Source organism: Peromyscus maniculatus, chromosome 14, assembly GCF_049852395.1.
Source record: "Peromyscus maniculatus bairdii isolate BWxNUB_F1_BW_parent chromosome 14, HU_Pman_BW_mat_3.1, whole genome shotgun sequence".
NCBI lineage: Eukaryota > Metazoa > Chordata > Mammalia > Rodentia > Cricetidae > Peromyscus > Peromyscus maniculatus.
The window spans coordinates 54,044,095-54,165,990 of NC_134865.1; the positions used below are offsets into that span (position 1 = coordinate 54,044,095).

Consider the following 121,896-nt stretch of genomic DNA (forward strand, 5'->3'; position numbering starts at 1 on the left):
AGAAAGCTCATTTTAATTATGCACCAAAGTGCCACAAAAAATATGAGACTCTCGGAGAGCCAGATGACTGGAGTTTATATAGCATCCTGGGCCACAGAAAGGAATTGGAGATTGTGGGGGCTGTGGGGACTAGTTGAGAGGACGAAAAGAAGAAACTTGGTGGGAAAAAAAATGTGACTTTGTTATGTAAGAGTCTCTCAGGGCTGGGTGTTGGTGGTGCACGCCTTTAATCCCAGCACTGGGAGGCAGAGGCAGGTGGATCTCTAAGTTAAAGGCCAGCCTGGTCTACAGAGCGACAGTCACAGCTACATAGAGAAACACTGTCTCCAAAAAAAAAAAAAAAAAAGAAAAGAAAGAAAGAAAGAAAAAGAAAAAGAAAGAAACAAAGAAAAGAAAAAAAAAGTCTTTCAGATGAATCTAGGAACATCCCCTTTATGATCTATAAAATTACTTTTGAGACAGTCACTCTATGTAGACCAGACTGGCCTTGAATTCAAAGAACTCTACCTAGCTTTATCTCCCAAGTGTTGGGAATATATGTGTGTGTGTGTGTGTGTGTGTGTGTGTGTTTGTACACACAAGTACAATGCCCATGGAGGCCAGAAGAGAGCATCAGACCCCTTGGAGTTGGGGTTACAGGCAATCATGAGCGGCCAATAGCAGGGGCTGGGGACTGAATTAGGTGGTACTACTTAGATGGTATTACTGTGCCATCTCTCCTGCCCTCAATACACAGATTTAACTAATGTGAAGTTACATGCAGATCTTTTTTTTTTTTTTAGAAATTTTTATTTCAGTGTGTGTGCACATGTGCATGTGTGTGTGTGTGTGTGTGTGTTCAGAGAACAACTTTTGGAAGCTAATTCTCTCCTACCACCAGGGTTCTAGAGCTCAAACCCAAGTTGCCAGGCAAGGGCTTTTACCTGCTGAGCTATCTCGCCAGCCTCAGATGCAAAAATCTTTCAAGACAACTTCTCAGAGATACCTGGTGTGTGCGGTTTCTCAAAATAACCATCCAATACCCAGTTTGGCAGAGATGTGTGTTCTGGGGTGACCTAGCCTGCTCACTTATGGTCTTATTTCAGGATGCTCTATCCTGAGAGACAGCATATATCAGAAGGGGGAAGCTGGGAGTGGGCTGTGTGCTGGGAGAGGACAGGGTTCAGGAGAGGGACTGAGAGCCACACCTGTGGAAGACGGCGCTCAGTGGAAGGTGGAAGGAGGTCCCAAGGGAGAGAACTGAGCACACCAGTCACCCACAGGGGAAGGCCCCAGGTTTCCAAGGTTCCCTCCCTGAGGAATCCTGAGCTAAAGCTATTGTTTGCATTTAATGTTATGCTTTGTTTCATTTTGTTTGTTTTGCTAAGTCCTAAATAGAGCCTGGCAGCTTGTAAGGAAAAAACAATTTTCCTAGATTTAGAAGCGGCTGGGACCACGAAATCATGTGAAATACCTAGTTCCTTCCTAGGTCTCAACCACAAGCCCTGAGGCTTAGAGTGCAGACTGAGAGCAGGCCGGGGGGTGGGGTGGGGGGGTCTGGATACTGGGAACATGAAACACTCTAGTAAAGGTCACCTTATAGAAACACTCCTTAAATGTTTACTTTTTGATTCCATGTGTCCACAGTATAGAAACTATATTTCTTTGAAATACAGGCAGACTTAGGAATACAGGTGTCTTGTGACAGGAAGTATAAGCCTGGATCTGCAATGTTTGGGTTGGACTTTAAGCAGGCTTCCTTTATTTTCATTTCATCCAAAGATGGATGAGAATTATAAATCTATTAAGATGTCAGAATTATTCAATGAACATTTAGAAAAATACAGGTCCAGGTGAGGCATGTTCTGTTCTGTTTGGGTGGTACCTGGTATGGAACCAAGGACCTCATTTCTGCTAAGAAAATGATCCACCCTGAGCTGAATCCTCAACCCTAGTATCCTCTTTAAAAGCCAAATTTTACACACAATTGCATGGACCTATAATATCTGATTCTTAGGGAGCTTAGGCAGAAGAGGCTGGGGCTGCAGTCCAGCTGCTGAAGATCAGCCTGGGCAACACAGCAAGACCCTAGCCTCACTTCCTAAGACAAAAATGTTATGACTGGTATGTGGGGAATTAATGAATGATAAGACATTTATGGTTTTACCATCTATAAATTCCTGGTACAGTATGCTAGCTAGGCAAGAGTCGTACTTTCCAGGCTGTGCTTCTATTTGCCTACATTAAAATGCATAAGAACACTGGTTTGGTTCAAAGGTAGGAATAGACTTCTTTCTTGGCAGAGAGATTTGAGATCTCATGAAGGGATACTATGTAGGCAATGGCGATGGACCTGAGAATCTGAGGTCAGGCATAGAAGACTGGTACTTAATAGAAACTTCTATGATGAGGACATGATGGGACTTTAAGAAGCATGCCAGTGGCACATTTGGTCAAAGAATCTTTTCGTACACTGTGAAGATGTGTCTCTGCCAAGGTGTGTTCTGATTGGTTTAATAAAGAGCTGACTGGCCAATAGTTAGGCAGGATGAGGTTAGACAGGACTTCTGGGCAGAGAGAGAGGAAGAGGAGATGAATTGAGGTGCAAGAGAGATGCCAGAAGACATGGAGAGGAAACAGGAGGTGCAAGATGAAAGAGAGGTAAAAAGCCATGAGGCAAAACATAGATTAATATAAATGGGTTAATTTAAGTTATAAGAGCTAGTGGGATAAGTCTAAACTATAGGCTGTGCTTTCATAATTAATAGTAAGTCTCCGTGTCATTTTTTTGTGAGCTGGCAGCCCAAAGAAAAATCCATCTACACCTACACCTGCTGCATGGACACAAGCTTCAAAGCAACCCAAGGCTCTTTTGAAAAGGGAAGGGTGGGGCTGGAGGTAGAGCTCATTTATGTAACAATGTTCCAGGCCCTGGGTTCCATCCCCAGGAGGAGGAAGAGAGAAAAAAAAAGAAAAAGAAAGAGAGAAAAACAGAAAAAGAAAAGGAGCTAAGCAGTTGAGCATCTGAGGCACAAAGTGAGTTGAGGAAGAAGCACTGGCCACAGACACAGCGTGGACGTTCCTCACAGACCTTCTGAGGTTCACTGTACAGAAACCTTAGTTCTCAGTCCAGCTACTGGGGGTTGACTGGTTATTTTTTTCCTGCATTCTTTGGCAGGTGGCAATAGAGGAATTTTTAATACGACTATTAATAGAAGTTATGCATTAGGGAATGTCTAGTAAATTAACTAATACAGATATTCTCTCTCTCTCTCTCTCCCTCTCCCTCTCCTTCTCCCTCTCCCTCTCTGTATATGTGTGTGTGTGTGTGTGTGTGTGTGTGTGTGTGTGTGTGATTGTGTGTGTGTATGTACATATATGCCAATGCCATCAATTTTTGATGTCAAGGGTACACATTAGTTATATGCTTTTCCACAGCATTGCTCTATATTCAAAGACTTTATTTGAAAATAAGCCACCTAGAACCACATCCCTGCCATCTTGGCACTCTGGAGTCCAGCCCTAGCTACATATTGAGACCCTGTCTCTAAACCTAATGCAAGGACGGGGCGGGGGGGGGGGGGGGGGAGGGATGATTCGAGATAATAAGCCTACTAAAGCATAAACTTCATTTAAAATTATAATGCAATCAGATCTTGTTTTGTCTGAGACAGGGTATCATAGAGTGTGAGACCAAAACAGGAACAATTTACCTTGCAGGTTAAGGGTTCTGTTTGCAGTTAAGAATAAGTTCCTGTTTTTCCTGTGTTAAGTCCTTGCAAGTTAAGATTCCTATTTGTAATTAAGAAGTTCCTGTTTGTCCTGTGCAGGTTAAAGCTTCTATGTGTAGTTCAAGAAAAAGCCCCTGTTTGTCCCTGTGCTAAGTCCTTGCAAGTTAAGGTCTCTATTTGTAATTAAGAATAAGTTCCTGTTTCTTAGATCTGATGTAAACTGCTTGCAACCACACTCAAGTGATGCATATCCTCAACTTTGTTCCTTCCTTTTCATTGTATCCTTCTAACAATGTGTAACACCCAGCTCTCTCGCCCCTGGGAACACCTTATCTCTCCTACAAAAGGGACCTCAAGAGGCCATCAGGGGATGCTCTCTCAGATCTCGATTTTGGTTGATACAGCTGGTTGGCCAGTCCCAGTGCACCTGAAAATACAGCTTGCTTTGACTGGACGATTGTGGATTTGTTCTTCTCTCCCCTCAAGTTTAACAATAGTCCAGGCTGGCCTGGAACTCACTGTGCAGTCAAGGACAACCTTGAACTCCTGATCCTCCTCCTGCCTCTACCTTCCAAGTGCTGGGATTACAGGCAAGTGCAGCCATGCCTGGTTTATTATTAGATTATTATGTTTATTCATTTATTCAGTGTGTGTGTGTGTGTGTGTGTGTGTGTGTGTGTGTGTGTGTGTGTGTGTGTGTGTGTATACATGTATGGAGTTCACAGGACAGCTTGCAGAGTTGGTTCTCTCCTCCTACTGTGTGGATTCCAGGAATTTGAACTCAGGGCAGTGGGTTAGACAGCAAGTGTCTTTTCACTGAGCCCAGTGATCAGATTCTTAACAGCATCTGATGGCATTCTGTCCTGCAGGGAAACATTTAACACTCCCCACAGGGCTTTCTCCCCATCCCAACTTCAATGTGCCATGAATCATCTGGTGATGTTGTTAAAATACAGACTTTGATTCAGTCAGTCTGAGCAAGGCCTGGGATTCCGCCTAACATGATCCCAGCTGGTCTGTGGCCTGCACTGTTACTAGGAGGATACTGGGTGGCTGCCCTGGGCAGAGGCAGACATTCTGCAGAGGTTTCCAGCCTTACACCTAATTACTCCTTGGAACCTATCCTTATCTATCTATGATTACTCCTAAACAATTGACAGGACTCTTAAGTGGGATGTCCACCCTTCTAAACGTTCTGGGAAACAGAATAAGGACTCCCCTCCAGTTCGACCCTCTTGTTAGCTAAGTCCTTCCTTGTACAACTCCAACCCATTCCTTGTAATCCGTACCCCCCACCTATCACTTAGTTCTTCCTCTTCCTCCCTCCTCCTCTTCCTCCCTCCCATGTAACCCAATCCTAGCATAGGAAACAGCTGCAGCTGCCATGTGCCAGCCTGTGGTTCGCCCTTCTCAGTAGGTTGTAAATACCGATGGATGAAGTCGTTATTATTTTAACCTCCGAGTTACTTGTTTGGAAGGAGTCTGGTGGAGGATCCACCTCGGCTCCCTTCCCCATCTCTTTCCCTAAACCCGCCCCTTCAAAGCCCACCAAACACAGCTCCTCCCCCAGAGAGGCTCAGGATGACTCCTACAGGGGATATGTAATTGGCATCCCAGAAAAGAGACTCGTGGTCCTTCTGGTCTCATCCCTTTCTCTTCTCTGCAGGGGCCAGGGAATCACCAGGGACTTTTCCTGATTTGGTCTGATACGGTTTGTTGTGATGGTGGAGAGGCCTTCAGGAGGCCTAAAACTTATCATTATTGACAAGGAATTGAGACCCAGTGGGTTAAATACATTGCCTGAAGCTATTTGATTAAGTGCAAATACCAAGAGGTGAACCCAGGCTGTCCTATCCCAAAGTCCAAGTTCCTGTCCCACTGTGATATAGGAAGTTGGGTCCTAGAACGACCCTTCTGTTCTCTCTGACAAGGGCTCTCCCTTCCTCTCCTCAACCTAAATTAGATCTACTCCTAACTCACTCAGGCTACTTGTTATTTCTTCTCAGCCTGGACTAAAACAGGATTAAATCTCAGACAGCCGCATAAAATATACGGCTTTGTCTTTGAATATCTTCAGCAGTTGAGGAGTTGGCCAAACCCGCCTCTGAGATTCCCACCATCTCCTTCCCAAAGCTTCCAACCGAACCCCTCGGGATTGCCTTACCACTTCCTCCCATTCATTGCCTTCCTTTGCTCTCTAAAACCCTGGCCTCCCGCATCAAAAGGTATTTTCAGAGAAAGCTATGGAACCATTTATTAGTGTCTTCACAGGCACAAGGGTTTTTAGGAAGTTGGCATTGTAAGCCTTATCTCGGGGAGCTGTGGGCTGAAAGATAAATGGCTGCTAAGGAAAGGAAGCAGGAATAAGGGGTGTGTGTGTGTGTGTGTGTGTGTGTGTGTGTGTTCCAGACTGGAAGAACAGCAGAGTTACTCAGTAAATGTTTGCTGAGGAGCTAATGAAGAGAAAGGTACATAGACGTCCACCGGGGACCCGGGAGAGAGCTCCCTGCAGAAGCTCTGGCCTCCCTCGCTGCCTTTTATGCAACTTTAAGAAAAGACAGTTGAATTTTTTTTAAATAAATGTTTAATTTATAGTGTCTCCCTTCCTCTCTTAGCCAGATGGGTTGGTTTTTACCTTTGGTTAGATACTTTAAAACCAAAATACTCATTAAACCAGATGCCACTTAAAGAAGAAATCTATACTGCAGTGGTGGCCCACATCTTTAATCCCAGCGCTTGGAAGGCAGAGGCAGTCTGGTCTACAGTGTGAGTTCCAGGACAGTCAGGGCTGTGCAGGCAAACCCTGTCTCGAGAAAAAAAGAGAAGAAAATTTACAAAAAGAAAAGAAGGAAAAAAAAAAGAAAGAAATCTATGATTGGAGGTAACATGGTTAACTTGCTTATGTAGACTTGCACAGAGTTCAGAGTTCATCCATCTGGCACTGCTATGCCATCCTTGGGATCTGGTCCCTGACCCCTGGAGCACAAACAGGGATGGGAACTAGGGCTCAGATAATTTATTTTATTAAAGACAAAGTCTGTCTGTGTATCCAGGCTCTCCTCAAATGCTGGAATGACAGGTATGTGGCACAATGCTCAGAAAAACCTAGAATTTTTGATGGTGGGTTACATGACTTAGAGTGTCATAGTAGGCCCACAGCTGGGTTACACCACTTTATGTGTGTATGTCATAGTAGGCCCACGGCTGGGTTACATGACTTTGTGTGTGTGTCATAGTAGGCCCACAGCTGGGTTACACGACTTTATGTGTGTGTGTCATAGTAGACCCACAGCTGGGTTACATGACTTTATGTGTGTATGTCATAGTAGGCCCACTGCTGTGGGACGGTCTGTATGTCTGTATTGCTCTGATTGGTCAATAAATAAAACACTGATTGGCCAGTGGCCAGGCTGGAAATAGGTGGGACAAGGAGAAAGGAGAATTCTGGGAAGAGGAAGGCTGAGGCGGAGAGATACCGCCAGCCGCCGCCATGACCAGCAGCATGTGAAGACGCCGGTAAGCCACCAGCCACGTGGCAAGGTATAGATTTATGGGAATGGATTAATTTAAGCTATAAGAACAGTTAGCAAGAAGCCTGCCACGGCCATACAGTTTGTAAGCAATATAAGTCTCTGTGTTTACTTGGTTGGGTCTGAGCGGCTGTGGGACTGGCGGGTGACAAAGATTTGTCCTGACTGTGGGCAAAGCAGGAAAACTCTAGCAACAAATGGCGCCCAACGTGTTGGCAAGAGTTTCCACCTAAAACCTGAGAAAAGATTCTAAAACGGAACTAAAAACAGCTTCCTAATTGTCTCTCTCAAATGAGCGGCAGCCTGCCGGTTTGAGCTACTGGCGGGTTCCTAGCATGCAAGCTCGATCTGCAGTATGGCGGGAATGAGGCCTCTGCAAGTGGCACATTAAGCTGCATGGTGGATTTAGCCTTTGCTAGTACAAAAAAAGAGGTTTCTGGGCTACACGCTGCTTGGATAAAAGCACAGACCCACGATGGCTCCCAGAGCTGGCGGAAAACGTACCACCACCATGTTGGGAAGCTGAAGTGGGTGGAGCCAGCAGCCACAGCGCCATTTCAGGCTTAAAAGGCTGCAGTTTAAAGCAATAGGCTCAAGGTAATATAAAACATAAGCCACATAAAGATGGCTACCACACAGAGAATCTGGATTATGTTCTCTTTGATATTTGTAACTGAAGAAAAACATTTGATTGCCAGAGCTGTTGAGTTATGCCAAAATGTGTATTTTAAAGGTACCTTAACTTCAAAATTTGGATGTAAGGATATGTTGCTTTGGAAAGGAGGCTCTGCTTTTGTTTCTACAGAAAGCCAGAGGCTATGGATTTGTTCCAGATTAAGATACATCAGGTTTGACCAGCCAAGACCCCCTGAAAGGTCTCCGATGACACCATGGCCCAGATGATCCAACATCCAGAATCGTTTCAAGGCAACTGGCTCAGATGATACAGTCTCACGGACTACTCCATGATCCTAAAATTTTCTTTGTGTCCCCATAAGATACAGCGCCCCCCTCCAGCAGGAAGTAGTTAAGAGAAGCTACGCCCAAATTCCCAAATATACCAAGCTGGCTTTGGAGATGTGTAAAAGTTAAAACCTTCGTTTTTAAAAAAAGAAAAGGGGAAGTGCTGTGGGACGGTCTGTATGTCTGTATTGCTCTGATTGGTCAATAAATAAAACACTGATTGGCCAGTGGCCAGGCTGGAAATAGGTGGGACAAGGAGAAAGGAGAATTCTGGGAAGAGGAAGGCTGAGGCGGAGAGATACCGCCAGCCGCCGCCATGACCAGCAGCATGTGAAGATGCCGGTAAGCCACCAGTATAGATTTATGGGAATGGATTAATTTAAGCTATAAGAACAGTTAGCAAGAAGCCTGCCACGGCCATACAGTTTGTAAGCAATATAAGTCTCTGTGTTTACTTGGTTGGGTCTGAGCGGCTGTGGGACTGGCGGGTGACAAAGATTTGTCCTGACTGTGGGCAAAGCAGGAAAACTCTAGCAACAGGCCCACAGCTGGGTTACATGACTTTGTGTGTCATAGTAGGCCCACAGCTGGGTTACATGATTTTGTGTCATAGTAGGCCCACATCTGGGTTATATGACTTTGTGTGTGTCATAGTAGGCCGACATCTGGGTTATATGACTTTGTGTGTGTCATAGTAGGCCCACAGCTGGGTTATATGACTTTATGTGTGTGTGTCATAGTAGGCCCACAGCTGTCTGTGCAGCTCATTTTCCTGTCTCCCCTCTCAAGGCTTTCATGGGTCTGAATCATGGGAACTATGGCTTGCTCTTTTAGATGTGAGCAAGCAAGGTAATAGCGAAGGAGCTTTGGAGTAAAGTTTATACCCTGGGGAAGTCTAAAATCATCTGATAACTTTGCACCTCTGAATAGAATAGAATAGAATAGAATAGAATAGAATAGAATAGAATAGAATAGAATAGAATAGAATAGAATAGAATAGAACACAACAGAAGACTGTAGGAGAGCTCCCTGCAAGGCCAGTGAATGGGGGCCAAGTAGCCAATTCTTTCCCATCTGCTGAAACATCTCAGTATCTCTTGAGGTGGGAACCAGAGCTTCTCGACTATGGAGAGTCTGATGACAGACAGAAAGAGCAAGATAGAGGAGCTAGCATGGGTGTTTAGTAGGAAATGTTTGAGTTTTCAGACAGTAAAATGTGGACTAAGAGTATGGTAAGTGTTGGAGCCAAGTCATTCTGTTGTGCAGAGTCAGGAGTGATCTCGACTCCCAGAGAGACCACCGAAGATGAGCTTACCAGAATGCAAAAGCAAAGCTTTATTGGGGAGCAATACAAGCCTAGACAGGGACCCAGTCAAGCCATCCAACACAGTGGAGGCTAGAGGAGGTGCCCGCCCCCTTGCAAGCTCAGTTTTTAAAGGCAAAAACCACAAGCTTACATCAATTAGGGGTGCTAGTACAGGTACAATTCTGATTGGCTCACTTCTAGGGACGTTCTAGAAATCATAGCTTAATCTTATTTCTAATGGTTGCCTGTCACCATTTCTCATTGGCTGCCCGCAGGTTGGGACATTCCATGGTTAAACAGTCACTACCAGATGGTTAACTTGATATCGGCAGTTCTGAGAATTTGAAACTCAGGCCTGTTTCAAACTGGGGTTAGGGGCTTGCTTAAAATGGAGGTGCTTTGGTTCTTCGGTTTAGCCAGTATAGCACTCTGGGTGGGAGATACAGCTCAGTTGGCAGAGTGCTTGCTAATATGCACCTGGGGTTTAATGCCCAGTACTACATAAACTGAGCACGGTGGCCCACACCCATAGTCCCAGCACTTGGGAGATAGAGACAAGAGCTTGTAAGGAGTTCAGGATTATCCGGGGCTATGTTGTGAGTTTGAGGCCAGCCTGGGGTTTCTGTCTCAAATAAAACACAGTCTAGCATCACGCTAGAAAAAGCAGGTTCTTATTCACAGAACATTTTAAAAATGACCTGGATACAAGCTAGGAGTCTGTATTTAACATAATCTCCAGCTATTCAGTGACGGGTTGAGTACGCAGCTGTTAGTACATTGTTTTTGCCCCGCAAAGGCAGAGGTTATATGTGTCTTGCTTACTTTTTCATCCTTGATGATAGTTCAGTCATAACCCACGGGGCTCTTATCAGTTTGGAGTAAGCATTTATTCATTTCTTTAAGACTTATTTTTATGTGTATGGATGTGTTGGTTGCATGTCTGTCTGTGTACCACAAGCGTGTCTGGTGCCCACGGAGGCCAGAAGAAGGTGTCAGATTCCCTAAGACTGGGGTTACAGACAGTTGTGAGGTGCCATGTGAGTGTTGAGACTCAAACCTCTGTCCTTTGGGAGAGCAGACAGTGCTCTTAACCCCTGAGTCATCGCTCCAGCCCAAAAGGTGCAAGGGAGGGGACCTGCTAACACCCCCAAAATGGGCGCGCCCACTTCTTCCCATATAAAAGCAACACCTTTCCCATGTCACACATGTAGCCCTCCCGCTGACCGAGAAAGACAGTGTGAAGGAAACATGAGAGTAAAGATAAATGGGAACACAGACTCTGACTCTGCAGGTGTCAACTTCCGGTCTCACTTCTGCTGACTCACTCCCTGCCTCCCAGGCTCTTGCTCAGGCTCAGAAGTTAGGCCTGATGACAGGTGAGTGATGGATTCTCAAACCTTGCCCAGGAACCTAGCTCAAAGGCATACTGTCTGTCATCATGTCATCTCAGCGAAATGAGAGTCATCTATCTTTCTGGATATACAGGAGACTTCAAGTTCAAAGAATGAGGAACCTGAAGGCTCTGAAGCCTGGAGAAGCAAATATCCCAGATAATAAAACACCGGGAAGGGGAGGTTTCCAGAAATTCACATGTTATGATTTGAATTCACTGGGAGAAACCAGGACTTAGACTCAATTCAAATTTAGATTGGATGAATTCATTCTTACTGCTGGCAGAAGGGCGACAGCCTTAGAGTCAATACAGCATGCCATGCGGGAGGGGGGCTTAAGGTGGAGGTTTTAAGGTGGACATCAGAAAGATGCACATGCCATGGAATCCACAGCTGGGCAGGAACATTGTTTTACTTCCTTTCCTGCTATATATAGTAATAAAAAGACCATTCCATCCCTTTCCCATATCGATAAGCAGGTTTTACAGAAGCAAAGGCAGCTGTTAATGCCTCCCAGCCCATTATACTATTCTTATCTCACCTGCAGGCCACTAGGATCTCCAGACATTCCAGAGCAAGAGGTCAATGGCCCTTAAGGGATGCCTGGCTCCATATTACGTTTCTTTAGTCATCACGGGGGAACCTGTGTAAATTATTACTCAGGTCTGAGCACTCTAGTGACTGGGATAGAGCAGTTCATTTCTGGGCAGGCAAAAACACAGTGCCATCAGGTTAGGGCTGGCTGTCACGTCCCCACATATGACTCCCTTGTAAACCCACTGAGGCCGCTGAGGGCAGGGGCTGGGAATCCAGGTTCAGTGACTACCTCTGGGTCAGAAGCTCACTTCTCAGTGTGGCAGCTCCGTCCTGGGCCCCTTGTGTATGTCCCCAAAGATAGAAGAAGCGACTTCGGGGCTTCACTGTCTGGGTCTGTCCCACAGGACCTGTAGCCACATCCCTCCCTGCCTGCTCTTTACAGAACTGGCCACAGAAGCCTCCTGACCTCAGTGTGTGACTCCAAGCAGTTGTCTCCATAGCAACAGGATGGCCCCTGAGCAAAATGACAAAGGCACACTCTGTGGGTGGGGCTCAGTTGTGTCTCTGGGCCTGGAGTCAAAATTGAAGTCACTGCCAAGAGGCCAGAGTGGGCAAATCCTATCCGTTCTACTTCCTAATATTATCAAGACTCTGACCAGGAGACTTAACTCTTCTGTCCTTGACTCCTGCGCTCTTTTCCAAAGTGAACCCATCAAAACTCAGTTCAGGCCATGGCAGCAGTGGTGAACACCTTTAGTCCCAGCACTTGGGAAGCAGAGGCAAGCAGATCTCTGTGAGCCTGGTCTACAGAGCGAGTTCTAGGACAGCCAAGGCTACACACAGAAACTGTCTCGAGAGAAAACCAAAACAACCCCGCCCCCCCCCCAAAAAAAAAACCTCAATTCAGATCATGTCCCTCTTCAAGCCCTCCAGGGCTGGATATGGGTGCTGGGATCTGAATTCAGATCATGTCCCTCTTCAAGCCCTCCAGGGCTGGATATGGGTGCTGGGATCTGAATTCAGATCATGTCCCTCTTCAACCCCTCCAGGGTTGGATATGGGTGCTGGGATCTGAATTCAGATCCTCAGGTTTGCACAGCAAACTCTCCCCACTGAGTCATCCCCCGGTCGCCACACTATCCTGTTTTCACATGATCCTAGAGACCACATTGAACATTCAAGTGTCCATTTTCATTCTTTGAGATTCTTTCCCCTACGCATGAAGGTGGGTTCTGCTGGCTGGCATGCTGGAACTTGGAATATCCTACCCTCCACTCAACAGGTCACGCCAAGGCAAAAACTGGACCTAGTGGATTTGGTCTGTTCCTTTTTACTAGAAAGGCAGATCCAAATACAGATACGTGTTCTTGTCTATGGCTATACCACCCTGAACTCGCCTGATCTCATCAGATATCCACAAGGTGGAACTGGAGCCCCAGTGTCTGGCCACAGGTGCCCCAGGCCAATGGGTAAGAAATTATGCAGTTGCTGTGGAGACCAGAAGCATCACTTCACAATGAAAGAGAAAAACCATATAGCTGTAGTTCACAGCAGCAGCCCTACCTCAGATCCTATTCCTTAAGGCCACCTGAATATCCAAGTCCCAGGTTTTATGTGGCTTTTTTTTTTTTTTTGGTTTTTTGAGACAGGGTTTCTGGTTTCTCTGTGTAGCTTTGCGCCTTTCCTGCATCTCACTCTGTAGACCAGGCTGGCCTTGAACTTACAGAGATCCATCTGGCTCTGTCTCCCGAGTGCTGGGATTAAAGGCGTGCGCCGCCACCGCCGCCGCCGCCACCACCACCACCACCTGGTTGTGGCCATCTTTTATTCCTCCAATGAGATGTTCCATTCTGATTTTGATTCTCTTTTGCATGCTAGGGATCAATCCCAAACCTTGTACCTGCTACCAGTGTGTTTTACCACTGATCTACATCCCAGCCCTAAATGCCCTGTTTTGAATAAGATATGTCAAGTAGCTTTCAAATACTTCTAGCCAAGGGAGCTTGACTCAGAAGTGAGGTACTGACGTAGGATCATGCAGACTGAGAAGCATGAATGAATGGGGCTCATTCATTTCTGTGGCTGCCATTTCACTAGGGCTTTTTTCTTCTAGGCAGGCAGGGATGTGCGGGAATCCACCACCAGACCCATCGCCTCACTTCCACTTTTTCCACACAGGGCATTTTGCTATGGAAAATGAGGCCAGGCTAACATTCAGAGCAGCTGGGAAGTTGAGGCTGGGGGAGAAGCAGAGAGAGGTCAGCATTGTTCGGAGTGTCAGAATGAGGCATCGCTGGTGAGTGCAATTTTTTACTGAGTGTTAAGTTGTAGCGGGAGCAAATAGAGCCATCTCCATAGTGACAAGGCAGACAGGTAAAGGAGAGAGGCCAGTAGGGAGAGGGAATAGTTTAGTCTTTTAAATGGGGCTTTAGCCACAAGATTCCCAGATCCAAACCATGTTCCTCATCAAGGACACTGTACCTCCCAGGCTTGGTCCAGCCATGCAATCCAGCCAGGGTGAGACCTGGAAAAGTGGGTCCAAGGTTTCTTTGGGCAGATCCATTCACGGCAGCAGCTCCCTTGGAACCGCTTGTAGGCTGCAGTTCCTGAAGCTCTTGTCTATTGCCTCTGTTTATTTCTCTAATTTGTCAAGGGCTGTCTGCATACTCCAGGCTGCCTCCTAAGCGCTCAGCCTCTGTTTCACCTCACAGGCTTCACCAATTCGATTAGCGCACTTTATACTCCATCTTCGGAGTCATTAATGAAAATACTGCTGAATGCTAAGTATAAGTCAAGTCCCTGGGGCCCGATGCCCCTTCATCCTCTAGCCTAGCTAACAATCTTCATTTCTGATCATCTTCACCTATTGTTCCAGGATTCTTCCCCCCCTTCTCTTCTCATTCACTCATCAATTCAATCACTCATTTGTTCACTTGCTAGGATGGAGACTTGGATCAGGACATCATGTGCAAGGAAAAAAAAAGAAAGGCTTAACTACTTACTGCAAGCTATTACTATGGTGAGGTGCCTTGGGGCGGCAAAGAAGTACTGGATAGACTCCGGCCCTCAGCAATAAAAATGGAAGCCTAGCAGCTGCCGCTGACAGAGCGCTCTCCAGGTGCCTGGCTAATTTTGTACAGATAGTAAGAAGCCCATATTGGACATGGCCCACACTACTGAGGCAGCTGTTGCTCAGGATTAAAACTACTGATTCTAACTGGGCGGTGGTGGCACATATCTTTGATCCCAGCACTTGGGAGGCAGAGGCAGGTGGATCTCAGTGAGTTGGAGGCCAGCCTGGTCTAGAAAGAGAGTTCCAGGACAGCCAGGACTGTTATATGAAGAAACCCTGTCTCAAAAAACAAAAAACAAACAACAAAAAAAGACCCCTACTGATTCTCAAGTCAAAGCGTTCATTATGGCTCTCTCGCTGGCTTCTCTGCCTGGAGTGGCCCTTTGTAAAATGAGGGTACTCTTTCCTCATGGGGCTGTTGTGGGGACTTAAATTATTCAATAAGATAATGGAGAAAAGATATTTGAAGTACTGCCCAGCATATAATATGCATTCGATAAATGATGGCGATTATTATTTAATGTAATACGACTGTCCCATGTCAGATATTGCAATCTGGGTTCTGTCAGCAAGAAGGCTGATTTTTATGCTAATTTACCCAAAATTCTACAGATGATCGTGAGATAATGAGACCACTCTACCAACTCCAGACTGTTTGATTCCAGATTCCGTTTTGTTTTCTCGTTGCAACCTGGAGAGAAAGAAAACATGCATCAATAATTATTTCACAAGCTGGGAAAGCAAAGGGGACTACAAAGCACAGGACATTCTCACCACACAAAGCACCAGGTGGTACCAGGTGGTGGTGATGATAAAGATGAGGAAGAGGAGGGGGACACAACAGTCATGGTGATGATTATGGTGGCCTCGGTGGTGGTGGTGGTGGTGGCGGCAGCAGCGGCAATGATGATGATGATAAAAGCCTGCCATATTAAAGTTTAAAAGAAATGTTAAGATGCCAGAAGACAGAAAGGAGTTATTTATTACGTGCATAGGCAGGGGCTCACTCTCTGGCTCAGGCTGGAATTCTCCCACTTCCGTATCAGAAGTGCTGGGATTGTGGGTACGCGCCACCACACTTGGCTAGAGAGGGCTCATTTCTGGGCAGAGGAATAGGTGGAGACCTTCATGGAGACAGTGGCATTTGAATAGTCTTAAAGAATGGGTGGGACTTAGACACAGCAAGGAACGGGACATCCTATGGAGAGAAAAAAATTTCATGAGCAGAGGTATGCAGACAGGAATGCTTAGGATGTGTTTAGAAATTTCATCTTGGCTCCAACATGGTAGGTGAAAGGAAATAGCCGGGACTGGGCTAGTGAAGAAGGAGTCATAGCTACATTAATAAATGAAGCCTTGGAAAACACATTGGTCAAGGCATAGAGATTTCTCAATACTCAGTCGAGGGAAAGGCCAGAGTTCTTATGCAATGGGTATTCAGGGTAGAGACTAAGCAAGACTGCCATGTAGCCTACTCACATGTATATAATTACAGATGGTTAAAAATACTAAAGTGTTTTTGCTTTTGTTTTGTTTTTTTCCAGGCACCTCCTTGAGCCACCCAAGACCTCCTGCTCTGACTCCAGGACCTCCTTGACAGCCTGCCATGAAATGATTAATGCCTGGCACTATGCATGAAAAGTTATCTTTTGACTAGGGACTTGGGGGCACTTTTTGCTAGGATTTTACTCAAGGTTGAAAAAAGGATGGGGGGGGCAGGTAGGGCGTTGCTGCTAGATCATGGGAAAGCCAACAGAGTGACCAGTGCACACCAGCCTTGGCTCTTCCTTGCTCGAGCTCCCTGCCAGTAACTCTCTGTCTGCTGAGTCACTAGGGCTGCGGTCTACTGGCCACGTGACTGACCTGTTGTGTGGGAGTCTGTCTCCTTCTTCCTGAGCCCATGGAGAAAAGGTCTATATGGAGACTCCGGCCTTGCCGTCACTTGAGGTATAGATAGATCTGACTGTTCTTTTGAGTTCCTGGTTTTTCTGTGGCTCCTAGCATCCGATTGACCTGTTCCTGTCATTAGCTCGGCAAGGCTGTAGAAGATACCCGAGTATGATCCCTCCGAGTTGCTTCTTGGCAGCTTTTGCTCAGGCATAACCTCCAGGCACCTCTCCACTCCTCCCAGCATAGCGCCCTGGGGCGTGAGTCCCAACTAGGAGAGGATGCTTTGGGTCGGCTCTAGCCTCCACTGTGTATAACGTTTCCTATTCGAAGCGGTAGCCTTCATCATCCCTATGGTTAAGCTTGGTTTGCTCCCTCCCCCACCACTCCACCTCCCCCACCCCACCCCACCCCACCCCATTACCTCCTCCAGCTTACATTTTACAAAAGAGAACCATAAGCAGGGAGGGAAGGGTCCCCAAGGTAGAGCAGTGTCTGATGACTCTGGAGACCACAAACATGAGTGATGCTCCAGGATGAATGGTGCTCATGAACCCTTTGTGTGGTGGCCCTGCGTACCATCTAGTACTCCGCCCTTGAAGAGACAGACGGTCTGCTATCGAGACAGGACCCAGGAAGGATGTCCTGGGTCTGCAAATTGGCTCACTTGCAGGGTGAAGATATTATTTCTCTTTCAAATTATTTTGAAACTTGGATTATTTATTCATTTTATTTTATGTACGAGTGTTTTGCCTGCATGCATGCCTGCGCACCGTGTGTGTGCCTGGTGCCCTCAGAGGTCAGATGAAGGCATTGTACCCCCTTCCTATAGGCTCCAATGCCACCTGCCCGCTCTCCCACAGGTTCCAGCCACCCACCCTGGTGCGCTTTTCCAGGGAAACACATTTCCTCCTAGTCCCCTGACAGCCGCACAAGCTCTCTAGGTCACTAGGCTGCTGCTGGTCCCACAGCTCCATCTGGACAGGACTTCCTACCTCAGCGGCCGCTCCTTTCCTAACGGTGCCCCCAAGTACCAGCCTCTGTGCTAACTAGGCCCTCTGGTTCAGCCCTTCCTGGTCACCTCTCATCACTACCCCCACGGCTGCTGACTCAGCATGTTGTTGCATCCTTTAACTCCCCTTGAGAGCGGGGTCACTGTGGAGCTGTTGAGGTCTGCCCATCTTTCTAAGCCAGGACTTCCCCCCTTTTCCTCTTTTCTGCCGCTTTCAGAGGAACCTCTTCTAGAGCTACAGCAGACCAACTTACTTTCACGTAGATAACAATTCCCAAAACTTCTCAAGGGCCAGGCCAGTGGTTCTCAACCTTCCTCATGCTGTGACCCTTTAATCCAGTTCCTCGTGTTGTGGTGACCCCCCAACCTAAAATTATTTTCGCTGCTACTTCATGACTTTGATTTTGCTACTGCTATGAATTGTGATGTAAAGATCTGATATGCAGGATATCTGATATGTGACCCCTGTGAAAGGAGCCATGTGACCCAAAGGGGTCAAGACCCACAGGTTGAAAACAGCTGGGGTAGGCCTTGTCCAAACTGTTTATGTGCCTCACTCACAAAATCCTCTCAGTAGCACATCATGCTCAAGTCTGTGAAGTAGATGTTATTTTTGGTGCCAATATATAGGCTGAGGCAACTTGAGTATGAAGGAGTCTAAGGGTGTAGCCAGATCTTTGTGTAGTAGGAGGAAGGCCCAGACTCCAACCGAGACTGTTGATGTTTGGAGTGCTTTGTCTCCCAGAACACTCTGTCACCAGGCCACCACAGGAACACAGGACTGACACCTAATCTTTCCCCAAGAACAGGTCATGTAACAAGTAGATGCATGTAGGTGAGTGCATACGTGCATGCGTGCGTCTGTGCGTGCGTGCATATGTGCTTTTGTGTAGAAACAGATGCCTGAGCTGGGTGGTGGTGGCGGCGGCGGCGGCGGCGGCGGCGGCGGCGGCGGCGGCGGCGGCGGTGGCACACGCCTTTAATCCCAGCACTCGGGAGGCAGAGGCAGGAGGATCTCTGTGGGTTCAAGGCCAGCCTGGTCTAAAAAGTGAGTTCCAGGAAAGGCGGAAAGCTACACAGAGAAACCCTGTCTCGAAAAACCAAACCAAACCAAACAAATAAACAAACAGATGCCTGAAGAGGGAAGGCAAGGCACACAGGAGGACACCCCGGAGGATGGAAGGCAAAGAGAAAATTGGCTTTCCTCCACCCTCCTGGCTGTGGAGGGAAGTGACCAGGAGAAATAGAAAGGAAGGAGGTGAGGCGTGAGGGTTGGAGAGAAGAGGAGGAACGGGCGTCGGGGGAGGTGGAGGGGAGGGGCTGGCTGCAGAGCTGGCAGGTGGCTCAGAGGTGCACACCCCCCTCTGGCTGGCTGTTCAGATCCACGGTGACAGCTGCAGGCTAAGCCATAGACGACAAGAGCAATTGGCTCGTGTCTGCAGCCGTCTTCATTTATTTTTATTATTATTAATTATTCTAACGTAGGGTGTTGTTTGCTCTATGGCGCTGCTCCTTGTGGCTGCTGCATGGGAGGAGCGTGCTGATTGAAAGAATCACAGCCATGGATACATTTTTAGAGCTTTATTGGGGGGGAGGGGAGAAGAGGAAGGTGGAGAGGGAGAGGGGGGACCAACGGAAGGAAGGAGCGGAAAGGAGAGGGGGCGCACAGAGGGCCCACCCGCTTTTTTTTAGGCTGGGACGCTGTTGAAGGCTGATGACGTAATTGAGGACCGAATCCTTACATAGGGTCTCACGGATCCCAGGCTGGCCTCACACTCACTATATTGCCAAGACCGAGCTGTTGATCTTCCTGCCTTGGCCTCTGGAGTGCTGGGGTTACTGGGGTGGTCCACCACACCTAGTGTATGTGGCACTGGGGATCGAACCCAAGGCTTTGTCTTCTTGCGTGCTAGGCAAGCACTCTACCAGCTGGGCTACATTCTTGAGTCCCACCTGCTTCTTACTGACCCATTTTTCCCAAAGGCTCGAGACACCAGTGGCCTCTCAACAAGGCTACTCAGATACTGGAATTTGGAAGGGGCCTAGGAAGCCAAGCTGGAGACCAAACACACATGCCCCTGGCAGCAGAACTCAGGTACGACCACAAGGCTGGTTCTCTGTCCAGTGACTGGACTGGCGCAGGCTAAGGCTCGGGGAAGGAACAGAACCAACCACAAGGCCCCAGGGGTGCCTAGTCAACACTGTGCAGTGTCCTTTAAACACTCCAGAGAAAACAGAGACAAAGGGTTTCCTTCCTCCTCCCTCACATTAGAAATTCCCCTGAGGTTCTCTCAGGAGCCATGTGTCTGTCTTTGCCATCCTAGGCACTGGTCGGAGTTCTTAAATGACCATAAACAGGAAAAAGGGAAGCAAGTTCAAAAAGATGTGTGGCCTGCTGGGGGCTGGGGAAGGGAGGCGGGGGTGGGGGCAGGAGTGTGCTGATTTATGACACCCTGTGAACAAAGCAGAGGAAACAGATTTGTCTGTGTTGCATTTGATGGACGTGGGAGCTGGGACCAAAAGCCTGGCTGTGGAACCCAGAGGGAGACAGGGTGAGTGGGAAGGGAAGGGAGGAGGAGGAACTCGGAAAATCGGAGTCATCCTGACTTGTCTTCACTTCCCCTGCCTCTCCCTTCCGCAGGCTGCGAGCTCAGAGTCAGTGAGTCCTTCCTTCCCCCTTGCATTCACATTCTCTCCATTTCCTGAAGCCCCACTGCCCGATTCCAAATCCTTCCTGCCTCTCATGACTCAGGGGTAAGGTTAGGGTGGTCTCTGTAGCTTCAGTTTCTCCTGCTCCAACTCATCTTTCTCAACACTTGTAGTCTGGCCTCCTAGAAGGTTCTCCACCTCACTCTCACACGGTGCCACTTTTTCATGGCTCCCTGCTTGGCTCCACTTCTTACTTTGCTGTAATAAAAAGAGATGAGCGTTTAATAGCTGAGACCTCAGTGCCTCTGAGTAGCTGGTACTGGGGAGTAGATGGGTATTCTAGGAGGCTGTTCTACACTTTGTAAACCTTGTCTAGAATAGCACACAGGTTAGTTAGCATCACCCCTGTTCCTCGGGAGCATTTATCCCGCCCCACCCACCACTTCCCCTGTCACAATCCCCCAATTTCTCCAGACATTGTCAAATGTCTCCTGGGGGCCCAGACTGCCTCTGGTTAAAGTCCACTCACCTAGAGACAAATTGCTACTCTGTCATTTGCTGATTTCCCTTAGGTCCGTGATATAAGTTCTCTAAACTTCAATTTCCTTAATATCAGCACAGGGGTAAGTAACATCTACCTTAGGAGCCATTGTGGGAAGTGAATAAAAGGATTCCTAACCTGTGACAAATCGTCAAACACAACACACACACACACACACACACACCACACACCACACACACCTGTGTTTCCTCAGTTTTGTTTACAGTGGCTCAGGCCCCGCCAGAGTCTATCTGGTACCTACATGTTGAATGAATGGACGAATCTCCAGTTCACTCCTGCTTCATCTGGAATTCCTCTCTCTCCAAACCCCGCCCTCTCTGAGAATCTCCAGCAAGGGAAAGGCACCAAAAAGCCCAGTTGTGCATTCTTGGTGGCTTCAGCAGCTCCTCCCTTCAAGTTGCCAGCAGCCCAAGACCCGGCTAAAGCCCTCAGTTTTTGAGCAGACTTGGGCGCAAACCCAGCTTGTGGAGGACACATCATCACCCCTCACCTAAGGTATATAAGCTCCCTGCTTTAGTTTGAGCACATGACTTCTCCTGCCTTGATCTCTGGGGCTCGAGAACTTACCTAGGCGTTGCTTTGCTCAAATAAACCTGTTCTTTTATTTTTCCAGTTTGTCTTGATCTGGCTTAAATCTATTATCGGGGTACAGAAAACCTGTTAGAATGAGCAAATGGATAGAAGAAATAACCCAATATCAAACCCAAGAAAAAGAGAATATCATTTTTGTTCATTTTTCCCCCCACACAGGGTCTCATTATATAGCCTTGGCTGGCCTTGAACTTGGAATCCTTCTACCTCAGACTCCTGAGTACTGGGATCCCAGGCATGCAGCACCCACCACACCCAGAACAATACTTACTGCTCTTGAGCTATTCTTTCCTCCAAAAGACCTTGGTTAATTGTCACTCTGTGCAGTACAAACCAGAGGCTCGGCCCCAATGTCGCCCCACTCTGGAAGTATCCCCAACAGCAGCTATCTACCTGTTAGTATAAGAGATAAAATAATGGTGCATTTGAGAAGCTAGGACTGGCTAAAGGGAAACAAAGACATCCAGCCACAGGAAACTGGACAGTACTTGGCTTTTAAAAAAAAAAAAATCAAGAACTCACTTCCCCAGGAATGACATGAATCTGTTCTGGAGGCTGGGACACTCCCAGCCTTATCACCTGTCAACAGCTTGCCTCTTAATCACAAGGACAATTAGAGGTCAATGGCTGCTTTGGAGAGGGACATTCAAACCATAGAGGGCTTCTTAGGAGCTTCTGAATGTCATTGGGGGATCCTGTCCTGTCCATAGCAAGCGGAGTGGGGATGCTCAGAAAATATCTATCTAAAAGACACAGAAAGAGAGTAGCCACAGAGTTTACTGCTGGCCTTAGGACCTCGGGATACATTTTGACACGGATACTCTCCTTGCTTCTTTTCAGCTCTCCGGGTTCTATATTAGTCCTTTTTGACCACAAGCACCTGAAGGAAGAAAGAGTTCTGTTTTGGCTTATAGTTCCAGAGAGATGAGTCCTTCATGGGGGAGGGGGGGGACACGGGGACGTGACAGGAGAGAGTAATGGGATAAATCCACAGAGTCTATTTAATCATCAAAGGAATTTATTTGGGGGTAAACTCACAACCATGAGAGATTTATTGTAGAGTCCGGGAAAGCTGAGCTATGTCCCGCAATGAATGGCTTGGCCCAAGGTCTCAGCATCCAGAACCACAAGGTAGCCAAGCAGAAGGGGTGTAGGTGGTGCATCCCTGGTCCTAAGGGTCCGCTGTCATAGGCAGGTGTAACAGGTACAACTGCGTCATTGGGGCAGGTGCTTCAGGACGTGGCTCAAACAGCTGCTCACTACATCTCCCCCTTTTGTCTAAATAAGAAAGTTCTAACCTGACACAAAACTATATACAATAGGAATGATTATCAAGGAGAAATAAAGGGTAATGACATAAACAAATGGAACTACAACCAACAAGAGCAACATCAAACGAGAGACACACGCTAAAACCCAACGAAGTCCAGAACATTGGTAAGTGGTATGTTGAGAGATTATTCCAAAAGCTGTCCTATCCTGAAGAATCTGATTCTAGTACTTAGTTTGTTCTAGCTAAGATACGAGAAGATTGTAGCTGTAACTATTAGTCCTCAGTCCCATCAAAGACCTGAGAAGGAATATAATAACACCTGAGAAAATGAGAAATGTAGACAAGCAATTTTGGGAAATCTTTCGAGAGAGTGATTTCTTACAGACTTGTTACAAACAAGCATCCTTTTCCTGAGATCATACACTTCTCTTCCCCAGCAGTCACTATGGAGTCTGTGAGGTCTGCCCATCTTTCTGAGTCTGAGCTTTTGTTTTTCTTCCTGCCTTTTTCTTTCAGATGCCAGCCAGAGCCTAATTAGGCTTTCTCTGGTACTTTTGGGCTTTTCCGCCCTTTCTCTGACACTACCTCCCATTTGCCATTTGGCTGTTTGCTGATCCTCCATACCCATCTGCAAAAGGCATACCTTTCTCTTCCTTTTCTCCATCTCCCCCAGGCAGCTGCCAGGATTTAAAGCTTGCTTGCCCTGTGGTGTGGCCTTTCTTTTAAATTCTAATGTAATTGTTCTCATGCTTTAAAAAATAAATAAGCTCTCCTCACACTATCAATCGCTCAATTTAAACTGTCAGGACCTAGCTAATTATGGCAGAGTCTAGCCATAAATGTTGAACAGATGGATGAATGAATAAATGAATGGAGGAGAAATACCCAGGCCTCTAGGCTAGTTTGGTTTATTCAAAGAGGAAACGGGGCTTTCCAATTTAGAACTTGCAACTGAAGTGAGCCAATTTCAGGGTCCTTAGCAGAAGGCTCATCACAGAAATTGGAAAGGGACTGTTAGGCACAGGCCCTTTTAACACAGACCCATGTGTGGAGGGACCCCAAAACAGCTTGACCACACAGCTGCCATGACAGACTTAGAGGCCCAGACACAGCTTCTGTGGCAGGCTTACTGGCAGGCAACACCCAGACCCAGGAAAAGCCATAAGCTGACCCCAGCCAGGGAGGGCCTACATCCAAGGGGAAGTACCTGACATCCCAAACATTCCAATCATTAGATAAGGAGGCCAGATGTCCCAGAGTCTAGCACACACCTGCTTTTGTTTTATAGATACCCCTAGACAAATGTCAGCCAATCAGGGTCCTGAACCCTGGAAATCCTATCACCCCAACCACTGCAATGATAAAAACTCTACCCTGCCTGGGCTCTCTGCTCTCACAGCTGCATCCGACAGAGACCAAGCCCTGGAGCTTGAAAATAAAGGCTCTTTGCTTTCACATATGGAATTTGGTCTCTGTGGTGGTCTTTTGAGGGGGTCCCTGAGATCTGGGCATAACACCTTTAAGCTCTTGGGAGACTGGGTCCCCTTCTGGAAGGGTGGAAAAGGCTCCATCCGTATTTTATTTCGCTCTTTTGCTGTCACCTTAGAGATTACACACGCCTCCTTCATCATCCCACTCATAGCCACAGCCTCAAATTCAAGCTCAAGAGGTGTCCTTCAATCAGGCTGGACTTTATCACCGAGCAGAGCGGTCACAACCACAGCCTGGGTGTCTGTGAGGCGAGGGGTCCTGTGGCAGAGCGTTGGAGCTTGGAGATAGCTCACTGCTGAGTAACACAGGGGACCGCAGGAGTGGAAACAACTGTCTAGATGACAAGTAAGTTCGGGGCAAGAAAAGCCATTCTAGCAAGCTTCCCATCTCACTGCCGCCACACCGCCTCCTGAAGCAAGGGATGATTTCGGTGGAGGGATGGGCTCACAAAGGGGGAGGGGCAGACAGGCCCTGCGGATCTGTTACAGGAGGTGACTTAAAGAGGGCAATGATCATGGGTTAAACTGTTTGTTTTGAGGATGAAGAGTCCTGGGTTTGAGCTCAGGCAAAAAAAACCGGACCTGAGTCCTGTGTGACCTTGAAAGGTGACTCCAGCTCTCTAACCCTCAACTTCCTTGTTTGCAAAATGGAGATAAAAGGCCATTAAAGTAATCCGTGTGAAGCACCCACCACATTTCGAAACAGACACCGAATAAGCCCTGGGTTTATGTTAGCAATCATTTTTATCTACAGCAGTTTTTCTGTTTAATTTTCATACCTCCTTTTTAAAGCAAGGGACAACAGGAACTCAGTTTTTTGCTCAAATCTATTTATTTTCACATTTGATAATCTCCTTCCAAGAATCCCATCGCTGTTCTGAACTCTGGGGATACCACAGCAAAAAAAATCACAACAACTTCTGCTCTCAGGGCTGGACAGACAGTTCAGAGGGTTAACAGCACATGTTCTTATAAAGGACCTGCGTTTGGTTCCCAGCACCCACATCTGGCGGCAGCTCACAACTCCCGTAAAGCTCCAAGGGATCTGATAGCTTTTTCTAGCCACCATGGACATTGCATGGACATGTATGTACACATAACTAAAAGTAAAAATAAAACACTTAAAAAAAAATAAACAAGCCAGGCGCTGGTGGCGCACGCCTTTAATCCCAGCACTCGGGAGGCAGAGCCAGGAGGATCTCTGTGAGTTCGAGGCCAGCCTGGACTACCAAGTGAGTCCCAGGAAAGGCGCAAAGCTACACAGAGAAACCCTGTCTCAAAAAAAAAAAAAAGAAAAAATAAATAAACAAACCCGGAACACAGCAGGGCAGGGGTGGGGTGGGGAAGGGGTGGGTTGGAGAGATGGCTCAGCAGTTAAGAGCACTGACTGCTTTTCCAAAGTACCCGAGTTCAATTCCCAGCACCCACATGGCAGCTGTCTGTAACTCCAGTTCCAGGGGATCAAACACACCCTTACACAGACATTACATGTACGCAAAACACCAATGTATATGAAACAAAAATAAATAAATCGTTGGGCGTTGGTGGCGCATGCCTTTAATCCCAGCACTCAGGAGGCAGAGGCAGGCAGATCTCTGTGAGTTTGAGGCCAGCCTGGTCTAAAGAGGGAGATCCAGGACAGGCACCAAAACAACACAGAGAAACCCTGTCTTGAAAAACCAGAATAAATAAATAAATAAATAAATAAATAAATAAATAAATAAATAAATAAAGCCTGCCCTCGTGCAGCTTACACTAAATTTGGGGGAGCCAGGCGATGAACAGAAAGCATAAGTGATCGTGAAATGCTAGAGAAAAAGTCATGAGAGAACCTCAGAGGACCGTAAGTAATGGAGAGGGTGCTCTGAAGGGGGATGCCTGCCGTCTAGGAAAAAAAATGGTCATGAAAAGACTGAGCCAAGGCCCAGAGAGGCTATGACACCAGCACACAGACCACAATAAAGAACATTCCAGAGACAGGGAGGCATGAGTGCAAAAGACCTGACCATGCACCAAGTGCCATTCCTCTCCATATTGGGGGGTTCTGCACCCTCAACTATAAATTCCAACAAGATCCAAACAAAACAACATGAGGAGGGAAATGTGACTGCACTGAAACTCAAATAGAATTGTTTTCTCGTCACATTCCCTCTGCAGCACAGGATAGCATCTACACAGCATTCCCCTGTATTAGGTATTATGCATGAGCAAGGTGATTTAATATACAGGAAGATGCTGTAGTTTGTGTGCAAACACTCCACCATTGTATGACGGGACTCGAACATCTGCAGATTTGGGAGTCTTCAAGACAGTCTCTTGGAGACAACAGAGGGACGACAGTACCAGGGCAGAGTTAGAAGCCAGCCCTGACAGAGGAAGAGTATAGCTAGAGTCTTCCTGCCTTGCCCACAGTCAGGACAAATCTTTGTCACCTGCCAGTCCCACAGCCGCTCAGACCCAACCAAGTAAACACAGAGACTTATATTGCTTACAAACTGTATGGCCGTGGCAGGCTTCTTGCTAACTGTTCTTACAGCTTAAATTAATCCATTTCCATAAATCTATACCTTGCCACGTGGCTGGTGGCTTACCGGCGTCTTCACATGCTACTGGTCATGGCGGCGGCTGGCAGTGTCTCTCTGCCTCAGCCTTCCGCTTCCCAGAATTCTCCTCTCTCCTTGTCCCACCTACTTCCTGCCTGGCCACTGGCCAATCAGTGTTTTATTTATTGACCAATCAGAGCAATTTGACATACAGACTATCCCACAGCAGAAGAGTGCAGGGAGGAGGGCCAAGGAACTGAAGTAATGACATTGCACATCGTGATGTTAAAAGCTGTGGTCTGAGCTGGCCATGGTGGCGCACGCCTTTAATTCCAGCACTGGGGAGGCAGAGGCAGGTGGGTCTCTAAGTTCAAGGCCAGCCTGGTCTACAGAGCAAGTTCCAGGACAGCCAGGACTACACAGAGAAACCCTGTCTTGAAAAAGAACAAAACAAACAAGAAAAGCTGTGATCTGACTCCAGTTCTGCCTCATCACAGGCACTCAGGTGACAGGGTCCAGTGACTGGATGGGTCATCCAGGAAGGGCCTTGAGGGACCCCAAGTTAGATACCAGTCAGAATATAAGTTTGAAAAGCATAGGATCAGGTTGACAAGATGACTCAGTGAGTGAAGGTGCTCACCACCAACCTGAGTTCAAGCCCCAGGAGCCACTTGGCAGGAGGAGAGAACCAACTCCTGCAAGCTGTGCTCTGACCTACACACACACACACACACACACACACACACACACACACACACACACGAGTAAATAGAATGCAATTTAAAACAAATTCAAGTATATGATCAAATAAAGCAGGTTAAGAGCCAGATGTGGTGACACACATCTGTAATCCCAGGACTGGGAAGGTGGAGGCAAGAGACTTAAATTCCCAGCCAGCCTGGGTTGCATAACAAGACTAATTCCACACAAAACAGAAAGAGGGGGTAGTGTGGGCAAATGGAATATTTGAAACCAAGACACCCGAGAGGTACCCTGGGTAAATACTTCTTGATCCCCCAGGCCAGAGAATATTATATGTTTAGCTGACTCTGATGAGTACCTTCACTGGCCTGGGGGTGGGGGTGGGGTGGGGGAACTGGCCTTCTTGAAAATTCTCTACCTGCTAAGACAGCAACAAAGTCCAAACAGACAGAATGCAGGGTCAGGGGGTGGCCAGGGAGCTTCAGAGACTAGTCAACTTTGTCACCTGCTGTGTGCCCCAAGGCTGTCTGCCTTGGTTTCCCTCCTCTGGGAATAGGACCTCCATCCGGCCATCCACCTTTGAGGGTGTTCTAGGACTGGATCAAAGAACCTCTTGAAAGGGCTGGCGGCCACTCCAGACGATTACAGAGTAAACACGCAGGGTCGTTATGATGTCATGGGCCTGTGCAGGCAGAGCTGAAAGAGGAAATTGCTCACTTTTGGGGAGGGGCAGAGCCCTTCCAGGATATTATAATCCACTAGGTGTCTTTGCCAGGGTAAAATGCTTGCCCCGTGACTGTGACTTGAAAAGTGAACTGTCACTTGCCCTTTCACAAGGCATTTGGTTACCTGGGCTACAGGACTCCTCCTCCTAGTCCACGGGACAGGGCACAGCAGGGTCATGCTTCTGACAGAAAGGCAGGGCCAACAGCACAGAGTCCCAAGAGCTGGAGCTCTTTTTTGAAGGGGGGTGGGGTACAAGTGTGGAGACTGAGAAAAAGCTGTGCCAGAGCCAAGTAAGGGGCCTAAGGGTTGTTCCAGAAAGAGCTGTGGGCCGGACTTCTAGTGCCTCTCATTTCTCAACGCTCCCCAGAAGCCGAGTAGCCAGAGAAGAGTTCAGCTCCTGACACCTGTCCCCAGATTTTGTGTGTTCTTGTTTGAGTCAGGGTCTTGCTATGCAGCCCAGGATGAGCTCAAACTGGCTGTGTAGCTCAGGCTGGCCTTGAATTCTTTATCCTCCTGGCTCAGTTAGTTTCCTGAACACTGGGGTCCAGGTGTGAGCCACCCCTTCCGGCTTCTCCTCAGGCCTTTTACAGAGAGAAGAAGATAGTTACTGCCGCCACACTCAGGGCTAGACTACCGCGGCTTTAAACAAAAGAGGTTGCAGGGCCCTCAGGAGAGTTGGGGGTGGCTGGCAGTGGAGATGAGCTGAGGGGCCCGTGTTTGGCATCAAGAAAATGCTCTTATGTTCTCATCCTCCATCCCCTGCCCTCTATTGCCCCACCCCACCTCCAGTTTACTCATGGAGATCTCATCTATTTCCCCTTCCCAGGGGGATCCATGCATCCCTCTTTGGGTCCTCTTTGGGAGCTGTGGGTTGTAGTCTGGTTATCCTTTGCTTCGGACCTGCCTCTACTGAATGTACCAGGCTCTGCTGACTCCCCATCGGAGGCCTTACCTTCTTGTAGGAGGGGATGGGAGGTGGGCTAGTGGGGGAAGTATGGAGAGACGGGAGGAGGGAAGAGGGAGATCTTTGATTGGTATATAAAATCAATAAAAAATTTTTTAATAAAAAAAGAAAATATCAAAGAATAATTTATTTTTAAAAAAAGAAAACATTGAGGACTATGGGGGACCAGCCCCTTGATAGTCCCCTCCCAGGGTCCGGGAAGAATCTGCAACCAGCTGATAATTAATCTTTGATGAAAAGAAATGAATCTATGTACAAGAAACTCCTTAGTCCATACACTTTATTATTCTGAGTCAATTCTCTCTCTACACAGCTTCTATTCTGCTCTCATGCCTAGCTCCTTTCTTGCCTGATTTCTCTCTACATTTATCTGCTGTCTCCTCTAGGTTCTATCTTAATTCCTTCATCTTAGTTCTGCCCCATCTAGGTTCTCACCCATCTAGTTCTTTCCCACCTCAGCTCCTCTCCCATCTCCTTTTCTCTCATCTGGCTCTTCCTCATCTCCCATCTTGTTCCTCTGGTACTCTTTTCTAGCTCTTCAAACTAGTTCTTCCCCATGTCAGTTTGTTCCTCTCAAGTTCTTAACTATCTAGTTCTTCCATTCTCTTTTCTTTTCTCAGTCTCCTTATTCTCTCATCTTCCATCTTGTTCCTCTGGTACTCTTTTCTAGCTCTTCAAACTAGTTCTTCCCCATGTCAGTTTGTTCCTCTCAAGTTCTTAACTATCTAGTTCTTCCATTCTCTTTTCTTTTCTCAGTCTCCTTATTCTCTCATCTTCCATCTTGTTCCTCTGGTACTCTTTTCTAGCTCTTCAAACTAGTTCTTCCCCATGTCAGTTTGTTCCTCTCAAGTTCTTAACTATCTAGTTCTTCCATTCTCTTTTCTTTTCTCAGTCTCCTTATTCTCTCATCTTCCATCTTGTTCCTCTGGTACTCTTTTCTAGCTCTTCAAACTAGTTCTTCCCCATGTCAGTTTGTTCCTCTCAAGTTCTTAACTATCTAGTTCTTCCATTCTCTTTTCTTTTCTCAGTCTCCTTATTCTCTCATCTTCCATCTTGTTCCTCTGGTATTCTTTTCTAGCTCTTCAAACTAATTCTTCCCCATGTCATTTTGTTCCTCTCAAGTTCTTAACTATCTAGTTCTTCCATTCTCTTTTCTCTTCTCAGTCTCCTTATTCTCTCAATTCTCCTGGAGTCTCTCAGGAATCCGGTTATAAACCCAAGCAATAGCAATCCTCTGGCTGAGCAAGGTCCCCAGGCTTGATTTCTACAGGGTCCTAAAGGCAGGTAAGAATTTTCCTCCGGCAGTGATCACCAGGCTTTCTTTCACAATCCAAAATGGGAGTGGTCAAAGAGGAGGTCAACTGAGTGCTAATGACCGGTTAGTAAATCAAAAAGGGGATCTATGTGCTCAGTCTACATTCCTAGCAGTGGTTAGGTAAGAAGTTGGGGTCTATAAAGTTAGTAAGGCTGTAAGAAAGGAGAGTCTAAGCTACATTGTGTAAATCTATTACTTAAGGTCTGCCTGACCTAGGTGTTGTCTCCTTGTGAAATTTACCTTAAATCAGTAGACTAGCATGTGGTGGTCTGGACTTTTATTTCTGTTAGTTCTAAAATGTGGCTAAGGGAGAGATCTGATTCCAGTGCTGAAAGGGGAGAAACAGATGGGCTGGGGGTAAGGAAGCCTTTCCTGAGGCTGTTCTCCAAATACCTGGAATGTGTGTGTCCAGAGAGTCATCAGTACACATTGTTAGCAATTCTAGGGAAAAGTCAATTGGGAAAATTACAAAGGCACACATGATTTCCATAACAGAAGACAGCTGACATATAACAAGCCAAATAACACCAAAAGCTCCTTGGAATTTGGCTTCCTCTGGAGGAATTCCTTGATCCCTTCAGGTGGTGGCTTTGCGATAACCAGCTAAGCTCCTATAATATTTTCCTGTGGCCCATAGCAAGAAAGAAAATGCCCCACTAAACATCTCAGTAGCAAGTGCTATCAACCCCCAAACAGCAGAAAAACACTCTAAGGGGCCAGCTATTTATGCCTGGAAGGTGGAGTTCTAGAGGTAAGACACACAAATAGAACTAGGGACATAGCCAACTCAGCACCTGAAGTTTAATATCAGAAGACTATCATCACAAGCTGCATCACCAGCTTGGGGTCCCTGTCGGTCCTATTGAGCCCTCTCTCTTAATCACATGCTCGAAGGCCTACAATTTAAAATCCTGGCAGCCATGTTCTATGCAATTAAAAACTAACAAACAGGCTTTACTTGTGGCCCTAATACTTGGTTAGAGATCTTCATAGCTGTTCATCCAATTCCCTCTAACACTTAAGGCTCTTATTACAATACTTCAGTTCCCTTCCCAAATGCCTGCTACTGTCCAACTTGGGGCATGGCCAGGCTCCATTGGTCACTCGTGGTCAGATGCTATTCAAACCAATAAACTATCTTCTTCCTTCCCTGGTTATGAATCACTACCCTCCTATTCCCACCCCTCATTGAGGATCATGAGATTCTGGACTGAGGTGGGGATGCCAACTAGATGTTGCGTTTTGTTTATGTACAGCTGGGCAATCCATGCTTGCAGTACCCAGGACAGGCCAAAAGAGGGTGCTGAATTCCCCAAGGCTAGAGCTACAGACAGCTGTCGACTGTCATTTGAGGGCTAGGAATTGAACCCCGGTCCTCTGCAAGAGGTTTGGTACTCATAACTGCTGAGACATCTCTCCAGTCCTGATGACTGGACTTTGCATCTCCAGTGACTTTTGAAAGTTGAATGAGATGTCACATCTGACCAAGATTCACCTTCATTTATCAATCACACTGCTGCTTTCTCTGGGTGGCTGGGTTTTCTGTGTGGAATCAGCACTTATGAGACATCCCATCATCAACCAGCACCATGGAGGTCAGAGAACCCCACCTCCAGAGCACTCGTATTTTGTACCTCTCAAATCAAACATTAGTTCCAACAACCAGTTCTTAGAAGAGCTCCTAGCAAGCAGATGTGTGTGAAGTCTAACGCCTCAGCCAATGCTTCCACCTTACCAGGAGACAAAGGAGGCGCTGTGGAACTTACTTACGGGTGAGGTCACCATGTCAAACCATCAGCGTGACCTTGGACATCCTACTCGAAAAACCTTTATCACTTACCTCCTTCTCTCCATCTCTGGTGTCAGCATCCCAACCCTGGCGGCCATCTTTCTTGGTTTTGGGGTGGACAACTCAGTAGCCTCCTTTCTTAGTGCTGTGATAAAATATCCCAACAGAACGCAACTTAAGGGAAAGAGTTTGCTTCAGCTCACAGTTCTGGGCTACAATCCATGACAACAGAGCAGTCAGGGTGGCAAGGACTCAGACCAGCCAGTGATGACACACACACTGTCGAGAGCAGAGAGAGGTGGATATGTTCATGCTCTCTGGCTTGAGTGCTTATGCTCAGCTCCATTTCTCCGTTCTTACACAGTCCCAGAGGCCCTGCCTAGGGGATGGTGCCACCTACAAATGGCTGGGTCTTCCCACATCAATTAACTTTATTCAGACAGCCCCCCCACGGACATGTCCACAGACCAATCCAATGTAGATAACTCCTCACTGGGACTCTTTTGCCCAGTGAGTCTAAGTTGTGTCAAGTTGACAGTTGAGGTTAACTATCACACCTCCTCTGGGCATCAACATCACCCCAGCCAACCCACCTTCCACTCTGAAGTCTGAATGAACTTTTCAAAACTCAAAGAAGGTACTATCACCCCCTGCTTGAAAAAAATTAGACAGTTACTTAAAAACAGCTCACTGTGACCTCTACACCTCAGTATGGATGGGCTCCCCAGTAGTTTTCACTTGGAAGTAATTCTGCCTTACAAGGGCTAGTCGACAACATCTGGAGCCAGCCTTGATTGTCACAATGAATGTAGAGCTACTACTGCATCTAGTGGGCAGACGCCAGGGGCGATGCTAAGTGTCCTACAGTGCACAGGATGGTCCCCAACAACAGAGAATTGTCTGCCCCCAAATGTCCATAGTGCCAAGATTGAAAATCCACAGCTTAAATTCCCTTCCTTGGAGTGACTCTATTTGACCTTCTTGATCTAAAATTGGTTCCCATCTTCCAAACGTCCTTCCTAGTGCCAATTACAACCTTCCTAGTGCCAATTACAACCCGCTGTCCACACGGGTGTAGTAAGCACACAGCAGGCTGCAGATGTGCGTGTTCTTAAGCCTTGTTGCCTCAGCACCTTTCGCTTGGAGGATGCTTAGGAGGAACAGTGGGGAGAAGATGGAGCAGCGAGGAAACAAAAGGAGCAACCATGATAAAACAGCATCCCCGGGGTCACTCTCTGTCAGCTTCTCGCAGCCACAACTCCCAGCTCCATTTCATGTGGAAGATCTGCCGATCCCACTTGTGTCCTCTTAGGGAATAAGCTGAGGGCACTCTGGAAACTTTCAAAGCTGGGTGTGAGGGGCTTGGCATGAAGCCGCATATCAGGATAGGCGTTGTTTCTGCCAAAGGAGGACACAAGACGGAGTAAAGTACTGTCTGTTTGAGTGTCAGCTGCAGCCTCAGCATCTTGCATGGTACCTAGCAAAAGTGCTTGTGAACCAGTGGGTAAGCATCAGAGAACACAAACTCCAGCTTGCAGGTGCAGGGGTACAGGACGCCCACTTCTCCGACAGCCCAGAAACCCTTAATTCTTCATCCAGTCCCCAGTTCAGCTCTTGCCCCTATTACCCATGCCCCGCCTTGAAATTTCTCACACAAAGACGAAGAGATCTATGCTATTCAGTCACCCGAAGGCCTAGCCAACTCTTTCAAAGTTAACCGTCAACCACCAGCAACTTCCTCGGGCACCCAGCTGGCTGCCTCGGAGCTTTGGGCTGGAGCTGCGAGGCTTCTAAAATGCTGTCCTTCCAGGAAAGACTCCTCAAGTGTCACCTTTAAGCCCCAGAGGTCCATATTATCTTATTGGAACACAGAGTCGAGAGGGCTGGGCTCTTTCGGGCACCTTCTGCTTAATCTGCTTAGTTGCTGGGGTTGCAGGGAGCCTCTTTGTGGAATATGCATAGCATTTGTCGTGAGGAATTAAGGAGAGCCCGAACTCCAACACACCACCTGGCGTGAATCACCTATCTTCTTTAGGCTGTGAAAAACCTATTGAGTAATTCTCAGGTCTATAACTTTTTTGCTCCCTATGGAGTCTACAAATGACATTGCTATTAAGAAATCCACTATAAATGTACCGTTTCAAATCCCACCTCGCCCTCACCCCCCTTCACTCTCCTCTGCCCCCTCCCCAGATCTGCACTTTATTCTCATCAGCCCCACCTAGTGGCACTTCACATATTTTACGACTCCTAAAAAATAAAACGTACCTGTCTGTGCTGATCATATTTATCTAGCCTATTCTAAAATAAATATAAATATTTACCATTTCTTTTCAAAATGATGACAATATGCCCATTAAATGTTTAAATTATTATTATTATTATTATCATTATCATTATCATTATCATTATCATTATCATTATTATTATTGGTTTTTCAAGACAGGGTTTCTCTGTATAGCCCTGGCTGTCTTGGAACTCACTCTGTAGACCAGGCTGACTTCAAACTCATGGAGATCCACCTGCCTCTGCCTCCCAAGCGCTGGGATTAAAGGCATGTCCTACCAAGCCGTTTAACATATTTTAATGAAAAAAATATTTTCCAAGGCAAAACCAAAACAAAAAATTTCAAAACCTTGTGAAGAGTTGTATCATTTGAACTTTTGCATCTCTCTAAGTGATTGGCTTCACAAAAAGTCTAATTGAGTAACAATTTTCACGTCCATTTCTGTATTCAGTCTGTTTCAGTGTCTTGTTCTGGTTACAACTTCTGTTTGGCCTACACAGATAGGAAGTTGGAAAAGGCGGAAGTATTTTAATGCCTTTTTCAAATAATTGTGTGTATTCTTCTCTGATGCTACATTCAGACTCAGGAGGTTATGGCTTCATTCAGAAAGCCTAGCTGAAATGCAGAATTTGAAAGCACGTCTATGAACTTCTTATACCGTGTCATGTTAAAAGCCACTGGTCTACCTTAAACTGTGAGGGGATTTTCCACAGCGTGTTGTGGATGTGCAGATACATTTTTGCATGGATGTGAGAGTGTGCAAGCATGTGTGTATATATACATGCCTGTGGAGGTCCAAGGTTGATGTTGGAAATCATCCTTGATAACTCTTCCATCACAGTCAGTGAATCAGGGTCTCTCAATCAAACCCAGAGTTTGCTGATCTGGCTAGTCTTGCTAGCTTGCTCCGTGGGATCCCATGTCTCCAGAGAGGAACTATAGGCAGGCTGCCGCATGCACTCTGCATTTACGTGGGATTTACATGGATATTCTAGGGATCCAAACTCACATCCCCACACATATGTGGCAAGCATTGTCACTGCTAAGTGACCTCTCCAGGCCCTTCTCTAGGTGAATTTTTTGTTGTTTTGTTTTGTTGAGACAGGGTTTCTCTGTGTAGCTTTATGCCTTTCCTGGAACTCACTTGGTAGCCCAAGCTGGCCTAAAACTCATAGAGATCTGCCTGCCTCTTGCCTCCAGAGTGCTGGGATTAAAGGTGTGCGCCACCACCACCCAGCATGAGTTTTTTAATAGATTAGTTTGTAACTTCATTTGCTGTCATTTGCACAATATTGGCTCATTGGTTCACGCAAATACTCTAAATATTGAAACATTACATTACATGACACCAAAAACTCAGATTCATGAATGTGGTTATCAGTCTCAACAACAACAACAACAAAAATCCCAAGTGTCAAGAAACTTTAATTGTTAAGCTCATGACACATTCTCCAAAATTCTTATTTTTGTGAAAAGGCTTAACTTCTATTACTGTCAATAAATAGCTGTTTTACTTGAACTGGCAACCTTCATTTTTTTTTTCAAGAAAATACTTGCCAATTATTGGAGCCGGAAAACCCATAGTTTGATTGACAATCATTCTTCTAAGTAAAAAAATAGTGTTCCATGAAAAGCAGCCTTCCGTTCCTTTTACAACTCTGCCCATCCGTGTGCATACCCTCATGCTTCACTACACAGCTTGAGTGTTGACGTGGACTTTCACCACACAGAATGCTTAAAAGATATCCTTGGGGGGTGGGGTGTCAAGAAGTCACTTAGTAGTTTAGGACTTGATTCCTGCTTTGTCGAGGACATTCTTAGGTGCAGCTGACATCCCCATTACCTGGTGAGCCTGTGGTGATGCACACGGAATGCTGCCCCAGTTGAGATCCGTGTCATGTGCTAAGGACTTTACACACACCCTGTCAGCACACTGAAAAGGGCAAGCCACTTTGAGTGAGATTGGTCAAACAGTTTTATGGGAAGAGGGGTTTCTGATACAGGATCATGTTCATTAGTCCAGCACCTATGCACAAAATAGTCAAACATGTACAAAGGCAGTACATGCTTGCAACCCCAGGGTTGGGGAAGTGGAGACAGGAGGCTCCCCAGGGCTTGTTGGTCAGTCAGTCTCTCCTAATTGGTGAGCTCTAGGTTCATTGAGAGACCCTGTCTCAAAGGAGGTAGACTGTATGGAGTGAATGAAGTCCTGAGTGAGTGTGTGTTGTTGACATGGGCCTGGCCACCATTCTCCAGCTCCCTGTGCCATGTTCATGGTCTGAAGACTTCTCCCCTATAGAAACTGCTAGAGATTAGCTAAACCTGCCTCCTCCTTCAGCTGGATATGGGAACTCTGCCTTCTTGTTTATCTATAGTAATAGCCCTGCCTCCTTGTTCAGCTGTATGCAATGACCCTACCTCCCTGCTTGACTACATATAAAAAAACAGAGGCTGGGGATTTAGCTCAGTGGTAGAGTGCTTGCCTAGCAAGCGCAAGGCCCTGGGTTTGATCCTCAGCTCCAAAAAAACAAAACAAAACAAAACAAAACAAACAAACAAAACACACACACACACACACACACACACACACACACACACACACACACTGAATTTCCAGGGTGCTGGGGCTTCTCCATATCAGGGCCCAGACCACCCAATCCTGTGGTTGTGACTGTCCTTTCTTCATTCCCTGGCCACCCCTTGCTGAGGTTTTTCAGTACGCAATCAGTGAGAGGATGTGGCAGTAGATCCTTGGGGATGACACCTGACCGAGTTGTTCTCTGGACTCCATATGCACACATGTAGGCACGCACATCAGATATTCTCAAGCAAGAAAATCAAGTTATAATGAACATGAATATAGTTTTAAACATGAGAAAAAAGAGACAGAAATTATGAGGGGAATTGGGGAAGGTAAGTTGGGAGAGCCCCATAGGTCATGGTGAGGAATACAGATCCATTCCTACAGACTTTGGGTGTCACGTGATTATTTTGACTTTTGAACAGAATCATAAGGGCTTTGAGTCACTTTACTTATTTTCCCTGAAATAACCTGCCTTTCCCAATTTATTTCATCAGTATAGAGTATAGTGGCTCCAGATATTGGTGTTTCTTGTACCATGTGAGGAAAAATCCAATTAGTTCTTTTATAAACTGAAGTCTCTTGCTTTTGGGATATTTGTTATTAATCTCTCCCAAAAAAAATTACTGTAAATTCTTTGTCAATGATCTTTTTTTTTCCATAATGAGGAAATTTCAGCATTAGTAAAAGATATCACAATTTTTGCTGAGTCTAGTCCCATTAATTGATGACGAAGTCTCAATTTTCCTTTTAGAATTAATTTAGAAAACTTTTTTACATAAGTCTTTAATTTTTTTACTCTGTGTGGCAAAAATATCCATTCTAAAATATTATCTTCTTTCTGCATAAGAATTCCTGTGGGGCCAGGTGGTGGTGGTGCACGCCTTTAATCACTTGGGAGAGCCAGGCAGATCTCTATGAGTTTGAAGCCAGCCTGGTCTACAGAGCGAGATCTAGGACAGGCACCAAACTACACAGAGAAACCCTGTCTGGAAAAAACAAACAAACAAACAAACAAACAAATTCCTTTGAAAGAATGACTAGAAGGTAAAATAAGCAGAATACAATCAAGCTCTGGATTGAAACAATACACATGTGCATCTTGTAATTTCTTTTTTTACCAAAGCCAATTCTCTCTCAGCCTTAGCTGATAATTTTCTTGGACTATTTAAGTCCTTATCTTGTAAGGTTTGAAATAAATTACTTAGCTCTTAAGTTGTTAATCCAATCGTGGGCCATAGCTAGATAATAATCTGTAGGGAAAAGGGGCCAGCTAAAGAAACCCACCCTGACCCTGGAATCCAGAACCAGTAAAAGAAACACAGCCTGGATCTGGAACCCAAGCCTGTGAAAGAAACACTTTATCCCTGAACCCAGAACCAAAGAAACATGCCCTGACTCTGAAACCAGTGCCTAAGAAACACTCTTTGTCCCTAGAATCAGAGCCAGTGAAAGAAATATGCCCTGACCTTAGAATTAGAGCCAAAAAACTATAAAAGGCCAGTGAAAGAAACACAGCCTGGCTTTGAAATCAGAGCCATCTGTGCCCCTGACAGATGAAACTAACCAATCCCTGAGCAGGAAAAACTAACCAATCCCTGGACAGAAAATCTTCTCCCTGAAGAAACTCCTCCCCTAAGAAACCCTATATAAACTACCCTGCCTGTTTGGTTGTGGGCTGTTCTTTCCCACTCCAGTAGAGGCAGCCACTCTTCTGGACTCCTCCTTCCCAAATAAATCTCTTTTTCAAAAGAGTTTTGGGTGTGAAGATCTTCATTCACCTGTGCAGAGAAGAACCTTGCTGTAGGTACTGTGAAAACAAATTTTTCTCTATTTTGTTCTTATAAAGGTATAGTAAAAAAAGCAATATTTTAAACCAATCACTATAATAGACAACCCTTTCATTAATAGAGAAGACAGGGGAATTCCAGGCTGTAAAGAGCCATTGGCTGTATTACCTTATTGATAGCTCTTAGATCTGTTACCATTCTCCATTTTCCAGATTTCTTTTTAATGACAAATATAGGAGAATTTTAAGGACTGGTCGATTCTTCAATACATTGAGCATTTAGCTGCTCTTCTACCAGCTGTTCTAGTCTGTAATTTTCCTGATGTCAAAGGCCATTGTTCTACCCAGACAGGTTTTTCAGTTAACCATTTCAAAGATAAAGCTGTTGGTATCTTTGAAAGATCACCAGCTGTTGTGTCCTGCTTATGTACAATCTGAATAGTCTGTGGCTGTTCTTGATAATACCTTTCAATATTTTTCTCAGAAGCATTTTTTACTTTATGGTTTGTTTCTGAGATTGGAGGAATGTTAATCTGTATTTTTCCATTGCTGTAACAGATCATGTCCCCATTAATTCATTGCTATGTAAGCCACATATGGTTTAATCTCCCAATCTACCCTTCCAGCCCTATACAATTGACCTACTTTGTACTTTGTTTTACCTGAGATTAAGTTCAAATTCCTAGAAGCTGAATATTTACTTCCTGAAGAGGTCAATCTGGATGCCAACCTGGATTCATATTTTGGTGAAATTATTGTTACATCTGTGCCTGTGTCTAGCAAACCTTTAATTACAATGCCATTTATTTGTATCTTTTGTTTTGTTTTGTTTTGTTTTGTTTTGTTTTGTTTTGTTTGTTTTTTTGAAGACAGGGTTTCTCTGTGTAGCTTTGTGCCTTTCCTGGAACTCACTTGGTAGCCCAAGCTGGCCTAAAACTCACAGAGATCCGCCTGGCTCTGCCTCCCAAGTGCTGGGATTAAAGGCGTGCATCACCACCATCCGGCTTTTTGTTTGTTTGTTTATTTGTATCTTTAGTTTTGGTCTTCGATCATTTATAGCAGTTTGCCCAAATATGTGTTTTATGGTCACTCCTGAAATTTATTGAAGCTTTTCTATCATCCAGAGTAGTATGGTCTTTAAAACAGGGATTAGATCTTTTAATTTCTCTGAAGAGGAGTTTCCCCCAATGTCAACAGGGAATGATTGAACCAAATTTGACATTGGGGCCTTGAGAGAGGCCCCCAACACATTTCCTGATGGCAAAGTGTTACCTTGCTTGTCCCTTGTTGTTCTGCATTCATTAGTCCAATGGCAGCCTTTGCTGCACCTTTTGTATATGCCAAAAGGATGGGGCCTTCTGTTTGGATCATCCTAGAAAAAACACAGTTTCTAGAAATGCCTTTGCCTATAATTCCTTTTCAGATGACCTTGTTTACCATAATTAAAACATCTGTTTTTTTTATTTTTTCTTGAAATTTTTAGAAATTACTTCTCCTATCAAAGCAGCATCATAAAGGTGAGACCCAATATCAGCCATATTTCTAATCCATCTATCAGTGTTAATCTTGCCTTTAAAAACCCAATCACCCTTTTAAAGTCTGAATTACCATTTTTTTTTTTGGTTTTTTTTCGAGACAGGGTTTCTCTGTGTAGCTTTGCGCCTTTCCTGGAGCTCAGAACTCACAGAGATCCGCCTGGCTCTGCCTCCCGAGTGCTGGGATTAAAGGCGTGCGCCACCATTGCCCGGCTTCTGAATTACCATCTTTAAAAGCCAAAGATTCAATTAATAGTAATCTGACTTCTGGATCTGATACTGTTTTATTCATAGTTGAAATCAATCTTTGTTAAAAAAAATCAGTGAAAGCTTCTTTTGGGTTTTGTATAATTTTAATAAATGAATCAGACTTCTTTTCTGATTCTTCAACCTTGTCCCAAGCATTTAAAGCTGCTGTATGGCATAGGGCCAAGGTGTGATAATCAAATCTAAACTATCTTTGCAACTCAGCATATGGGCCTTCATTTAGAAACTGATCTTGGGAAATATTAATACCTCTAACCCTATTCATTGTTCTATGATCCAAGCTTCCTCTCTACACCATGCTTACCATTATAACTGAGGACCAGCTTCCAATATTGTTGTAACTAAATCTTTCTAGTCTTGGGGGATAATTCTGTTTTGGGTTGCCCATGAATTTAACATCTGCTTCATATAGGGTGAATACATACTGTATGAAACAACTGCTTCCTTAAATCTCCTCAAATATAACATTTTTACAGGATTCCAGTTAATTTCTGCATAACCTTGGAGTGTGCCTGTCATCTGATGGTCATTCTTGTATGGTAACTGGATAAACTAAGCTTGGTTTTCTAATAACCTTGGGCTGCCCCTCTTCAGTTTCATCATGCAGTAGTACAGTAGGTTTTGTCTAAATTCCTCTGTCTGTGACTGAGTTTTTTTTTTTTATTAGTAGGTCGGTCTAAAGCTTGTATCTTATCAGTTGTAAGTCTTTTTAAAGTTTGTATCTTATCAGTCAAATTTTCATATTTGGCACAGTCATCAAACCATTTTTTAAAGGATAAAATATGAATTACCAAACTGGTAATAATTATGATCGACATTATGTTAATCCCTGCTAAGTTGGTTATCCCTTTAATTTTTTGATTTTCAAAACATCCATTGTGGAACCATACAGTGATCTAAATTTCTATAACATAATATTGCTCTCCATTCTTAGCATGAAAAATGGAGACACCAGATCTGCTAATGGTGACAGCGTAGACGGTACTGTGTGGGGGTATCCAGCTGTAGGGAGGGCAGGGCAGGTGGGGCGTCCAGAGATGATATTTGGCTGTGTGGGCAGGGAGGGCGAGTGCAACAGAATGCCCAGAGCCAAGCTAACTGCATGCCTAGGCGGGGGGGGGGGGGGGGGGGGGGGGCACCACGGTACTGCTCATGCACCATGTGGGGAGGGGGAGTGAGCCACCTGAAAATCGAATCTGGGGAAACAGGTAGGAAAAGCCTGCAGCTGGGACACAGCATTAGAGGGGACAGAGCCTGCTGTGAGCGCAGAAGGCAGCTGCCCAGATGACAACGACGACGACTGTGGCAGTGATGGCTCCTCACCTGCTTTGGTGTGATCTAAGACCACGATTGGATGCCAGATATTTTGCGTTCTTTTATTGTCTTATTAATAAATAAAGCTTGGGGATCAGATATTAGGGTATTAGCCTGATAGATCCACAGAAGGATGGAGAAAAAGACCAGCTGCTTTTCCACCTTAGATTGAAAAAGCCTACAAATCTTTCCAAGCCCCTCCTTATGCCTCTCTGAATCTATCTTCATCTGAGTCCACCAGAAAACTCTATGGTTCATTCAGTCCACCCCCTGACTCAAGGCCCAACTCCATTGTCTGTCTCGGAGCAACAGTACAAACAAGTCTCCAACAGATGTGACCTGTTCCATATTTCCTAGGGCTCATCTTGTGTCCCACTCCTTTCTTCCAAAGAAGTGCCCAGTGCCTCCCACAACAAGTTGTCCTGACTGGATGGCAGAGGAGGATCTGGACATAGCAGTAGACACCTACCTCGCATACCACCTCACTTCCCTAAGTGAGTGCCAAAACACGTTCCGAACTTCACTTCCTTGTGCCAAAGACGTGTTCTCCAACTTCAGCTAGTTGGACTAGATTGGGTGGGGACAGAGGGCTCATAGGATTAGACATCACTCTTGAATGAAACACATTCCAGCCAGGTAAACAGGGTGTGGTAGAGGCCGACCCAGCCCAGCCTCTTTCTGAAGAGCTGTATGCTTAGGTCTGTTGTAAAAGCTTGCTATCTGCCCATCCAGGCCCTGACATTCCTATGCAGCTGAGGCCTCTAGACTGGCCCAGCACCTCTTTTCCTAGAACTTTCTCTGCTCACATGTCCTCTCTGAGTCCTGCTTGCAGTTTGTGGGTGATTCACATTCTGGCCACCCCTCCTTTGGGAGGAAGGAATAAAGAAAAGGGCTAGGAGGAACTTCCACCAGGACTGGGGGCACCCTCGCCGCGCTCTAGTTCTACCTCCTGGCCTTTTCAGTCACCAGGTTACTATTTAGGGCAAGAGGAAGCCTTGAATCTAGAAGTCTGGGTATGTGGAATATCTGAAAAGAAGTTAGTAACAGAGAAATTATCTCCAAGTTACTTTCTTTGTAATTGCTCTAATGAATAGAAAAAATAACTTATATTTATTGTAAAAAAATAAGTTTAGAAAATTCTGAGAGCACTCTAAAATTATCCACGTTACCTTTCTACAAACATATTTGGTTCTTTCCAAGTCTTTTTGGTATACCTACCTATAAAAATGTATTTTTAAAAAGGTCTGAATGGATATATATATATATATATATATATATATATATATATATATATATGCATTTTTTTTTGAAACCAGGTTTGTCCTGGAACTCACTCTATAGACCAGGCTGGCCTAGAACTCAGAGATCCCCCTGCCTCTGCCTCCCAAGTGTTGGGATTAAAGGTGTGCACCACCACCACCCTGCGGGACCAATTTTTTTTTTTTTAAATATTGTTTTTGTTTCAATTATTTGAGACAGAGTTTTACTGTGTAGCTCAGGTTGGGCTCAAACTTGTGAACCTCCAGCCTAAGCCCCGTTTGCTGGGACATAGGCATGTATACCTGGTTTTTGTCCTTGACAGTTCTTATGCCCCGCCTTTTGACTGCCCTTGGACACTTCCCTGTCTCCTCAGCTGTTCTTGAATAATCTTGGTGGTTCTAGAACAATCCAGTCAATGATAAACTAGACTGGAGCCAGGGGTGAGCCAGGGTTTATTTTGAGAACAAAGGGAGGCGTGAGGATGGCTGCAGGAGTGTAAGCCTATTAAGAAGCTGGAGCAGGAGTCTGAGGGCGACTTGGGCTACACAGGAGACGATCTCAAAAACCCAAAAGAAACAGAGATTGATATGAGAGGATGCTGCTGCATCATTTCCTTCCTCCTTCCCCCTCAACCTCACCTTCTTCCCCCAACCCCGTGTGTGTGTGTGTGTGTGTGTGTGTGTGTGTGTGTGTGTGTGTGCGCACATATGTATGTGGAGGTCAGAGGACCCCGGGTATTATTTCCCAGGTGCCATTGCCATCTGGCCTCCCCACTTTTAGACAGAATTTCTCACTGGTTTGGATCTTTGGATCTCACCAAGGAGCCTGGACTGACTGGCCAGTGAGCCCTGCTTATCCCTGCCTTCCCAGCGCTGGCATTACAAGCATACACCACCACGTTCACCTTTTCTTATGTGGGTTCTGGGGGTCAAACTAAGGTCCTCATGCTTGCAAGGTACCAACTGGGCTATTTTGTCAGGCTCGCTTCCACCCTTCAGGGCTCTCAGGGACATCTCTAGGAAGTTGTCTGTGAGGCCCCAGCTCAGGCTCCACCCAGTCCATAGTACCCCCCACAGCATCCCATTACAGCACTAACTATACTTTATTAAACAGATTTCTTCGGGCTGGTGAGATGGCTCAGATAATAAGGGGACTTGCTGCCAAACCTGACGACCTAAGTTTGATTCCTCAGAACGCCCCATCGGAAGGAGTGAAAGGAGCCTTTTCTGTCCCCTGCATGTTAAGCTTCACATCCTTTGCCCCGTACTTACCACCCATCAGCATCCCTCTTTTAAGGCTCCTATGGTCAGTCTGGGGTCTCAAGGACCCTCAGAGGTCTCTCACCCATGGCTTTTTTTTCTACAGCATCTTCTTATCTCTCCATACTCATTTCCTATGGGTAACAATTCCCTGGGAACAGCCTGGTTACTTGGACATCTGGTTTAATTAAAGAAAGAATGGGTTAGAACAAGCCACACAGGACCACAGCAAACCAGGAGTAACCATTATGACAGTTTTATTCAAGTCTCTGAGAGCCCTGGTGTTGGGACCAGGCCGAGATCAGCATTACACTGTAATACAGCGGGAGCTTGGCCACGGAACCAAGCCTGCTTGGCGTCCCTCATCACCAATGTACAGTACCTCGAAAGAAATGAAAAGAAAAAGCCAAAGGAAAGAACCTGAAAATAGACTTCCTTCAGGACACTTCCGTCTTTAAATATTTCTGACAACACACAATAATTTAGATTCCAAAGGAAGTGAGGGCTCAATTCGGGACACATGGAGAAGAGGGAGACACTGGCACAGGAAACTTGTAGTTAGGTACTGGAGGACAAGACAAACAGGACGTTCACTGTACTTCCTAGACTCACGGGCCCTAAGGGGAGAAAGCCCTAAGGAAGCTTTTGCAGAAAACCAGAGCCCAACCAATGCCTCTCCTGCAACCTGGAAGAGAGCCCCAGACTGCCGTCTGTGGATGGCGCTGTGGCTGCGGACAGATGAGAAGAGAGGGTCAGCGGGAGCAGAACATTAGCGTTCACCACCTCCCTGCTCTGCTGCTGCAGATGGGTACCAAGGCTCAAGGAGACAGAGGGGCAGCGGCGTCATCTCCCTAGAAGTCGGGAGCTGGAGTAGGCTTCCAAACTCAAAGAACTGGGGACCCAAGAAAGTGGGGCTACAACGAGGAACACCAGGGAAGCTAGAGCTGGAAACAGGAAAGAGAAATGGAGCCTTGGTAGGTGGTCCTGGGAGCGAGGGGAGCTACAGACATCCCAGTGAGCTCAGAATCCCTGCAGAGGGGAGACACATGAAGGAGAAAGAGCCTCCATCAGCAAATGGAGTTTGCTGAGCTCTGGGGGGGGGGGGGGGGATCACAGGTCAGCCAGGGCACACAATACCTTAGGAAAAGGGTCATTTCAGAACCTACATGGCCCCAGGCTGGCCTAACTTCACCTCAAGGCTTTTCAACAGTGGTCTAGAAATGTGCTCCCAGGCTAGCGTCATGTCTTAAACAGATCAGCGACCTGCTTCCCAGCTCTGTGACGCCAGGCAATCAGCATGAACTCTCCATGTCTGTTCACACATCCTTGGATGCAGGCAATACCCACCAACTCTGGGGAGTACCGTAAGACATCATGAAATGTCTGCACATTTGTCCAGACAGAGCCTCCTATGTGGATGATTTACTGGTTTCTTAAGATTTATCATTCAACTCCATACCTGGGCCAGGAAAAACCCATGTCTCATTCTGACAGTAATGAAGAAAATAAAAGTTATGTGCCCGTCATCTCGGCAACTGGGAAATGGAGGCAGGAGGATCAGAAGTATAAGGTCATCCTGGGCTATACAGCAAGTTCGAAGCCTGTCTGGGCTACATGAGACCCTGCCCAAAGTAATACTACTAATAATAATAATAAAAAATAAAAGCCATAGCAGACATGGCCTTCAAACCGGAGGTAGAATAAATGATTGAGTGAAATGACGATGGAGGGAAACAATGGCAGGAACCTGACACAGGCGGGTGTGTGTGTGTGTGTGTGTGGTGTGTGTGTGTGTGTGTGTGTGTGTGTGTGTGTGTGTGTGTGAAGGGACTATTTAGAAGGCTTGCTGGGTAGGGGTAGAGACTGCAAAGCTTAACGTGGGGGGGGGCAGCAATGACAGAAATCCTCCATTCACTCACTTCTGAGCTCTTGGATGAATGACGCTCTTCACTTCTAGAATTCCCAGAGAAGCTGGAGTCAAGAATGTACAGGCTTCTCTCTACATGATCACTTTCCTTCTCCTGGAATACACAAAACCCTGGAAAATGACTTCCAAGAGCTTGAAAGGCAGCCCGAGAACATGAAGGAACACGAACGAAGGAAAAGTCGCCCCAGCTACAGGGCCAACGTTAAGAACTGGGTGCTTCACCACTGTATTTGAATGCAAGTGCTCCCGGGGGTGACGAGCGGCACTTAGAACATGCTGTGTGGGGTGGAAACGAGAATAAGACATCACACCTATGTTAAATGTCACAACCCTATCTGGAGATCCAGGAGACAGGCAGGCAGGGCCTAGACCAGGTTGAGATGAGTGAGGCACTTGTGTCGGATACAAATTTCAAAGGGATGTTAAAAATAAAATAAAATGTAAAACATCAGCAATCAAAGGCTAAACCATACTTCAATGTCACTTTCTAAAATGCCAAAATTGGTAAAACCACCCATGACATGATCAGTGCTTAGTCTTAAGGCCGTCTTGTGCAGGTAGCAAGGTGGGAAGGATTTCAGGAAGGAGAATAACATAGGACTTTTGAAAGACGGTCTTGAGTGACTGCAAAGCACACCATATCACTCTGTGGGGTCTTCACATGTCAGGGTTTCCCTTACAGCCGTTCTGACCTCAGCTTCCACCCGTCCTGCCCTAGTAAGAAAGGCTGGTCTCTGAACACTAGATTTGAATTTCCCACCCAGGGACACCACCTAGCTGTCATGTTCACACCTGACAATCAAAGGGCATGACAATTAGAAGGGAAGCCAGGGGCAAGGAAACCAGAGCAGCACGGAGCATGCCCTCAGACAACCCCCCTCAATCACCAGGATCTTCTCTTTCCAACACAAGACTCAAGGGGATGCAGGGACCAAAGTGTAAGAAACCAAGAAGGAGCAGTCAGTCCCAGGGCAGAGCTCAAGAGAACCCAGGATCCTGAAAAGGAAGTCTAGGGTTTCCCCAGCAGCTCAGGGAGGCCAGGATGCCTCCAGGGTCCACGACCAGAGATGGACAGAAGGGACAGTGAATGGGAATACCTGGAAACAGTTCATGAAAAAGTAAAAGAAACTCACCTGGTCTGCAGAGCCAACCAGGACCCCGGGGCTGGGTTACGCTAGTTAGAACCATATTAATGAGCCTTAATCAAACAAGATTCCTGTTGCTGGCTCTCACCCTTCAACTCAGTACCAGAGATGGCGAGCCTCCAAGCAGCAAGGCCAGGAAGAGTCCAAGGAGAAGGGCTTTTCTCCTTTTATGTGCTGACTTTATTATAATTTGTGAACTAGGAAAATAATGTTTTGCCATCTGGAAATGTGTTCCCAACAACTCTATCTTGACAAGAAGTGGTTCTCAGGTCAAGCCAAGGACAGTGACAAGAGACACATGACTGAGTCATATGAAATGGCCAGTACTGGCCTTTGACCTCCAATCATACATACATTCATGCTTTTCTCCAAGGGAAGCAATCTTGCATGGTGGAGCTATCTGCGCTGGACATGGGGCTCTGGCACCACACACTGGAGAGACAGGGTCTTGCTATGTTGCCCCAGATTGACATCACATCTGGAGCTGAAGCAACTGTCCTGCCCCAGTCTGGGTTTCCAAGAATGTATCACTGAACCTAGCTAAGATGGTAGGTTTCACAGTTAGAAGAATTTTAAATAGGATTGCGAGCATCACCCCCAGCTCACAAAGGGGCTTCTGGGGGCCAGATACTGGCAAATTTATAACTTGAAAATGGACTGCTTAAGTCTCCAGGTTCTTGCCACCCACAACTCCCTGAGGGCCAATCTTAACATCTGCCCCTGAATCTAGTCTGGACAGTCAGTCTTTCCTTAGAGAAAGTCCAGTACTTCACCAGCAAGCAGGACCTGCCTCTCCTCCCAGGCCTTCTAGAGGCAATGAGATGTGTGCTTCTGAACTGCCGGACTGTGCCGTTCTTCATACACCAATCCAAAGGCACATGATCAAATACATACCTGATCGAAAGGTCAGGGTTCTGCATCCATGGTGGGGTACCGCTGGACAGATGGACACTTAGGCCCTGAGGTGTCCACTCAACGGCCACCCAGGCTGCAGGGCCCTGCGTTCTTTACTCTGTTAAAAGTAAGCTTGATGTTGATAGGTCTCTGCCTAGCACTCGGCAGGTGCAGCTATGGGGAGTGGGTGGGGGTGGGTGGCGGAGGACAGGAGAGGAAGGGCAAAGGAGAGGAACTTCACGAGTTTCTCACGGGGCAAGGAATGTCGACAACATGGAGCCGAGGGAGGCAAAAGCATGGAGTAAGGGCCAGGTCTAGACAGCCAGCAATGTCTTGTGTCCCTGAGCAATAGCCTGAGTGTAAAGGGGCTTGGTGAGGAGCATCAGACTTTGGCACATGATGTCCCATGGGCGAGGGGCCCCTTTCCCAAAGATTCTTCCAGAAGTGGCCCGATTTCAAACTCTTATCAAATGTGACCCTGGGGATGACCCTAAAAGGGTGGGGACAGCTGTCCCTACGGCGCTTTCACCAAGCTCGCTCCCATTTCCTCAGAAAGACACAGACGGTAAGGACACCCAGCCGGCCAGGCTAAGTGGGGGAGGGAATGAGAAGACAAACGATGCTGTTGTCACCTGGGCTACATAGCGTGGCAGGAGAGCAAATGCCTGGCCCACGCGCTGGGTCAAGCCAACCCCAAATCTCTCCTCTTCCAGAAGCCAAAGGATAAAACCCGAGGGAAGATGCCCCGAGGCGAAGGGGGTGAGAGGCGCACTGTCGGCTCCAGCACATTCATCCTGCAAGGGAAGACGCTGCCCCTCGAGTTGGTAGGGAGCCACAGGGTTCCTCTGCCCTCACAAGGGAAGTATAGGAGAGGAAATATATACTTCCTTTTTACAAGGAAACCCGAGAGGGGTCAAGACACAGGACGGAAGTCATGCAAGGAAAGCAGAACAGAGGAGCAGGGCCAACCTGTGCTGTCTCAGAGCCTGGTGGCCAGACTCAGTCATCCAAGCAGCGCCTGTCTGTCTGTCTGTCTGTCTGTTTTTGAGACACATGTATCAAATGTAAAGGAAAATGATGTCATCTTGTAAAGGTCAGAAGGAAAAGCTACCCTATTCTGAGTTGTCCAGATGTATGCTATTGTTATTATGACGCCTACCAGACCACAGGGATGTCAAAGAACGCCAAGTGAAGAGCATCCGCCACAGCTTCCTAGAAATAGCAGTAAGGATAATGGAGGCATCTACTCAGTTCCAACGGTATGGATTCCCCAAGGGTAAGCACTGGGAACTGAAGACCTGAGGAGACAGCTAAGATCCTGTTAGCAGCCCCAGGACGGCAGCCGCAGGATAAGGAACACCTGCTCTAAGCAGAAGGCAAGTCTTTGAGGAAAGGTAGTTGAGAGAAAGGGAGGAGCTGGCTACTGTCACCCGTGGGTTTATTCACAGCGACCAGGCCTGTTCCTAACCATGACCACCGAGGGAGGAAACCCACGTCACACAAACTGACTTCCTTAGCATTCATCCCATCTCCAAGCTCGCACGAAAAGTGTGGCAGATAGTGGTCCAGCACCGCACAGGTTTGGAGGAACCGAACAGGACATCCCCCCATCTCAACACACGCTCACGGCCCCGCTTTCTCTTCTCTCAGGTACCATCGTTTCTTTAGCAAAGCCTTCCTCTGTCTGAACATTGGGTGCACAGGAAAAGATTCCACCTGTCACTCAATGGCAGGTAGCTATCACACGGTGTGTATTCCATCTGCAACACCCCATCTTTCCCAGAAAGATGTCCACAACCAAACACGGACTGGAGAAAAACCCTGCGTGGGGCCGGAGCACGGGCTGGAACCAGCTGCAGCCCACCTTAAAGCCTTAGTGCAGCCAAGGCATGCAGATATATTTGCGGCTTGGATGCAGGGGTTTTCAGAGACCCAGAGAGGGGCACAGAGCAGACTATCCAGTCCTCACGAACAAAGCATCATCATTAGGTTGGTTGGGGCTTCTGAGGGGGCTCACAAGCTCTCCTCTCCTATCTGAGGAGTCGGACTGGTGGTGGTGTGGGGGGGGAGGGGGCAAAAGTAATCTCTTACATCCTCATTTCACAGAACCAAGAGGAAAGATGAGGCTCTACAGCCAGACCCTGGCTGACACCGGCAGCACCGCTTCCCGGTCGAGTCTAGGGGGCTGTAAGGTCAAGCCAAAGGCAAATGGGCTCATAAGGAACCGTGGAAACCAACCTCACCCCTTCCATGCCTCAGTTACAGGGACGCAGCAGGGATATGAAATCTGTCACCTGTCCCACGTGTACAGCTCTAACCCATGGGCACCCAGGCAGCCAATACGGGGAGCCTGCAGACTGACCCCGACACCACCAGGCACTGTGACCCCAACCAAGCTGTTACTGTCACGTAAGGGCCAGGGCGCGCATACAACACAGGGGGCCCAGAGGAGGTGGACGGCAAAGAAAATACGTGAGAAAGCTTTCGACGAAGCTCGGTATTCAAGTTCAGGAAACACATACTAAACCGGTCAGCACTAGCCTCTCTGGCGGGCCTCGCTGTCCAGCTCACGTGCAGGGCCCAGCACAATGGCTGTCTGTGCAGAGACAGGTGGCCTTGGTCAGCGCCCATCAGCGGACCACCGAGCACTTGAAGAACTGTATCACGCTGCTGCCTCCATACACCCAGAGTTATTACTAAGGGTTCCGTTTACTTCAAGGGTATCACAAGGTGCCCAAGTCCGATGAAGAAATCCCCACTGTTCCACATCCCAAGGCCCAGGACCCACCCCCATATGTTATCCTGACATACTTTGGATATGTCAGTGAGTCACATTGGACCTGCAGGCCACTGATTCCAGGAACGAGAGGAAAGAACAACAGAGTCCCAACAAGACAGGTCCATGCAGGAGCTGTGTCTGACCTCAGACCTGGCATCACTGAGTGTGTCTCCCAAACAACTATTCCTGAGATGAATATGCTTCTATTCAAACCTGGTGTAGCCATGGCCTGAACCCAAGGGGGTAGATGGAGCCATTCAGCAGGTGTTGACTTCTGCCTCTGTTTCTAAAACCCAAACCGAAACCAAGGAGTGACTCTAGGGCCCTTTCTACCCAACCTGACCGTTTCCCCCGCCTGCCTGCCTCCTCTCCTCCCTCCCCACACTCTCAGTTCTCACTGGGATCTGCACAGGTAGGCGGCACCAGGTCTTTCAAGCCCATTGGCCCTCATTAAGGCCAACCTGTCCCCACCAGCTAGCACAAAAGGACTTCGGACACAAGACACTCATCACACACTAAAGGAGACACTGAGTCACGGGAAGACAAGCTAAATCAATCGCAGAACATCAGTACAGAACTCAGGGCTGACAAAGGGACTCCAGGACAGCTCCGGCTGAGGAGATGAGGCAGTGGATAGATTTGGCTGGATGACTCTGCAGTGTCACCCTGAAGGTGAGGAAGACCGGAGAGGGAGGGTGGGGACATGCCTTCCTTCACCTACACAGCCAGAGCTGACACAACCCCTCCAGTGAACGTGGAAAAGAGATCCTGCAGGGCAGGAGACCCCCCCTGAAGTGGCTGGCCCTGCTTCCACCCCTTCCATCTTCAAAGTGCATTCTGAGTGCAAGGAGGAGGTCTGGATCCCAGGGGGCCTAACTGAGACAGGGCTGTGCCAGCCAGCTCCCTCCATCTCCTCCGGCTTCCCCCTTGCCCACCCTGACCCTCCTTTTCACACTAAGACCAGAACTCCTGCTGGATCTCGTAAGGGGAAGGCCCGTGTGTGTTCAGTTCAGCTCTGCACAGGGGCACCGTGCTATCCTGGCTCTGCCCCTCGGCATCCAGGTCCAGAAGCGTCCGCTCAGCGGGGGGCAGTGGCCCTGCCTGCAAAGGGAGCAGGGCTGGGAGTCCAGGCCGCTCTTCCACAGTGCTGCTGCTGCTGGCAAAGCACGAGTCCAGGTTGCTGGGAGTCTCTGTGCTGGAGCTGTTGGCTGGGGAGGCGCTGCGGGCATGGCTGGGAGACACAAACCACCACGGGTCCAGCCGCTGCCGGTTGGCAGAAGGACGCGGCCGAGGCAGAAACTCCAGGGTCTTGGGTCTCTCTAAGGTGGAGTCCCGCTGTGTGTTCCAGCGCCTCGGAGTTGGGGGAAAGACCACATTGGGGTCGGGGAGACGGGGGAATTCACCTGGGTCTCGGCTGGGGCTGGGAGTCTTCAACATTCCTGGTCAGGGAGACAACGGGAAAGACATCAGGCGATGGCGTCATGTTTCCGGGTGAGATACGCACCTTCCCCATGCTGCCATATGCCTAGGCACGTGGGCCAAAGGAACTAAACTAAAGAGCACCTGCTGTGGGTCACGCAGTGTGCTGCAAGGTGCTAGGGATATGGTAGTGAACTAGACACCAAGTAGCCTTGGGTCAAGTAATAACAACATATGGGGGTGGGGTGGGGGAAGGTCACATGAATAATGAACCAATTTAAAGGCAAAGGTTGGGAAAGGACTTTTAAGATGGTCACTTATGTTTGTAAGTAAAGTTTTATTGGGACATAATCTGGATACACTCCAAGGCTGCTTTCCATTTACCGTAGTATTGCTGAGTAGTTAAAAAAATTGTACAATCCACAGAACCTAAAATATTTACCATCTGGTCCTTTCCCAAAACAGTTCCCTGGTTTAAGGGAATGCCTGTTGTTCCGTGTTCACCTATGTAATAATCATACGACAGGAGAAGAGCTAGGTAGCAAAAAAAACGTAAAGATGATTCATGCTGTCTTTACTCCCAAAGAGGTCACACACCCGAGTGTAACAAACAAACCTGCAGGAGGAGGAGTCAAACAAAATGCTGGGGCACGACTGTCCCGCCCACTTCAACCTCTCCAGAGGGGTGTGGCCACCTCTGCTTCCCTCACGGGGCTAGGGGATGTTTCTTAGGCAGACTCGGGTCTTTCAGGGAGCAAGGGAGCAGGGCAGCAAAGCCCTAGGTTGAAAGCATGAATTCCCAGGAGCCTCTGGGGTCGGATGCAAGGCGAGCTCGTGCACGTGGGCAGCCCCCCGCCGGACACGTCTCCGGGTCTGAAGGGACAGGGGTGATGACTCAAGGAGGAGTGATGGCGAACATAATGGGTGAGTGGCGGCTGACCTTAGGTGTGTCTCTGAGCTCACGCCATAATGGCAGGGCCCAAGCATGCGGCAGAAAACACCCTTCCTAGGTGTGGTCAAGATTCCTTCCTTGTAGCTCCAGGATCTTTAGGAACAATAAGCTTGCCGCTGGGACCACTGCCCTGCACCAGAGCAGGGTCTCAGCGTGCCACTGGGTCCATGCTGGCTCTTCCTGGAACCGGCCTGTCTCCTTTCACCACCAGGAGAAGATGCCCATGGTCCACCAGGGCAGAGAGAAGTCAGCCAGCCCTGGACACCCTGCCCATCCCAGATCGTATCTCTTGCACGGTTGAGCAAGAAAAGAAATTCAAATTTCTTTGGGCTTATCCAAATCCAGACGTAGAAAGAGGAAACGAGCCACCTACAAACATCTTGACTCCCTGGGGGGCCGCAAAAGAAGCAAAGAGAAAAGAGGGAGTGGCCGCGAACTCACCTGTCCCAGGACTGGGACTCATTCCATTGCTGGAGGGGCTCCGGCTCGCTAGCGCTGGAGGGGCTCCTGCTGGCTTAAGTGCCCCATCAGAAGGAGTCCGCCTGTGACCACTCGGCTGCGTGGGGGCTGTGAGGGTGACGTGGGTGGGCGTCAGGGACTGGTTGGGGTCTCGCTTGAAGCGCTCCACTCGGACGTTAACAAGAGGGTTGTGGGCGCACGAGGCGAGAGGCGGGGCTTCAGCTGGACTGACTGGCATTTCATACACGACGATCTCATCGCTGTCAGAGCGCAGCAGGGAGCGGGTCGAGTTGCATTCGGAGATGGAGGAGAGAGAGAGCAGAGTCAAGGAAGCAGAGTGGTCTCCTAGCAACATCATTGGCTCTTCCTTCTTGAAGAGCTTTCGGGAGGGGGGGCTGGTACTCCGACGAGGGCGGCTGGCCCTTTGGAAAAGACCCTCACGTCGCTTCTTCTCTTCCCGGGCTGGTGGCTCAGGCTCCTCTGGCGGAAGCAACTGGCACTTGCCAGCTTCCAGCAAGTCAAACCCTAGGCCCGTGGCTGCCAGCACAGCCCCACAACCAAGCAGAGCCACCTCACAGCGCCGGTGGTGGGTCCCGCTGCGCTTGAGGCTGTTGGTTGGTGTCAGCTGAGGGGTACTGGTGGCTGAGTTGACTGGGGTGGGCTCCTCATGAACTCCATCACTAGAGGGGCCGTCCCCATCCTCTCCACGAGGAAATGGGATACAGAGGTAGGACTGGTTGGGCGAATGCTGTAGATGACTCTCTCCACTCCCTGGGCCTTCCCCATCTTCATCCTCTGTGAACACCAGATAAATGGCAGAGAAATACAGAATGAAGAGTCCAGTCCTTCTCCCAGCCTGACTCTGTGTCAGAGATACAGGACACGAAACTGGGCATTGAACCAATGGGGCCTGCTCAGTTCTGCCACACTCAACTGAGACCAACATGGGAAACTTACCTGCATCCCAGAGCCCATTTCTCTACTTGCAGAAAAGGGGATCTGCTACTTTGCTGCCCCCTTCATAGGGACTCCTTTGAGTGTGTGTATAATGCCACAGACCACCTCACTCATGCTCGGCAAGTACATTGCCATGGGGCTATACCTTTAGCCTCATAGGTACTCTAACAAGAACACGCAGTATGCATTCCTAGAACACCAGGTAAAAGAAACATTTCGAATATTTTTTGTCCTTAAAACTAGAAGAGCGGCCGGGCGGTGGTGGCGCACACCTTTAATCCCAGCACTCGGGAGGCAGAGGCAGGCGGATCTCTGTGAGTTCGAGGCTAGCCTGGGCTACCAAGTGAGTTCCAGGAAAGGCGCAAAGCTACACAGAGAAACCCTGTCTCGAAAAAACAAAAACAAAAACAAAACTAGAAGAGCTTTGGATTTCTAGCACTATGCTGAGCAACATGTCTTAAAGTTGGTCTGCACAAGAAATGAGAATCCTCTACATGGGTGAAGGGCAATCTGTTCCACTGATGGGCCTATTATGACTTGGAAATCTACAGAGAAAAGAATACTGGGGGAGCTGCCAGAGAACTCAGCCACCGTTCACAGCCAGAGAGTAACTCTGGAAAGGCTTGGGAAGGGGAAAGGTCTGCTTCAAGTCCTCATCCTGGCTCACTGTCCTGGGGAGAGGATTGCTGGATTCTTGGGGCGGGATAGATTCCAAGGCTATAATACAAGGAAACTATGGTTTACAATAAAATGGAAGGGACAGAAGAGAGGATCAGAGGTAAGGAACAAAACTGAGACAAACCCTACAGATAATACTAGGAATCCTTAAACAATCCTGGAAGTCTGGTCAAGAATCCTCTAAGGAAACAGGGAGAAAACCAAGGCAAACGCTATACTTACCTATCTCCATAAGGCTGGTGAACCCAGGCAGGGCGGGGCTGCTCCTCGGACCCTTCCCCAGGTTGGGGGCACTGGATGACCACTGTTTGTATCCATCTACCAGGGACTTGAGGCTGAAGAATGAGGAGGAGACTTGTCAGCACTGGCTGCTTCTCTTACTCTAGCCTGCACGGGCGTCCGGCAAACGTCTGTCCACTTAATCACACTGAGAAGCCTTGGGGACCAGACAACTCGTCCCGAGCCCACCTACTTCACAGACAAGTGCACATGCTCCAGGAGATGCAAAGCGGTGGTCTAACCCAGCCCCTCACATGCTGTGGAGCCATGGAAAGATCGAGTGAGCAGGCGGGCAAGCGGACAGAGCAAGGGCCGAGCTTGCGGAAGGTCTCGTCTGAGCCCTTCTTAAGGGAGAGGCAATCACCCCACAGGATCCGGACACAACACACTCATTACGTTACAAGTACTTCAGTGCAAACACCTGCAGTGCAAAGCAAGCATGGAGCAGATGAACCCGCAGAAATGGCCCGGGCCACTCCACTCATGTTTCTCAGGTTCTCCTTCCACGCTTCTATCTCGCATGCTTAAGCTTCCAAAGCCATTCACTCTTCAAAAGGAAAAAAAAAAAATCAAGCAACAAAGCTGCACCAACCCAGTGCACTTGGGACAGACATATATGGGGAAGACACTATGTGGTACTCCAGCCCTCCGTTTATCTGGGCACGGAGACAAAGGATGGCCGCTTTGATTTCAAACCCTGCCATCAGCTCACTGGGAAGTCTGGCAATTCTCCAGAGGTAGAATGGATTCCCCCATCATCTCCCTTACAAAGGGGGATCTGAGGTCTGGAAGCACTGGTCTTTGCCCTAGAGGGCAATAAAAGGGAGCATCGAGGAATCGGCACGTTATGGTGGCATTGAAAGCCTAGCCTATCAATCTAAGGGGACTCTGCCTGCTCACCGAAAGCCTGGTCTCTCAGAGCCCCAAGCCACCAGAGGGAGGGAGAAGCCTCAGTTTTCTCCCTGGCCTCAGAACTCTGTTTTAAGCGCTGCCAGGACACTGGTGACTTAAGACACATCCCAGACTCTGCTGGTTTCAAACAGGACACAGAGCCGGAGAGAAGCAAGTTGCTAAACCCACAGCCTGGGACTCCTGACGGCAATGTTACCACATTTCCTCCAGGACAGGGCCCAAGGAAGCCCAGATTAGCAAATAAAAAAATAGCCAGTGCTCAATGATACATAGCCAAGCGGCCTTCTCTAGAAACAGTATGCAAGGAGCATCCCATCAACTGGGGTGGGTAAACAGAAGGATTTTCCCAAGGTGCACCGGGGTACCGCTCTTAAAAACACAATCAGCTCATCCCTTGCAGTGATGAGAAATGAGAACAAGGAAATGGTAGGGCGGTTGCTACCAATACAGCTTATGGATGGGTGGAGAGCAGACTCACCCCAAGTGGAAATGTGGAGACTCTGACGGGGTACTTAAGCCATTAGTTTTTTCCCGTCTCTGGGGGGAACTTCAATGAATAAAGAGGATCAGCAAGAGGCAGTGGAGACCACCGTCAGCTCACCCTCTCCCATACTCAGACTGCTCAGGCTAGACCAGTCAGGTGGCTTCTCCAATCAGCACACCCACCCCAGGAAAAGGCTGGATAGCCAGAGGGCACCTGTAAGGGGCTGTGAATCAGAAAATACCCAAGCTGCCTACAGTGAACTATTGTTTCCTACAGACATGTACTGTTGGATAAAAAGGGGAGATGGGAATTCACTTCGCTGAATTCAAGGTTTTTCTCATTATAAATTTTCTTCAGTCAACAGACACTAAAATTCTATCACGGAGAGATCGCTAACATTTCTGATATCAAAGAGATCTGGACTCAGGTTTGTTAGAATACACTTTCATTTCTTCAATAAGAATTGAGAATAATGAAAAAAGTCAAGGCATGTGCTTCTTAATTGCCTCAAAAGTCTGCAAGGACAAATCTATGTAAGGAGAAAGAAAAGTGCAAAGTTAGCATTTTGTAGTGTAAAAAGAAAGTCAATTTACTATTAAGACCAAACAAACATTAACAAACAAACCCCCAAAACTTTAAGTGAAGCAGAACAACCAGGAAAGTCACTAGAATCCTATCTGAGGAGAGAAAGGGACCTGCAAGAAAGGGTCAGGGGGATGGTGGTGAGGGAGTAAGAAAAACTGTAATGATCTGTATGTATGAAAATGCTACAATGAAACACATTGCTTTGTATGTGCACTGAAAAATCAGTGGAAAAATTTTAATTACCAGAATCCATAGCTAGCCTGGTTAACCTCAGAATTATACTAATGTCAGAAATAGCAAATGATTCGGGGTGACTGAGTGTCTCCAAGCCAGGTCACAAAGGACAGACAGACAGCAAGGCTCTTGTCCCTCCTCTGCTCTCCGGAGTGCTGTAGACTTGCTGACCTGCCCTCCAAGGCCTTAAGTTCTGCATTCACATACACAGAACAGGTAGCTTGTCCTCCAAGTGTACATTTTCTATTCAAAGGAGCTTTGCAGTTTCAAAGCCTTACTTGGCAGAGCTGGTTCTTTAGAAATCAAATTGCTACTTTCCCCCCCTTGAGCTTAGAAGAGTTTGAATGTGAAATGTTAGTATTCAAAATTTTACCAAAACCAGTTGACAGGTTTGGAGGCCCTGTTCAGCGACCAATGGAAGTCACTGAATGCTGATAGGACTACTATCCTCACACTTAGACTAGCCAGGGGTATTCTAGAAGAAATACAAACCATGATGGCCACAATTTGGGTATTAAGCAGATGGCATGAAAGGCAGAGAATCATCATCCCAGCTGATAACTATGTATGTTCACCATGATCCAGCTAATTGATGCACCTCACAAAGAACCCTTACAGCCACCCCACAAGCTGGGGACTAGTCTTAGGCCCATTCTGTAGGTGAGAAAACATGAGCTCCCACAGTTAGATGTGGAGCTGAGTCTCATGGCCAGAAGTCTTCCTGGCCTGTGAAAAACTGACACAGAGAATTTGACTCCCAGGCCTGGAGCCTACAAGTGAGGACATAGCATACTTAAGGCACCAAGACCCTTTGCCTGGAAGGGCACTAATATATGTGGTTAGGGGCCCCACAGTACAGTCTAGGGCACTATCAGAGCCGAGTTATGGTGGCTGCCTCCGCCTAACAGGTTAACAGGCGAAAGCCCTGCAAACCCTGCTTTTTCTCCCTTTCCTCTTGTTTCAGAGGAAAGACTCAGGTTGAAGTAGGCCACTCAGCCCCACTTCCTACATTTCCGTCCTATCTGGGCTAGTTGCTGCTTTGAGATCACCTGTAGGGGGCAGCAGACCAGCGGACTGAATCCATTCCTGCCTGCCAGCTGTCTTCATAAGGTCTGACTGGAAGATAGCTACGTATACTCATTCATGTATGTACTACTCAAAGTCCAGGGAAGCTTTCATATGTCTCTGTCACCACTCGGACCCAGAAGCCTAAAACGTCACCTGGCCTTTTGTGGAAAGAGCTTAATAATTCCTGCCCTACAAGAGCTAGGAGGCTGGAAAAGTCTAGAAAGGTCAAGAAGAGCTTCCTTGCACATTTGTAATCCCAACACTCAGGAAGTGGAGGCAGGGGGATGGAGAGTTTGAGGACAGCTTGGGCTAATCTATCTTAAAAAAAAAAAAAAAAACCTGTATATTTTCCCAGAAAGTATTCAAATACACATGAGAGAAACAAAGTGTTTCCTATCGTATTTTAAAATGCTGTGCCCGTCTTTAAGTGAGAGAGAAGTTCACATCAGCTGGCTCTTACCCTTCATCTCCTGAGGTGAGCTCTTTCTGCCCAAGTGTTCCCGGTCCCCACGTCCGGCCCTTCTTCTTTGGGAGCCTCTTTTCCTCCTCCTCCCCTTCCTCTTTAGGGACCACTGAGCTCCGGCCCCAGGTTTTACTGCTTTCACCGGGCGTCACTGTGAATAACAAGGGTTGAGTAAGAGAAGTCTCTCCAAAACTGACAGACAGACCACACACACTTGCACACACCGATACACACACACACACACACCCCTACACACACACTTATTTTTAAGGAAGTACTATAGTAAAAATAAAACCAGTCTGGGTTTGGCACATGCTAAAGCTTTAACAATATTTCTCAGGACTTAGGCTTTGGACAGCCTCAGCTTGGGAAGTACAGACTGAAAAAGGACAGTGATGCCCAACAGGGCAAACAGTATGGAGGTCCTCAAGGTGGGCACCAATCTGTATCTGTATCATTCCAGTTTCCAAAACTGCTTTGCAGAGATTCACTAAAGCACTTCCTCTACCCACGAGCCCCTGGGCTGCTATCTGACGGCTGAAAGTGGAGACAGCATTGAACTTAACAGGGGACAAGGGGCAGGAGGGCTGAGGGTCAGCAAATGGACACGCGTGTGTGGACACACTGTTGAGGAAGGAGGCAGAAGTTATGGCTAGAGCAAAGCCTGAATCAGTCGGGGGCCGAGCAGAGCAGGGGCCGAGTGTCCCTGGCGTGGTCTGAAAAGCTGTCTCACACTGGATGGCTCGGAGGCGGGGGATGATGGTGGGGCTTGCCGGAGGGCTCGATCGGCTGCTGATGAGGCTCTTCCTTTTATCCATGGTCGGGGAGGCCTGCACTGTGAACTTGTGCTGGAAATCTGCTTGGGGAGAGACAAATGTGTGCGTTAGGATCATTACCCAGTCAAATTCATTCAAGAGATCCGACGTCTCCTGGCAGGCAGGCCTGAGGGACAGGCCTCGGTTTCCCGAAAAGCGTTGTTTATCCGGGAAACGTTCTCTTTCAGAGCCATCTCTTTTTCCCCAAAGGGACACGTGCCAAGAGGAACACACAGATGGCAGTCTTCATATAGCTCCCTATTTAATGGATATAGGCGGAGCGATTACAAACGGGAGCTGCTTTCCAGTGCTTGTCACCTTGCGGATTATTCCAGCAAATGGTACTGGAAATTATGCTTCAGATGGCCTGTCACCATCCGTGCCCTTTACAGGTACCAAACAGGAAGAAGCATTTGATGCTGCTCCCCCCAAAGTGCAGGCAGAGCAGGGTATTAAGAACCAGCCCATGGCGGGAATGCAGGGAGGGATTCAATGGAAATGGGGAAAAGACCCTAATCCTCACGCACCTCAAAGGTTTTGTTTTTTTAAAGATTTATTTATTCATTATGTATACAGCGATCTGCCTGCATGTATGTCTGCAGGCCAGAAGAAGGCATCAGATCTCATTATAGATGGTTGTGAGCCACCATGTGGGTGCTGGGAATTGAACTCAGGACCTCTGGAAGAACAGCCAGTGCTCTTAACCTCTGAGCCATCTCTCCAGCCCCAACGGTAGTTTTGATACTGCGTGAAGAACATGAAACTTCAGCTCTGAAGTTCTGAGTTTCAGCCTCCTCGTCCATCAGAGAGGCACTGGGGTCTGCCCACTAGACTAAACTCTCCCTGCAGATGGGAACAATAGCTTCCTATCTGCATTTGTAGTGCACAGCACGGTCCTAGCACAGCCTAGATGCTCCAGAGGTACCAGAATACTTGCAAATACAAAACAAAACTACAACAACAACAAACCATGCATGACAATGACAGCAGTGTACGCTCCCATGAGCATAGTCTCTCAATTCAATGACTTAATTCCTTTGTCTGTGCTTAAGCCATCATCCCAAAGCTTAAACATCACCCACAGCCCCTCGGGGTGCGCCATGTTTCTTTGCTTCCTTACACTTCTAAGAAACTTGCTACCCAAAGCCTTATAGACTTAGAACACGAAGAACTTATTTAATCTATAGAAATACTCACCTGTCCCCTTGGGCACATTACACTCCACCAAGATCCTAATTCACAGTTTCTTATTTCTTTGCATATCCGCCCCCCTCCTCCATAACATTACTGAAAATGTACTTTTATGGAGCCAATGTAGTTCTGACTAGCTATATATCAATCTTATAATATGAATTTTTACATATTAGCCTAATGTTAAGTGCACCGAGGGCTAATTATTAAAAGACACTTAAGACTAACGACTTTGCAGGGTTAAGATTTCTCATATGTGAACCCCCCAGAATCCCCTCACCCTGATGATACCCATGCTTCTCCAGCTTTTGCCTCCAGTGAAGTGTGCTCTATAGACTGCCATGCTTTGAGCAGCTTGGGCGAAGTGGGTTTATCATCACTGTATACTCTGCAGTCACTCACAACGAACAGTTCCCCCAGAAAGCCTGCCATCCACTGAGCAAGATGGCCCACTCCAACAGGCTTTGAGGGCCATGGTCTGTCTGCATTTCCAAGCACAGTCTAACTCCCGCAAACCCCGCCCCCAGCCCCACCCCCGCCCCACCCCCCAGCCCCGCTCTCTTTCGGCCACCTACCGGAGGGGAGGCTGATGCGGTTGCCATCCTTGAGCTTCAGTCGGCTCTTCCTGAACTTGCCCTTGCGTTTCTTCACCCTGGGCTTTTCCTGGCACAGCTGGTGGATGATGATGTTGAGCTCTCGCTCGAGGATGTCAATCTCCCGCTCAGCCAGTTCCTGTTCCCGGCGTCGCAGCAGCTCCTCCTGGTTCTTCTGCTGGAGCGCCGCCCGCGTCAGCTCCTCTTCCCAGGTGCGGAGCTCCTATAGACAGGGGGAGCCAGCAGAGAGAAGAGTGAGCCTCAGTACAGAACGCCTCAGGAGACAACCTACAGAGCTCTCCCATGGTGCCCGGGAGAGAGGATGCCCAACAGTTGGCTGGAAAGTGAACACATGCAAGCCCTGAGTTGAAAGGAAAGTACAACACAGCCATATTGTGATTACAGCTGGAGAGGTTAAAGCCATGGAACAAGCCCGGAGACAGGGGCTGATCCTTCCTCCAACAGTAGTGACTCCTTATCCCTGGGGAGCATGTCCAAGACCACAGGGAATGTTTGAAACCACAGACTCTTCTGAACTCTACATGTCCTGTGTGTCTTCCTCTAAAGTAAAATTTAACCTTTAAATTAGGCCCCATAAGAGATTAACAACTAATCACAGAGGATAATGGTAACAATAGACTACACTAAATCACCATCGTTACTACTCTTGTCCTTTGGAACCATTATTAAATAAAATCAGGGTTTTCTGAACACAGAACTGCCATATCCCAACAGCCAACAAGAAACCCAAGATCAATATAATATCTAGTTGGAATTGTGTGCACAGTGTCAGAAGGATGACTGTCCCCAGGAAGGGCAGAGCACAAGACTGGATCATGATGCTTAGAATAGCATGCAATTAGCTGGGCGGTGGTGGCACATGCCTTTAATCCCAGCACTCGGGAGGCAGAGCCAGGCGGATCTCTGTGAGTTCGAGGCCAGCCTGGGCTACAGAATGAGTTCCAGGAAAGGCACAAAGCCATACAGAGAAACCCTGTCTCGAAAAACAAAAAACAAACAAAACAAAAAAGAATAGCATGCAATTTAAAACATGAAACTGTTTACTTCTGGAATGTTCCATTTAATAGTTTAGGACAGTGGTTGACAGCGGTTAAATCAAGCCACAGGAAGCAAAGCCATGGATGGGAGCGGGGTGGGGAGGATTACTGTGACTACTTATTGACAAGATCCAATTTTAATTTTTCCTACTGGCTTGTGTAATTTATAAATTATATTATGATTTTATCAATCCAAAACAAAGGTAGCCATGAGTGGGTGATTTAGCAGTCTTAACAAAAGCCAGCCCCTTGAGGAGGTTCTCCTAGCTGGGATGAGTAGTAGTGATCGGGACGCCATCAATGGCTCCCCCAGAGGGACCCCTGAAGATTCGCCATGAGCTCCCTCCAGCCACTCCCGCACGTTAATGACCTGCCAAGCTAAGCTGTACCGCACTTGGAATCACTGTGCTGTGAAGGAGACTAATCTCTTTGATTCAGATCCAGAAGCTACTTTTAAATTATTTGTGTCGGGGTATAACAATGGTTTTGCAAAGAACACAGGGCTTAGGAGTCAGATGGCCCAGATTCAAGGACCCACTTCCTCATTCACTAGCTCCACGAAGGCTGTGAGATGGAAACAATCGCACCTGCTCCACATACTACCACACCAGCAGGACAAAGAGGTCTCGTGAGACTTTTCAAGTGAAAACAAAGTGAGAAACAAAATTAGATTATTAATCACATTTCTATTTATTCATTCATTTAATCTCCGAGACAGAGTTTACTCTATAGCCCAGGCTTGAAATCACTTTATAGCCCTGGTTGGTCTAGAACTTATGATGTACTCCAGTTTGGTCTCAAACCTACAACCCTCCTTCCTCAGCCTCCTGAGGGCTGAGATTCCAGGCCTGTGCCAACATGCTTGGCTATCACACAACTATTAACTCCCCCACAGTTCTATAGCACAGAGTGAGGAGACAAAAGGAAGTTAGCCAAGACTTCTCAGACCTCTGGATTTAGCCCTACCCAGACGGCACAGGGCATACAATTGCACAAAAACCCCCGTGTGGACACTGACTGCTAGGATCAGACCACAGAAAAAAACAGAGGGGCCACTGGAGGAATGGCCACCAAACCCAGAATCAGACTCCAGCAAGCCAAGTGGTGCCAAAGTCCCCCAGATGATTTCAGTTTGGAACCTTTTCCATAAAAACGGGAAAAATTCCTATCCTGTTTCTGACTGACTCCAAAAGACAACACAAGATGCTCTGCTCGCTCTCCTTCATGGAACCGTCCTCCCTCTAGAAGGGCCCAGTGGAACCTGGACACCCTTCCAAAACTGTCCATTTTAAGGTAGCAGGAGGAAACACTTGCTGGCAGCTGCCCACAGCCGCTCTTGTGCTGTGGACAGTCAAGCCGACCCCAAGGAGGAAGGCACTGGCGTCGGTGGCCGGGCACACTGAGTCCAGAACCCCAGGGAAGCAGTTCTGCTAAGACAAGACATGCCTTTCCCTCTTCTCTACCTTTTCTTTGGCCCTGAGTTGGTCAAACATTTCCTGAATCTCATGTTTCCAGTCATCCTGCAGGCAGTGGAAGGAGTCCTTGGGCATCTCAAAGAAACCAGACTCTTCTATGGTGGTGAGCTGGTCCAGGATACTCGTGAAAGATGGCCGTGAGTGGGGGTCGGGGTTCCAGCAGTCTGGATGGAAGAGGGGAAAGTGGAAGTCAGTTGCGCTGTCCTGTACGCTCTTGCTGAGTCAGTGCAAGGGAAGTGAGTACAAAGCTCCTGGCGCCTGACATCGCTGCCAGCTTACCACGCACAAGTGCACCAGGGGTGACTATGACCCCGTTTCCCACACATACACAAGCTGCCATCCCCGAGAAAAGCATCAGGGTGAGTCAGAAGAGTGCATTCTACCCAGTCGCTGCGCGGCCACCAACACAGTAGGCCCTTTCCCTCCTCACTTGGCTTAGCTTTGCCTGTCTCACAAGTTCTGTTTCCAACTCAGTGATTTGAGAGTCCCTTTCTTCCCTGATGACCTTCAGTTCCACACACAAGATACTCAGGTCTGGGAATAAATGCCACTGTAGCTTATTTTGTATTACATAAGGAGATACTGGAATGCAAGATAGCAGGTTTTAGTTACTAATTGCTCCAGTCACTGCAGAAAGGAACCTGCTTTGGCAGGGTGTGGCCACTGTCTAGAAACAGCTCTCCCGACTCTTGCCCTGGGTGGCTAATACTCCATCATCTCCTCTTTCTGCAGCAGACCTCGTGACATGAGGAAATGTCACCTGAGTGCTGTGTAAGGGCACACAGCCACCAGCTCTCCTCGGGCCAGGAGTTCCTTACCTTCCATGAGTTTGGCAAAAGGCTCTGGACATGTAGAAGGAATAGGAAGGGCGAGCTTGTTCATGGCCACTCCATAGGCCACTGCTAAGCCATCAATGCCGCGGAAGGGGACCTCACCAGTCAGCAGCTCCCAAAGCAGCACTCCGTAGCTGGGGAGAGGAACAAGGTAGAAACTACATAAGAAACAACAGCTACGACCTCATCAAAACAGCTACCGAGGTTTATCCAGGCATTCCCACATCACCCTCAACCCATAGAAGACTAGTGGAATACACACACTAACATAAAGGGAAGCCACAAAGCCTACTAGCGAAAAGCAGAGACTCTGGAGCGAGGTACATCTGGTTTAAAGTGTTGGTCCATCATCCCCTACCCACAAATCCATGGGCAAATCACTCCATTGCTCTGAGCCTGTAATCCCTCCTCTGGAGAGAGCAAATAACACTATTAGACTCACAGTTGCCGGAAAATCAAATGAGTCTTTAAGAGCTTAAATAAGTACTCAATGGCTACAGCAGTTTTATTGTTTCAGAACAAGGTCTTACTGTGCAGCTTAGCCTTGGCCTGGAACTCCTAATCCTCCTGTCTCAGCCTCCTGAGGGCTAGGATTACAGGCGTGCACCACCATGATGGATTCTGTTAGTGTTAATGAAATATGCCCGTAGAAGAGACTCTCCCAAACAGAATCTTTCTATTTTTAAGACAACTTTTGTCACAGATACATTTTTATTTTATTTATTTATTTTTTTAGAAAACCAATGAGCATTTATTTAACATGGATTTTGCTCCTGCAAAAGATTTCTTTAAATGTCTGCTAGGTTAATACACATTCCCGACTCCAGATCGGTGCAAACAGGACCTTCATAGAAGCTTCTGTCTAGCTCTGTGAGTAAAGTTCCACAGGGTAGACTGTGTCAGCAGGGTAGAACAGCACACTAGCTGTGAGAACTCAGTGTCTCCCAACCTAGCAAGTCCACAGAAGCATGTCTTTATCGCTGATGAGTCAGGAAATGTGGAGCACAAGGCATAATGGAAGAATTAGTCTATAGAGCCACAACCAAAGCCACGCAAAACTACACAGCAGGACAGGACAACGTAAGTCTGTGAGCACCCAGAAAGCAGGCTCTGCTTGTACCTGCCACACAGACCTCAAATTTATCGTAACACTCCTCAGCAGTGTGCAGCTGCAACAAAGGCTGTCCTAATTAAATGATGATGATGATGATGATGATGGATCTGGAGGGGTTTCTTAGTGGTTAAGAGCACTTGCTACTCTTGAATAGAACCCAGAATCAGTTCCAGCACCCACATGGTGGCCAATGACCATCTGTAACTCCAGTTCCAAGGGACCCGACACCCCCTTCTCATCTCCATGGGCACTGGGCATGCACACAGTACACACATATAAATACAAACAAAACAGGGCTGGGGAGATGGTTCAGTGGCTAAGCACACTGGCTGTTCTTGCAGAGGATCCTGGTTTGATTCCCAGCACCCACATGTCAGCTCATCACCATCTGTAACTCCAGTTCCAGGGTATCTAGCACCATATTCTGGGTAATGTGCACCCTCCCACCCCCATAATAAAGTAAATCTTTAAAAAATAAATAAATACATGCAAAACACTCACACATATGAAATAAAATAAATAAATCTAATTAAAAAATTTTTGTAAAGGCAAAATGATGATGATGATGATAATCAGCAACCCTGTATGTATCAGTATACCTTGCTGTTTTAAAGGGCCTTGCTATGTAGCCCAGGCTGTTTCAAACTTCCTAACCTGCTCCAGTCTTCTGAGTGCTAGGATTACAGGTGTGCGCCCGCACACTAGACTCTTGTTTTCCTTCATATTTTCATGCAATGCTGGAGACTGAATCTACAGTTTTGCACATGCTAGGCAGGCACTCTGACACTGTGCCCCTCTGCCAAACCTATCACTTCATTTTTGGTTTGTTTATTTTTTGCTTCTTTGTTTGTTTTCTCTGTGTAGCCCTGGATTTTCCTGGAACTCATTCTGTAGACCAGGCGGGCCTCGAACTCTGAGATCTGCCTGCCTCTGCCTCCTGGAGTGCTGGTACTAAAGGCGTGTGCCACCATGCCTGGCACCTTCCCTGATACCCTGAATGTACAGGGAGTATGGCATTTTACAACATCATTCTGAATCCTTGCAAGGATGTAGGCAAGTATGAGCACTACTTGGCAATCGAAGAAAGTGAAATCTTAGATCGGTTTAGTGGTATATATAGATGCCCAGCTCCAGACACTGGAAACGAGGGTAAAAGACATAGGTCTTCCACAGAGAAATTAGTGAGAGGTACAGAAAAAACAAAATGAGGACAGGATATAGAGATAAGCCACAACAGGCTTACCAGGGCACAAAGAGGAAACCCTAAACCAGACCACAGTGGGAAAAGCAAATAACCTTTAGCTAATTCCTGACTGCTAAATGACAGAGGAAGTCAGAGCTTTAAGGGTCAGCACATAAAGATGACCGAGCACAGTTTGCTCAAAAACACTCCAGATTATCTAGCACAACTCCAAACAATGCACCAAGGCACTGAGTCTGGGGGCCTACAAGTGGCCCCCTGGGGTGGTCCAGCCATCCTGGCTTTACTCTGTTAAGACGTCTAGATACTGTCACTTTCGTTACGAATCTTGACAGGGAATGGGCAGTTGTAAGGCTTGTCTTGTCTCTCCACCGGAGTTAGATTTTAGTAGGCAGCTGATGAGAACAGCCTACCATGGTATCCTATGTTTTAACTGCCATGCAGTTGTTTGCCTTTCTATGATTCCTGAAGAGTGGGGTCAATGTTAATAGCTTTGAATCCTCGAATGCTCGGGGCCTCTGACTTGGTATAATAGGTGTCTACAGACGGATAACAGTAGCTCTCATCAAAGAATCTTCTTTTTGCAATAGATGGAGACTATTACAGACATCTGGTCAAAACGCAGAGTAAGTGACTATGGGGTGTCCAAGTGGTCCATCTCTAGTACAACCCCTACACCCGAGACTAGGAACATTGTGAAAAAGGAAGCAGAAAAAGTCTAAGAGTCAGAGTCCTGGGACACCTGATGCTGGATAGTGTGTCCTAGACACAAGCAGGGCAGCTACAACCGCGAAATCCTGCAAAACAATATGATTGCCTGAATAGGACTTGCATAATGACACTAGTTGACGTGCCCAAGTGGATGGGAAACTCTCACTCCTAGATGAAGAGCTAGAGTCAATCAATGTCTGCTGAATGAGGGAGAATTGGTTTTCTTCAGGGACAAGCCCCCAGACAGTTTCCAATCCCAAGTCGTCAGCCCTAAAAACATGTATATATAAGCAACATTAAATGGACTCAGTAGGTTGTGTGTGTATAAAACAGTAATAATTTAAACAGAGTTATAAATTTGAGAGGGAGTAGAAGGGACATGGGAGGAGCTGAAAAGGGAGAGGGAAGGGTGAAAATGATGTAACTATGGTACTCACGTACGAAGTTCTCAAAAAAAAGGACATATGAGTGTGGTATGGATATGAGGCAGGTGTGCATGCACGGTGGGTGTGCTGCCATAACCCCTGAACACCATCAAGAATTACGCTATCAGAGTTGAGGATGTGGTTTGGTGATGGAGTATTTGTCTAGTATATACAGACCACAGCTTCCACCCCCAGCAGGGAGCGAGGGAACGAAGGAGGAACGGGAGGACAGGGTGGGAATAAAGAAAAACTATACTTCTGCCAAACCTGGACTGTGACTGACCTAGACTGTAGTCACACTTGGAAGCTTTTACCAAGCAAAGATGATTAGTGTCTGAGCCCTAAGTACAGTGTGTTTCAAAGACCGAAGTATGCCTGGTTTGTGTCCTGGTATCCCTTCTCTGGTGGTTTCCCACCAGGCCTATGTAGGTAGCCAATGAAGAAGTCTCAGGCCACCTGTAAGAGGGAGGAGCCAGGGCTCTACCCCCTGCAGCATCAGCGAGGGAAGCACTACCCTGCTGGGCTGTTGGTTGTCTGTGATCTGCTCTCCCTGGAGGCATAAGAGTTGAGGAGAGGGAGGATGAGGACGGAGACCCGAGCATGGCGCACCGTAAAAATTAAATACGTGGCACTTGCAGGAGTAAAAGAATCACAAGTCAGTTTAGAATCAGCTTTCTACAAGTTCCTAGACGTGTGTCCGCCCTCGCAGGGAGCCCTGTTGGGTCTGAGCCACGGTGGGCCAGCCAATCATTCTGGCAGAGGCTGCCCAAAACACTGGAGCAAGAGTACACAGTTGGTGATGTGTTTCCAGTACATAAGTGTTGCTGTGTGAATAGCAATGGACAGGTATTTTCCTCTGGTAAACACGAGAGATCTTTTAGAGCCATCCAGAGTATGCTTGAGTGGAGCGGGGAGCGCCCACATAAAGGAGGCAGTAAACAGTGTCTTCAAGAAAATTCCACAGCACAGGAGCTAGGAATGCTGAAAAGAAGCAGGCATATTGGGTTTTCAAGCTGCAGTCATCCACCAGACTGGAACAAGGGCTTATATGTCCTAGGAGCAATTTTATTATTAAGAAAATTTACTTAATTTTTTTAATTATAGGGGGAGGAAATGTGTACTTGTGAGTACAGGTGTCTCCAGAGTCCAGGGGAGTATTGGATCCTCTCCAGTTAGTTACAGGCAGTTTTAAGTTGCCCAACGTGGATGCTGCAAACTAAGCTTGGATCCTCTGTAAGAGCAGTATGCACTCTTTGTTGTTGTTGTTGTTGTTAGTTTTTCAAGACAAGGTTTCTCTGTATAACCTTGGCTGTCCTCGAACTAGCTCTGTAGACTAGGCTGGCCTCAAACTCACAGAGCTCTGTCTGCCTCTGCCTCCCAAGTAAATGCTGGGACTAAAGGCATGCGCCACCTCCACCTGGCCAGTATGCACTCTTAACCACTGAACCATTTCTCCAGCCTCCCTGAGGACAATCTAAGCTACAGTCATTGGCTGTGCTGGCTAGTTTTATGTCAACTTGACACCAGCTAGAGTCATCAAAGAGGAGGGAGCCTCAACTGAGAAAACGCCTCCAGAAGATCAGGCTGTAGGGTAAGCCTTTAGGGAAATTTCTTAATTAGTGACTGATGGGGGAGGGCCCAGCCCACTGTGGGTGGTGCCATCCCTGGGCGGGTGGTCCTGGGTTCTCTAAGAAAGCAGGCTGAGCAAGCCATGAAGAGCATGCTAGTAAGCAGCACTCCTCCATGGCCTCTGCCTCAGCTCTTGCCTCCAGGTTCCTGTCCTGTTTGAGTTCCTGTCCTGACTTCCTTCTATGATGAACAGTGATGTGGAAGTGTACAGTAAATAAACCCTCTCATCTCCAAGTTGCTTTCTGTTTCATTGCAGCAACAGAAACCCCAGCTAAGATACTGGTGGACCGTGTGACAATATTCAAGTTATTTTCCCCAAAGATGTTTTCCGATGATCTGAAGCTCACCACTCAGCCTGTCCTGTTAGGATGCCTCTCACTAGAGCCTCTTCAACTGGCTTTCACCAGCAGTGATTTTAGGGACAAGACCCACATCTCAGACTTGTTAACAGGGTATTTGGGTAAAAGCTGAAAGAGTCTTCCCCCATGGAAGACAAACAAGCCCCTCGGTAGCCCTGTCCTTTCCTGACTGCCACTTCTGTCACTCTAAGACCCTAAACCAGGTGCTCACACTCCCTTCCCGCCAAGAACAGGCATGGAACTGGGTGAGTCTGTCCATATCCCAGCAGCAGCAGCAACTGAGTAAAGAACAAAACCTGAGAGAAGCGAGGCAGGAGAATACACACGTTATCCTGTAAGGAGAGGGAAGGGAAGGAGAGCATGCCCAGTAGCTGTGACTCAGGGGTCCCTATTCCCGAGAGAGCTTTAGCTGGACACACAGTAGCCAAAGCTGCATTTGGTGTCTTCAGAGCCGAGTGAGTGCAGGTAATGGGACAGGACAGGGAGCCGTGTACACGTGAGAACAGGTAATGGGATGGGGAGCTATGTACACGTGAGAGCAGGCAAGGGGACAGGACAGGGGAGCTGTGTACACGTGAGAGCAGGTAATGGGACAGGACAGGGGAGCTGTGTACACGTGAGAGCAGGTAATGGGACAGGACAGGGGAGCTGTGTACACGTGAGCGCAGGTAATGGGACAGGACACGGGAGCTGTGTACACGTGAGAGCAGGTAATGGAACAGGACAGGGGAGCTGTGTACACGTGAGAGCAGGTAATGGGACGGGACGGGGGAGCCGTGTACACCATGCAGACTGTCTTCACATCAAAGACAAGCTTCTGGCCATGGATAAGCTTGGCCTCCTTTCCTGCAGACTATGACACAGAAGTAACTGCAGCTCAGATTAAACCACTGGGACAAAGACAGGAAGGGAACCCGGAGGACCTGGGTCTCGCAGGGCACAGCTGTCCTGCCAACCTGGGCTGCCTGGACCACTCCTTGAAGCAGAAATACACTTCTCTTATGGATGCTTCCATATCGATGGGTCTCCTTGTCACACCAGGTTAGTTAATACACCAACGGGGCCTAATTAGTATCAGTCTCACCAGTGTGTGAAGAGACACTGTGCGTGTTAAGCCGCAATGGGACTGCTGTTTTTAGAGATCTGTAGCAGTGAACTATCAGGTCAAACATTTGACAAGGAGGAAACTTACTCCCAAGTAGGTACTTCACTCTGTAACGAACATACAGCAAGATGAGAATGGATACACAGAGTACAAAAAAACTCTGAAAGAAATTAAATGAATGAGAACATCTCACATTTATGGGTTGAAAAACACTATCTCAATGATGTCCATAGTCTTCCAAATAATTCACAGGTTAAACACAATTCCTCTGAAAATCCTAGGCGTCCGTTAAGGCGATGGCACCTGTAATCCCAGTGCTTGGGGACACAAAAGCAGAAGGATCTGGAATTCAAGAGCATCTTTGCCTATTTACCTAATCTGAAGCCAGCAGGTGCTATACGAGGCCAGTCTTTACAATAATAATAATAATAAAGAATCCCAGTTGCTTATTTTGCAAAATTAACAAAACGATGCTAAGATAAAGGATTACAAGGCAGAATTGGAGGACTGTCATTGCTAACTTCAGAACTTACTACAAAGCCGCGCGTTAGTCAGGATTAACACAGTGATACTGGCTTACCCGCAGACACAGACATGCTAACAGAGAACTGAGAGCCCAGGAACAAGCCTCCCATGTCTCGTGCGATGTTTGTGGCAGAGATGACAGAGTGTTTCCACGGGAAGGGAACAGTCTCTTCAATGCGTGGTCCCGACACAAGTGAACAGATTCGAAAATATAAAGCTTGGCCTCCACCTCACACCACATGAAAATCAAGTCAACATGGATCAGAAACCCCAGGGTGAGAACCAAGATTATAAAATCCTTAGAAGGAAACAGAGCTAAGAATCTTCACAGGCCTGGCCGAGGCAATGCTTTCTTAGGCTGACATCAAATGTCAGGCGAGAAGAGAAAACTAAGAACCCCTTGGGTTTCAAAGTACACTACTGAGAATTATCCAAAAAAACACAGAGTGGAAAAAAAATTTTAAATCATGTATTAAAATACATGCAATAATAAAAATATTTTAAAACTCAAAAAATAACAAAAGATAAGCCAGTTTTTAATTGGCAAAAGAGTTGGACAGAGAGGTGTCCTGAGAAGATACACAATGCTCAATGAACACATGAGAGACTCAACTTCAACAGTCATTCAGGAAATGCAAATTGAAAATGCAGTGAAACCAGGCAGCGGGCAGTGGTGGCGCACGCTGGCGCACGCCTTTAATCCCAGCACTCAGGAGGCAGAGCCAGGCGGATCTCTGTGAGTTCAAGGCCAGCCTGGGCTACAGAGTGAGTTCCAGGACAGGCACCAAAACTACACAGAGAAACCCAGTCTCGAAAGACAAACAAACAAACAAACAACCCAGTGAAACACTTCCTCACAGACTAGGTACAACTCAAACAGCTGCACCAAGTGACAGATGGAAGAAGAGAAGTTGGTGGAATGGACCCCTGTGATTTCAACGGAGCATCTGTGGACAAAACGATTTGTTAGGCCCTCAAAAAGTTTCACATCTACTTAACTGCATGAGGGCACAAGCCCACGTGAGCAGAAAACACACAGTCACAAAAGAATTCATGCGTCCATGTCCACAGTAGTCTTATTCATAACATCCCCAAAGAGAAAAATCACTATCACGTAATGAATGGGCAAGTGAGCAAACATGTCCTGCCTGTATCCTGGAATACTAAAAAGCCAAAAAAGGGATGCATTTCTAATGAAGCTACCACATGGATGGACTTGTGAGCAGGTTAAATGTGAGAAGTGAGTGGCGGAGGAACACGGATTGTGAGAGTGCACTGATGTGAAATGGCCATGGGGGTCTAACCTGGAGACAGCAAATAGGTCAGATGGGGTTTCTCATGCCTCCTCTTCTGGAAACAGCGATCGCAGTGGGTTAGATGATGGCCTGAACGATATCTGTTGATGTTCTAGAACTTAGAGTCCACAAGTGGACTGGGGTCTCCTCTAGGATCTTTAGGACAGGGCCCTGCTGTACCTGTTCCACACTTTTGGTCTCCAGAGCTATGAAAGAGCAAATCTCCGTGGCTTGAAATCATCTGGTGTGTGGAAACGTGTTACAGCAGTGTAGGAAGCAGGTAACAGTGGTGGACGACGCTCAATTTACTCATGTACTTAAGCTTGTTTAGGTTTTGTTGGGTCTTTGTTTCTGATTTTTTTTTTTTTTTTTTTTTAATGAGACAAGGTCTTGCCTATCCCAGGCTGCCCTCGAATGGCTGAACCTCTGATCCTCCTGCCTCCACCTCTAGAGTACTGGGATCACATACCCACACCACACCCAGTTCTCTGGTGCTGAGGATGGAAATCCAGGGTCCTGTGCACACTACTCTACCTGCTGAGCTACATCCCAGTCCTGAAGCGAGCTTTATAAATGCTAACAAGTACTGACCTACATACTTTAAAGGGTGTGCTTTATGATATACGAATAATATCTCAAGGAAGTCACTTTAAAGGGAATATACATGTATGGAAACATAAACACACACACACACACACACACACACACAAACACACACGTGCTTACTCTGTCACATGATAGGAAGCACCTGTCCTAGGCTGAGGTGCACTGATAACCCGGTCTTTTCTTGTACAGGTGAAGGTGTCACTACTGTCTTTCAGACAGGACAACGTCTATCCTATGGCAGCTCATCCTCTCTCAAAGGCAACATGATTGTTTTTTTTTTAAATCTATGTCCTTGTGACCTCTTAGACTGACACTTGCTAGTAGAGACGGCTGGCCACGTCTAACCTGTCACTCCACAGCTCTTAGGGCCTGCTGGGGACCCATCTATTCTCATTTCTAGATGAACGTCCAACATACAGAGTCCTGAGTAGAGGAATAACTAGATAACTGGAGAGGAGAATTTCCAAGTTATCGAGAAAGACAGCACAAAGAGTATCCATTGGCTCAGGAGCTTACAGGGAGGACACCGGGTTAAGTTCACCCTGAGCCCAGCAGTAGCAGCCTCTGAAGCCCAGCAATGTGGCTGAGCCAAGCTACTGCCCACCCGACAGGTCGGAGACTGAAGTACACGGTGCCCCTGGAATCTGCTGACCCCTCCTGAGGAGCCATCTACCGCAGAAAGTGCCTTCAGAGACGAAGCAATTGATTGCCACAGCATCCCTCAGCAACACAGAAATCAGTACAGATTTTTCGAGAGGTCACCCAGACATACTTGGGGTGCCGTGGGCCGATTCAACCTCAATCACAAGTTCTGAAATGTGCAGGCAAAACAGACCTGTCGGGAGCTCGGAGGCGGCAGCTCTGGATCTTACCTCCACACATCACTGCCTTTGGAAAACATGGAGGCACGGATGACTTCGGGTGCCATCCAAGCGTACGTCCCCGCCGCGCTCATCTTGGTGGTCCGGTGCCATTCCCGGGCCAGCCCAAAGTCGGTGATCTTCAGAATCTTGTTACTCAGGTCTCCATTCTCCACTTTCTGCAGGATCAGGACTGATGAAGAGAGCAACACAGAAGAAGGCAGATAAGCACTAATCACAGGGTCTCCGCCATCCCCCTGCCACCTCCTGCAGGCTCTGCTCTGCCATCGTGCACAGACGGCAGAGCCGCCATTTTACATCCACCCACAACACGCTCCTTCCACACCGTGTATTTCTGTTGGCATCATCTCAAGTGCCCACAATGCCCTCACAAGGCAGGCATTCCAGGCCGAACATCCCTTACCCAAAAAAACTATTTAGAGGGAGTTTTTAAAGGTGCTTCCAAATCCAAAAGGACCCCAAATTCTGAAACTCTTCTGGTCCTACACATACAGGATCAGGATTAGGGGTCCTCAGCCCGTATTGCCATGTTTGTGTCACAGTTCAGGGCTGGATCCCAGGCAGCCTGATTTGAGAGGCTGCTCTCCTGCCGCAGTGACTGACAGAAGAGCTGTGAGTCACACGGACTCTTCTGAGGGGCAGCCACCTGGGTTATACCCCCTCACAGGTCCCAGGGACTGGAGACGCATGTTGGACTTTCAAAGTTTCAGATACAGCGTATAGACAGTTTCTGTGACCCCCTTACAAGTATATCCCACCCACCTTCTGACACGGCGACACTAATATCATCTACAAAGTTCACGTTCGGGAACCATACAACTGAGTTACAAATTATCTATCTATCTATCTATCTATCTATCTATCTATCTATCTATCTATCTGGCAAAAAAAAAAAACCATCCCCACCCACCCCCCAAAATGCGTGTTTTAAATAAGTTTACCATTTTGTATTGGGCCACACGTATAGCTACCTTAGACACATGAAGCCCATATGCTGTGGGTTGAACACCCCCGACACTCTTAAAGTCTGCCTATTTGGGCCTTGGAGATTTTGTCATAATCCAGGGAGGGCCCCCCACAACCAAGTGCGAAATGGCTGAGGAGCTGGGGAGGGTCAGAGGCACACACATACATGTGTGCACACTCATGATATCCTCAGTGAGCACGCTCAAGAAAGAGGAGCTGGTGCAGGGAGGACTCCAAAGCGCTGCAGTGTGGGAGGCAGTCTGGCTCTCCTAGGGAGGCAGCTGAAGAAGCCGCCTCACCCATATGGTGGTCCCAGCCATAAATGTAACCCGGTGGGAGACAATGTAGCTAAAAATCACCCCAAACGTAGCTGACTAAGGTGCCACACTGTACACTCTGCCAAGTGGGGGACCAGGGAGCTGTCTGGATAAGTGCAGGACAAACCTCCTTGTCCTAAGTGGGATGGCTCAAAAGCTTTGGGTGAGCAAACAAAGCTCTTTAGCCAGACTCAGCCTTGCCTGAATCTGTGTCTGTGGGAGTTCAGAGCAAGAAGAAAGGTTCCCTCTTCACCCTGTGAGGAAGAAGCCTGCTGGAGACAGTGTAGCAACTACATTTTTAAAAGGGATTCAGCTGGGCCTGGGGAAACAGTAAAAACAAGTTAACTCTCAGCCCAGAGTGCCAAGCTGACCTAGAAGTTTCTCACTATGCTCCATGGGCCTCTGAAGTAGGCTGTACCGAGACGCCTCACTCACACTGCAGACCCCCACAGCAAAGACCCCTCCACAGCTAAAGAACAGAGCCCAGGATGGCAGTACCTGGGTCAACTTTAAGGATGGAAAGGGGTGCTTCAAGACACAGCCACACCACACCCCTCTTCTCCACCCCTACTCCGCCCGCTGGACTGTCACGTCTTGAAGGGACAGGGGCCAAAGAGCTCCAAGTCCTACGTGCTGCTCAGAACAGCAGCAGTATGGTGGGATTACCAGTAGCTACAGAACTGGAGGCTGGAAAGAAAACAACCCCACCCCAGACCTAATGGACTAAGCTTCCCTCCTCCTCCACACCCTCTCTCCTCCAGACACATCCCTCCGCACCCTGGCTTCCCCCACCCAGGAGCTTGAGCAGATACAAAACAAGGAAAGAAAAAAAAAAATCCTTCCTCTCCATATTTAGAGAAAAAAAAAAAAAAAACTTTCCAGAATCTTCCAAGGCAGAAACAACAGGAAAGCAGACATTCAAATAGCCAGGCAACTGACACTAAGGAAATGCCCCATTCCCACTCCTGAGGTCACCAGCCACCGAATGTCCTCAGAGAGAGTGCCTCTCCTACACACTGAGTGAGGTCCAGGCACCCCAAACCCTGGGGGGTGGGAACAGGGTACAACGGGGAGCGAGATGGCGCTTCCTATTCGTCTGTTTGAGGGCTGAAATGAGATGTAAGGCTAATGGGGCGAGATTCAGCCATGGACTGCCCGTCTGCATGGAGGAGGACAGCTAGCTACAGGTCAGTTCTACCTGCTCACCGCCATCCCACCCACCTCCGACTGACTCAGCTGACCTCACACACTTGCCCTTTTTGGACTCCACGACCTAGGGTCCTACCCTCATCAACACAGAGGGACTACAATCTGAAACCAGTCTGCTACCTCAGCAGGCGGTAGCAGGCTACCATGATCTGACGTCCTAGTCTACCCAGCACCAGCACTGGCACACTTGCTGTCGGGCACTTTTGGTTGAGATGAACTAGGAAACATACAATCAAGCACTGTACAGCCAATGATCCAGTGGAGTGCGACTCCTCCACGGTGCGGCATGGCTGCCACCTGCATTGGTTCCAGGACATTTTCATCGCCCCAAAGGAAGTCCTGTAACCATGAAGCAGACAGTCCCCATTCCTCTCTCCCCCCCGGGCATGAGGAACCACCAATCTGCTTTTGACTTACTGATTGTGAATACTTCGTAAGATAGAATGATATGTATGGTATGGTATCTGTCTTACTTCACTTAATGCTTTCAAGGTTAGTCACATTCTAGCTTAATAATACTCCATAGGAATACATTCCTGCTATATACGTAAATAGGGCAGCTGCTCATTTGGGATCATGCGCTGTGTAACTGAACATGGCTGCTTACTAAAATCATCTTTCGGAGTCCTTTAGTCCTCTCTAAGACGTAGGGGGATGACTCTCCCTGTTATATCCAGTCAAAAGAGATGTGAAAAGATTAGGTCAGTTGTGTCTGGTTGATGAGGGGTTGGCGGGGACAGGAGCAGAATCCACACCTCTCACCTCATAGCCTTGTTCTCCACATCTGTGCCATGTGGTCCAGAGACGAGAAAGAGACTCCGTCTTTAAGGCTTAACTCAATTTCCTTATGGCTGACTAACTAACTCATCTTCTCTGCCATCCCAATGCTACTCCTTCCTCAGCAGCCAAAACCAACTGCGCACAATTCAATAGGTCACACGTCCAAATACTCCCTGCTGGGGCATCTAAGTGTCCATCATCTTTTCCTCTAGAATGCCATGGGATCTGATTCCCGGAGGATAAAAACCTCATACTCTTCTAGAATCCACGATACCCTGCTCCAGGAAGCACACACAGGGCCAGGCTCTTGACAAGAACCCCCTCCTGCCTAGCCAGTTACTGACTGAGATGTACCCATGCATTTTCTCTATTGCTTCCCCATGTTAATGCTGCAAAGTGTTGGGGCATGATTATGCAGAGGAGAGCAGAGTCAGAGAAAGGAACACCTCGGTCGGGGGTTCCCCAGTGATGCAATGTGGGGTGTGGGCTACAGAAGAAGGGTTAATTTGGAGATTCTGCCTGCAATGGCTACGGCAGTTACTTGGCACCCTCTGCCCAAGATACCCGACAGGATCAACCTAAGGGAGGAAAAATGTACTCAGGTTCTCTGCTTCAGAGGATCTCAGTCCACACAGCGAGGAGGGCACAGTGCTCACTGCAGAGGACTGAGCGGAAGTGGGTCCTGTCCTCATGTCACAGCCCAGAAACGGAGCTACATCTTTTCAAATCCTCCCCCCTTAGCGACCTACTTCTGACAGCCAGGCCCCGTGTCCCAAAGGTTCTACCACTATCTGTTAGTTTGGAAATGGGTTTTATGGACTAGTTCTCCAGCCTTAGAAATAAAAAAAATTGTATTTATTTGTGTGTGTATGTGTGCATGTGCGTGTCTGTGTGTGTGTGTGTGTGTGTAGAGACATTCATGCTACAGCATGCAAGTACAAGTTGAAGGTCAGCTGCAGGGGTCAGTTCTCTCCTCCCATGATCAAACTCAGGTCATCGGTCTTAGAGGCAAGCCCCTTCACGCTCTAAACCACTCCCATCTCCTTCTCTTTCCTCATCTACCTGCTTTTTTTTTCTTCTTCCATATTCTTTGCTCTTCCTTTCTTTCTGAGCTATGTTGCTCTGTCTCCCGATCCTTCAACTATATTTTTACTCCCCATCATGGTTTCCTAAGTTGTAAAAGTTCTTTGTTATTTTCTCATTCATTTTTGGGGGAGAGAAGTACAAACGCTCCCGGGTGGCAGCTGCTTCTGTACAACGGGTCTAATGTCTCCTCCCTGTCTCTTTGTTTTCCAGCACTGTAGCCTCCTGAAGGGCTTTTTCAGCCTCTGCTTTAGTCTCTAGAGGACTTTGCTGAGTCAGGCTCATCCTTGGCTTGCTGATGTGATTCAGCACATAGCTGCGCGTGTGTTCAAAGGGGTGTACCTTAAGTTTTAAAGGGACACACCGAAATATTCACATGTGAATCAACAGGGTGTTGGTGATTCCCTTCAAAATAATAAAAGGTGGGAATGAGTGGAGGACAGAAGGAAGAAGAGCTATGAGTTGGTAACTGTTGAGGCTGAGTACAAGAGGACTCACGGGGCCATTCTCTTCATATGGGCACGTGTCTTCCACAGGAAGAGGAAGAGGGAAAGAGGGAGGAACAGAGACACACCACAGTGTCGATGCCTCTTTTACCTAAAGGAGAACTACCCCTGAGCCTTAGCAAGCAGGAGGAAGAAAACAGCAGCAGACATGGACCCAGGATGTCGAGTCCCAGCGCCACGCCTGTGAAATCCTCTCCAGGACTCCATTTCTCCACCTGACATTCTCTAAGTCTGTAATTCCCTGAAAGCTTCGTCAGTCTTCCCGGGACTCAGCCAAGCTCTGTCTTGAGATAAGAAGGAAAAACCTAAGGGGAGAGTCAGGGAAGATGACTCTGCATCAGAGGAAAAGCTGAAAGCCCACGCTCTCGCCACCGCAGCCTTTAGGGTGCCCGAGGTGACATCCGAAACATTTCACTCCTGCACCACAATGCCTCCAGGGGAAGACCACGACGAATGATCTAGAACCCCAGCCACAGCCGGGAGCTACAGGTGCCCACAGAGCTGCTGCTAACACGAAGCAGTCCCTCTGCCCTGACTCGGTAGGAGCCCAACAGCAGAGTGGCCAGGGACCACTACCAGGCACAACAGTACAGCCGGGGCCCCCAGCCTCTCCCAGTCCTGGCCCTCTGCCCACTCTATCCCTTCAGGCATGGCCAAGGGAGGCCAGACTTGCTTACTGGGCAATGATTCACTGCCTAGACTCCCCGACTCCAGGCTTCAGCAGAGGTGTGGTGCTGCCTTAGCATGGCACAAGACGCCAGCAGCATCTGGGGCCCTGGTGGGGTGTATGCTGCCAGCAGAGTCTCACCGGGTTCCACCTGCACAGCCAGCAAAGCTGGGCTTCCCCACGGGCATTCAGACCTACAGAGGGGTGCAGAAAATGGAGTCTTTGGACACTAAAGAACCACCCCCTCTTGGGATACAAGAGGGACTCAAAATGGACAGACGGGTGCAAAGCCAGGAATACTTAATACAAAAATGATCTTTCTCCAGGTCTCAGCTAGAGCAAAGCTGAACTGTAATGGCCTCTCCTGCGTGGACCACAAGGTACTCGATAAACATGTGTCCTGACTGAATTTAAAAAAAAAAAAAAAAAGCAAGCCAACACAGAATGCTTCTTTTAAATCTCTTCGGTCACTGGGCTACAAATACTTGTTCTGGGACCTCCCATCAGTCACCTAAGAATCTATACTAATGATTTCTAACTTTTCAAACTATGTCCTTTCTACTTTAGAAGATGTCTGTACAATGCTACCTGTAGTGTGCACTGACTTAGAAGAGAAAACATAGCCATGGCTAATGGTTAGGGGGGCCGCAGCGCCAGGTTCTGCACTAAGTGATTTATACCCATCACCATCTTTAACGCTCTCAACAAACAGGAAGGTGGGTGTATTGCCAAGCCTACTTTCAAATACAGAGCCTAGAATTCAAGTAGGCTGGTCCACGGGAAAGGCAGAAGCCAGACAGACATAACAGAGTCCTCAAGCAGGGCTCCAGACTACCATGCTACAGTGTGCAGCCCTAAGAACAGACTTACAGGGAGTTTACATTCATCAATACACCACTACCACCTATGCACCTATGAAAACGAGAAGGAGGAATATCCAGGCTTCCCATAGACACATAGAGCTGTTCCCCCATTCATTCCAATGCTTTAACCAGAAACTAGGTGAACGGAAGGCAGCCCAGCCCAGCCTCTACGACAGCTCTGCCTTCTCCCACCCATGGGGGCATCCCTAGGCCTCCAACTCCAGAGGTGCAAACAAATGAGAGAGAGAGGGAGGGAGGGAGGGAGGGAGGGAGGGAGGGAGGGAGGGAGGGAGGGAGGGAGGGAGGGAGGGAGGGAGGGAGATCTGAGTAAGGGTTAAAGCGGAGCTTAGAGTCAGCACTGTCAGTGAGAGAAGCCAAACTGAAACCAAAGCAGAAATGGACTGCGGCACTAGCGGTCCTGGCAGCCTGTCATGGAAGGACTGCGATTAATGACAGGAACAGGTCACTGAAAGCTGTGACCCACCGCTGGTCACCTCGGGTGTTCTCTCTCCCCGCACAGTAACAGGATCCGCTTACACACAGTTCCAGAAGGGCACGGCGACTTACAACATAATGCAGTCTCCTTGTTCCAAGGAGAGCCAGTTAACCAATGAGTGGCATATGGCTGAGGGCCTTTGGCCCTTAACCTTCATCCATGCCTACACTGTGTGGCCTGGAAGAGGAGAGTGACAGCTGCCATCTAGGACCATCAAGCCAGGACCATACCCCAGAGGCGGCAGAGCTGGGGATGGAATAGAGATGTTGTACCCGCCCTGTTAGGTTTCTATTGTTGTGATAAACACCGTGGCCAAAAGCAAGGCAGGGAGGAAAGGGTTTGTTTCATCTTACAGCTCACAGGCCCTGATGGAGAGTCGGGGCAGGAACCTAGAGGCAGAAACGGAAGCAGAGACCATGGAGGGGTGCTGCTTACTGGCTTGCTTTTCACGTCTTGCTCAAGCTGCTTTCTTATACAACCCAGGACCACCAGCCCCAGGGTGGCACCACCCACAGTAGTGGCCAATCTGATGGAGGCATTTTCTCAACTGACATCCCTCTTCTAAGATGACTCTAGCTTATATCAAGTTGACAAAAACACTAACCACAAAAGTAGTCTCTAGAACATCATGAGTCAGGCCTGCTGTCTACTTGTCTATCTACATTCTGGTCTTCAGAACTTCCACCGGAACATCCCATTAAGCTCTGTATACGGCACCTGCAGGCTACAGCTTCAAACTCTTCCACACTGCTCCCACAAACCAGTCTCAAAGGCCTGAACTAAACAGTCAGGCTCGTGGCGGCTACAGCTCTGTTTCTCCAGACCAATGTTCATGTGCCGTCACTTTCCTCACTGCTCTGTCAGAACGCCGGACAGAAACAACTCTGGAGGAGAAGGTTTACCCTGGTTCGTGGCTCAGGGGATGCAGCCCATCACAGTGGGAGTACAAGGCCTGGGGCATATAGGATCAGCACTCAGGAAGCACAGAGCAAGCCAGGGCAGGAACAGAAGTCAGCGGTAACTCTCTAGCCCAGTACCTGCCATCTGCACTCCATGTCCAAATGGCTCCCCAGCCTCCCCGAACAGCACCACCACCAGCTAAGGACCCTACGTGCAAACACATGAGCCGGCGAGGGACGTTTCACATCCAAACCACGACGGACATGGATCAAAACCCCATGTCTAAACAAAATCTGCATCCCAGTGAACCAGACCCTGATGCAGAGATTTGCAGAGCCCCTCCGTGCTGCTGTGAAGTGAACCAACCTGAAACATATGCTTTCGGCTGTATATTTTTAAAGTATTATGTCACATTCTATAATAAGTTTTGATATAAACCTTTTTTACTCGGAAAAAAAAGGTCTGTACACTGAAAATCCATATGAATCCGGCACCACGCTAAGGACTGGGTGTTGAAAAAGAAATCGAACCAAGACTCATAAAGGCGCTTAACCAGCCAGGAAGAAGTCAGAGACCTCTGCTGCCTATTATAAGCCATGTCTATGCTTTGGTTCTCTAGCTTTCCTATAATTCCTCAGCTCATGAAATCCTCCTGCCTCGGACTCCCAGGTGGCTGGGAATACAGATGCATGCCACTGTGTCTGGCTACATTTCTGTTTCGCCTTAAAGAGATTCTGTAGTGTTGAACTTTACATTTAATTAGACTGTGTTAGCCATGTGAAACAGACACCCAAGCAAGAGTGGCCTGCTTTGTCTTAACCTAGATCATCTGCGCGCTACCGAAAATTCTTTCATCAGGGACAGACGTGCACCTTAGTAGTACGGCACTTGTTTAGTGTGCACAAGGCCCTGAGTTCAACCCCAACACTGCAACAACAAAAATGATGTCCAAAAGACACAGTAGAGGGCTGGAGAGATGGCTCAGAGGTGAAGAGCACTGGCTGCTCTTCCAGAGGTCCTGAGTTCAATTCCCAGCAACCACATGGTGGCTCACAACCACTTGTAATGAGATCTGGCGCCCTCTTCTGGCCTGCAGGCATACATGCAGGCAGAACATTGTATACATAATAAATAAATAAATCCTAAAAAAAAAAAAAAAAAAAAAAAGACAGTAGAGGCTGGTGATTCAGCTCAGTAGCTGAAAGCACTTGGCATCAACATATGAGAGCCTGAGCCTCAACCCCCAGAACCCAGGCAAAGGCAAGATGCATAGTGTGAGCCTAGTGTTCCTATGGGAGAACGGGAGGCAGAGCAAGGGAGATCCCTAGAGGATCACAGGCCAGCAGACCTGGCCCACACGGCAGAAAAACAACCGTGAGACCCTGTCTCAAAACAGGTGGAAGGAGAAGGCTGACACCTGAGGTTATCCTCTGACACATACATGCGCACCATGACATGTATGTGCCTGCATCATCCACACACACACATGCAAGCACACACACACTTACAGAAGATACAGTAGGCAATTTAATACTATCTGTAGCTACATTATAATAAAAAAGCAGCATGCTGAAATAAATGGTTCAACTTAAATTTTAAGGCTATGTTGTCTTCTGTCACATAGAGAAATCACTTGAAAGACATCTGTCACAACACTGGGGAATCTGTGTAAGGAGAGTCCAGGTGATGAGTTTCCCTTATGTTCACCCATGCTGTCAAACTCACCCCATTTTGACATGCAGTTATATTATTATCTAAAGTTAAGTCTCTTAGTAATAGTGGTGGCTACTATGTCTTACAGGCCTCCTCTACTGCAGGTGCAGTGTGGGAATTCCACACACCTCCTACCTGATCCACTCTTCCCGGCATCCCTGAAAGCTGCAGAGCATCCCGTTTTACCCACGAGAAAGCTAGGGCTCAAAGTTAAGTGACTTTTCCGTATCTAAGAGAAACACCCAGGCCTGCAATGTCACTCTGGCTTCTCCATCCGCGCTCCGCTGGCACCCCACCCGGGCCAGATGCTCAGCAGCTGTCTCCACAATACCCTCTGTTTCTCTACAGCACTGGAGCCACGTCTTCTTGTCATGGCACAGTCTCAGATCATAGAAAATTGGGCAAGGACCACCTCTAATTCGGTGGTCCTCAACCTTCCTAATGCTGCAACCTTTTAATACAGCTCCTCATGTCATGGTGACCCCCCAACCATAAATTTTTTTCATCACTACTACATAACTGTAATTTTGCTACTGTTATGAATCATAACGTAAATATCTGGTATGTGGGATATCTGATGTGACCCCCAAAGGGGTCACGACTCACAGGTTGAAAACTACTGTTCTAAAGAGACCAGTGCTGGCATCTGTGCTGAACACACCAGCACTGCAGATGGTTTCCTGCACAACACCGTCCAGGTGACAGGTGTCTTTCATTGACATGACAAAGAAAGAAGACCTGTGTTTAGAAGGGAAGAGAATTAGCAGAGTCGCTACCAAAGCTAATACCAGCTCTTTCCACTGGAACCCTGGGGGTCTTAGCCTAAAAGCAAATTACTTGAGTATTGTTCTGTGTGCCAGCTTTTTTTTTTTTAACACTGTAGAGGATATTTTATTTTATTTTCCTTCTTTTTTATTTCTTCCTTATGTTTTTCACATCATGCATCTCCATCCCATTCTTTTCCCCATCTCTTCATATCCACCCTCTGCCCTTGTAACCTTCCCAACAAAATAAAATAATGTAAGAAAAAAAAAAGAAGGGAAAAACCAATCTCATCATGGAAGCTGTCGTGTGACACAGTGAACATGAAGTAAACCCTTTTATCCATCTATCTTTACTGCAAGTGTTCACTGCAGTCATGGTCTGGTTCGAGGCCTCTGGTTTCTGCTACACTATCAATGCTGGGCCCTCACTGGAACTCCTCCTGGTTTTCCTGCTGTTGCCCTGTGTCGTGGAGATCCAGCAGCTTTGGGTCTGCAGCTCTGGCCCCTTCACGTGCTCCAGCAGACCACAGATGGGGTGGATGTTGGGGCAGACCAACACATAACCCTGGTTCTGGGGCCTGGGTAGTTGCAGGGTTGGTCAGCCCACCATCTCTCCCTTGTCCTCACCACCAGGGTGAGCTCTCCTGCACTACCCTGGTTAGTTCACCCCTTGCAGTGATGAGCAAGGGGCGGGGCCAGTTTTCCAGCTTTCATGTCCTCAGGGTGGGATCCCCCACACCTACACCTCCAGGGCCAGCTCTACTGTGTTGCCCAGGCAAGGCTTAGGGGCCACTCTCCTGAGGGCTGCAGCTGATGAGGGGCAGGGCCAGCTCTCCCACCTGCCTCAGGCATTGATGGGGACTGCTCTCCATGCTCACAGCTTCAGGGCTGGCGCACCCACACCTCTGCCAATGGGGTAGACTCTATTGTACTGCCCACGTGAGGTGCAGGACCTGCTCTCCCGAGTGTTGCAGCTAATGGAGGGCAGGAGCAACCCTCCCATGCTAACAACTTCGGAGCTCTTTGCCAGCCTTGTAGACCCAGGTTAAAAGCAGGTGTTTGGGAACCTCATAAGTATGTAAGATCAAACCAGGACAGCTCTAGCCAGGTGTGGTGGTAAAAGCTTGCTGGTAGACATTTCTCCAGTCTCCAGGCACAATTCAGGACAAACGTGCTAAAAGCACCAGGGTCCAGACAACAGATTAGCTTGAGAGTTGGAATAACAGTGCCGATAGAGAGGACAAACACCTTCTCACTAATAGGTATTCCAACCACGCCCCCATGGTGGTGCATGCCCGGCAGGACACTTAGTCATCTCTGCCTAGTCATTTCCGGGTCATACGTCCTGCGTGCCCCATGCCCCATGGTTACCCGGTCAGGTAGTCTTGCGCAGACATGACCACGTGATCTATGCACATGCGTGGAATAGCCACGTGGGCCTGTGTGCGCAGGTGCTGTCCTGGCCTTTATAAGGCGGCCCCATGTTCCCCCGGCCTCTTTCTCTCGCGTGTCCTTCTACAGGCCTGATCACATCTATCCCCTTCTCTTTGTCTTGATAAAGCTCTCATTAGTTAGTGGATTCTGTCATGTGTCGTGACTTTTCCTTGGGGGCAAGAGGGCCGCTAAATACCCATCATTTACACCAGGGGTGACACCGCTAGAGAAGATCTGAGTTTTGCTGTGAGCGGCAGGGCCAGACCCTGCAAACTCCACATGGCGTGCCAAACCCGGCAAATTCAGGCAAACGATCCGAACAGCAGCGCTGTGATGGCCGCCGCTGCCGAATCTACAAACGCAGGGATGAGAAAGGACAAAGCAGAGGACCCTAGAGACATGTTTGTTCCCACGAGAATGTGACTCTCGTAACCGGAATGTGCAACCTGCAGGCCCAACACAGCTGGCATCCAAACAAACGTCATCAATCCAGGACCTCCAGAACCTTCTCCCATCAGTTCTTCAGACTCTAGGCTATGAGAACTACAAGACAAGACCAACCCATCTCACATTTCTTCTCGGCCTCTCGGGCCCTGTGGCTTCCTCAGTTCCTGTCTCACTACCCTTTCCCATCAAGACCCACTGCCCTCCACCCACCGACAAGTCACCATCCATTATCTGTTCTGTTCTAAAATGTTATGTATCTCACCCAGGGACTCTACCCGAGAACAGCAGGAAGGGCCTCGGGAGAGCGGTGACTCACATACACCACCAAGGCAAAGATCAGGTATTGCGGCTCAGACTTCAGGGCTCCAGCTCCACTGTGTACCAGCAGCCTCAGCCAACCCTGAGAGAAACATAACTCACTACCCACCCACCCACCCCCACCCCACCCCCCAGGAAGAAACCGCCTTCACTCCCCCACCAGAGAGATTCCAGTTGTCAGGTCCAAGGAGAACTCCATTTCCCCAAATTCTAAAAGGCAGAAGGGACATATGTTTATCTGTGGTACCTATTAGCATACCAAGGCACATGCTGACCTCCAGGCTCTCTCAGTATCACCAGTTACACATTTCAAAGTTCATGCTAGCTAGCATCATCCTGGTCCTTCTCACTTCCTCCAGCTCACAGGCTTCCCTCTACACAGTTACTCATTCTCTTTATAACCCTGCTATTTCAGCTGTATTCTCTCATTCATAGTCTCCCTGCTCGCTCGCGCTCGCGCTCGCTCTCTCTCTCTCTCTCTCTCTCTCTCTCTCTCTCTCTCTCTCTCTCTCTCATCTCTACAATAAAAACCTTCCTTTAACCATACCATAGAGCAGTTGATGATGACATCATCAGTTGACACACCATTCACAAGAAGTAGATTTCCTGTTAGGTCACAGAAATCCAGGATAAATGGTTGAGGTGCCTATTATCATATCAAAGCTGACCGGCCAGCTCTCCCAGCATCACTCAGCACCTGTGGCTCCTCCCAGCACTTCTCACCATGCCCCTTACCCTAAAGACCTCCCTCCCAGGGGCGGGGCTTCTGCTTCCCTTCTCCCAGCCTGATCCCTAGATAACTCAGCAATTTTGGCTATGGCCCTCTCTTGGCCTCTTGGCCCTGGGCCACCTCTCTAGGCTCCTCTCTTGCTCTCCCTCCCCATCTCTCTTCTCATGGTCCAGTTTAGTCTGCCAGCTGGGTTCAGCCTGGACTCTTCTGCCTGCTTTCTCCCTACAATACAAACCTTCATCATACTTTAGGAGCAGCCGGATTCCCCCTACTTTTATATCACTTTTTCATTCACAGCCCAGCCCAGGACTGTCCTAGTCACCTACACCTTTTTTTGTCATGTAGTACTTTTTTTGATCGTGTTTTCCCCCGTTCTGAGATGTCTTCATCAAACCCCTCCCCTCAAGGCTTAGGGATCCATGCTGAAGAGGAGGCAGAAAGGTTGTAAGAGCTAGAGGAGGTGGCTGCCTTCAGTCACCCATTCTTATGCCAACAGAAGTGACCAGGTTAGCTGGGTAGAGCCCTGAAGCACAAGGCTCTCCCTCTGCCCAGGGAGTCACCTGCCTAGCAGCACACTGACCCTTAACACACTGAGGTTTGCCCTCGGGAAGTAATGAGTAGAACATCAAGGCCCCACCCCGCCTAACCGCAGTGTCCACTCAGTTCTCCGGGAAGGAGTCACAACAATAACAGCAGCAGCTACTATTTCCTGTGTGCCTTCTACATCCTAGGTGCAGTTTAGAAACTTCACATCCACACTACCTCATCTGCTCCTCTCAGAGACCCTGCAACCTGCATGGCATCCCCATTGTACCAATGAGAAAACGGGGGCAGGGGGGGGGGAACTCAAGGGGCTCTGGGATTAGCTAAAGCCTCTAAAATACAGTCCCTATCCAAGATCAGAACTAAAACCAAGAGAAAAGTCCACTCAGACAACACTTATATACCTGAGCGTTCACAGGCTTTGGCCACTGGAAGAAGGTCAGCAGTGCACACAGGAAGAGGAAGGGAGAGGGACCTACAGATGATCGAACACAGGAAAACAGGAAGGAGCATCCCCTCTTCTCACATGTCCATTGCATTCACACTGGCTGTAAGTTCCATCTCCACCACCATCACCACTGTTCCCTGAGCACTTACCCCATGTCAAGCACCTTTACAGAACTTCCTCACGTGAACGCCTTGAGAGAAATACCTTCCAAACTGTATTTGCAGATAAAGCAGTGGCATTTAATCCCTAGGTTTCACGAGTAGCAAGTTGTGAAGTGGGGTGCCCTGTGCCTCTCATGACAGTAGTCTACCTCATCTGCCCGTCTTGTTTGAACATCTACTGTGGAAGGTTCTGGGGAAACTGAAACACAGAGGAAGAAGTGCTTGGGAGGAAGACTGAGTCCCTTTCAGAGCTGTAAAGAAAGGATGAGGCTTGGTCCAGGGAGGAGAATCAAGAGAAAGCCACTCTCGGCTTTCAGAGGAAATCATGTGATTCCAACCCAAAGGGTAAGGTGAGTGTGAAGACACCCAGGAAGTAGTCCCTTGCAGCTGAAGCAGAACATTCATGAAGAAGAGAGCTCGAACCTGATGGTGCACACCTGTAATCCCAGCTACTCAGAGGCTGAGGCAAAAGAACCACAAGCTCAAGACCAGCCAGGGTAACTTAATAAACAAAATAAAAAAGGGAGAGCAGGCTGGGGATACAGCTCAGTGGTGGAGTGTGCAAAGCCCTGGATTCGATCCTTTGGGGGAGCAGGAGGTGGGGTGAAGGATGGGAACAGGACCAGAGGACTACAGATCATGCCAAGGAGCTTAGAAGTTACCTGAGAGTGGTGGGAGTTTTTAAGCAGGGAAGAGATATGGTAAGATCTGGATTTCAGTGTAACCACCATGTGAGCAATTAGACATATTCAACTGAAGAGCAATAGGGGGTGGGAAGGACACAGTGAACAACCTAACAACTGTCTAGATAGAAGACTTCTGGAATGGACACCTTCATCGTTACTTTGACTGGATTCAGAAACACCCAGGAGACACACATCAGGGTGATTGTAAGGGTGTTCCCAGGGAGGGGTAACTGAGAAGACCCACTCTCTATGTGGGCGGAACCATCCCATAGGCCCCGGAGAGTCCTGGACTGTATGAAAATGCCACTCTGCCCGCCACACCCTCCTCAAAGTGAACCAAAATAAATCCTTCCTTTCTTAAGTTGCCTCTGTCAGCCATTTGTCTCAGTGAAGAGAAAAGCAACTAATAAAATGACTGAGGCAGTATGGGGCTGGTTGGGGGTGGACTAAGCAGAGGAAGAGACGGCAATGAATTCATATACAGAGGGTGAGCTTCTCGGGGCTGGGAAGATCACCGGAAGGTTCCAGCATTCTCAACTCAAGTCTGGTATGTGCCATGGAGAGAGAGAGAGACATATTGATAGATAGATGGAAAGTAGATAGATAGATAGATAGATAGATAGATAGATAGATAGATAGATAGATAGATAGAAAGAACACTAGATGTACAGATGTGGACCAGACCATGAGAAGAAACACATCAAAAAAAGCATCCCCCTTCATCGTGTGCCACGCCTGTGTTTGCCACATGATTCAACAGTGTGACGTAGACATCCATGGCCTTACTGAGCTGGAGGGCAGGAGACAAGACAGGGAACCGATATATTTATAGGTTGCGATTCATCAGCCTCGAAAAGTGACTCTGGCCAGCCCCAGCTTCCCATGGGGACTTCGCTTTCATCTCCTCCTTGGCCACTGCACCCCTTCCTGAGGCTCCCATACTGCTGAGAACAAGCTGCTTTGTGATTCAAACAGAAAGGTAGGTGCCAGCACTCCAGCTGAGCCTCCCGGCATGCGTCTCCTCTCTCTCTCACACACATCCTAAAATATAACTGCTTCAAAGATGTCAATTTAGACCTCTACCGTCATTGCCATTTCATATAAATTAAGCCCAGAAAACACAGCTGGGACTTCAGCCCTAAGCCCAGCGAAACATGGACACCACCAGCGGGAAACAGAGAGCCAGAAGCAGGGTTCTCAGGTGGCCCCTGTCTTAAAGGGGGGCAAAAATCAAACACTTTCCTGTCCTGCTTCCTTTTCCCACCTTATCGGCTCAAACTGACCAGGGGCAGCTCATCTCTTCAGGCCCGGACACACTCAGCTATAAATAGGGTAAGAAGAACCAGGAATGAGGAAGTAGACCGGGACCCTCGAGGGTTTTGTCAGCAGGTTCCTCTTTCCTGTGGCTGATGCAGAGACTCCCCAGGGTCTCCCTCCAGGCTCCGCTCCCTCAGTGAGCACAGAAGAATGCATTTTCGTGTTCACACACATCTCCCACCGTCTGGGCTTTCCTCCAGTGTGACCTTGACATTTCTGCTGAGGGGGGATCCGTCTTCTCCACTGGCCTCTGCTTAGGCTGGAGGCTTCCTGTAACTATGGAGTGTGTAGAAGCGGTACTGCACCGCTTCTATGTCTACAACAGAAAAGACGGTGCAGTTTCTACCCTGTTCAGGGGTACACCTTTGCTTGCAGCCTTGAGCTACCACAGATGGTGCAGAGCTTTGAAAGGGCCAAGCCCATGATCCTAGCCTTCGAAGCTTCCTGGTCCCGGCACCAGATATATAGGAGACAATCTTCAGAGGGACGGTCCCTGTCTCTACCTGTGGCAGCTAAAGCCTAGGACACCAAGTAAGGATGAGACATCCTACTGAACCCTCTACAAATTCCTAACCCAAGGTCCCATGGGCATAATGAAAGGATCTTATTCTGGCTGGTCAATTCGGAAGCAGTGGTAATGAAAACAGTGGACGACAATCTGTAGGTTTAGTCCTATCTGCAGTTTCTTCTGGAGAAGCAGCTGCTCTTAGAAATGAACTCTGTAATGAAGGAGCGTTTGCTTGGTGCCAGGTATCACGTTAAGAGCTTACATTCATAACTTCGTTTACTTCTCATGACAATGCTGAGTGAAGAGCAGGGTCGTCCTCATTACAGAAAAGGAAACGGGTTCAGAGGCTGAGGGCTTTGCCCAAGGCCAGACTGCTTGATTCAGAACCCACCACACCCCAGAAACAGGCCCCATGAAGACAAGCTGTCTACATACAAGACTTGCCTGTGTGGAAGTATCATGCTCATGTTCAGTACTTCCTGTCTGGTGGCATAAGATTGATGAATGCTTGGCCCCATCACGGTTGGAGCCAGCCCCCTTCCCTGTTGCCTACCCACCCTCTTACCAATCCCTCCTAAATCTCACCCCATTTTCTAGGACCTGATTCTTCCACCAAGGCCTCGCTCTGAGTTCTCTTTCTGCCGACCCTTAAGCCATAAATTGGCAAACTATTTTGTACTGTGCCACACACGATTTCCTGGTTGTCTGGGGTGTGTTTCTGTAGTATGCCTCCAGAGGACGGAAAGAATGTGACAGAAGTAATGCCTGTGCTATGTAGATGACAGATGACACACTGCATTCCCTACAACATCTACACAATAGCAAGCACACCCCATTTTCATGAAGACCTGCCAGGTAATCAAACTGGGTAGGAACCATAACTCACACATGATGCAGACCTCCAGGTTGTCACCTGCACATCACTCAGGATATGGAGAAGAGAAAGGATCTGAGAGCTGAGGAAGCCATGCCATATACCACAGATACCACAGACCTCCTGGGCAAGAGGCCCAGATCCAAAGGCTGGAAACACTGGGAGGTGCCATTCTGAACCAGAGTATCTCTAATGGTTGTGGGAAGATATGACACACAGAGTAAAACCTCCTTTGAATCATTCTCATCCTCTCCATCCAAGAGCAGAAAGATCAATCTCAAGCTTGGCTCTCCCACTATCCTTCCCACTATGCTAATGGAGGCACATCTCCATGCCTACTGAGAAGATGGAACTTGTATATACACCTTTCCAGTCTCCCTCCAAACATAACTATGAGCTCTCTTCTCCAATAGGCAGTGGGGTGGGGGGTATGGGCAGGCCATGAGTGTTACAGCCTGGCCCCAGTTCTAGAGGAGCAATCTGCTACCTGACTGGTGCCATGATCATAAGTAACCACTATGTCCAGCTTGCATGGTTGGGCAAACTCAGAATCATACTGATTCCTAAGGTGGAGCATCCAGGAGAGAAGAGGATAGTCTATTCTTTTCTCCATGTGGGAACGCGGGTAGTCTGAACAAACACACTCAAAAAATTGCTGAGGAAATGTTCGAATGACTTATTCCCTGTCCAGAATGTGTTTCCAGATGAAATTTGGGGGGTGGGGGATAAAGCCAGGAGGGAGGGCAAAACCAATAGAAAGCTACATGAACCATGCACAGGGACAACAGCATGGCACGATATCCCGAAAAGTACAAGAGTGGCACTCCTCTCCTGGTCGTCACCAACAGGTGTTCCCTGGCCTTAAGGCCCACTCAAGAGAACGGAAATCATGCCCGGTGCTGGAGACTAGTTAACTAGCTGGGGCTAGTGAGGTTATGGATCTTGGAGGAGAACCGACTACCACCACTTTACTAACCCAGCATAATTTGTAACTGCATTCTAAATATTTACCACAGGTAAATACAGCTCCCTCCACTCACCAAGAAGCTTTTCTTCACCGCCTATGGAGAGTATATTTCAGAAAACCACAACTGGTATCCAGTCGCAGAGCACGCAGCTGCAACACAACTTCTGCGCCTAAACCTCGGGGACATTTAGGACATTTCTACCTCTACAAAAGGAGGTAGAAAGATTGTGAGAGCCAAAGGACCAAGACATCTGCTGTGAGACTGCACTCCTAGAAATGACAAAGAGGCCGTACCTACAATATCTAAGTAATATGGCTGCCTACACAAGACCTAAGCAACGACAACACCAATGGACACACGAACATGGAAGGGGGAATTCTCATGGGGTCCCATTCCAAACAAAAGAACTACAGGCAGTTAGTGACTGCTGAGAGAGAGAGAGAGAGAGAGAGAGAGAGAGAGAGAGAGAGAGAGAGAGAGAGAGTGAGTTAGTCTTTCCCAGGATGAGCACCCCATTGGTTATCCAATACCAAGTGGTCACCCCTGAAACAGATATACCAACAACACTAAGCAGACTCAGCAGGCTTTATTTATGTATCCATATGTGTGTACACATATATACACACATATACAGTTGCTGGAATCATTAAAGAAAAATGAGGCCAGGAACTTGAGGTGGGGCATGGAAGAAGTTGGAGAAAGAAAAGGGAAGGTGGAGAAGCATGCATTTCTATCCTAATTTCAAAACAAATCTTTTTAAAAAGATACACATACAACACACAAGTATAGATACCTTAAAGGCTCTATAATGCTGCTTCTAGAAGCTACTGACTATTAAACAAAAATTCTAATACAAGGTATGGCTAAGGAAGTCTTAGAGGCTTCGACCACCCCTCTTGGTAACCCCACCAGAACTGGACAAGAAGATCCCGTTGCTTCAGACACTATACACCTTGACTGTAAGATCTAAAGGCGTCAAACTGCAACTGAGGCGGAAACTTCCTCCATGCTGGCTGTCTGTCACAGTGCCAGAAGATACTAGCAGGCTGCTGAGGGAGACAAGGCATCCACAGTCTGACCCAGCTGTGAACCCTGCAAACACAGTAGCAAGCCGACAGCAAGACACGTGCAGCTGTGCAATACTGGTAACAACTGTTACTGGGGTAACCAATCCCTCTCTGATTGGGTTTGAGGCTACGGGAGGTAACCTACACTTTTTACTGGATTTATAAATCTAGTGAAAAACAAACAAAGACTGTCTACTAGATATTTATGTTTACACTCCCAGACAAATGCTACCCTTAGAGTTAATCAGTAAACCCTTCTCCCCCCCCCCAAAGGATTATAGTGAATGCAGAAATGCATGGCTGATCAGTCAGTCAGTGAATGCTGACTGCTTAGTCCTAAGCAAGACATTTATATACATACACATATATAACATTTACTTTTGTTTTGTTTTGTTTTGTTTTTGTTTTTGTTTTTCAAGACAGGGTTTCTCTGTGTAGCTTTGTGCCTTTTCTGGAACTCACTTTGTAGACCAGGCTGGCCTCAAACTCACAGATATCTGCCTGCCTCTCCCTCCCGAGTGCTGGGATTAAAGGCATGCGCCACCACCGCCCGGCTAACATTTACTTTTATTATTTATTTATAGAAGGATATATATATATATATATACACATATATATATACATATATATACACACACATACACACACACACACATATATATATATATATACATTCGTACATATATATCCTTCTTCTAAGGCTAGGGCACATTGCAGAAGAGGGAACAGAAAGAATTTACGAGCCGTAAGATATGGAGGAGGGCTGTGAAACCCTATCTTCTGGGCAAGACTCAATTGCAATCATGAACTCACACCAGCTTCAGTTGCCTCACTGGGTCTGCAGCCAGTTAGCGTCCACTGCCAACCAAGAACAGACATGAACAGTCAGGCGTGGGTTCGGGAAGGGGTCACCCCTTAAGAATGAACTACTAGCTAAGAACAGATTCTGGGATGTGGGGAGTTAACGCCTTCAGCTGTGTACCTACCAGTGAGGCATAACTCCAAGTGAACGGCCACACCAACAACCCTGGTTAAACTCTGGGGTCACAAAATAAACAAGATAGGAATTTGGATAGGGATGGGATGGGATAAAGGAGTGTGGGAAAAGAAAGAACTCATTGCCGGGCGTGGTGGCGCATGCCTTTAATCCCAGCACTTGGGAGGCAGAGGCAGGCGGATCTCTGTGAGTTCGAGGCCAGCCTGGACTACCAAGTGAGCTCCAGGAAAGGCGCAAAGCTACGCAGAGAAACCCTGTCTCGAAAAACCAAAAAAAAAAAAAAAAAAAAAAAGAAAGAACTCATTATGCATTACATACATGTATAAAACTGTCAATAAATACATGTAATTAACCGAAAAGAGAAGGAGAACTGTCTCCTTTTCCCCCAAGAGGGGACACCTTTACTCTCCAGGAAAGTCATGATCGGTGACCTTCCTGTTTCCAGCCTCTCCTCCAGCACACTACATGTCAAATAAAGCAACAAAAAGCTTATAAGGAACCCACAATTGGCCAGATTCACAGCTCCTATAACCTAGTCACACCTAAGCTAAAGACTCACATGTAAGAACCCCAGGGCAGAGCCATGCCCAATCAGGAGGAAAGGGGAAGACAACATTTTAAATAAGTTTGTCTGACTCATTTTTCCTCAGCATCCAGAGCAGCATGGCTTCAAATGCTCCCTTTCAATCCCACTCAGTGTCTTCCCATAAAGGAGCTCCTCCACTGTATACTCCAATTCCTTCTTAAAGACTGTCTCTGGGGCTGGCTATGTATAGAGCACCTGTGAGGTCCTGGGTTCAAACCCCCCAGAAATACACAGAGAGAGACAGAGAGAGTCTGCCACACCAGTTTTGCAGGATTACAGTCACTGTCCCGTCTCTCTTCGTTCCACTACCGAAGTTCAGAAGCCCCAGAGTAGTAAGACCAAGACTCTCCCTGGGAGCCGAGCAGGGGAAACCACTGGGGCTTTCTCTGCTGCCAGCCGGGTGCTATTTCACCAGCAACAGACCCAAATGGAAGCGTTAGGAGTGAATGGTGAGGTCAAAATTTCCTCTCACAGCATTAATCTATACAAGTGGGCGCCACAGGGCACACTCAGCTCCCCTCCCAGAGGGACAGTCACACTGGTCTGACACCTGACAACACACTCAGCTGTGTTGGCACTGCTGGGGGGGGGAGGCTTCCTCTCTCCCACAACAGAATGATCCCACGGATCTAACAAAGGTGTTCAAACTCTTTTCAATGTTTATGTTAGTTTTCGGGCTAAAAAAAAAAAAAAAAATTTTTTTTTTTATTTTAAAAAGAATTATCTGACATCAACTTACACTTCCTTGGTTTAAATAAAAACAAAACTACAACACAAATTCAAGTGGAAAGAAGAGCCTCATAAAGTGTGAGCATGTATGTTGGTGGGGAGCTGTGTGCAGAAACTATTTTAGTTCAGCAGAAACAGGAACAAAAGCAAAACTGAGATTCGTGTGGTGCTTTTGGAGGAGCCTGGGGCAAGGGGCCTGGGCAGAAGGGGGTGTGAGGGTTTGCATTTTAGGATCATGAGGTCGAAAGGTGGCAGAGGTGCCTGGGAAGGGCTCCTGCAGCACCTCATGTGGGAAGGATAAACTCCACAAAGGCCCCAAGACCAAGTTTAAAGTCCAGGCCAAACTAAACCATACCTGATTCTGGACCAAAGGTGTGTCCTGAAGAGTGCTTGACAAGGCTGCCCACGGCAGCACAGAGTAGAGAAACTCCACCCAGGCATCTGAGAGCTCAGGACTTGGATTCCGGTTCTGCCATTCTCTAGCTGCACGTACGCTGCTTTTCAGCAAAGCAGGCAAGGCCCCCGAGCTTCAGTTTTCCCTACTCTAAGATGGGGGAACCGCCATCTGCCTCAGTGCAAAGTACTTCGGGTAGGCACTGTTTCAAATGAGAAATGTTTTTGTTTGTTTAGGCTTTATTTTTGAGGTTGCTTTGAGATGGGCACCTCATGTAGCCCAGGCTGACCCGGAATTCCCTATGGCTGAGGTGTTATGCCCAGATCGTGGAGACCCCCAAAAGACCACCACGGAGACCGAATCCCCCATGTAAAAGCAAAGAGCCTTTATTTCAAGCTCTGGAGCTCCGTCCCTCTGTCTGTCTGATGCAGAGAGCCCTGAGCTCAGGTGGGGCAGAGTTTTTATCATAGCAGAGCTTGGGGTGAGGGGATTTCCATGGTCCAGGACCCTGATTGGCTGACAACTGTCTGGGGTATCTGTAAAACAAAAACTAGGTGTGTGCTAGACTCAAGGGCATCTGGCCATCTTATCTAATGGTTGGAATGTTTGGGATGTCAGGTACTTCCTCATCCCTGGGTGGATCCCTGGGTGGTATTAGCTTAAGGCTTTTCCTGGATCTGGGTGTTGCCTGCCAGTAAGCCTGTCACAGAAGCTGTGTCTAAGGCCCCTAAGCCTGTTATGGTTGCTGTGTGGTCAAGCTGTTTTGGGGCCCTCCACAGAGGGTGGTCTTGAACTCCTGTCTAGAGCTTTTTTTTTTTTTTTGGCTTTTCAAGACAGGGTTTCTCTGTAGCTTTGGAGCCTGTCCTGGACTAGCTCTGCAGACCAGGCTGGCCTCAAACTCACAGAGATCCACCTGCCTCTGCCTCCCGAGTGCTGGAATTACAGGCGTGCGCCACCACCATCCGTCTTAGTCTAGAGCCTCTTGAGTGCTGGGATCATATACATATGCCACTACATTTGGCTGTTCAAGTAAAGTCCTAAAGAACCAAATAGAAAACATGATTATTCTTCACCCTCATCTCCAGGCTATTCCACTTGGTGTTGTCTGTGTGACCAATAAGCTAAGAAAAATCAAATTAATGTCACATCATCTAAAGGGAACTTCTGTGGGGAAAACCTGTCTCTGCAGTTGGAGTCCACAGCCAACCTCTGGATGTGATGGGTCTCTTCCCTTTTTGCCAGCTGCTGCCCAGGGGGAAAGGCAAGCTGGTCTTATCATCAACTGTAATTAGAAGGGCAGGTCTCTTATGGCACTCAAGAGGAGAAAATTACTCCTCTGCCCCAGCATTCCTGTCCCTCTGTGTAGATAGCCAGGAGTCTACTGCCCCAATAATTAAAATATTTTTTTCATAAAAATTATACAACTCATGCCTGGTGGTGGTGGTGGTGGTGGTGGTGGTGGTGGCGCACTCCTTTAATCCCAGCACTCAGGAGGCAGAGCCAGGAGGATCTCTGTGAGTTCGAGGCCAGCCTGGTCTATAGAGCGAGATCCAAGATAGACACCAAATCTACAGAGAAACACTGTCTCAAAAAAAGAAAAGAAAATTATACAACCCACAAGAGCAATGAACATTTGACCCTTCAACAGAGCACAATAAAGAAGATGATGAATTTTGTGTTAGTAACCAAGAAGGACACACACACACACACTTCATTCCCCATCGCTGACCTTGGCCTTATGAGGCCTTAGGGCCCCGATTGCTCGGGTGGTGCATGGATCCTCTTCCCACTACCATCTGCAACACTTTGGACCTAGCTGTGCTCCAGGCAAAGTGACAGATTTTGACGCTGACTGAATGGGGCTGGAGAGATGGCTCAGGTGAGGGGCACTTGTATGAGGAGGGGAGTGGGTCCCTGCAGGTGTCAGACAGAGGAGCAAACAATAGGACGAGATGAGAATGAAAACCCCGAGCAGACTGACTTCATCAACCTGGATCAGTCTTAGGGGAGTCTAATAACAAGTGGTGTATTCTCAATGTATTTAGCCCAGTATAATTTTGAAAAAAAGTTTCCTGGTGTGATACAATCCTCATTCCACAGGGAAGCACAATTACATTGAAACTCAACTCAGGGTACATGTCATTTCTTCCAAGAAGATGGGATCTAGTGATAGGCTACCTGAATGAGCTTAAGGCCTAAGGGTCTCTAGCCTAGTCTCAGTCATATAGACAGCAGAGAGGTTGTTTGGACTATTAACCACCTCTGGTCTGGTTGTGGGAGCTTGGGAGAGCCCCTGGCTATAAGGGTCATTTAGATTACTAGCCGCCTTGGGTCTTTGTTGTGAGAGTTTGATATGGCCTGGCCCCACAGGTAACACAGAGCACCAAGCTGTTAATCACTTCCAATTCTCAGCTGACTGGATGGAAAAACAGGTTTTCTCATCTTTCTCATTGGAAAGACAGTCCTGTGTGCATAACAGTCCTGGTTTCTCTGGAGATCTGTGGGCTTAAGAATCCTTGTGCTACGCTCCCAACGTTGTTCCTGAAGAGGATTTGAGTTCAGTTTCTAGCACCCATGCTGAGGCTCACAACCATCTGTAACTCCAGTGCCAGAGAAGTCAACGACCTCTCCTGACCTCTGTAGGTACCAGTGTATGAAGGCAAGACTCTCTCTCTCTCTCTCTCTCTCTCTCTCTCTCTCTCTCTCTCTCTCTCTCTCTCTCTCACACACACACACACACACACACACACACACACACACACACTTAATCTTAAAAAATGTTAAAGTATCACCACGGGACTCAGGAATGCCAACTGCATGACTCTGGCAAGTCACTCAGCTTCAGATCACAGCTGTAAGGATCCATAACCTTGACTCCTATCAACAAACACAGAAAGTAAGGAATGATTGGAAACTAAGAATTATCACCATTTTCCCTACATGGTACTTTTCTTCCTCCTGAGATGAATGGGATGGAGAAAGCAGAAACTGGAAGTATTCAGACAGCAAGTATAGTATGACTTAAACAGGAGATGAGGCACACAGACAAGAATAGGAGAACCAAATATAAAGATGCAGACAGTTGGGTCTGCCCACTGAATTCATATCAACATTTTTGGCCATTACATTGCTTTACAGGCACATTTACTTGCGAAGATTCACAGATAAAGATTATTAGGATTAGTCACTGACAGCGCCCTGCTGCCTCGATGGCTGAGGGATGTGCGGACACTATGGCCTAGAGGAAAACGCTAGGCATATGACTACATAAGGCAATCCAAGAAACACCTTCCTCAGAGTCCCAGGCTCCCAAAACGTTTATGAAAAGAGAACCAAAAGCAAAGGCTCAAGCCAGGCAGAGTGGCACACGCCTTTAATCCCTGCACTCAGGAGGCAGAGGCAGGTGGATCTCTGTGAGTTCAAGGCCAGCCTGGTCTACAGAGTGAGTTCCAGGCTAGCCAGGACTACAGACTACAAAGAGAGAGAAGTGGGGGGAGGAAGAGGTAGACAAAGGTTCAAAGAGAACCACTGCATCTTGACAGAAGCAGTTGTAATCTACCCAGAGAAGAACTGGGGAAAGATGTGGGGTAAAATTTCCTAAGGACCCTGGAGTCGATGATGTCAAACACCAGGACCCATGCCAGCTGCTACATAATTTGCACAAAATTGGGCAGGGGGAGCAAGAATGCCTTCGTTGTCAAGAATTCTGATTTAAAAAAATTCTTAAAAGAAAATAACAAAGATGACAATAAAAAGAACCCTATGGGATTCTTACATTTTCCTAGAAAAAAAATATGATCAAAAGGAGACAAAAAGAAAACTTGATTGCAATTTGTTCCTTAGAAATAAACTGGGGGTTTGGGGGGTTGGAACATGACTTCTTTTGTATGTTAACTTTTACACTGTCTTTTAGCTGTGTGTGTCATGTCACATTTTGCATTTAAAAATCCATAGTGCCTGGAGAGAACACACCCAAGCCCAGAAAGCACACACAAGACAAAAATTCCAGAGGCGCCAGCACAAAGTGTGATCCGAATGCTGGGGAGAAAAGGCAGCAGCCGAGGGACTGACTCTCTTGATGGTCGACGGGAGGAGAGCCCGAGCTCACAGAGTGTCAGGCACACACTCATCTAGGCAGTCCTAGTCCTCGATTCCGTCCTGTAAAGTTGGACAGGTGGTGTGGTAACTATTGCTACTTCACATTTGCAGAAATGAAGGCAGGACACAGACCAGGTCCCCTGTACAAAGTCCTCAGCCAGCAGAGCCAGAGGGGACGCAAAGCCAGGCGCAGCTAAGCTCACGTGGGTTGTCTCCATGGGAAAAGGGGGTTCACCACCTAAGATGTAGCTCTCAGAAAAAGAGTGAGTTTAAAGGATGCCCCTGTGTGGAGCACACATGGGAAAACACACAGGACTGGGCTCTACAGTGCTTAACACCACAAACACATCTGGGGGAACCTAGGAGATACTGTGAGCCACAGACTTGGGGAGCGATGTATAAAATAGAGCTGCTATGCAGAGATGGAAACAGGCAAACACACTAGACTTCCCTTCCAGAATAAGACGACAAAAATAATGAAAGAAACCGAGAACTTCAGCTCACCCTGACTATCCCCAAGTCTTAAGGAAGACTGTAGAACAGGCTTGCATGGGACAGCCAGATGTGAAAGGAGGCATTCTCTTTGACCTCAGCAGCAGCCCACAGTAGAAAAGGAGGGAGGGGACAGGAGAGAAGAAATCCCTGCCTTAGTCCTGGAGTGCATGTGAATTATCAACCGAGAGTCCAGCAGAGCCAGAAACTGGCCAGCTGTCCCACTCCATTAGACCAAAGGTCCTAACAGACAAGATGGGTAGCGTTTTCCAGGAAGCCAAGTACCCAGGGTTAAGGCTGAGTCCAGAAGAAAGAGGAACCATGGGGCTCTTCCACAGAGGGCCTTGCGCCATCATCAGGAGGTTGTGAGATCTAGCACGTTCTCCAGCTTCCCAGGAAACAAATCTGCTTGCCTGTGAAGGCGAAACTAAACTCGGCCAGCTCAGACGGGAGGAGGTGCCTGACTCCAGCAGAGTAATTCACAGTCAAGTCCAACTATATCCTGTGTCCATCTAAAATAATCAGAGATGGTGGCAAGTTTCTCCTATTTCTTGGAAAAAGGGGGGGGAAAAAAGAACAATTTTCTAAATGTGGTGCCTGGGTGGGGTTCATTCGGCCCATATTATTCCACATCACTGCTGCTGTCCGTATTGTCCACAGTTTATAGGTAAGATTCCTGGACGGCATTAGGTACTTAAGAAGTGAAAAGATTTGATCTGTCCTTGTTTGGTTTCTGTTGCTGTGAAAAACACTACCAGCAAAAGCAACTTGGGGAGAAGAGGGCTTTGTCTGGCTCCACGTCTCTGTCACAGTCCATCATCCAGGGAAGTCAGAGCAGGAAGGAACTCAAGGCAGGAAGTGAAGCAGAGACCACCGCGGAAGGCTGCTTACTGGCTTGTTTAGCCTGCTTTCTTACAGAACCCAGGACCACCTGCCCAGGCGTGGCACCACCCACAGTGGGCTGGGCCCTTCCATGTCATCATTAATCAAGAAAATGTCCCACAGATGTGCCTGAGGGCCATTCTGATAAAGGCATTTTCTCAGTTGAAGTTCCCTCTTCCCAGGCAGCCCTGGCTTGTATCAAGCTGACAAAAAATTAACCAGGATCTCCCCAATCTGACTCCCAAGCCATTGTTCTTTCCATCAAAATGTCCAAATCTCCCAAAGAGGGTCCAAATCTTCCCAAAATCTACTGGGAAAGTGGAGGGAAAGGAAGGAACCTGCAATCCAGCTTAAAATAGGTCTAATTTCTGTTACTCTCACAGGGCCCCACACAGGGCCCCAGGTCCTCCTGAAATTATGTTGGTGAGGATACAGAAAAACACAATTAAAACCACACAGATGGTCTTGAGCCATGTGAAGAAGGCCTGTGTTGATTCACAGTGCAAGAGGCAAGATGAGCCACCCTTTGCTTAGCTCCAAGGACGGAAGTGGCAGACAGCTAACTGTGTCCTGCTTTTAGGATGACAATTGTCCTTGGCCTGTTGTAAACCCCATCGTGATTCATGTGACCAGAGCATCTTCTGTCTCCGACAGGCCATCTGTCACAGTCTGAGCAGCAATGGGGGCAGAGGAGCATGCACAGGTTCCTGTCAACTGTTTCTCCATTAAACTATGCAGCGAAGGGTCTCTTTCAGGGGACCTAGGTCCCGCAAGGGGCCCTGAAGTGGGGGAATCTGGGCACACTGCAATCTGCTGTGTGGATGCAGATAAACCATGTAGCCACTGCCTGTCCCCAATAACACTGGCATTCACTCTAATCCTGGGAAGGGCGGCAGACACTATCTTGTCCAAACCTCTCATTTTACAGAGGAAGAATTTGAGGTCTCTAGGGACACTGCAAGGTGCCTTCAACAGTACCTAGCCAGTTGATTTCAAGGATGCAATTAATACTCACATTCCTTCTACTATCCCAGGCCACCTCTAAAACAGATGCCCAATTCAAGGTCTCTCTGCTGATGACCACTTGTGACCATCTCTGATACCTGTGTACTAATAAAAATGAAACCCTCTCACCCTAACCCTGCAGAGGTTCCAGAGTAGACAGGTCCTATGATAATAACGCTGACTTAGAGGAGCAGAGTAAGGTTCTACAAGAGGCCCCTAGGGTTCCACAGGGGACTCCTTGTAAAGAGCTGTGTTCTCTGGGCCTAGGGAAGAGGCTATATTCTTCTGACTGCACCAGATAGCTGATCTCATGGCTCTGTGTCCACAAGCAACCCTGAGCTACACCATAGAGAGAATAAGGTAAAGCACCAAGTTAAGGATAGAAAATTATCCCAGAGATGTGAAGGAAAGAAGAGACAGGAGCAGGCTCTTGTCTTACCTAAAAACTGTGGACAATACGGACAGCAGCAGTGATGTGGAATAATATGGGCCGAATGAACCCCACCCAGGCACCACGTTCAGTAAATTGTCCTATTTTTTTTTCCTTTTTCCAAGAAATGGAGAAACTTGCCGCCATCTCTGATTATTTTAGATGGACACAGGATATAGTTGGATCTGTCTTGACAAGACCACAGGCCATCTCAAAATGGTGGTCATTATTACTTACTGCCTGTTCTGTTTATAGAGGATATAGGGATGAGACTGGAAAATAATATGTTTAACTCTCAGGGCAGTGGCAGCTTAAATTTGAAGAAAGTTTTAAGATCATTTGAAATGAGTCCCCAGTCACATCCCAGAAATCTCTCCCATGGTCTTCCACACAAGGTAACCATGGTGGTTTGAAAGAGGCTCACAGGGCACTATTAGGAGGTGTGGCCTTGCTGGAGTGGGTGTGGCCTTGCTGGAGTAGGTGTGGCCTTGCTGGAGGAAGTGTGTCACTGGGGGTGGGCTTTGAGGTCTCAGATGCTCAAGCCACGCCCAGTGTGGCTCACTTTCTCTTCCTGCTGCCTGCTGATCTGGATGTAGAATCCTCAGCTCCTTCTTCAGCCCTACGACTACCACATGCCGAAATGTTCCCCACCAGGTCGATAATGGACTAAACCTTGAAACTGTAAGCCAGCCCCAATTAAATGTTTTCCTTTGTAAGAGTTGCCAGGGTCACCATGTCTCTTTACACCAACAGAAACCTAACTAAGTCAGCAACCTTCTGCCTCAACTCCAACATAGGCTTTGTGCGTGCCTAAACGGTGCCCAAAGAACTACTCCCTGCCCCAGTGTGAAAATTCCAAAGAGGCCCCTGATGGCTGAGACTGAAGAGGAAAGCAAGCAGGGTTCTAGAGAAACAGAGGCGAGGGTCCCAAGGGTTCACTGTCCCTCCTCAGGCCCAACAGTTCCTCAGCTCTGCTGGTGGCCATTAGGGACTGAAGTAAAAGAATCCAAAGAGAACGCCAATGACACCACTCGCCTTCCCAAGGCACAATCTCACATGGGCGTGGGGGGCTCTCTTTCTGGAATCTTCTCACCCTCTTTTTCTCCCCACTTTCTAGTCATCAGCCGCTCTTCCCTCCTCAGATCACTCTCCTACAAAACGTCCTTAGGCAACCCCATAATGCCCCTGTTGAGGCATGTGCCTTGATCTCACTGACGAATGTCGCCACCACCCTCCTTGTCATTGACAAGCCTTGATTTTAAACGTCTGTGTGAGTTCGTTTGAATCAAGGTCCTTCTCTCTGGCCTCACAGGGAACTCTTGGAGGGCAGGGCCTAACCCTATGTTCTAGCTTGCTGTTATATTCCTGACACCCAAAAAGAGCCAGGGCCTATGGGTATAGCTCAGAGGTAAAGAACTCCCCAGGGTCCAGGCTTCAGTCTCCGGTGCCATCAAAATAAAAGAGGAGAGGGACAGGGAGAGAGGCTAGGTGGGCTGGTAGGTAGGTAAGCAGGCAGCTCTGTGTAGGAGGGAGCCAGGAAGGACGTGGGGAAGGGAAAGTCGGCACCCCCGCAGGTCCGGCCACTGGGCACACTGTTTTCTTCTGCAGAGTCATGTTCTGCTGGCCTGCTGTTTGCTTCACTCTGGCTTTATTCGATTACGTATGTATTTTGGCTGCAGAAAGTACTTCCCATTAACCGAACACAGTGCTCTGGGACATGCCTGCTAGTCACTAGCTAAACTCAGATACAGCCTCCAGTGACTAAAAGGTAAGTCCAAGGATTTTACTATTTGGATACTTTTCCCCAGTAAAATCCGAAAATTCTAATATTTTCTAACTCAGGTTAGGCTTGAGTGGCAAGCACATTTACCTGCCGAGCTATCTTGACCGCATGGGGGTGCATTCTTGAGGCATATACAAAGCCACTAGCCTACCTCTCAAGGAAGATGAGGAGCTGGCTCCTGCAGCTGATCCCTTGCTGAATCCCATATCCACTCTGGGATAGTCTGTGGTTTCTTTTTTTTTTTTTTCTTTTTCTTTTCTTTCTTTTTTTTTGGATTTTTCGAGACAGGGTTTCTCTGTGTAGCTTTGGAGCCTGTCCTGGATCTCGAACTGTAGACCAGGCTGGCCTCGAACTCACAGAGATCCACCTGGCTCTGCCTCCCGAGTGCTGGGATTAAAGGCGTGCACCACCACTGCCAGGCTGTGGTTTCTTATTTTATTCACCTACAGGAAATCTGCCTTTTTTCTTTTTCTTTTCTTTTTTTTTTCTTTTCTTTTCTTCTTCTTTTTTTTTTTTTTTTTGTATTTTTGTATTTTTTTGGGTCAGGGCTTCTCTGTGTAGCCCTGGCTATCCTGGAACTCACTCAGCAGACCTGGCTGGCCTTGAACTCAGAGATCCGCCTGCCTCTGTGCTAGGATTAAAGGCGTGTGCTACTATCACCCGACTTTTAGGCTTTTAAGCTAGTCTTCCTCCTCTTCCTCAGGCAAGTCTGAGGCCACAATGCCCCTGTCCAGGGTGCCTATGCCCATGCCTTACCTGCTCCACCTACAGGCAGGAATGTGACCTGTCAGGAGTCTAGGACCAAAATGCTAGAGTCTAGTGGATCAACCAGCAAACTTACACCCACGGAAAATCCTACAGGAGACTGAGGCGGAGACGGTGGCTAATGTCTGGCCCAGGTACTCCAGAGTGAGGAGATTCTAGGAAGTCAACGTGGGGCCAAGAGAGAAGATGGCAACTGAGTCCTCATCTTCAGCTTCCTGAGCTTGTGGGCCCTAAGAGAAGTGGCACAGAACACATGAACACAGGACTGGGCGTGGCGGGTGGGTGAACATGAACTTGGAGCTGCAAGAGAAGCAGCAGTCAAGTCACACAAGGCAAGCTGAGGTTGGTATGAAGGGCTGGCTGAGTAAACTCCAAGTCGGTAGGAAGAGCCGAGGCCGGCCAGAACAGACAGGAAGCAAGTCCAGTGACACTGCAGTGGGAGCTGTCCCAGCAGGTCCTGGCAGCCAGTGGCTGACGCCATGTAGACACTGGACAGCAAGTTAGCCAGGCTGGCACTTAGGAAGACATGGAGACAGGAAGCAGAGACATTCAAGAGTGGGAATGGCTATACTGCTTAATGCTACACACAGGCATCCAGAACAGGCTGCTGGACTCAGAGAGAAAGGGTCAAGGCCCTGGGGAGTACAATGAGGATTAAAAGCAAGCTCTATGCAAGGGAGTTGTGAATGGCATCCTTGGGTAAAAGGAATTTTTACATTTTAAGAAACTATGAGTAATCCAGTTCAAGTAACCATTCATTTGTTCATTCATCCATTCATTTACTATATGCACATAGTGAGGACCATGGCATGACCCTGGAACAATGCTGGGAGCAAAAGACAATATGTTCTGGGAGACAGAGACCAGCTCTAGGGAGCAAGCGCCTCTGAAGGAAGACAGAGATGGGCCAGCAAGGACCTCAGGAGAATGTCAAGCTCTCATCTAAAAGGGAGCAGGTCTAACTAGCCCCAAATCAAGTACATTTCCACTCACCTCTGCAAGGACTAAAGAATGAGTTGCCTAGCCTTGCCTACAGAGCTAGTTCAAGGCCAACCTAGACTATAGGAGACTCCACCTTCAAAACTCACAAACATAAACAACCTACTTGAGATCTACTGAAGGCACAGGCAGGAGATAAACCAAACTTGAACACAATTTGGATGCTATGGCTCAGCAAGCAGACTGATACTATTCATAAATATAAGGAAATTAAAAAGCTTTACAAAAGGGCCATACAAAGGAACAGTGAGATACCCTGCTGTCCACAGAATAGCAGTGAGATACCCCACTATCCATAAAGGAACAATGAGATACCCCGCTGACCACAGAGTAATAATGAGATATCCCACTGTTCACAGAGTAACAGTGACATACTCCACTGTCCACACAGTAACAGTGAGATATCCTGCTGTCCACAGAATAACAGTGAGATACACCACTGTCCATAAAGGAACAGTGAGATACCCTGCTGAACAACAGGAGTGGACAAGCACCAGTCTAGAGCCCAGGAACATAAGGAAACTGGCAGGACCAGGAATACAAGCACACACCAAGCAGTGTGTTTATCAAGATACTAAAGGTAGGCATTTAAAAAATTCATAAACACATAGGAAAAAAAAAACCAGAAACATTGTTTTAACCTGTGTCTTTTAAGAGAAGGAAAACAGATATTAAATTAAAATGAAGTAGCAACATTATCTTCCTTTGTAAGTCCATATATTTCCCAAGGCCTTTTCATAGTCATCCCCCACCCACCCCCACCCACCCCCACCCACCCCGCCGTGTGTCTTTCTCTTTTAGTTATTTGAGACATAGTTTCTCTGTGTAGCCCTGGCTGTCCTGGAACTCACTCTGTAGACCAGGCTGGCCTCAAACTCACAGAGATCCGCCTGCCTCTACCTCCCAAGTACTGGGATTAAAGGCATGTCCCACCACTGCCTGGCTCATTTTACTTTTACTTTGGGCAGGGCTAGGGCTTGAACCCAAGGCCTGTACATGCTAGGCAAGCACCCTACCACTGAGCTATATCGCCAACCTCGTAATTAAAAAAAAAAACAACTTTCTTATTACATTATTACATTTACTTTATTTTCTCTCTCTCTCTCTCTCTCTCTCTCTCTCTCTCTCTCTCTCTCTCTCTCTCTCTGTGTGTGTGTCTGTGTCTGTGTGTCTGTATGTCTGTGTCTGTGCGTGTCCAACTTCTGGGAGTCAGTTCTCTCCTTTCGCCACGTAAGTCCCAAGAGTGGATTCAGCTCATCAAGTTTTGCAGCAGGCACCACTACCTTCTAAGCCATCTCACCAGCCATACTTCGCAGCTTTTTATGGCACTATCCAACTGCCATTTTGCTGAATGTCTTCCTAGCAAACCACCCACCACACAAAATCCTGACCCCACCTACCACCCCCAAAAGATAAGATTTCCCATAACAGATCATCATTCTCCAGTGCCTCTAGTAACAAGTAACTGGTCTTCCCCAGTTTGAAGAAATAGGCCGACACAGACCCGTTTTTATAGGCAGTGGCTTTTTACAAGTACTTTAAAGCCGTGATGTTCAAGTCACTGATGCAATACTGTAAAGTAGCACAAGCCATTAGTTTTAAAAGAGGTCTGAGTCTTCCATCTCAGGGCCTGGCTGACTCCCTTGGCTATCCACAGCAAGGCTGCTGGCTGCTTCTTCTGTGACCTAGGCCCATCTGTGGAACAGACCTTGACTATTAGGGGGGCCCCCTTCCTATTTCTAAGCCCCTTCTTCAGCTAGCATGTTCTGGCCAATTACGGCAAGAACGTGACTTTAAACAGGGTCTCTGGGAATCTACTGGGCATGGACTCAGCTGAGGGAGGCAGGTATTTTGTGGCTCTGCTGTCCTTCCTCCTTTAGGCCTGTACCTGAATCAAATAATGGGTATCCTTCATGGCCATCTTGGACCAAAAGGAGACAGTGAGGTTGGAAGCCAGGTGCTGGGATGATGGATCTCTGAAATCACTGTGCAGCTGCCCTGAAATCCTCAGACGTCTTTTCAAGGGTAGATGAGGGTATCACTCAGTTGCCGTCACTCTGTCTGTTTTTATGTGACACAGAGTCCAATTGACACCCAATGCCAATTACGTGCTAGTGAAGGTTAGTCTACCCCATACACATCCCACTGCCAGTAAACAGCAAATGACTGAAGCAGGTGACCACAACAATAAAACATTTCAATCAGCCACTTTTTACTAAGACTTCATAACTGCTTGATGCCTGCCACTGCTTTCTCTTTTCCACACAGTCAGCCACATTCTTTTCTTGACTAGTTCAAGCTCAAATGACATATATTTTCCGATATTCTGCCCTCATATGACAGTGACCAAAAAAATCCAACCTTCCATAACCCTTAGTAAAAACAAAACAGAAGAGTGTCCCCAGTTTACAAGACATGAAGAAGTCACAATTCCCAAGATGGGAGCAATGAGCAAAGTGGTCGCACACTTTTTCTGAAATGACTGCAAGGAGGCTCACACTGGCATACACAATCCCAGGCAAACACCCACCCACAAACTCCTGCTCACACGTAAGATCCACAACCTCTACCAACATCGGCACCAACAGGATGGTAGGTAGCACATTATGTCTTGACAAAGGCCTTTAAGGAGTCCACTCCTTCCCTGAAAGCTCTCCACTTTCAAAGACAGATGGAACCAGAGCCCTGGCTCCTGGAAGAGACACGCAGGCTCCTGCCTTCTTCTACAAGCAGTACAACTTGGCAAGGCAGCGTCTCCTTCCAAGAGCCTTGTTCTCACAACAGTAATCTTGTAGAAGGTCAAACTTTGTATGTGTAGCTTCAGATTATGGTCAAAGTTTAAACTTGATCAAGGAAATTGTAAACTTTTACACTTCCATTACCCTGGCCCAGATTTCTCAATGGGCCAAATTATATAACATTATTTCACCCTGTCTAGCTCTCTCAGAATAGTAAGAACATAAGAAAAAGTTAAAGAGGATTCAGCTTCTACCTTACTTTTTTTTTTTTTTTTAACCAACGCATCTGCCTCTTATCCCACTACCCAAAGTAGCCTCTGGGCTGATGTTTAGACACTGAAAGTTTCAATTTAGTTAATACATTTAAAGAGCAGAGTTTTTGGACAAGGAATGAGAAAACCATAAAGTCACAGCAAAGAGAAAAGGGAGGTAAGATTTTTCACTCATGAAACTCAATTCTTTCACACCCACTGTTAAAGTATATACCTAATTGTTCATATTCTCACAAACAGGAAGTTTTCTATTATTAAAAGGGCAGGGAGTAGACAGAAGGGATAAATGAAACAAAGGTCATTTTAAAGAAACTGCAAGCAAAGTATAATATCTCTCTCTATATATATGTGTGTGTGTGTGTGTGTGTGTTCTTTCTCTCTATATATAAGTATATATTCTATCTATCTATCTATCTATCTATCTATCTATCTGCCTGTCTATCTATGTCTGGTAGGATAGGCCAAATGAAAAACTTAGCTGGGTGGTGGTGGCCCACATTTTTAACCCCAGCACTCGGGAGGCAGAGGCAGGCAGATCTCTGAGTTCGAGGCCAGCCTGGTCTACAGAGCAAGTTCTAGGATAGCCAGAGCTACACAGTGAAACCCCTGTCTCGAAGAAAAGAAAGAAAGAAAAAAGAAACATCCCTTCTCACTAAGGAAAAGAATTGCAAATACTCTCTTCTTTCGCATTTTCTGTTTTCCCTACTACAAATCTACCTACACAACTGCAAAATGCATCTTGGAAAGCAGACTCACAACAGCATCCACAGAAAAATAAGCCATGTCAGGCACAGCTCGGATAAAAACAAAGTCTGGGCCGGGCGGTGGTGGCGCACGCCTTTAATCCCAGCACTTGGGAGGCAGAGCCAGGCGGATCTCTGTGAGTTCGAGGCCAGCCTGGGCTACCAAGTGAGTTCCAGGAAAGGCACAAAGCTACACAGAGAAACCCTGTCTCGAAAAAACCCAAAAAAAAAAAAAAAAAAAAAAAACAAAGTCTGGCTGGGCGGTGTTTTGCGAAGTGGTGGCGCACGCCTTTGATCCTAGTATTTTGGAGGCAGAGGCAAGTGGATCTCTGAGTTCAAGGCCAGCCTGGTCTACAGAGCAATTTCCAAGACAGCTACACACACACACACACCAAACAAACAAACAAACAAACAAAAAACCAAGTCTGAAGAACTTCTGGGCTCAAAGCACAAAGATGTAGAGAGTAGTCCCAAGAGTCCATGTCACCCCCAAAGTTCTTCACCCGAAATACCATCCTCTCAGGGACAGGCTACTCTAAACGATCTTAAATACATACATTCTCTGCAGTCAGTCTGGACCAGTGAGAACACCAGGAAGCACATTTCTAGCTGTTCCGCCAGCCCACGTGCAAGACTGAAGTCTCTACCAACTTCTCATTTAATTATACCTAACACTGAGTTTACAGCCCAGTTTATAGATTCCGGGTATTTAATACACAGTTACTTCTCAGTTCCCTGCAATTACACGCTAGTTATGGAATTCATTAATAGCACCCCTGGGCTAACAGGAGGTCTACAACACCACCGGTCAGGTCACGCTCTCCAACTGACACTGCCACCTGTACTGGGACCCAGTTAAACACACACCTCTTCTTCCGATGGCTGACTCTCCAGTGAGCTGAGACGTGGAGATTGAGATGCAGACAGGCTATAGAGGTTTGCCTTCTCTGCTGCTCCAGAAAGGGGATATCCTCTTTTGGGGGATTACATACACATTTCCCACAAGTAGGAAAATTAATCTATTTCTGCATATCTCGGTCTCCATTACTGACAACTCTGCCTGCTAATTATAAGTCCACAACCACCCCAGACCCCTCAGGTGCCTCACTCTTCTTTCCACACACTGCCACTCAATGGCAGAAGGTTTTGACATACGGCTCCACCAGGAACCCACATCTACTGAAGCCACAGAGTGAGGGTGTGGCTGCTCTTCATGCCCAGCCCAGCCCAGCTCTCCATACTCACTGTTGCTGGACTTAAGGTCACGGTGGATGATGGGGACAATTGCCTCATCATGTAGGTAGTTCATCCCTCTGGCAATCTGCACAGCCCAGTTCACCAGGATGTCTGGGGGAATCCTCTTCCCAGACAACACTCTGTTCAAAGGCCCTCCACGGGCAAACTCCATGACCAAGCAGAGGTTGGGTTCCTTCAGGCACACCCCTCTGAGGGCAATGATGTTCGGGTGCTTCAGCATGGCAAAGAGCTTGGCCTCTTGGCGAACATTCTCTATGGTCTGGCTGATGTCCTCATCAGGGTCATGGCGAGCTGCTTTCACAGCCACCTCATCGCCTACCCAGAAAGCGCGATAAACTTTCCCAAAGCCCCCGATGCCGATGATCTCCTCCAGGGTTAGCTCCGCAAAATCAATCTCTAACACTGGGAAAGAAGAAAACAGGAAGTCAACCATTTCCTTTGAACACCATATAACTAACCACACTTCCACTGGATGGGCAAACACAGCCATGGTAGGAAAGCAGGACCTTCCTGTAAACGCCATATGCAGCAGAGACTGCGGTTAACTTCATGTGCATTATTCTTAGTGACTAGCAAAGAGTAGGCATTCGATAGATGTTTACTGTAAAGTAAATCCTACTTGGAGAATCAGGAGACTCTTATACAAGACCACCCCATTTTAACCCAAAGGAATACTGGAGCAACCTTTTTTGAAAATTGCTTAGGTTCATTTGTTCTTGGTGGTGAGAGGCACACAACCCAGGGCTACAGTTTGGTTTGTAAACAGCTTCTGAAATAACATCAATAGATAAAGAAGGACAGCAACTCCCGGGGCAAGGGTGAGTGGAAAAGGGACACATGAAGAGAGCCCTAGAGGAAGCGTAGAGGGGGACCTCATCAGACAATGAAGGGGCAGGGTAAAGGACAATCTGGGCAGAGAGAGGGACATGAGCAGTCACATGGCACACGCCACTGCAACATCAGGGTACGTGACACCTCAAGGACATTAGGGAGCCCACAGCGGCTGGACTGTTGGCTGACGCCAGCCTCGTTGGGGATAACCAGGTGGTAATAAGCTTCCGAGCAATTCTAAAGGACTTAAAATTACTCTAGAAGCAACATGTACTGTTTAGGAAGGGAGTTTTGTGGTTTAGAAAGGATACCAACTGTGACAGCCATGCAGGGACATAAGGGACCAGGGTGCGGCTCAGTCGATACAGGCAGAGCCCGGCATGCATGAAGCTCAGGGTTCAATCCACAGCACCACATAAAACAGGGTGGCGGCACATGCCAATAATCCTACACTAAAGAGATAGAGACAGGAGAATCACAAGTTCAAGGACAACCAAAGCTCTGTAGCAAGTCTGAGGCTAGCTGGGTCTAAAAGGAGACCCGGTCTCAAAAGGAAGAACCATTAGGGAGGCCCTTGCAGTGACCCAGGCCTGCTGAGCCTCAGAGGTACTGAGCACAGAAAGAACTGAGTCAATGTGAAAGACTTCCAGACTTGGTTCTATCGGGATCTTAGTTCCTGAGAGGTACAGGAAAGGAGCCTCATGGGAAACATTTCACTCTGGTGGACCTCAGTGCCTCAGGTCCATCCTTGACAGTCACCTCAACCATGGAACCTGCTTCCAAGATCTAGAATCTGAACCTAAGGTATTTGATTATGCCTTCAGCACCATTTGGAAAAGGTAACAGTAGCTACCAGTGATAATCTATCTTGGGCTAGATAGAATGTTAAGAACTAACTGAGCACAGTGCTGTTTCATGTGTCTCTCCTAAAACCCTGTTCTCTTTTGACTAATTCAGACTCATCCCTCACATTTGAACTTCAACATCCATTCCATAGAGAAACTTCTTCTAACCTCAAGACCAAATGAGGGCAAGCGCCTATCAAACACCTTTGCAGAAAACTATTCCACAAAACTCACCAAGATTATCACTATTTAATTACTCATTCACTGCCTATCACCTGTGACACTACGACAGCCACAGGACAGAGATTCTGTCTGCCACCACTGTGCTCATTGTGACAAATATTTAATGGGTGACCAATCAAAGAAATTTACCTAGGTAGGGCAAACAAATATAGATCTGTTTAAAAGGGGTGGGAGGGGGGTGGGTAGGTTTCTGGAAGAGAGAATAACCACACACTACCAAAATAAATAAATAAAACAAACAAACCTAGGAAAACAAAGACGTATTTCTAGATTTTGGCAAGAGCAAACTGTTCTTCCCTCTGTGGTCAGCCCCATCACACCCCATTGCTCATTTGGATACTGATGGGGCTCAAGTTTTTGTTCTTACTTAATCATAATTCTTTTAATCTTCTCCTCTTCTTGTATTTTGCAAAGCAACTGTCAATCTGCACAAGGAAAACTCTCAGGAACTAAGTCAAGTGGACTGTCTCTATGTACACAAGAAGCAGAGCCCATCTTGACCCTCAAAGTTCCACAAGTCTAACGAACCCTTTGGGGATGCAGTGCAGCTTAGTGGCAAAGTACATGCTTAGTATCTGCACAGTCCTGGGGTTAGTCCCTGGTACCATGAAATAAAGAAGAGAGGGGAAAGTTATTGTCTTTTGGGGTATGGGGGGGGGGGGTTCCCTGAAGAACAAATGACATGACAGAACCTGCAGACTAGCAATCAGCACCCACCCCAACATCCTTCTAGCACCTCACCTTTTAGTATCAGAGGCTAGAAAGCTAAGAAACTACAAGTCCCAGGATCTCTTATGGCAAAGGTACTTACTGGATGTGAACTAAGTGACACACAAGATTTGCAAAACAAAGAGAGATGGAGACCGTTTTTTTTGGCTGCCTGTCCTGGCAAGCATGGCTGTCTGCAGCAGCATGCCAGTGTCCGGTCACTAGCTCTGTAGCTGTGCAAATGGATGTTCCATAGCGAAGCGGCTGCCTGTTCTCCAGGCTGCAGACACAAGAGGCTACCCCCGAAGCTGCCGTCTCCAACAGCAGCTCCAGATGCCGAACCTCATCTGTGAGAAGCACAGTGCCAACTTGCTGGTGCAGCTCTGCAGTGCCCAGAGCACCCCCCATCAGGGCCTCTTCTCCAGGCCCTCCCAACAATTCTGTAAGCGCCCAATTTCCTGTGCTGAGTCCATTTCTTGCCTAAAATAGCTTCAATGTTTCTGAGTCCTAAAAATGAATCCTGACTAATTACTAACTTTTGTCTGATGTCATCCACACGAATGAGGAAACACGCAGACAGTAAAGAGAGATTAGAAACCTCTTTGAAAGATGCATGTCTACCTGGTCTTTGGAGGCAAGGAATTTTATTTTTCTACCAGAAAAGCTCCATGCCTCTTGAAGGAATTGAATCGATCACCCTGTTTCTTCAACTAAGTCTCTGAATTAATTAACTATACTATTTCTCTTATGCGCACCCTCTGTTTCTCAGCTCTGAAGCACACTTGTCAACACACAGTGGGTGTTCAATGTTTAGCTGAGGGTGTAAAGAAAGATGGGACTTTGGTCTCGGGTGCTGAAGGACAGCTCCTCCGGCAGCGGGGCAGACAGAGGCATGACATGGAAGGGAAGGAAAGCAGTGACCTCTCTGGGGTAGAAGCTAAGATCTCAGCTTTCCCCTACTGAGTTAAGAAACATAAGGAAGTCAGCCTGCAAGAAAAGTACAGAAAATAGCTTTCCAATAGACAAAGACAACCTGGAGCGGGAGCAAGGACTTTCTTTTTCTTCCCCTACTGAGAAGTCCCTTCCGCCAGGCTTCCAGGGACTAGACCTTCAGCTGCAGAGGGCATGAGGGCTCGCCTTCCCTTCTCTGCTCCAGTCAAGACCTGGTTTTAAGCAAGAATCAGGTCAACTTGCATTCAACACACTTTTTAAAAAAATTTTCTGTGGGAGGCTATTTCTAGGAATATCAACAAAACCTTATTTCATGTTGAAGTCAAGATGTTATTTCTCCAGATTGTATGCTTGGAGGCTGACTGAACCAGCCCGCCTTGTGGGCTTAGGGGCAAGGGAATGGTATACTTTGTTCATTTCAAAGTCTTCTATACAGAGCCAGGTGTGTGGTACACAGCTGTTAATCCCAGCACTCGGGAAATAGATGCAGGAGGAGCATAAGTTCAAGGATAGTATGGGGTACATAGTGAGATCCTGTTTCAAAAAGAAAGATAAATAAGTGAAGAAAAAAAAAAAAAAAAAACACTGTACTAGGGCAGGAGACAGAGATGTGGGGATCGCTAGGACTTCTAGCCTCCAGTCTAGAGGCTAGTTGAAAATGCTCCAGGTTCAGTTAGAGACCGTCTGAAGGTAATAAGGCAGAGATCTTTAGAGGACACCCAGCATCCTCCATTCATGGGTACATGTGTGCATGGGTACATGCATCTGATGCATCTGCTCACACACACACACACACACACACACACACCTTAAACATATCTAAAAATACATTCTTACATTTGTAGTGAATTCAGGAAAAACAAATGTAACTTAATAGTGACCTTAATGCTGTGTTGCAAACAGACTAACACTAGCGTAGAAGAAACTTTTTAATAGGGTGACAAACTGAAGCTTTAAACTTTTCACCTTTTACAAAACGGAGGATGAGAAATCTCTCAGGTTATATTGATTTGTCATCCATGGAGAGCCAACCCCTGGTACCTACAGTAGCAGGATATAAAATGGCTTATAATATCACTAGTGTATTTTTCCTTTGATAAAAGAGTCATTTCCCCTTCTGTATTGACTAAAGCTTGAAGCAAAATTTTCACTTGAAAACCACACTGTGAAACTAAACCTGACTCTCGCTGCTTGCCTAGACATAGGTATTCCATTCGCAATCCTGAACATGTCACATGCTGTAAGTCCCAGAGGGGAAGTTTAAAAGGGTATCTCTGGGGAAGAATTGTCAGTGCCTTTACTATTCCAGATCCTGGGGGGGGGGGGTGAGGAACGACAAGGTTTTGTCAACCATCTTTATCTTCTGAGTGACACTAACTCAACTGGTGGACAGAGCTCTCTCCCAGTTGACATTCCTATCTTTTCAAAGCACTGACTAAAATTTCGTCTTTACTTCACCAGTCTCCCTGTTGTGTTCAGAAGCATCTCCTACCATCCTTTTATCCCTTGGTTCTTAACACAGCAGCCACCACTCACCAGGTACTCAAGAATGAGCTTCTGACTGGAGCTTTGTGAACTATCGAGAATAATGCGGTCCCAAGTAAGGCCAAGCACTTACCAGAAATTTCAATGCCAAGCTCCTCAAGTGAATTCCTTCCCCAAGTACAAGGTCCTCCCATCTGGGTTCCAGGCTTAGGAATCCACTCCATCCAAGGTACCGTCTATTCCAATAAGGTGAGTCCTGGTCACATTACAGAGACTCGTCTCCCAAGGCAGCATACTGCTGGCATGTCTGGCACTCAGCAGAAAGGTTCTTTTAACCTAAGTCATGTTCACTCCTGACTGCTCTGACAGCCAGGAGCACAAGATGCTGAGGGAACTGAGAGGCTGCTTGTGAACTTGACATAACTTGTACACTGTCACGTTAGCTGTCCCTAAAAACATCACAGAACTCCACCCACAACGGGCTTCAAAACCTCATTCAACGTAAGTTCATCAACCAAGCTCATCTCCAACACCAATAATTCCAAACACCATGCCTGGACCTTTGATTGGCCTATGTCTCCGCCAGCGTTGCCTAATATGCCAAAAATATGTAGCACCCAGAAACAATCTAAAGTGACTTGCCACTTCCGGGCATTATACGTATCAAAATGTATAAACAAGAAACTTCGGATGAAAGGGGAACAGATCTAAGAAGAACTAGCGATCTGAGCAATTTGACAGTCAAAGGACCAGAAGGAAAAGAAGAAAAAAAGAAGTTGCAATTGTATTTAAAACTCATCTTGGGGCTGGAGAGATGGCTTAGAGGTTAAGAGCACCGACTGCTCTTCCAGAGGTCCTGAGTTCAATTCCCAGCAACCACATGGTGGCTCACAACCATCTGTAATGAGATCTGGCACCCTCTTCTGTATACATAATAAATAAATAAATCTTTAAAAAAAAAAAAAAAAAAAACCTCATCTTAAAGTAATGTAATTGTTCGTGTAAAAATAAGTAACAGAAAGATAACTGTTGCAGATGAAAATGTAATACTAAGTATCAAAGTTAGCCCTTTGCAGTGACTTAAAAAGTAGGGTGCAAAGTACATAAAACAAGGAACTAACTACCAAGTATGTAGTAAGAATGTCTTCTAACTGGAATTATGGAAACTTTTAAATACTATAAGCTACACTTAGAGAAATTCACATCTTCTAAAATAACCAAGTGATTATGGGATTATAATGGCAACTTAACTCCTCTGAAAAACAGCAAAGAAAATTTCGTTAGGGGCATGGAACAGGGGGTTCTTGGGAACCTGATGAAAACCAGGACACAGGGAGAAAGGCCCTGGAAGGGAACCCTGGGCCTGCGGGCCCCCACACCCTCCGAGATTTGGCCAATGCCAAATATAGGCAAGGATTATGGGTGAAAAAAATATGTGTTGTCTGAACGATATGGCTGTAAGGGACAAGGACTTAGCCACTGTACCTGGTGATCCTGAACTCCCACGAGGGAAAGACGTACTTTCTCTAATTATTTCTCCACTCAGGATTTTGCGCCCTTCCCCCACACATACACACCTTTCCTAACATATTATTTGGTGAGACTCCTCAAGGTACAACTTTGAGATACAGGACGAGAACCCAAGAAACCAACACGAGATTTCCAAGGCACCTGACTCTTGAGTTCGTTCACACATGCTTCCGGGACTTGTGAGCCTGCCCAGGCAGGCGAGAGACACCTCCACTTCTCTCAGGACAAATACCTTTAAGAGGCGGGGACAAGCGACAGAAGAGGTCCGCCAGGTCCTTGGGTGGGGGACTAAGGTTACTGGTGACAGTAACCGCCTGCTCTCCAGAAACCCTTGCTGATCTGGAGGGGCACAAGGAGGGAGGGGATGGGAGTCTCGTGCTGGGGGCTTCAGGAGTTGCTGTTTGAGCAAGTCAGGTGGAGGTGAAGAAGCCCAGCGTTCCAGGCAGGGCCTGCGGCTCTGGAGCTGCTCGGTGGCACCAGCTAAAGCCCCTGCAGCTCGCACACCCCGGCCAATCACTCCCCACCCCTGACCTCTCCTCGCCCACCCCAGGCCTCACCCTCCCCTCCCCTCCCCACCGGGCTTCGGTGCCGCCTTCTCCTTACGCTGAATGGGCGGGTAGCAGCTGGGGTCCTCGGCGCCCGGCTGGCAGCGGCTGGAGAAGGCGCTGCGCGGGGTCACGTAGTTGCTGGGGAAGATGCCCACCCGCTGGTTCAGCTGTCCGGTCCACCAGCCCTCGTCGCCGGACACCTGCGAGTCCTTGGACAGCACCTCTACCACATCGCCCAGCCGCAGGGTCAGCTCGTCCTCGCCCGCCGCCTCGTACTCGAATACAGCCGTCCAGTAGGGCAGCGCGGCGTGGGAGCCCAGGTCGGCGGCCACCGCCTCCTCCTCGTCCTCCTCCTCCTCGGCCCCTGTGCCCGTGGCATCCTCCCCCGGCGGGGCGGCAGCGGCGCTCGCCAGGCAGCCGAGAAGCGATCTGGAGGACTCCATGGAGCGGCCGGTCCATAGGGTGCGGGGCGGCCGCCCGCAGGAGCCGCCGCCGCCTATTGTTCATGCGGCTCGGCAGCGCTGGGGGCTCCGCGCCCCCGACGGCCGCCGCAGGTAGGGCCCGGGCAGGCGGGGCGCGCGAGAGCCGCGATCGCCGGGTGCGCACCGCGAGCGCGCACCGCGGACAGGAGAGCGGCGCAGTGCCCGCCGCCTGGCGCCCTCGCGGGCGGCCTCGCCCCTCGGCGGCTCCCACCTGCTCGTGCCGCCCGTGCCCGCCGCCCGCTGGCCGCTCCCTCCCCGCTCCGCCCCGCCCCGCCCCGCGCGCCCCGCCTCCCCGCACGCCCGGGACCACCTGACGCGAGTCTGGCTCCGCCCCAGCCCTGCGGACCCGGGGGCGGGGCCTCCGGGACAGGCCCGCCCCCCTCGCCAGCCCGTCCTCCCATTGGCCCGCCGCTGCCGTCCGTTTCCTGGGAGAGGCTGAGGCCTCATTGGGTGGCTCCCGAGAAGGTGAGGCAGAACGTGCGATCGGACTGTGGGAGCCGGCTGCGGAGCCGGCTGTCTTTGTCTGCGCCGCTTGGTCCTACCGGCTGCGCCAGTTCCAGGTTCAGATGGCCAAGCTCTTGGGTCTGCTTCGGCCTTGGGGACCACCAGCTTCCGTCCCCTCCCGCCTCCACGCACACACTCGCACCCTGGAACCTTAGGGCCGGTGATGGAAGAACTCTTCGGATTGCACTGCTGGCCTCGATGAAGACTGCATGCATCTCTGTGAGAAGAAGTTCCAGGCCATCGTCAGAATTCCGAAAGGGAGGTCACCTAGTGGAGCTTCCGCAGGCTGGGGAAGTCGTGCGGGACCAACTGGTTTGCACTTGCCTTGTGGAGCTGACTGTATCTTAGGACCCTGGTGATGGCTGCATAGATCACACCAAGGACCAAAAAGCAGAGTGAAGACTGGTGTTGCCCCTCTAGGGCAAGGGCCGACCTATACTATGTCCTTTTGTTACACTACCCCCCCCCACGCCCCCAA

The 121,896-nt window shown here is 47.7% G+C and overlaps 1 protein-coding gene across 4 annotated transcripts; it reads right to left on the minus strand.

Annotated features, from left to right (window-relative positions):
- Nucleotides 1–44,538: 44,538 nt before the first annotated feature.
- On the minus strand, nt 44,539–120,982 carry Map3k9 (mitogen-activated protein kinase kinase kinase 9). 4 transcript variants are annotated; one of them, XM_042260860.2, is made up of 12 exons: nt 120,488–120,982; nt 113,280–113,693; nt 75,348–75,528; nt 65,491–65,639; nt 64,661–64,836; nt 62,122–62,362; nt 60,274–60,399; nt 59,538–59,691; nt 57,185–57,253; nt 55,738–55,850; nt 53,863–54,675; nt 44,539–52,489 (listed from the first exon to the last, which is right to left on the minus strand). In XM_042260860.2, the coding sequence occupies exons 1-12, from the start codon at nt 120,873–120,875 to the stop codon at nt 52,005–52,007; spliced, it is 3,309 nt and encodes a 1,102-aa protein (XP_042116794.1). In that variant the 5' UTR covers nt 120,876–120,982; the 3' UTR covers nt 44,539–52,004. The 4 variants fall into 4 exon arrangements, with proteins under 4 accessions (XP_042116794.1, XP_006973140.1, XP_076407095.1 ...); XM_006973078.4 differs by having other exon boundaries at nt 60,274–60,396; nt 120,488–120,981; XM_076550980.1 differs by lacking the exon at nt 57,185–57,253 and having other exon boundaries at nt 120,488–120,981.
- Between the last annotated feature and the right edge of the window lie 914 nt (nt 120,983–121,896).

Bases quoted from the DNA above. Each gene is read 5' to 3' on its own strand.
- Map3k9 (XM_042260860.2), bottom strand. From the start codon at position 120,875: ATGGAGTCCTCCAGATCGCTTCTCGGCTGCCTGGCGAGCGCCGCTGCC. The intron at 64,837-65,490 runs GTAAGGAACTCC...TCTTCCATCCAG, and splicing joins TTTTGCCAAACTCATGGAAG to ACTGCTGGAACCCCGACCCC. The intron at 60,400-62,121 runs GTAGGTGGCCGA...TCTCTCCCCAAG, and splicing joins CCGCATCAGCCTCCCCTCCG to CAGATTTCCAGCACAAGTTC.